This window comes from Ovis aries, chromosome X, assembly GCF_016772045.2.
Source record: "Ovis aries strain OAR_USU_Benz2616 breed Rambouillet chromosome X, ARS-UI_Ramb_v3.0, whole genome shotgun sequence".
In the NCBI taxonomy this organism is placed as follows: Eukaryota; Metazoa; Chordata; class Mammalia; order Artiodactyla; family Bovidae; genus Ovis; species Ovis aries.
Genome location: NC_056080.1, coordinates 121,783,450 through 121,927,628, shown reverse-complemented (window position 1 = coordinate 121,927,628; position 144,179 = coordinate 121,783,450). Strand labels below are relative to the sequence as shown.

Below are 144,179 nucleotides of genomic sequence, written 5' to 3'. Positions count from 1 at the left end.
TTCCTAGTATACAAGGTAGGGGAGTGGGCTAGCTGATATCCAAAGGCTTTTCTCTCCCCCTAAATGATTCTGTGCATATCTTTTAGTATGCATAGAAATGTCAGTGGTAACTGTTTCTAGAAAATCAGCTGGCATCCTGAGAATTTTAGAAAGAGGTTATTTAATGAAAGGTCTGTGAAAGGAGTGGGAGAAGGGAAGTAAGTGGTGGGTTGGGGACAACTGCAAGTAGGAGACAGATGATGACTTTTTCCCCTTCTGTTTGGTGGAAGAACACTCAGAGTCAGATACAAGTGGGAAATGGAGGCAGCCCTTCACTCCTCTGTCCTTTTTACCTTCTGGGTAGGTGGTATCTATCACATAACTCAATCTCCCAAATTTCTAGATTGCACGAACTCAGTCTCATAAACTTTCTAGATCTCACAAACTTTCTTGCCTTTATGTAGTCCACTTTCCCCACCTGAATTCCCCACCATCTCTGCCAACCAAATCCTGTGTGTGAGTGTTAGTCACTCAGTCATATCCAACTTTTTGCAAACCCATGGACTGTAGCCTTCCAGGCTCCTCTGTCCATGGGGATTCCCCAGATTACTGGAGTGGGTAACCATTCCCTTCTCCAGGGATCTTCCCAACTCAGGAATTGAACCCAGGTCTCCCACATTTTAGGGAGATTCTTTACCGTCTGGGCCACCATGGAAGCCCAACCAAATCCTACATCAATGCAAAATCTTAAGCTCCTGAGATGTCACCTCTTAATTCTTATCATAGACTGCTCCTTCATTTTAGCCACCCTTACTTGTATAATTTTAAATATACTCTCTTTTAAAATTTCATCACTTTCATATTGATTTTAAATATGGAGAGATGCAAAGAAGGAAACAGGAATGAGCTGTAATCTGTGTTAAATATTTTTTGGTAAAAGTAGTACCCATATAAAGAAAAGTCAAACGATGGAAAGGTTTTACCAAACGAAAAGCAAAATTCTCTCCCAAGCTGCCCTGGTCTCTTTCCCCAAGATCACTATAAAATACTCCAAATGATATTGTCCATAAGAAAACCAACATTTGTTGTTGTTCAGTTGCTAAGTCATGTCTGACTCTTTGCAACTCCATGAACTGCAGTACACTAGGCTTCCCATACAGCATACATATGTATATCTGTATTACAGAGCATAATCCTTTATCCTAAACCCTGGAGGCCAGAAGTATGTTGGAATACAAAGATTTTCACATTTTTCACATAGTAAGATAGTGCTTGTGACATTTAGCACATCACTCCCATAGTGGGGTTGGGGAGATCAAAGACCTAGATTAGACATGCTCAATATTAAACACATTAAAGCTTGTCACACACTATTTTGAGATAAATGAAGATCACAAATAGCCACATGTCAGTGAATATCAGGTTCTATCCCAAATGAATTTGTGCCAAGTTTTGGGGTATGGTGGGGAATGTTCTATTTTCAGAAGTTTTAGGCTTAAGGAAAAGCAGATAAGGGATTGTCTTTTTTTATTTTCTTTTAATTTGGTGGCACTGGGTCTTCCCTCATAGCTTAGGGCTTCCCTCATAGCTCAGTTGGTAAAGAATCCACCTGCAATGCAGGAGACCCCAGTTCAATTCCTGGGTCAGGAAGGTCCTCTGGAGAAGTGATAGGCTACCCACTCTAGTATTCTTGGGCTTCCCTTGTGACTCAGCTGGTAAAGAATCTGTCTTCAATGTGGGACACCTGGATTCGATCCCTGGATTGGGAAGATCCCCTGGAGAAGGGAAAGGCTACCCACTCCAGTATTCTGGCCTAGAGAGTTTCATGGACTGTATCGTCCATGGGGTCGCAAAGAGTCAGACACGACTGAGTAACTTTCACTTTCACTTTCTTTTCCAGGTTTTACTTGTGGCATGCAGGGTCTTAGTTGCAGCATGTGGGATCTAGTTCCCTGACCAGGGATTGAACCCAGTGCCCTGCCTTGGGAGCATAGAGTCTTAGCCACTGGACCACCAGGGAAGTCTTGGGGATTGTCTTTATATTCATATTCATTCTCTGTCTCTGCCTCTCTCTCATAATACACCCACCCACACACACACCCACACACCCACACACACACACACACACACACACACACACACACAGGGTACTATATACATACTATTCTGCCCTTGCCTCCTTTTCTCCTGAATAACTTATATTAGAGGATTTTAAATTTCAGCCAATACAGATCTAACTTATTATTTTTGTTATCCCCCAATATTCCAAGGTATGGTTGCACAAATATATTTACTTATCAAGTCCCCTGCTGGCGGACATCTTGGTAATATTCTGCTTTGGGATTTTGATTTTGGCTGATTTTATGTTGATGTTTGGGGGGCATTTATTGCAATTACAAAGTTGCAGGGAATATCCTTCTTCATATTTTTTAATGAACTTTTTGCAGTCTATCTGTAGGGGAGATCCTTACCAATAGAATTCAGTATACTTTTATGTGTTTGGATCTTGGGTTTTTGGATAAATTGCAAGCTCCAAAGAACAGAGTTTGTTTCTTTAAGTTCTTTCTTATCCACCTCAGAGCTCTGACATATAGTGCTGGTAAATATTTTTTAAATAATAAAGATAATGGAAAAGATGAGATAATGACCATGATCATGAAGGACCTCACATAGATCTTAAAAATAATACAAAAATATGTAGCAAGAACTTGAAAATAGCATACCACTCAACCCTATAGTGCCACCTCTTAGCTGTTTTTCCCCCCTAAGGAAAGTATTTTAAATGTAGATTTTTATGAATAAAAATATCAGTTGGAACAGTAGTCATAATAGCAAACCTTTAAGAATGTCTAAGCGCTGAACCCTGCTGACGTTTGCAAAATGATATAGAGAAAATTTTAAGATCAAGCGGAGAAAAAAGCAAGGTAAAAGTTATATATATACAATTCCCAGTTATCTAGAGGGATTTTAAAGGCACTGGACTAAAGTTTGAACAATGTCTACATCTAGGTGGAGGGATAATCAGAAATGTTTTTTATCTGCTTTGAAATATTTTTCTATATTATGCTTATTATATCTCTATAGGGAGTTTATGTTGCTTTGATAATTAGGACCAAGACTTTTGCCCTAAAATCAGCTAGAAGGAAAATATCTTCATCTATTTGGGCTGCTATAACAACATACCATGGACTGGGTAGCTTGTAAATAACAGAAATGTATTTCTCACAGTTCTGGAGGCTGGGAAGTCCAAGATTAAGGTGCTGGCAGATTTAGTGTCTGGTGAGGGCCTACTTTCTAGATCAATAGACAGTGCCTTGTCTCTGTGTCTTCCACCACATGGTAGAAGGAACCAGGGCTCTCTCTGAGGTCTCTTTTATAAGGCATTAATCATGGCAACCCACTTCAGTGTTCTTGCCTGGAGAATCCCAGGGATGGGGGAGCCTGGTGGGCTGCCGTCTCTGGGGTCGCACAGAGTCGGACACGACTGAAGCGACTTAGCAGCAGCAATCCTATTCAGGAGTGATCTGCCCTCATGACTTTATCACTTCCCAAGGGCTTCACTTCCTAATACCATCACATGGGGTGGAGTAAGATTTCAACATATGAATTTAAAAAAAATTATTTATTTGGCTGTATCAGGTATTAGTTGTCCACTCAGGTTCTTCAGTTGTGGCATCTGGGATCTAGTTCTTTGAACAGGGATTGAACCTGGGGTCCTTGCATTAGGTGCACCGAGTTTTAGCTGCTGGACCACTAGGGAAGTCCCAACATATGAATTTTGAAGGGATGCACACATTTACTCTAAATTGGAAAGGATTGTCATTTTCATGTCCACATGGAAGTATAGGGACATTTCTTGGTACTTACTCATACTTTCCTCCACTTGATATCCTAGAGAATTCTCTCAAGGTCCCCAGGATACATTGCTAGCCATATAGTATGCTCTGACATGTAACTATTTTATAAGCTCCAGCCCAGGTTGAATCATGCCTTCCTCAGAAAGCCTTTTCCTCCCCATCCCTGGCTCCACACATACCTACCCTTCAGACTCATTCTAGTTTACATTAGTCAGGTTGACTACTTAATCATTTTAACAGCTTTTTCATTCTTTGTATATTTTTCATAAGGGTTGGCTGGCATCTCTCTCTTTCTCTCTCAGATGGTTGCCCACTTGAAGTCCCCTAAGACCTAGGGAAGGGCTTTCCAGGTGGCATGGGTGATGAAGAACCTGCCTGCAATGCAGGAGACATAAGAGATGCAAGTTCAATCCCTAGGTTGCAAAGATCCCCTGGAGGAGAGCATAGCAACCCACTCCAGTATTCTTGCCTGGAGGATCCCATGGACAGAGGAGCCTGGTGGGCTACAGTCCATGGGGTCGTAAAAAAGTTGGATGTGACTGAAGCGACTTAGCATGCACACACACAAGACCTGGGGAAGAGTCATGCCATTAATCAGGAGGAGGAAAGCCAAAGATGTTAACAAGAGAATCTGCCCAATTTGAGCCGTTGTCTGCCACCAGCTTTCTTCTTCCTGAGTGGTTTCAGATGGATATCTCTTTCTGGGTTCTTAATGCTTGCCTTACTTTGGGGTCTTCATAGAGTGGAGGCTATTTATAAAGCCAGGTCCAAGTAATATCCCACCTTTATCCATCCAAAATTATGTCCCCAAGCCAGTCTTCTCTTTCTTATGGCCATAACCATATTTTCCCAGCTGATTTGCATGATTACATATTCTGACTGGTGGAAGGGGGCCTCTGATCTACATGTTCCCTATCATGTTAAACATTGATGCCTTAGGGCTGGCAGACTACCGCATTTAAGTCTAATCTGCTAAAGCAGCCTGTTTTTGTGTGGCCTGTGAACTGCAAATTTTAAAAAATATTTCCTAATGTTTTAAAAATAAAAAGAATAATATTTCACAACCATAAAAATTATATGACATTCCAATTTTAGAGTGCATATATAAAATTTTATTGGAACACAACCATACCCATTAGTTTACATGAATGCTTTTGTACTATGGTGGCAGAGTTGGGTAATTGATACAGGGACTGCATGGCTTGCAAAGCCTAAAATATTTACTATCTGTCCCTGTAGAGAAACATTTGCCACCCCTTGCTGTAGTGCATTCCCATCTATTAATTGCTAGTGTTATCCCCAAATTCTATACCTGGAAAGTGCCAGACTATTGAGATAAAAGAATAAGCTTGCCTGGACATCAAGCGATAGAAAAGTTTGAGAGCACAGTGTCTATGTCAAGATGACAACCAGGCTTGCGATCATTTATGGTGCAAACTCAGCTTTGCCAAAGATTTTAAGTTTTCAAGAGAAGACAGAAAATCCAGATTTGTATGTGAACTCTCCTGGTTTATGTTGGCAAACACTGCTCAGGTCAAATAGATCCTATCTGCCAGCTACCAGTTTGCAACGACTCCTTCTCAGACTTCTAACATGCAAGTTCAGGTTGTAAAAGTCAGAGCCCCACATTCCACCAACCTTGCAAACCAAGGATGCAGGCAAAGGACAAGTGAGCTCATGGTGATAGCCTGCTCCACTGCACATGCTGCAGCACTGGAGGGTGAGGACTAGAAATGAAAACAAGGAGAAAAGACCAGCATGTCCCTCTACTACCTTATTTATGTGGCTTCTCTGGTGGCCTTAAACATCAGCGACCATTCTCTTCTTGGAACTCTCCACACTTCCTCCTCCATCGCTGGCTTGTTTTACAATTTCTTTCTCTGGCTCTTCTTTTCTCGTCCATTTTCTCTCTCCCATTAAACTGGGTCCTCTCTCTCCTATCACCACTCTTTTAGGCATCTGGGTCACAGATTCTGCCCTTGGCTGTGTTGTTCTTACAGCATCCTTCAGGTTCTACCAAGAGAGGGATAGGTTCTAGAAGGGGTTGAAATTCTTTCCTCCTTCTTTTTCTTGCATTTGCATGCACTCTCAGTCCTGTCCAACTATTAGCAACCCCATGGATGGTAGCCCACCAGGCTCCTTTGTCCATGGGATTCTTCAGGCAAGAACACTGGAGTGGGTTGTCATTTCCTCCTCCAGGGGATCTTCCTGACCCACGGATTGAACATGCATCTATTATATCTCCTATATTGGCAGGCGGATTCTTGACCACTAAGCCACCTGGGGATCCCAGAAGGAGTTGGAAGCCCTAGTTAAACCTCTGACCTAAGATATGTCATTCAACCCAACTTTCCTAGAGAACCAAGTAGTGAATTTTAAGCCTTTTTATTAAAGTGATGTTTTGTTCCTCATTTGCCTACTGTTCTTGCAGATCTTTCCCTGTGAAATCTCATGAGGATAAAGGCTAATTGGCAACACAGAAATTTCAACATTCGCAGGTACTATAGAATATGCCATTTAAATATGAACAAAATTTCACCCCAATTCCTAACAGAAACCTTCTCTCTTCATTCTCTTTCTTTCTCTTACTCTGTTCTATCCCAGGTTCCATGATGAACCCTTTTTCTTATGCCCACCCTTGACATGCTGCTGTGACCTAAAATTTTTTCTTATTCCTTTTCCGTTCACATTCTGTGCCCTCTTCCTACACAATCTCAGCCACTCCTGTGGCCTTAAATACAGCGTCCAGGTTGATGAATCCAAAAATCTTTATCTTTAGTCTAGATTTCTCTCCTGAGCTTCAGACTCACATATTCATCATCAGACTCATATATGCATCCTCACCTTAGCAAGGATACCCCCAAAGGTACCTCAAATCAACATGTCCCAAGTTAGACCTATTATCTCTACTCCTTCCCTTCAAACCTTCTTCTCTTCCTATAGAGAAGAAGGTAGAAGAATAGGGGTATCTTACTGCATGGCACCCCTGTTCCCCAAGACACTCAGACCAAAAACCTGGGACTCATCTCAGATTCCTTCCTCTATACCTCTCCCACATATTCAATCACTCCCTCATGTCCTGTGAATGTCACCTCCTAATTATCTCTGAAACCCACCCCTCCTCTCCATTCATATTTCTAGTATTTGCCCTAGTTCTGGTACTTATCACTCATCAGAAAAGAAAAAAAAAATTAACTATGGGAATAATCTGCTTCAAGTCTAACCCTTTCAATCCATCCACCAGGCTGCTGCCACAGCTATTTTTCTAAATTGCAGAGCAGGTCCTATCCCTTTCCTGCTTTAATACCTCTAACTTTGTAGAAAGCCAAGTCTAAATCCCTGTGTGTGGCATGTAAGACTCCCTGTAAGTGACTTCTGTTTGGACCTCTGTGTGTTCAGTTGTGTCTGACTCTCTGCAACCTCATGTACTGTAGTCCACCAGGCTCTTCTGTCCATGGGATTTCCCAGGCAAGAGTAGTGGATTGGGTTGTCTTTTCCTACTCCAGGGGCTCTTCCCGACCCAGGGATCGAACTGGCATCCACTGCATTGGAGGCGGATTCTTTACCACTGAGCCACCTGTGAAGCCCTCTGCTTTGGACACTATTCTTCAAATATGCCCTGCCCTGGGACTTCTCTGGTGGTCCGGTGGTTAAGAATCCATGTGCCAATGCAGGGACTATGAGTTCAATCCATGGTCTGGAGGGTTCCACATGCTGCAGAGCAACTACTCCCCTGTGCCACAACTACTGAGCCCATGCACTGCAACTGCTGAAGCTCACATGCCTAGAGCCCATGCTCCACAAAAGAGAAGCCACCCCAGTGAGAAGCCCGCACACCACAACTAGAGAGTAGTCCCCACTTGCCACAACTGGAGGAAGCCCGTGCAAAGCAACAAAGACTCAGTGCAGCCATAACTAACTAAATAAATAAAAAGTTGAAAAACATTATGTCCTGTTGTTTTGAGCACCTTTCATTCCTCAATTCCAAATACATCATGCTATTGGATTGCCCAAAAAGTTCATTCAAGTTTTTCTGTGAGATGTTATGGAAAAGCCTGAACAAACTTACGGAAAAGCTCAGATGAACTTTTTTGGCCAACCCAGTTTTTCTGACCTTCATGCCTTTGCCTAGAATGCCCTACTCCATACTCCCCACCTCAACAAATCCTACAGCACAGCTTGTCAGAGCTTTGCTGGGTGACAAGCTAATTAACATCTGATAGGCATTCATACTGAGATGGCTGGCGGTGACTTCTTGTCAAAAAATAATATTTGTGCATACCATGTGACAAAGGGTTTTCTTGTGTTAGCACAGATAATCTTCATGATGGCTCTATGAGATAGGTACTACTGTCACTGTCATTTTCTAGAGGCATCTAAATCAACAGTTACAATAGTTCATAGGTGGTAGAGATACAAACTCAGGTCTTCTGGCTCCAGAGTGTGTACTCTTAACCACAGCTCTCTTGTTATCATCACCTTAATTATGTCACAGCTTTTGGGAAGGCTGTGTGGGCTCTTCAGTCACAGCTTGTTGAAGCTCTGCCACTTACTAGCTATTTGACCTTGAACAAGTAAATTATCCTCTCTGATTCTCAGCTTCCTGTTTGTAAAATAAGAACAATTTTTGTAAAGATTAAATGAGGTAATTAATAGGTGCTAGGAGAAGGCAATGGCAACCCACTCCAGTACTCTTGCCTGGAAAATCCCATGGACGGGAGCCTGGTAGGCTGCAGTCCATGGGGTCGCAAAGAGTCAGACACGACTGAGCGACTTTCCTTTCACTTTTCACTTTCATGCATTGGAGAAGGAAATGGCAACCCACTCCAGTGTTCTTGCCTGGAGAATCCCAGGGATGGCGGAGCCTGGTGGGCTGCCGTCTATGGGGTCACACAGAGTTGACCACAGCTGAAGTGGTCACACAACTGAAGTGACTTAGGAGCAGCAGCAGTGTATAGTAGTACAGAACCTGATCCATACTAAGTCTTTAATAAATACTATCATTGTTGATTGTTCTAGTGAATAAAAACAATGACTCCAGTGGTGGAGATTTCAGACAGCAAAGGGAAGCATATATAGAAAAGTAGTTAAGAAAAGACCTTTGAATTCTAGCTCTCCCTCTTGAGAACTGAGTGATCTTAGGCAAGTTACAAAGTCTTTCTGTGTCTCAGTTTTTTCATCTATTAGATGGGGTAATAATAATCTCTATTTCTTAAGATTATTTTGAGGATGAAATAAGTTAATAGATGTAAAACTTTTGGAACATTGCCTACATGACTGTTGGGTTATGATAACAAATATGTTTCTTTGAGGCCCTTGCCTCTTCTTCCCATGTATATGGACCTCCAAATATGCAGCTTTGTTTTGGCAACATCTGTGCCAGACGGCTACTGCTTTTTTTTTTTTTTTAAATCATTAGTGTCCTTAAAGGAAGAGGCTTAACTTCTTCAATATATCCCCAAAGCCAACATAGTTTCTGGAGCATGGTCTGATTAATGAATGAGTAGGTCTGAATCAAAACATGAATAAATAAACAGAAGAATGAAAAATAGGGTTGAAGTTCTGGGGCTGATATAATATCAGCAGGTATGACCAATTTTTCTGACCAAACAGCAGAGTGGAAAATTCCTTCATGCCCACTCGGGGGACTTGTTAAATATTTAATAAATGGCACTTAAATAGCAATATGCAAATGGCATATTCCATTTCATTTAACTCAGTGTACTGCTTCATAGACCTTCATCTGAAAGCAAACATGACATATCATTCATTTCACTTTGCTCAGCCAGCATCAGCATGAAATAGCCGCCTTTTTTCAAATCATGGCAGCCTGAGGGTCTGTAACTGATCTAGCTGAGGAAAGCTGAGTTGCCTTTTGTGGTTACATCCACCTCTTAATTTTGAAGGCCCTCTGCTGCTGCTGCTAAGTCACTTCAGTCGTGTCCGACTGTGCGACCCCATAGACTGCAGCCCACCAGGCTCTGCCATCCCTGGGATTCTCCAGGCATGAACACTGGAGTGGGTTGCCATTTCCTTCTCCAATGCATGAAAGTGAAAAGTGAAAGTGAAGTTGCTCCGTCGTGTCTGACACTTAGCGACCCCATGGACTGCACCCCACCAGGCTCCTCCGTCCATGGGATTTTCCAGGCAAGAGTACCGGAGTAGGTGCCATTGCCTTCTCCATTGAAGGCCCTCTAAGGCAAGGATTTTCAGTCCTGACTGTGCATCAGGGTAACTTCAGAATTAATTAAATATGTAGCTGCCCAGGTACCCTAAAAGAACTACTTAATCATATCCTCTGGGAACAGACGTCCAAGGCCTTGCACTTTTAAAAATTTGTACACGTGTTCCCCATCCTGAACCCCCTCCCTCCTCTCTCCCTGTACCATCCCTCTGGGTCGTTTTTATTAAAAAAAAAAAAAATTGTACAAATTAAGTGGTGCTTTAAAGATAGTCGAGTTTGGCCAGTAGATGTCACTGAATCCTTCCTAGGTTCTGTCACCCACCTGTCTTGTTGTCTTAACCTTTACAAACTTACTTGGAAAACTGTCTATAGCAAGTAGCTGAGACCATATCCCAAAAGCATCCATAGCTGAGGTCACATGGACCAAAAGAGAGAACAAGGGCCCTGTCATATACAGCATCTGGAAACCAAATGTTTTCCTGGTCAGCTTGGTGAAGCAAGCCTGGTGAAGCCTGCACAGGAAGCAGTCTCCAAGCCTGTGGTTTTTCATTCCATCTTGATGCATTGATGGCTAAAGTGATATAGTCTGAAGGAGCCACTGTTCCTTTGAATTCCTGGGGAAAAAATAGATCCCTGAAACAGAGCACAGAATCAGAAGCAGCAACTTCATTTTCTTTTCAAATAGAAGGAAAAGAAAACACGTAATTTCTAAACCCGCTTCAATTTTTTAATTTTTCTAGTTCTGAAGAAACTGGGCGGAAGGGGTGGGGAAGTGCAGCAAAAGAAGGTGCAGAAACAACCCCATCTGCTACAGAAGCCCTCTACAGAACTTGAGCACTAAAAAAAGAAACAGACCGTGGCTGGCTTCAACAACTCATCCTCTCATGGTTCAGTCGAGCCAGTCGTACCACAGAAGGATGCAGGGATTTACTCAGAAATGTGGCTTTAGTTTAAAACACAAACGACCCCCTGCTGGAAAACAGTTGTAGAGCTCCTTGTCTGGGAAGGCAGGCACCACTCATTCACACACCACGCACTACTGCTCCCTAAGTTTCAGGGCCTCAGATCAGGGTGGGGCTTCCTCTTGATTTGTAGTCCTTTCCTTCACAGCCGCCATGTGCACATCTGCATGTGCCTGTAGTGTGTTGGCAAGTGTCTTAGTCTGCATGGGCTGCCACAACAAACACCGTAGACTGCATGGCCTCAGCAACAGACGTTTATTTTCCCACAGTTCTAGAGGCTGGGAAGTTCAAGATTAAGGTTCAGCAGGGTTTAGTTTCTGGTGAGAGCTCTCTTCCTGGCCTGCAGACAGCCCTCTTCTCACTGGGTGCTCATATGGCCTTTTCCTCAGTGCTCTCTCATGGGTAAAAAGACATTTCTGCTTCTCTTCCTCTTTTCATAAAGCCACACACTTTATCAGATTAGGATCCCATTCATATGACCTCATTCAACTAGATTACTTCCTAAAAGCCCTATCACCAAATATTGGGGGTTAGAGTTTTAACATAGAAATTTGGGGATGGAATGGGGGACACGATTCAGTCCATAGCAAGAAGGCAGTGTAAGAAAACTGAAAACAGACACTTCGACCTCCCTACGAGCAGCTTCTGGAAAGGTCTACCAGGAAAGAAAAGCACATATCAGATGAGGGACAGAGCCCATACTCAACTGCCACTGAGTCAGTCTGCATTCCCCAAATTCCACCCTCCACCCCTAACACTGCCCTGTTTGCCATCTCTAATAGCCAGCTGTATACACTCTGTGAAGGAGTATCTGCTTTAACTCAATTTTCAAAAGGTATACCATTTATACCTCTGAGGCTCAATTTTCTTCCCTCTAAGCAGCAGCCCCCAGTCTTTTTTGGCACCAGGGACTGGTTTCATGGAAGACAATTTTTCTTCCAGGGACCAGGAGAGGGATGTGATGGTTTCAGGGTGATTCAAGTGTATTACATTTATTGTGCAGTTTATTTATATTATTATTACATCAGCTCCACCTCAGACCATCAGGCATTAGATCCCACAGGTTGGGGACCCCTGCTCTAAGGAGAAGAAATTGGATAAATTTGGTACCACTTATCAGCATAACAAAAATTAATATTGATTAGGTATCACAAGTGCAGAGACATGAAATGCTTGCAAAATGATAATCATAATTGCATTTGGACTAAGCACATTCTAATACATTACTTCATTGGATCAAAGTAAGTCAGGAGTTGTTATTTCTATTTGACAGATGGGGAAACAAATACAAATGAGCTATGACAGTGCCAAGATCGCAAACCAAGTTACTGTTGAAATCAATACTGTAGGCTGAAAGAATGTAAGCAGTCATTGATAAATTAACAGGGTCACACTAGACCCTGGGCACGAGAAGTGCTGTTATATAGACAATATCACACAATTTAGCACTCAATTTCTTTCCTATTGTTTCATATTTCGCTTATCTGGTCTTGAATTATCAATTTCACAAAATCAGAGACCTAGGTTTGTATATTATTGAGTTGCCTGTAAGGCTTTGCCTAGGACTAGGCCAAGAGGGTGAACTCACTGAAAATACTCAAATGTTGGTATAGCTCTTTACAGTTTGCCAAGGGCTCTTGTATAGATTATTTTATTTCATCTTTATGACAACTACCAGAGTATCATTTTAGGAAAGGTCACTTTGTCTTTTCATTCTCATGATGCTTATTTTAATGCTTTTGTTTTGGGAAATATTCACTGAGAACTTATCATTATTTTATCATGAATAACTAACACTAATTGAATACCTACTGTGTAACAGGCATTGAACCAGGCACTGAGCCTAAAATGCTGAGAATATAAAAAGTAAATCGTGTGTGTCCCCACCCTGAAGCAGTCTTGTGAATAAATAAATGATGAAGTTTATAACAATGTAGAGATAATCTCAGGTGAAAAGCAAAGGGTCTCAGCCATACATATACATGTATCCATTCTCCCCCAAAGCAACTTATCTCATTGTTTTCCAGATAGTTGTGATAGAGAGCTCTTCTTCACCTTGTATATTCTTTGCTTCCATTCCTTGCTCTTAGACGTAATCCTGGGGCTACATAATATAAAATTTCTTTTCACTTGACATCCCTTCAAATATTTGAAGGCAACTGTTATCATCAGTCACCCTCTCCTAAGCTTCCGTGTCTCTGGCTCTGCCTACCTTGGCTCCCCCAGAGCTGGGCCCACAATTTACCCCAAAGGACTCAGCCCTTCCCTCGTGTCCAGAGCAAGGGAGGCTTGAGGTCAGAAGCACTCAGGTGGCCAGCCTGAGCCTCCTCCACTCCAAATTCCAATCCTTGAGGCTCTGCATTAGGGCACGCTCCTTGTTTTGTTAGTTTCTGAACCCCAGCCTCTTTCCCACCTGTACCCTTGTTTGTAAAGCAAGAGATGAACCTGCAACTCCAGCATGTTAATTAGAGGAGAGGAGGAACTAAGGAGGAGAGGAAAGGCTGCAGATAAAATAGGGGATTTCATGGGTGAAACAATGTGCTCAAGGAGATAAGGGCGAAGTCCAGAACAAAGGTGGAGATGATGTGTGCATGTGTGCTCAGTTGTGTCCGAATCTTTGCAAACCCATGGACTGCAGCCCTCCAGGCTCCTCTGTCCATGGGATTCTCCAGGCAAGAATACTGGAGTGAGTTGCCATTTCCTTCTCCAGGGGATCTTCCTGACCCAGGGATCGAACCCAGGTCTCCTGCATTGCCAGGTAGGTTCTTTACCACTAGCTCCATCTGGGAAGTCCAAGGAGATGATGGGATAGGTCTTAATCTGGAAGAAGGATGCCCTATCTTCAAAGACTTAAGGAAATTAGTGAGTTGAACGGAGCTCTTGGTAAACTTGCTGTTGGAGAGGTCTGAAAGTTGAAATTGCTCCTGAGGCTGATTTTGAGCTGGTTGATGCCAACATGAGGGCTTCCCAGGTGCCTCAATGGTAAAGAATCATCTGCAATGAAGGAGATGTGGGTTCCATCCCTAGGTCAAAAAGATCCCCTGGAGAAGGAAATGGCAACCCACTCTAGTATACTTGCTGGGACAATCTCATGGACTGGGTAGCCTGGTGGGCTACAGTCCATGCAGTCTCAAAGAGTCAGACACAACTTAGCGACTACACACACATGCACACACACAGCTCCAACATGACCATATTCCTTGTTAAAGCTGAAGTGCGTTTTGAGTGAGAAAGGGTAGTGCTCTACCTATTGTTATATATTTTCTTCCAGTTTTGCTAAGATATAATTGACATACAGCATTTTGGAGAAGGCAATGGCACCCCACTCCAGTACTCTTGCCTGGAAAATCCCATGGATGGAGGAGTCTGGTGGGCTGCAGTCCATGCGGTCGCTAAGAGTCAGACATGACTGAGCGATGCACTTTCACTTTTCACTTTCATGCATTGGCGAAGGAAACAGCAACCCACTCCAGTGTTCTTGCCTGGAGAATCCCAGGGATGGGGAGCCTGGTGGGCTGCCGTCTATGGGGTCACACAGAGTCAGACACAACTGAAGCGACTTAGCAGCAACTGTATAAGTTTAAGATGTACACCATGATGATATGACTTATACACATCATGAAATGATTACTACAATAGGTTTAGTGAACATCCATTGTTTCATATAGATACAACATTATGTTTATCGTGTTGCAGGACACATCCCTATACCTATTGCTATGTATTTTTAATAATACCCTTGGGTTCCCAGTTGAAAACTCAGATTTCACACTGAAGTAGGAATTAAGGCTGTGAGGGAGGGAGGCAGTTAATTGTAGGCTGTGGGAGAAGAGAGCCATGGGCGGAATACTTCCTGAGATGAATAGGAAACTGGCTGAGGGCAAAAACAGAAGTTCTCAGCTGGAATTTGAGCCTCTGGGTGCATAGTGGCATCAATTTTCTTATCTTTCTTCAGTAGTCACAACAGCTCAGATACAGGAATGGAAAATGCAGCTGTTTTCATTCATTTATCAAAAAAAAAAAACATTCAGTAAGTACCTACTTTATGTCAGGTACTATTCTAGGCTCTGAGGATATAATAATGAACAAAAATAGGATCACTTATAGTATCAATATGGCTGTATATGTCAGCATTTTCCCTTTTACTTGCTAGACATTATGCAAGAACAATGAGGAGAATGGAAAAATGCCCTCCATACTCCACTTATCTACTGAGATAGATATAATCTCCAGATTCCAAATTGCAACAGCTAAAAGTATTTGAGATAGGGGCCGAATGGAAAGAAGGCATGGGAAATGAAGAAGCATTGAGAGTGTAGAAAGAACACGTAGATCTTAGGAAGCTTAAGAAAAAATATACTTCCTGAAGTTGACTGGAACATTCTGAAGTATGAAAGCTAATTCCATGGTTTACAGCAACAGACCCAAGAACTAGGATGAGTAGAGCAGGGGCAGATACCCACATAGACTAGGTTTGATTCAGAGAAGCCAACAAAATGCGACCAGACAAAGAACCTCACAGAGACAAAGAACCTCACAGAGGAGCTATATTTGCTGTAAGACAGTGGTCCCCAAACTTTTTAGCACCAGGGACCAGTTTCCTGGAAGGCAATTTCCACAGACCAGGGAGGGGGCGGGGAGGGATTGTTTCAGGATGATTCAAGTGCATTACATTTGTTGTATACTTTATTTCTATTATTATTATACTGAGATATATAATAAAATAATTATACAACTCACCATAATACAGTCCCTGTGGTGCTAGTGGTAAAGAACCTGCCTGCCAATGCAGGAAATGAAAGAGATTTGGATTCCATCTCTGGGTTGGGAAGATCCCCTAGAGGAGGGCATGGCAACCCACTCCACAGTATTTCTTGCCTGGATACTCCCATGAACAGAGGAGCTTGGCGAGCTATGGCCCATGGGGTCACAAAGAGTCTGACATAACTTAGTGACGGAACACGCACACACACGCATGAGAGGAACCTGGTGGGATACTGTCCATGGGGTCACAAAGAGCTGGACATGACTAAAACAACTTGGTACCATAATGCAGAATCTGTGGGAGCCCTGAGCTTGTTTCCTACAAGACAGTCCCATCTAGGGATGACAGAGAGCAATGGGGAGTGGCTGTAAACACAGATTAAGCTTTGCTCACTTGCCCACTGTTCACCTCTTGCTGTGTAGCCTAGTTCCTAACAGGTTCAGTACCAGTCCATGGCCAGGGACCTGTGGTAAGATACCCATCTGTTTACCTGCAAGGGATAGAGCTCTGGGAGAGTGAAATGTGGAGGGCTACCCTGGCCCATTTTCCAACACTGCAATCTCCTGCAAATAACTGAGACTGAATAACCCAAATCATTCAAGGATGGCTAATGAAAAAGGAACTGACACAGTATTGATAAAAGTATACTATCTTTTAAAAGGTGGAAATGTGCTACAGAGACAAAATGCCATAGTTTTACCACTTAGTAGATGAAAATTTGTGCCCCAAATTCCTCCAACTATTTAAAAAATAATGAGGTAACCAACTCTCTGAATGAAGAATACAAAACAGAGATGAACAAATTCCAGGAGAGATAGTGATATAACAAGAAAGTGAAACTAGCAGAACTCAGGAGAAGTGATCAGATTATGGATATAGTTTGAAGATGGAACTGATGGGATTTACTGATGGGTTAGATGGGGAATATCAATTGCATGAGCCCATTCCAATGACCTCAGAGAGTTTCTGGTAATGGGTTCATATGGTAGTGTGTTTCTATATTTGCAGGAGACAAATAGGAAACAAATATATAATAGGAGAGCTTATCCTATTAGTTAACATTGGTTAAAGACTGCTATGATCATTAACTTTATGTGCCAACTTGGCTAATGTGGCCAGTTATTTGTTCAAACACCAATCTAGAATTTGCTGTGAAGATATTTTTAGATGTGATTAACATTGAAATAAGTAGACTTTGTTTCAAACAGATTACCCTTCATAATATGGGTAGTTCTTATCAATCAATTGAAGGCCTTAAGAGCAAAGACTGAGGTTTCACAGAATAAAAGCAGTTCTGTCTGAATATTTCAAAATCGATAACTTCTCAGTATCTATCTTTCTCTCTGTGTCCCCTTCCCTCCCTCTCCTCCCTCTCTTATATTTTGCTTTTCTGGAGAAACCAAACTAGTATAACTGCTGGCTTGATTACACTCTCATTTCCCTCCCTTACACTTTCTCTCATGTTTGAGATCCAGCAAAAGGAAGTTCGGTGGCAGATATACTTAGTTTGTGTTCAGTGACATATTTATGTGGTTTGCAGTCAGTCCTGTGTACAGATAAATCATTGCTAAACCACTGTGGTAAAGGAATGGCTTTCCAGAAATACCTCCACTATTCATTCTGCTGAACTATCCAGCATGGTAATACAAAGGGGCAAAGCCACAGGTCTTTTCACTGTATGAAAGTGTCTTATGATACTTGGCACTGAAAGTGTGTGAGTACTGAAGTAAGGTTTGCATGTATGGATTCACAAGCTAATCTGAGGAAATTTTCTTCAGTCCCCTGATGTACAAAATAGTAAGCAGGGCATTCAGTTCTCACTAATGCCTGAGAACAGAGGAAGTTTTGTTCTGTTAAAAATGTACTCAGTAATACAGTGTATATAAGTATGCACACTACTTTTATTTATTCTGTGATGGGATTTGCATAAAATCCAATTACCCGAATTCTTATGTGTATAGCACACAAACCTGAATCAGTTCTACAAGCATCAGTTCTGCTTCAAGTGTGTGAAGTTGTGTGCTGTAGCATTCCAACTATCAATCATAATGATACATATTGATCAACCATGCTAGTGGAAAGAGTAAATTATCTTCCTATTTTCTAGATAAGGAATGTTATTAAAAAACCACTGTCATATGAAGAAACCAACAAAAATATGAAGCCAAGAGTGTAGGGAAAAAATATCATAGACGTGTCAGACGGTTAATTCATAAAAAGAATATACTGTCTTGTTTTTCTTTTCTATTGTTCTGTATATTGTATTTGTCAGCTTGTAAAACTTAGTTGTGATTTCTCATTCTAAATAAGTATATTAATATCTGCTGGTACATTTATAATTTTAAAAATTATCATAAAGAGGGCTTTTCTCTTTCTGACTTACTTCACTCTGTATAATTTGTTCTAAGTTCACTCACCTCATTAGAACTGACTCAAATGAACTCCCTTTTATAGCTGAGTAACGTTCCAGGAAAGTTATGACCAACCTAGATAGTATATTGAAAACCAGAGACATTATTTTGCCAACAAAGGTCCATCTAGTCAAGGCTACGGTTTTTCCAGTGGTCATGTATGGATGTGAGAGTTGGACTGTGAAGAAAGCTGAGAGCCGAAGAATTGATGCTTTTGAACTGTAATGTTGGAGAAGACTCCTGAGAGTCCCTTGGACTGCAAGGAGATCCAACCAGTCCATTCTAAAGGAGATCAGCCCTGGGATTTCTTTGGAAGGAATGATGCTAAAGCTGAAGCTCCAGTACTTTGGCCACCTCATGAGAAGAGTTGACTCATTGGAAAAGCCTCTGATGCTGGGAGGGATTGGGGGCAGGAGAAGAAGGGGATGACAGAGGATGAGATGGCTGGATGGCATCACCGACTCGATGGACGTAAGTTTGAGTGAAGTCTGGGAGTTGGTGATGGACAGGGAGGCCTGGCATGCTGCAATTCATGGGATCGCAAAGAGCCAGACACGACTGAGCGACTGAACTGAACTGAACTGAACGTTCCATTGTGCATATGTAGCTCAAATTCCTTATCCATTTATCTGCCAATGAAGAATAGCATTGAAACATATACATTACCATATATAAAACTCGCCAGTGTAAGTTTGATGTATGATATAGGCGTGCACCCAAAGCCGGTGCTCTGTGACAACCTGCAGTGATGGAGTGGGGACAGAGGTGGGAGGGGGGTTCAGGATCGAGGGGACACATGTATGTCTATGGCCAATTCATATTGATGTATGGCAAAAACTATCACAATATTGTAATTATCCACCAATTAAAACAAAAAAACATAAAGAGGACCTTCCAAATTGTCTTAAGTTTCAAAATGCACATGATGTGGATTTGCCTCTGGGTGTGAAAGCAAAGAGTTCTAAAAGATACATTCTTTTTTTAAAAATTTAAACTTTTTATATATTATTTATTTATTGACTGTGCTGCCCATGGACTTTCTCTAGTTGTGGTGTGGGGGGTTCTTATTGCAAAGGCTTCTCTTATTGCAGAGCACAGGCTCTAGAGTGCACAGGGCTCAGTTGTGGCACACAGGCAGAGTTTCTCTGCAGCTTGTGGAATCTTCCCTGACTGGGGATTGAACCCATGTTTCCTGTATTGGCAGGCAGACTCTCAACCACTGGACCACCAGGGAAGTTCTAAAAGATACATTACTTTTTTTTTTTTTTAATCTTTTAGCTTTGGTTGTTGGGAAGAATACATATGTTACGTATTTGTCACACAGCTAGTTTTTAACTCCAAGCCCTGGTGGCTTAGCGGTAAAGAACCTGCCTGCCAGGCAGGAGACACAAGTTTTATCCCTGGGTCAGGAAGATCCCCTGGAGAAGGAAATGGCAACACACTCCAATATTCTTGTCTGGAGAATCCCATAGACAGAGGAGCCTAGAGGTCTAAAGTTCATGTGGTCGCAAAGAGTCAGATACAACTTAGCAACTAAACAACAACAAGTTACAAGAAACTTATTTCTCTTTCCTCTTTTCCTAGCTCTAGTTTGTCCCATGGGTGTATCATGGTGGCTTAGCTAATACCACCCTTCTCTTGGCCGTCTTCTGCAACATGATATGTGCCTTGATTACTTCCTCTTTTACTCTCCCTTGTTTGTGCAACTTAGCCCCACAACTGGATAAATGCAAATTACCTAGACGCATAGCTTGAAAGTAATGTAAACAATCCTACCTTCCCTCTGTTTTGATCTCAGGTTTATCTAGGAAATTTATTTTTATGGATATGTCTTCTTTGGAAAATAATATGTGTAGTAAGAGAATGAAGTAGGTATAGGCAAAATGAGAGAATAAAATGTCAAGTGTAGGCAGAATGAGGGGGGATTATTGAAGTTTGATGAATAGATTCTTAGGCCTGTAGTATATTTTCAATATATTTGGAATTTAAAATCTTTTATCTATGCCACATAGACAATTTTGGATCCATCTGAAAGTATTTAGTCTCATGGAATCAAGGGATAGAAGAATTAAAAGGGACATCAGAGGTCAAAATTCAGTGATTTCATAGTATAGAAGTCATTGAGGCTAAAAGAGCTGACCAAGATCATAAATATGGTGGTGGTGGCCTCAAGGACCATAAATCATGTAAACCAATAACAAAAGTAACCAATGTGTCTTGTTTGATCAGAGCAATGACTCCAACCACTTGAGAGTTTTATCTGGGGAGAATGGGCAGCTATTTCACCATAGGTGCTAAACATGAATGGAGAAAGTAAAATGCCTTTAAAAAGAACAAAATAATGCTATTATCAGCAACATGGATGGACCTAGAGATTGCCATGCTGAGTGAAGTAAGTCAGAGAAGGAGAAAAATCGTATGCCATCCCTTACATGCACAAAATAAGAAATGATACAAATGAACTTACAAGATAGAAACAGACTCACAGACTTAGAGAAAGAACTTATGGTTGTCGGGGGGAAGGATGAAGGGAAGGAATATTTAGGGAGTTTGGGATGGACTTGTACACTCTGCTATATTTAAAATGGATAACCAACAAGGACCTACTGTATAGCACATGGAACTCTGCTCAATGTTATGTGGCTGCTTGGACAGGAGGGGAGTTTGAGGGAGAATGGATACATGTATATGTATGGCTGAGTCCCTTTGCTGTGCACCTGAAAATATCACAACATTGTGAATTGGCTATACCCCAATACAAAATAAAAAGTTTAAGAAAAGAAAATGACTGCCTACTGAAGTAGGGGTGTGTGTGATAGCTCATGTTCAAATTGGACTTATTTAACTGTGTGCAGTTGAGAGTCTATTATGTAGCAGAGGAACTGAAGAGGGGAAGGGAAGTAAGATAAATGCCAGGAAATCCTCAGCCAATGTTTCTCAAAGTATGTAGTCTCAGAACAAACTACATCAAAGTCTCCTGGGAAGCTTGTTAAATTGCAAATTCCTGGGTCTTATCCTAAAACTACAAGAGAAGTTCTCTGGGGCAAAGCCAGGGAGAGTGCATTGAATAAACGCCTGCCTGAGCTGATTCTGATACAGATGGTTTGGATAGGACTTCAAGAAGTACTCTTCTAGATTAATAGATTAATATCAAAGTAAATAATGATGTGATAGCAGTAGTGTCCTATAAGAAAAAGAAAACACTCAGAATAAGGCATGATAATGATTCTACTGAAATAAATGTCCAAGATATCGGAGTTTTAGTTTCACATCCATCAACAATAAAATTTGGGGTTAGTTGTTTAATTCTCACCATCTCATTTTATTCACTTTGCAAAGGGAAGTTTTTGAAAGATTTTTAGCAGGGAAATGACATGCTATAAGTTATATTTGTTGCTGAATAAATATAAATATTCATGCTAAATAGATATAATAAAGGGGTAAATCAAGAATGAGCATGAGAGATCAGTTAACATTATAAAGCAAGTATACTCCAACAAAAATTAATAAATAAAATGAAGTATATACTTTAAGGAGACATTTGCACTCTATAAAAATAACAACAGATCGTATTAAGAAATTTAAATAATTCCCTAAAATAAGCATGAAAACTAAACTTTTTAAAAACACACACAAAAATTATGCTATTGAACCTTTAGACCATGACATTTTTTGTACCTTGTTTTATGTTCTTTGATAGATTCCAGTGTCTCCTTGTTTATAGTCTACGGAAACTTTAGTAGAATTTGTAACCTGATGTTGTGTTAAAATTGTATAAATCTTAATTATGTTGAATTGATTGATAGTGCTTTTTGGGTTTACTATATCCTACTTTTCTGTCCATTCATTCTATTAATTTTTGAGAGTTTGATATTGAAACCCTAACTAAAAATCTTACTTTACTTTAAAAAATTAATCGTAATATATAGAGGAACTATATGTAACTTTGTTCTGTATTTTCCAAGTCTCCTGTAAATGTGTTATCATACTTTCATAATTTAAAAAATAAATATATAAATTATGCTATTGAAATAGCATGATAATGAAGGACTATGATAGCTTGAAATAGGTTGCTGACAATAGAGCTGGAGCATAGTGAATGAGTTTTGTTATTTGTAAGGATCAGTGATGAACTAGCTATCGGCTCTGAGGGAGAGGGGCTTCCCATGTGGCACTAGTGGTAAAGAACCCACCGCCAGTGTAGGATACTTAAAAGAAGTGGGTTCAATCCCTGGGTCAGGAAGATCCCTTGAAGGAGGGCATGGCAACCCACTCCAGTATTCTTGCCTGGAGAATCCCATGTACAGAGGAACCTGGAGGGCTATGGTCCATGGGGTCACAGAGTCTGACACGACTGAAGTGACTTAGCACTATGAAGGAGAGATAGGCTCATGGAGGACTTGTGAGTTCCAGGCTTGTGATGAATGATCGATATTTTAAGGGGATATGAATGATTTGAGGGTTCAGGTGATTGAGCATGAGGTTCAGATTGGTCAAAGTAGGTCAAGGCTAAAAGCCTAGGAGGAAATAGGGACATCAAAAGACTTTATGGTCTCTTGGAAGTCAAAGGGCAGATAGAGTGGGAGTAGGGGAACTGGGAGGATGGGAGACTGTGGCCAGAGAGTGGGATCCTGGTGTATGTGATTTCCACAGTGGAGGAGTTCGGCAGGATGCCAAGGTCTGGGTTAGCGGCAGGCACAGTGGACACAAGTGGAATGGATGTGGGGATCTGTGGAGCTGGCAAGGACAACTGTGATCCAGGGACCAAAGTCATCATCACACTTAGGATAGTGACCAAATTGGTAGATGAGAGTAAACAAAGACTAGCTGGATGACAAGGGCTTTAAATGAACTGGAGATTTTTATATGAGTGAAGGAGGAATAATAGCTTAGAACCTGCATTGGGGAGCCTTTAAAGAAAATATCTTCCCTGTGCACATGAAATTGTCACAACATTGTTAATCAGCTATACCCCGATACAAAATAAAAAGTTTAAAAAGTGCAAAAAATCCCTCCCCCGTTTGATATGTGAATTGTGGGAGAATGAACCCCTCTACTTTTGAGACTTTTAAGTGTCAGTTTGAAGCAGGAGTTTTGGGATCAAACAGACAAGGTTTGTAAAGCAAAGAAGCACAAATGTGGTATCATTCTGTTTGTTTGGTGGGTTATACACTTTGGTTCCAGGAGTAGCACTTTAAATTTTTCATTATTAAAAATTTCATCTTATGCATATGAAAATATTTTGGGATGAAATGCTATGATGTCTGGGATGTGCTTCAAAATAATATAGGGTGGATGGGTGGGAGTTAAAAATTAAGCAAGATTTGCCACATGTTGATAATTGCTGAAACCCAGCAGTAATGGTGATGTGGAAGTGCCTTCCACTATTCTGTTTTTGTGTGAATTTGAATTTCTTTGATAAAAGTTAAATAAGCTGCCTCATCTTTATAGATTCAGCCTATCCTTTTGCCTTACCTTTTCCCTATAGTCTCACTTTGTGAAGCTTTTATCCCCTCTCTATGAGACCCACAGGGACAAGTATTCATCTGCATTTTACTGATAAATTCATGCATTTAACTTCTCTGATCCTGCTAAGGGATTTATCCAAAGGTAAACATCTGTTTAGCAGCAGATTTAGGACTAGAACTCCATGTTCTTTTGACTTCTGAACTAGTATGTTCTACCACCTAATTAAGTGAGTTTTTAAATTTCCATTAAGAGACTGTTAAAATTCAGAGGAGTTCTCTAGGGACTTGGATCTTGGAAACATAGTCTTCACTTGGTTGCAAGTCTGACAAAGTGAGCTTGCCTTTGTACATGCTATTTCTTTTGTGCTTAATGTTTGTTCCCACCCTCTAGCTCACCAGGTTAACACCTGCACATCCTTCAAAGCTCAACTTACTTCTTCCCCCACACATACACTTTGTTCCATTCCAACAATCATTCCCTCCTTTGTACCAATTTTGCAGCTTGTTCAGTTTTTGTATTTCATATATCACAATGAATTGTAAATGTATGTGTGTGGTTTTCTCTAATAAACTAGAATCATGCACTGTGTTTTATGAAACTTTGGGGCCTTGTACATAATGGCAACATCTAACTCATCTCACACGCTAGTAAAGTAATGCTCAAAATTCTTCGAGCCAGGCTTCAGGAATACGTGAACCATGATGAACTTCCAGATCTTCAAGCTGGTTTTAGGAAAGGTAGAGGAACCAGAGATCAAATTGCCAACATCCGCTGGATCATCGAAAAGCAAGAGTTCCAGAAAAACATCTACTTTTGCTTTATTGACTATGCCAAAGCCTTTGACTCTGTGGATCACAATAAACTGGAAAATTCTGAAAGAAATAGGAATACCAGACTATCTTACCTGCCTCTTGAGAAATCTGTATGCAGCTCAGGAAGCAACAGTTAGAATGGGACATGGAACAACAGACTGGTTCCAAATAGGAAAAGGAGTATGTCAAGGCTGTATATTGTCACCCTGCTTATTTAACTTCTATGCAGAGTACATCATGAGAAACGCTGGGCTGGAAGAAGCACAAGCTGGAATCAAGATTGCTGGGAGAAATATCAATAACCTCAGATATGCAGATGACACCACCCTTATGGCAGAAAGTGAAGAGGAACTAAAGAGCCTCTTGATGAAAGTGAAAGAGGAGAGTGAAAAAGTTGGCCTAAAGCTCAACATTCAGAAAACGAAGATCATGGCATCTGGTCCCATCACTTCATGGGAAATAGATGGGGAAACAATGGAAACAGTGAGAAACTTTATTTTGGGGGGTTCAAAATCACTGCAGATGGCCATTGCAGCCATGAAGTTAAAAGATGCTTACTCCTTGGAAGGAAAGTTATGATCAAGCTAGATAACATATTAAAAAGTAGAGATATTACTTTGCCAAAAAAGGTCTGTCCAGTCATGGCTATGGTTTTTCCAGTAGTCATGTACAGATGTGAGAGTTGGACTGTAGAGAAAGCTGAGCACCAAAGAATTGACACTTTTGAAGTGTGATGTTGGAGAAGACTCTTGAGAGTCCCTTGGACTGCAAGGAGATCCAACTAGTCCATCCTGAAGGAGATCAGTCCTGGGTGTTCATTGGAAGGACTGATGCTGAAGCTGAAACTCCAATACTTTGGCCACCTGATGCGAAGAGCTGACTCATTTGAAAAGACCCTGATGCTGGGAAAGACTGAAGGCAGGAGGAGAAGGGGACGACAGAGGATGAGATGGTTGGATGGCATCACCGACTCAATGGACATGGGTTTGGGTGGACTCCGGGAGTTGGTGATGGACAGGGAGGCCTGGTGTGCTGCGGTCCATGGGGTCACAAAGAGTCAGACACAACTAAGTGACTGAACTGAACTGAATATGTAGTTATTCAGCAACTCACACATGCCTAAAACCAATGGTAGAGGCAATAGGCAAATGAACGATACATGGGAGCCAAAACAAATACCCTGAGGGGTGAGTACTTGGATGTGGTATGAAATGGTGGTGTTGTGGGAAGCATTTTTCCCTTCAGAAACCAAGCCCTGTTATTCAGGGATCTTCATTTAAATACCAGAGTGATTGCCAATCCATGTAGAAACTGTCTCAAGATCCAGTCACTTAACAGTTTTTTTCCTCCAATAAAAGCCAACCTGTAGGATCAGATGGAGGTGGTGAAGGAGAGAAGCAGGAGGTGTTTTCTTCCTGCAGTGTGTAACTCATACAGATAGAGCGGATTGCTTATCATGGTGGAAGAGGCCGACAGGATGGACGGTGCAGTACCACACAGATAAGAGGACTTTATAATACTGGATAATAAAGCTGCTGTATAGCACAGGGAACTCCGCTTGGTGCTCTGTGATGACCTAGATGGGTGGGATGTGAGGGTTAGGAGGGAGGCTCAAGAGGGAGGGGATATATGTATACTTACAGCTGCTTCACATTTTTGTACAGCAGAAACTAACACAAAATTGTAAAGCAATTATTCTCCAATTAAAAGAATACTGATATGTATACATACTCCTACAATGTGGTCACTTTTGAAGGAACGCCTGCTTTTTCTGTCCACAAATGACTGCTCATTAAGAACTAGAATTAATGTATTTCTGAAAGGAATGCTTCACAAAGCTTTGTAAGAAGGTGTGGTTAACTTTAGTACTATCTTCTCTGTCCTGAGAAAGAGGAGTGGGTTTTCACACGTACAGTTTTTAAAGCATTCATCATAAATATAAAGGGAATTCAGCCCAATTTAATAAAAGAAATATAGAATGGAATGAATTCTATACCTTCTCCCTATCCATTCTGCACCACTCAACATGCTCAATGTCAGTGTGAAAACTGCCATTTCAAAGCCTGTGGGGATCTTATCCTCCCAGGTCAGGCTGGGACTCGATGGTAAACAGGAGGCACAGAGAGGGCAGTGTAAAGCCAGCTTTAACATTTTCAGTGAAAAGAGCCAACTTGTTTGTGGGTTTGATTTGCTTTTAATAACAAGCTCCCTCAACCAAAACTGATGAATTGGCATAAGAACAAGGGTACAAAAGGAACATCAAGGGGCCTTCCAAAATGCTAACCCAAGGATGAATTCTCTGCTTTGGGTGGCCATCATTTTATCCCTTGGAACCAGGAGATAAAAAGATGCAAAGCTTTTAATATATGCTGCCTGAATATATAAAGGAACCAGTTAGACCATGTGGCTCATGGTGATGTTGTCTTAATACTTTATAATCACATTCCATACCTTAAACAAATGCAAAATCTGCCACATGCTGCCCTTCAAAGGCGATTTCACTGGACACTGAATTGAAAGTAATCACTGATACAGCATAAATAAAGCCTCTTCTGGGTAAACACCAAAGCATTTTCCACACAGTATTGCATTTTAAAATAGCTAACTTTATTATCAGTGAAAAGATAGGCACAAAGTGGATTCAAACCTGCTTAACTTTATTGGAACTAGCTCAGTTGATTACAGAACAGGGTCTCCATCATTATGGGGTCACATACATTTTAAATCAAAGGTGATTCCTGTCCAGCCATCTGCCAACCTCAGCTATCCATTCTGCAAACACATGCCATCAATCACAAGGGAGGCCAGAAGGAGGTCTGATGGCTCCACGTAACCCATCGTTGTTGCTACCAGAGAAAAATAAACAAACTCCCAACACTTGTCTAACCGATGATGGACGGTACTTGGAAGATATATTTCCAAGGATCATGGCGGGCTGAAATTGGTGGCAATTAGCCCGTAGCTGATGCCTTCCTTTGAAAACATGTTCAGCAAGACTGCACACATTTTAAGCAACACATTCCAAATGTGAATGAGCAATTGAGATAATGAGATTGCATGGCTAACAGACAAGAGAGTATCACTTGTAAAAGTTAGTGCATATGTATACACTTGAAGCTGCCGAATTATGAGTGGTTAGGCTCTTAATAAAAAAGTAGTCTGCACAATCAGTTTGTTCGTTTCTCAACTGGTGTCCCCACCCACTCTGTAACAAGAAAAAGAATGCACGACTGGGCTCTTGGTGTTTCCCATGGCAGATGACATCAGATATTTTAGGTTCCCACTATCCTGTCGTCCTGAAGCTCAAAAGCAGCATTGAGAATAAATCCTTCATTAAAACAATAATCAGATACATGGTCTTAAAAGACAGCTCAAGCTAGTTTTATTTAATAGAAAATTGTTAATAGGAATTTTATATCAAGTAATGTTTATTCTAATGAAGTTTTTCTGTACATGGGACATTGGTATACAACTGACTCAGAAGGTCCCCAGAGACCACCAGGCAGTACAAGTTAAGACAACAAGGTCACCCTCCTGTCCTGAGGTGCCAGTAAAATGCATAGATAAGTGGGAGTCCAGAAGAATCCCCCAAATGTTATTATTTCCACACAATCATGAAAAGGTGGCTAACTTGAGATTTCTCCCATAAACCTGAATTTTTAAAATGACACCTATTAGAGATTTTCTGAAAAGGCTAGACCTATCCTCCCAGTAAACAGAAAACACTGACATGGACTTCTTCCATCTCTTAGATGTTCCGTATTACTTTAGCAGTTTACCTGGGATTAAAAACTGAGCCAAAAGGGACTCCCTCTGGTGTGAGGGGGCAGAGAAGTTGTGAAAAGTTCAAAATAGTAGTTGGCCAAGAACTTCTTTTCCTCAAAATACAGGAGTCTAAAGAGACAGCTGCCACACAGTGTGGAATGCAGACATTTGTCACCTTACAAAATGTGATTAAAACGATGGCTCCCAGAACTAGCAAAAGCTTAGCAATGTGTCATGATCATGAAAGGAGTAGATGAAATGGTGGTTTCTTCTTTTTCTTTTCTATTTATCTGAATAGAAAGTAGCAGTCCTGAGGTTTGCTACTTGTTGCTTCTATTATGTGAGGGTTTCCCTCCATGACTAAAGGGTAGTATGAGTGAGTATTAACACAACTGCACTTTTGATTTCTAGTTGGGATTCAGTTGATGACTGAGGACTTGTGTAGGATGATCATTTCATTTTTTAAGATTTCAGTCAAGACTGGCTGAAAAGTTACATCACCTTCCCTCCTGTCTCTCCCTCACCACAGACAAAATAATTCCTTTCAGGAACAATACAAAAATATTGTTAAATATGCCATTCCTACATTTGCAGAGGAACCCTGTAAAATGATCTGATACCCAAACCCATAGCAAGAGAAGAAGTGAGGTTGATTTCTTAGGGGGATGTTTCACGTGACTCTGTTGAAATAAGGATCAGGAAAGCAAAAACCTTGCAAAAGGCACTGCAGGAGAAGCAAGGAATTCAAAACGTTGGACAAATTACTCAAACCAGGGACACTGTCCAAAACGCATGTGCTCTGGACTATGTTGGTGTCTCTTCTTAAATGGGAGCATTTTGTATAGAAAAAATGTTTCCCAGAATAAGTATGGTAACTGGCAGAATGGAAAGCTGTAGTGTGTGGTCTTGAAAAAGTCATTTAACCTCTCCAGGTCTCAGATTCCTCATTACTAAAATGAGGGGGTACAGCTATAGCTTAAGTTCTTCCAGCCACTATGCCTCACAATGTAATATATCAGGCCTACTCTTCTATTAATCTGGTTTCTAGCTAACACATCCCCAAACCCCTATCCCCCCCAACCTTATCTAACACCTCCCTTCCTTCCCTCACCCCCCCACCCAATACCCCTGAAAAATGATCTTAATGACACTGTCTGTGGATCTGTCACCTTAATGAAGGGCAGAGAGGTGACACAGAGCAGAGACCTGTGGTAACAGACAGCCATTCTGTGTCCCTAGAGGCAGCCCAAAGGCAAAGCTTGGGGCTATGGCCTCGTTGGTCCCTGCCCACATGTTGCTGCTCTCCAAAGGTGTTCCAAGATGAAGTCCCTGGCAGTGAGAAGAGGTAGCTGAGAATAGTGCTGCAGCACCCTCTCCCCCGACTGCAGCATAGTACTTTGGGCTTCTGATGCTATTCCATCGGAGGTGATAGCCAAATTTGTCTTTTAAGACGTATGTGAAGAATTTGGGAAAACAACACAAGTTATTTCAATGCAGTCACCAAAAATCAAAGCCTTCAACCTTTCAACAAAAATGCTTCTTCATTTTGCCAATGATTAGCAGTTTGAGACTGGTGACACAGCCAGTGAATTTTGCTGGAGAAGAAATAAACACTAAGCAGCTTGGTCTCAGGAAAGGCAAGCAAGCTGTGTTCCTGGCTCCACACAGACTACACAAGTCTGCATACAGCACCTCATGCAACTGTCCGTCAAGGCCTCAGGTGGTCTAATTCCCTAAGAGAGAAGTTGTGCATCACTCAGCTAATTTACTTTCCTAGCATCCGACAGCAATATATTAATTATCCAAATGCATAAATTACTCCAGAGTATATATATGAATGTATGAACCTCCACGAGGAGAACCAAAAGAACCCACTTCCAAAGCACCACTGAAATAAAGATAAACACAATCTCCTGGCCCAGGGTAGCTGGGAAATTGGGAGGGGGAAATCAACTCCAGCACCCTTCCACACCCCAATACTCCCTACCTTTTCTCCAGTTTACACAGCTTCTAAAACTATTTCCTTTCATGAGCCCAAAGCAAGAGGTCTCTCTGGATGCTGCCTAGGTGGTAACCATACAAAACAGCACACACCTCAATCCTCTCTGGCTTCCCACTTCTGAACTACATGTTACACACAGTCTTCCAAACATACTGTGCTCTTCTATAAAAGAATGATCTGGAATATGGAAATGCGAAACAAATTTCAGCACGTTCAGAACATTGATGTATATCCAGCTATTAACAGTCCTAGTAGTTGTATAAATCCAAACAATAAACTTTAGAGCACATTTGAATGGATCTGGTTTTAGAGGTACTCCCTAAGGGTACCAGAACAGACTGGAGTTCGTACATTATTACCTAAGTACTATGTTGATTCAATAAAAAGTTCCTTTAAAAAAATCCCCTCCCCCAACCCTTGTCCTCACCCTCAAAATAAGAACAAACAAAAGGGAAGAATGATTAAAAGCATTCTTGCTGATACGCTGCAGCTCTTGATTTGACCATTTAGATGAGATATTCCACCATCTCTGTATCAGGCTCTTGTCCCAGGATCTGAATGGGAGTTTTTCTTTCCAGAGTGTTGGAGTGGAAAACAGAGCCATCTAAATGGAAATAAAGGTTTAGAAAACACTTAGGGACAAGGTGAAAACTCACATTTTATCCTCATTTTAAAAATTATTTTATTTATTTTTAATTGGGTAATTGCTTCAAAATATTGTGTTGGTTTCGGCCATCCATCAACATGCATCAGCCATAGGTATACATCCTGATTTCTTTAAAAAAAAAAAAAGGTTTTGGCCACACTGTGTAGCATGTGGGATCTTAGTTCCTCTACCAGGGATCGAACTCACACCCTGTGTTGGCAGCTCAGAAACACTCAAAATTTGAGAAATGGCTTTAGAGCCCATATTTAAGCCTATGGCAAAGTAAGATTGGCCCACTACCCTCTGCATCTTGCTCACCTGAGCATTTACTGTTACTCGGAAAATGACCTTGCCTCATCCCCATCCCTGTCCTGGAGAAGTCCTCGACAGACTCTCTGCCCTCATCTCTTCTGATGAATCTGCTTTAGCACTTAAAAAGTCCGGCCCACATGACCAACTGTACCTACACATCAGGCCAACCCACCAATCCATAATTGAGGGCAAAACTCCGAGCTACCTGACCCAGAGAGTCCTTACCTGGTTTATCCGGATTGCAGCTCAGGCTTGGTGTAGACAAACGACGTGGTCCAGAACCAGCGGCTGGACTTGCAGGAGCCTCAGACTGAGCCAAAGCTGGAGCTGGAGTTGGAGCTGGAGGAGCAGCTGCAGCCGGAGCTGGAGTTGGTGCCTGAGTCTGAGCCGGAGCAGAAGCCTGAGCCGCTGCCGGAGCTGGAACTGGAGTCGGAGCTGGAGCTGGAACTGGAGCCGGAACAGTTGGAGCAACCTGAATGGTGGCAGTGGCGGCGGCAGCAACAGGAGCAACAACAGTAGCAGTGACAGCAGAGGCAGTAGCTGGAACTGGAGCTGCGCTGGCAGCTGGAGGAACGGCAGCAGCCAGAGTAGCAGCCGCAGTTGCTGGAGACGGGGCGGTGGCGGCAGCAGCGGCTGGCGCAGCGGCAGCAGCGACAGCCACTGGAGCAGCAGCTCCCATGGTGGTGGTGGTGGTGGCAGCGGCGGCAGTGATGGTGGCAGCGGCGGCGGCAGCAGCAACTGGAGCAGGAACAGAGATGGGAGCTACAGCGTTGGTTTTGTTGGATTCTACTCCCCGTTCCGTTTGGGTGCTGCAGTCCCGGCTGCCTGTCTTGGAGTGAGCTGACAGCAGGGGAGTCGAGGGCGGCACAGGCGAAGGGGTGGAAGGAACTGACTCAGCACGGTAGTCTCCACCCAGGAGGATACCTACCAAGGAAAGAAGGAGAGAACTTAGAAAACTGCAGGCTATTCCAATAGACACCTGATGACCTCTTCTTCCTTGCAGGAGGTTCAGGGGGAAATAGGAACAGTTCCAAATTCTTTCCTTGTGCCTCTAGGGAACCCAGGAATTAGTTTGTCAGGCACCTCCCACCAGTGCTGGCTCAAAGTTTCTTTTAGACTGGGCAGATCCCTTCTAGTTCTCATTCTCTAACCCCCAGCACAACATATTTAAACCTTTAAGTGTCCTGGGTATCTGTTTTGATTTATTTTTCCAATAGTGATTGATTTCCAACAAGCTGTCAGAATGCTTCTGCTTGGTTCCACTTGTAACCGACACTAGCTATTAGCAGACAGCTGAAAAGGACTGAGGCAAGGATTCTGTAGTCGCAGATGGGTGTGATAGTAATTGTGTGATCTAAGGCTCTCATCCTAACCATGGTCCCCCAAATACCTACTCTAACCAAAGGACAGTGCCAGTGTCAGAGGACCAAGAGAGGTATTAGAAGCAACAAAAAGAGCTAAAATAAAAAAAAATATATATATAAAGAGCTTGTTTCCTCAGGCTCTAAAAAAAATGTGCCCGTGGTATCCACAAAAGTTCTGGGGTTTTGATTAGAGGGGAAGGAATGGACAGGAATGGAATGAAAAAGTACATTCTGTTCTCAGAACATTCTGGTAACAAAAACCTGCCACCCAGCTCCACTTAGGTTAACTAGAACTCTGAGTCCTCCTATTATATGGGAAGAAAGAACACAGAAAAATTTGGAATTTTAAAGTGTTGAATGACACGAAAGCCACATGGGCTTTGGGCACAGCCAAAAGGTTCCACGTGGCAAAAGCCAAAGCTGAGAATTTTTAATAGGAAATTGACATTATCTTCCTTCCCAAAGAGAACTTGGGATTCTTATCAGCCTGTGGCTTCAACCAGTGTTCTCTCAGTGAGACTTCACACTGTCTGCTAAATATGCAGTCAGCCTCTCAGGATGACTAAACTGAACCTAGTGTACCTTCCTCTCTAAAATCAGGCCCATCACTCCTTCTCATTGCCATGTGGGCATGTATCCAAGTCAGGGTTCTCTCTAAACATGTCACTTTAATCTGCTGTGTTTACTGTCATTACCTAGGCTCCCCTTCCAGCTCTTGTCATCCCGCTTCTCTTCCATGATGGGGGTGCCAGTCAGGGTTGAAGAATGGGAGAGCAAGCCTGATCCAGCATTGGAAATGGACATCAGAGACTTTGCTGGCCGCATGGATGACAGCTGCTCTGTCTTACTCGGCTCCTTCCGGGAACGCTGCTGGAGTACTTTGATCATGGCATCCTTCTCAATAATCTGGGCATGGAGGGTCTTAATCCTAAAAGCCAAAGACAAAAAAAAAATGTATAAAATATTATTGCCACCTCTAGGTTCTGATCTCACTACATGCATGGACTTGAGCTTCTGTTTTCTTTTTCTAAAAAATCTTTTTGGCTGGCCATTCTACCATGGTATGGGGATCTTAGTTCCCTAACCAGGGACTGAATCTGTGGCCCCTACAGCGGAAGTGCAGTTCTAACTACTGGACCGCCAGGGAGGTTCCCCATTATCTTTTCAACTAAGGGGTGGTCTACTTATTTCTGAGTTGTAAGACAAGAGACAGTGTCTTGCAACAATTTTTAACACACACCCAAATGGGCACAGCAGAACATCCAGGAGTTATTGCTTAAACCTTAGGAAGCCAAAGAAAAAGTATCTGTGAAAAGAAAGGTTGTATGTGAGAGAGTAAAGTGATGCAGTGGGTACCACAGATAAGAATCTGAGTCAATGGAAATGAGTCAGTCAATGAGAACTTCTAAGATTGGGCTACAACTTGGGCTAATAAGTAAGTGACCATGAGCTGACGAGAGACATCAGATACCCTATCTCCCAGTTTGAGTGGATACTCTTTTGCCAAGCACTTTACTGTACCACAGAGTTGAGGTGCAATCCTAGAAAGAATACCCCAGAGTGCAAATAGTAACAATTCAGTTCTAGCAGAGGGCCTATGAAAAGCAATTACCAAGGACAATGAGGAAAGCAATATTATTTGGAATTCCAGAGTTAGAATAATCAAGGTAAAAGTCATTCCATCTCAAATCCTAAATAACAGGCTGGGAGCGGGGAAGGGGTGGAGGAGGTTGCCTTATCAGGTGTCCCTGCGGTGAATGAAGATGCTTGTTCTTCCCCACTGACCTATCTGGTGTCTCTGCACCAACTCTCAGATCCACCAGAGTCCAGATCAGCATTTTACCTGCCCTCCATGTCAAGGCAACGCTTGTTAGCCATCAAGATTTCTTCTTCTTCCTTCTGGATGCGAGCTTCTAGAGCCGTGTCATAGCTGGTATTAGGAGAGTGGCTGATGACTGTAGTGTCCCTGGGAAGGAAAATGGCAGTGATGATGATGGGAGGGCAACAAAACTGATGAATCCTATCTCCCTCCTAAGTCAAACGTATTGTCAGAAAGTCCTAAACTAAAATCAAACTTATCAGGAATGGTGGTTTTCTGGGTGACTTACTGGTAAGAATCAGTGATGGGTTCTATGAGAGATGCACAGGCTTGCCTTCAGAACTACATAGACACCCTCCCAAAACCTCTGGCAGAAAGTCCCTTCAAGTTTTTAGAACATGGCCAGGCAATAGGAAGACATTTATTTTTTAACTTAATAGTATTTATATTACATATGAGAAATGCCCACTTTATTTTCATGACAGTCATGGAGAGGAAAAAACTAGACTTTGAAGGAAGTCAGAGAATGTACCAAATTGCTGTTGCTACATTCAACAGCATAACTCTACCTGAGTGTTTGCTAAAAAGGAACTCTAAACATGTCAACAGACCAGCTCTGGTAGGGCATGGGAACTGAGTGAGAAGCAGAGTCTTTGAGTCAGTGCCACTTGATTCCTATCGAAGCTACATCTGAAACATTCTAGTGCCAAATCAGTCAGTCCCCCTCAACTGACCAGTCTCCTGCCAGAGTCCCAACTGCCTGAGGGACCATCATGTTCCATCTGAAAGTATCTCAGGCCATTAACTCAAAGAGTAACTAACAAGGAGAAAATATGTGTGTATATGTGTATGTGAAAGAGGTAAGGGGTGGGGGAGAGACACGGAGAGGAAGGGAAAGGATATAACCCATAGAGAAGGCTGATGTTTAAACAGCGTAAGTCAAAGACACATGGGAATCCTATATTCTCCTGATAAGTGATATCATGCATCTTTCTTTAGTTCATTTAGAACTAGTGGTAGAGAAGAGAAGGAAGAAAACTGGATCTTACTTGAGTAACTAGGAGGGAAAGAAAAAGGGATTAGGAAGAATGTTGATGCAATAACATTGGTTTTAAAGAAAACCAGACAATGGGCTGAGAAAACAATGACCAGCACTGCTGTGTGATACTTCCTCTGAGAATGAGGATCTGCAGGAGAACTCCAGGCATCTTTTGTGCTGGCAGCTAGTTACGTCCTGTGAGCTTAGAGACTGTGACCAGTGCAGATGGCAGTGAAGGGGCAGGGGAATGAAGAGGCAGAAAGTTGGTATTAAAGTTGGGATACTTTGGAGAGCTTCTGCAAAATTAACAGTTCCCCCAAATGCTTGCCTCTTATACATGAGGTGGGGAACAATGTACCTGAATTGTGAAGTAATTGGAGAGCAAGAAGGGAAAGGACCACAGTGGCTTTCATCATTTGCTAAATTCAAAGTATTTTAGCATCTCAGAATTTGGAGAAGGCAATGGCAACCCACTCCAGTACTCTTGCCTGGAGAATCCCTACCAGAGGAGCCTGGTAGGCTACAGTCCATGGGGTCGCTAAGAGTCAGACACGACTGAGCGACTTCAGTTTCACTTTTTACTTTCATGCATTGGAGGAGGAAATGGCAACCCACTCCAGTATTCTTGCCTGGAGAATCCCAGGGACAGAGGAGCCTGTTGGGCTGCCGTCTATGGGGTCGCACAGAGTCGGACACGACTGACGCAACGCAACTTAGCAGCAGTAGCAGCAGCAGAATTCTACATTTGCCCTAGTTCAGTTCACTTGTTTGTAATCCTACTGGGAATGGCCCCTGTGTCCCAAAGTATGCAAAAGAAAGCAGCGTTGTGTAGTGTTAAGAGCACAGACCCTGACTGTAGACCTGGTCAGGGTCAAGTTCCACTTTCCCAAGTCCTCTGCCGCTAACAAACTCTAAGAGCTCAGGAACTGGTTAACTGCCCTAAGCCTCAGTCTCCTTGTATGCAAAACAGAGATAATAATTATACCCATATCTCATGGGATGGGGGAGGGGAGGGATAAAATGAAAGTATGCATGTAAGACATGCAGTGCCAGGCACAGGAAAATCCCTCAACAAAACTATCCATTATTAAGAGAGAAAAGTATAGGTAGAAAGAAAATTGCCTACAAGAGAGTATGAGTTGAATGAATTCCAGCTCTAGGTATGACCCTGGAGGAGTTCCCCACAGTGCAGAGTTCCCATGTGATGGCCTGGCTCTGACACTGGGGACTTGAGTTTGCGGTCTGTCACTGGGGGAGCCAGTGCTGGCTTCCTGCCACTTTCACTGCATAAAAGACCATTTTGGGGACACATAGCCCTGCCAGCTAATTGATATGGACACTGTGAACTCCTCAGGAATGGAGCCTGAAAATGTGGGGCACTTAGTGAATTCCTACAGAGCTGCCAGGATGGCCTTCAACATCAATCTTCCTTGTAGACCAGGGCTCCCAGGCCAATGGCTTAAGCCAAAGCAAGCAGGCACAGCGCTGGAGGGAGCAACTTGACCTGCTAACTTCCAATACTCTGACCGCACCCAGTAGAGAGATACTGGACTTGAAATGACAACCTACAGACCCCAAACCCAGATACCTGAATTTACTATTCTGCATCTCAAATTCTTAAGTAAACTGTTTCTGGCAACTATCCTTCCAATCATCTTCTCTCTCCTTCCTCTGTCTGACAAAGTTATCCCTGTCACATTATTTACATTGCTTTCTAGAATGTCACCCATGACCTCCTAATTAAAACATCTAGCGGCCTTTTAAACTTCAAGGCCATCTTTTCCTATCGGTAGCAGCCTTTTGTTTATTTAACATGGGAACTCAACCATGAGTGGAGCACTGTGTTTGAAGTTCCTGGGAGGCTGGAGAGTGAATGGACATGGATAAGACTAGTCCCTGAGTGCAGGGAACTTGCAAGAGGAGAGGGAAAAAAGAAAAGAATTAACTACTACAAAAATGAGTTTGGACTTAATTCCAATAGGCACCGAAGATTATTAGAGCTTTTCAAAGGGAATGAAATAATCCAGGCTGTGTTTTAGGAAGATAGCTTTATCTCTGCTGAAATGTGATGGAGAGATGAAGGAACCAGGCAGGCAGGCCAGTCAAAAAGGTTATAATCCCAGCAACAGATTTTGAAAATGGGACCCAGTGAAGTGGCACAGGAAATGGCTACAGGAGGGAGAACTGCTAGAACCTGGAGACTATTTAAATTTGGATGTTAGGGAGATGGAAGAATGAATGAGGACTCTGTTGTTTCTAATTCTAATGACTAGAAAAGATGGCATACTGCTCTAATTCTGTGACAGGAAACCAAGAACTTTTCTCTATCTTTCTTTTTTGGAAAACGCTATGGGTTTTGATTTTAGTTACAGTGGAGTTAAAGTATCTTATTGAATAGCCATGACAATATACAACAAGTTGTTGAAAATTCTAACTTTAATCTTAGAGATGTCAGAGTTACTATTCGAAGCTAGAGTAGTCAATTCAGTTCAGTTACTCAGTCGTGCCTGACTCTTTGCAACCCCATGAACTGCAGCACACCAGGCCTCCCTGTCCATCACCAACTCCCAGAGTTCACACAAACTCAAGTCCATCGAGTCGGTGATGCCATCCAGCCATCTCATCCTCTGTCATCCCGTTCTCCTCCTGCCCCCAATCCCCAGCATCAGAGTCTTTTTCAATGAGTCAACTCTGCATGAGGTGGCCAAAGTACTGGAGCTTCAGCTTCAGCATCACTCCTTCCAAAGCAAACCCAGGACTATCTCCTTTAGAATGGACTGGTTGGATCTCCTTGCAGTCCAAGGGACTCTTGAGAGTCTTCTCCAACACCACAGTTCAAAGGCATCAATTCTTCAGTGCTCAGCTTTCTTCACAGTCCAACTTTCACATCCACACCTGACCACTGGAAAACCATAGCCTTGACTAGACAGACCTTTGTTGGCAAAGTAATGTCTCTGCTTTTGAATATGCTATCTAGGTTGGTCATAACTTTCCTTCCAAGGAGTAAGCGTCTTTTAGCTTCATGGCTGCAATCACCATTTGCAATGATTTTGGAGCCCCCAAAAATAAAGTCTAACACTGTTTCCACTATTTCCCCATCTATTTCCCATGAAGTGATGGGACAGAAACCATGATCTTAGTTTTCTGAATATTGAGCTTTAAGCCAACTTTTTCACTCTTCTCTTTCACTTTCATGAAGAGGCTTTTCAGTTCCTCTTCACTTTCTGCCATAATGGTGGTGTTATCTGCATATCTGAGGTTATTGATATTTCTCCTGGCAATCTTGATTTCAGCTTGTGCTTCTTCCAGCCCAGCATTTCTCATGATGTACTCTGCATATAAGTTAAATAAGCAGGGTGACAATATACAGCCTTGACCTACTTCTTTTCCTATTTGTAACTAGTCTGTTTTTCCATGTCCAGTTCTAACTGTTGCTTCCTGACCTGCATATAGGTTTCTCAAGAGGCAGGTCAGGTGGTCTGATATTCCCATCTCTTTCAGAATTTTCCAGTTTATTGTGATCCACACAGTCAAGGCTTTGGCCTAGTCAATAAAACAGAAATAGATGTTTTTCTGGAACTCTCTTGCTTTTTCCATGATCCAATGGATGTTGGCAATATGATCTCTGATTCCTCTGCCTTTTATAAAACCAGCTTGAACATCTAGAAGTTCACGGTTCACGAATTGCTGAATCCTGGCTTGGAGAATTTTGAGCATTACTTTACTAGCATGTGAGATGAGTGCAACTGTGCAGTAGTTTGAGCATTCTTTGGAATGGCCTTTCTTTGGGATTGGAATGAAAACTGACCTTTTCCAGTCCTGTGGCCACTGCTGAGTTTTCCAAATTAGCTGGCATATTAAGTGCAGCACTTTCACAGCATCATCTTTCAGGATTTGAAATAGCTCAACTGGTATTCCATCACCTCCACTAGCTTTGTTTGTAGTGATGCTTTCTAAGGCCCACTTGACTTCACATTCCAGGATGTCTGGCTCTAGATGAGTGATCACACCATCGTGATTATCTTGTTCGTGAAGATCTTTTTTGTACAGTTCTTCTGTGTATTCTTGCCACCTCTTCTTGATATCTTCTGCTTCTGTTAGGTCCATACCATTTCTGTCCTTTATCAAGCCCATCTTTGCATGAAATGTTCCCTTGATATCTCTAATTTTCTTGAAGAGAACTCTAGTCTTTCCCATTCTACTGTTTTCCTCTATTTCTTTGCATTGATCGCTGAGGAAGTCTTTCTTATCTCTCCTTGCTATTCTTTGGAACTCTGCATTCAGATGCTTATGTCTTTCCTTTTCTCCTTTGCTTTTCACTTCTCTTCTTTTCACAGCTATTTGTAAGGCCTCCCCAGACAGCCATTTTGCTATTTTACATTTCTTTTCCATGGGGATGATCTTGATCCCTATCTCCTGTACAACGTCATGAACCTCCATCCATAGTGCATCAGGCACTCTGTCTATAAGATCTAGTCCCTTAAATCTATTTCTCACTTCCACTATATAATCATAAGGAATTTGATTTAGGTCATACCTGAATGGTCTAGTGGTTTTCCCTACTTTCTTCAATTTAAGTCTGAATTTGGCAATAAGGAGTTCATGATCTGAGCCACAGTCAGCTCCTGGTCTTGGTTTTGCAAACTGTATAGAGCTTCTCCATCTTTGGCTGCATAGAATATAATCAATCTGATTTCGGTGTTGACCATCTGGTGATGTCCATGTGTAGAGTTTTCTATTGTGTTGTTGGAAGAGGGTGTTTGTTATGACCAGTGCGTTCTCTTGGCAAAACTCTATTAGCCTTTGCCCTGCTTCATTCCGTATTCCAAGGCAAAATTTGCCTGTTACCCCAGGTGTTTCTTGACTTCCTACTTTTGCATTCCAGTCCTCTATAATGAAAAGGACATCTTTTCTGGGTGTTAGTTCTAAAAGGTCTTGGAGGTCTTCATAGAACCGTTCAGCTTCACCTTCTTCAGCGTTATTAGTTAGGGCCTAGACTTGGATTACTGTGATATTGAATGGTTTGCCCTGGAAACGAACAGAGATCATTCTGTCGTTTTTGAGATCGCATCCAAGTATTGCATTTCGGACTCTTTTGTTGACCATGATGGCTATTCCATTTCTACTAAGGCATTCCTGCCCACAGTAGTAGATATAATGGTCATCTGAGTTAAATTCACCCATTCCAGTCCATTTTAGTTCGCTGATTGCTAGAATGTCGACGTTCACTCTTGCCATCTTGTTTGACTACTTCCAATTTGCCTTGATTCATGGATGTAACATTCCAGGTTCCTATGCAATATTGCTCTTTACAGCATCAGACCTTGCTTCTATCACCAGGTCAGGGGCAGCAGCCAGGAGGAGCTACCCCATACCAGAGGTCAAGGGTGGCAGCCGAGAGGAACAACCCCATGTCCAAGGAGCAGTGGCTGCACAGGTACAGGAGGGCTGAGAGGAGCTACTCCACGTTCAAGGTCAGGAGGGGCGGCTGTGAGGAGATACCCCTCATCCAAGGTAAGGAGCAGTGGCTGCTCTTTGCTGGAGCAGCTGTGAAGAGATTTCCCACGTCCAAGGTAAGAGAAACCCAAGTAAGATGGTAGGTGTTGCGAGAGGCATCAAATGGAGATACACAAACGATAATCACAGAAAACTAGTCAATCTAATCACACAGACCACAGCCTTGTCTAAGTAAATGAAACTAAGCCATGTGGGGCCATCCAAGATGGGTGGGTCATGGTGGAGAGGTCTGACAGAATGTGATCCACTGGAGAAGGGAATGGCAAGCCACTACAGTATTCTTGCCTTGAGAATGCCATGAACAGTATGAAAAGGCAAAATGATAGGATACTTAAAGAGGAACTCTCCAGGTCGGTAGGTGCCCAATATGCTACTGGAGATCAGTGGAGAAATAACTCCAGAAAGAATGAAGGGATGGAGCCAAAGCAAAAACAATACCCAGTTGTGAAGCTAGAGTAGAGAGCAAGATAACTAAGACAGAAGGTAGAATGAGAGGAAAAATCGAGAAAGGAACTGGAGAAAGGTCTCCAGAATGCAAGATTAAATAGACATGCATAACAAGTGTGACCAGCTTCTACCCTCTGGTATCCATTTCTTTACTTCCCTCTTTCCCAGATGTACTTGGTCCCATATAAAAGTGAAACACTGCACATCTGGAGAACACTAACAACCTGATTTAGTAAGTGCAAAGTAATAAGTTACATGGTTGGTCAGGTGTGTTACGTTTTTATTTTTTTGCTGCTTATTAGAAATAGATCACCATTTGTGAGCTGAAACTAAAAATCTGCATTGCCAAATCGGTTCTTCTTAGATGAACTCCTACTTGCTAGTAATTTCCCTCATCTACATTAGGCATCTAGAGAGGAATCTTTAGGAATACAATAATATGAAGTTATAATATAGGCTATGTTACTGAGCTTATTTATAATAGTCTAAGAAACTAAATAAACCTCAAATAGCAACTCTTGAAAGGGGATAATCCCTATTTCACGACCTTTGAAATCATCCTATATGGGGCACAGCAGATTATAGCAGTTAAGATGTCAAAAATGCAGATTTAGGTCCTGGTTCTTCTGTTTTTTAATAGCTGTATGATCTTGGGGGAAGTATTTCATCTGTCTGTGCTTCAGTTTCCTTGTCTATACAATGAAAACTAGTACTTTGCTCAAAGAATTATCATTAAGATAAGCAATAATTGTAAAGCACTTAGAACAGTATCTTATAGTAAACACTACATGTGATTTCTTGCATTGACAGCTTTCCCTTTGACAAGAGATGTTTCAAAAATCAAAGTGCCAGAATGGGTATAAACAGAAAATCTAATGTCTTCTCACCTGAGAAAAGACAGATGTCTATTTTTGTATTAAAAATCTGTATTTTATTATTCACAGTGGTCAAACACTGGAAACAATCTCAAAATCCATCATCAAATGAATGCATAAAGTGTGGTACATCCATGTGATGGAACACTACTCAGCAATAAAAAAGGAACGGACTATTAATATACATGAAATGCTGGGCTGGAAGAAGCATAAGCTGGAATCAAGATTGCTGGGAGAAATATCAATAACCTCAGATATGCAAACGACACCACCATTATGGCAGAAAGTGAAGAGGAACTGAAAAGCCTCTTGATGAAAGTGAAAGAAGAGAGTGAAAAAGTTGGCCTAAAGCTCAATATTCAGAAAACTAAGATCATGGCATCTGGTCCCATCACTTCATGGGAAATAGATGGGGAAACAGTGTCAGACTTTATTTTGGGGGGCTCCAAAGTCACTGCAGATGGTGATTGCAGCCATGAAATTAAAAGATGCTTACTCCTTGGAAGGAAAGTTATGACCAACCTAGATAGCATGTTGAAAAGCAGAGACATTACTTTGCCAACAAAGGTCTGTCTAGTCAAGGCTATGGTTTTTCCAGTGGTCATGTATGGATGTGAGAGTTGGACTGTGAAGAAAGCTGAGCACCGAAAAATTGATGCTTTTGAACTGTGGTGTTGGAGAAGACTCTTGAGAGTCCCTTGGACTGCAAGGAGATCCAACCAGTCCATTCTGAAGGAGATCAACCCTGGGATTTCTTTGGAAGGAATGATGCTAAAGCTGAAACTCTAGTACTTTGGCCACCTCATGCAAAGAGTCGACTCACTGGAAAAGACTCTGATGCTGGGAGGGATTGGGGGCAGGAGGAGAAGGGGACAACAGAGGATGAGATGGCTGGATGGCATCACTGACTCAATGGACGTGAATCTGAGTGAACTCCGGGAGTTGGTGATGAACAGGGAGGCCTGGCGTGCTGCGATTCATGGGGTCACAAAGAGTCACACACGACTGAGTGACTGAACTGAACTTAGAGGGAGCTCAGAGTAATCATGCTGAGTGAAAGAAACTTAAAAAGAGAGTACTATATGGCCTTTTAAAAAAATACGACATTCAGGATTTTTTTGCAAAAACAAACAAACTTTTTGGTCAACCCAATGTTGGGCAATGTTGCAAGTTTGCCAACGGAAAAGGCAAACTTACAATGACAAAGAACAGATGTTGTCTGGGGTCAGGCATGGGAGAAAGGGTCGAGTTAAAGGGGCATAAGGACACTTTAGAATGTGTCCTCTATTTTGATGGTGGATACACATACAATAATATTTTTGTAATGATATACAATAATGTTATTTTACATATACAATAACATTATTGTATATCATTACCAACATTCACCGAACCAGACACTTCAAATGAGTAGTTTTTAAATATGTAGCTAATACTTCAATTGAAGAAAATTCTGCAACTACCATTGACACCAACATTTCCTAATCATGAAACCTGTTGTTTACCTATGAGCTATTATTTTGGGAATATATTAAGTTTGGGATACTAGCAGAATACACAGAAGAAACCAAGCAGGCCATTACAATGTGACACTAGATTTAAGGATCTAAATTGCCGAGTGAGAAATCATCTCTGTCCTTCTTTCATTTCTTTTCTCCTTCTTTCATTTTTTGTCCTTTCTTTCCTTCCTTTATTACTCAAATGTATGTTGAGCACTTTCCTTCTGCAGCCAATAGCCTAGGTACTTAAAAATTATTCTGAAAGAAAGTAAGATATAAAGGCTTTACTACAGAAAGGGGCAAAGAGCAGAACCTTGGTTAATACGTTAAGGATTGGGAGGAGGGAAAGTGAAATCATTGGAGAGAAAATAAATGGCAAGAGAAGTTGGAAGGGAAGGCAGAAAAGCACACAGGTTCTGAAATAAAGTTTTCTGAATGCCAGTTTCCAAATCTGAAAGCTCATAAAGAAAGAAAGGAGGAAAAGGAGACCAATCTTCATGGCAGAGCATAAGATGCAAATATTTGGAAAATAGTATAATCTTAGCAATAGAAGGGTCTGGAGGAATCACCTAGTCCAATTCTCTCATTTTACAGGAATTCAAATACAATCTCTCAATCTCTCATGTGGGTTGTATTAATAGGCATGCAAAAGGTACACAGTCCAGATATGGAATGTTTGTCCAGGGAACTATTACAAAGTGTTCCTACTAGGTGGGAATTGGCTGCTTTTTTATCATTAAATGATAAGCATGCCCATTTTACTGAAAATAGTGATTACATGGAAACTTTCTACCTGGTGATTTAAAGGAATTCAATTTAAATTAAATCTCTTTTACAGGAGCCAACAGACTCTGGAAAGAAATCCATCTGAAAGGGGATTCTCCCCATATTCTAAACTTCCCAGGGAGGCAGGAAAGGGGTAGTTTCTTTATATAAGGCCCCCAAATGACAACCTCCTACCTTCCCTGAATTTTGACCTGGAGTCTATTCTGAAGTCAGTTTCAATAGCAAACTTCCCAGCACCAACATTTTCTCACACAGCACACCTTCATGAGCTCTAGCTTTCTAAGTTTCTGCCCAAAGATGACAAAAATGCCCTCATCTCCCTTTCATCATTAGGGTTTCCTGAACAACCTCTGAACAAAGAGTGGGCACAGGTGTTTTCTTGGGAACCAACAGCTAAAATTATACTTCATTCTGCTTCTAAGCTGCCTACAAACTTCTCGACCATCTTCCAGCATAGCTGGGGCTTCTATGCATTCTATTACTACACTGGCATATACTGAGCATACTGTTCTCAGAAGAAGAAAGAAAAAAGACAGGTAAGCTTAAGCCCATGAAGACCTTAAAATCAAGACATAGGCAATTTGTTTAAGGTTTATAGGGGGTATGTGAAAACAGACAGATCACATTAGAGAAATGTAAGCCATCTTCCTGAAGCACTGGGATTAGATTTACAAACCACCAGTCCAGCTTTTAAGCACTGACCTCCCTCTGATTTGGCAAGAGAAGGACTCAAAAATAAATGTATCCACCGCCCCCTCTACACATATTCCAGCCCAAGTCTGGCAACCACTGCCAGACTCTGATGACTTACCACATTTAGGAGAATGCTAAAACAATACTAGGATTTTTAATAACTTTCTGTGTAGAGACCTATCTGGGTGCAATATGCTATAGCCTGCCTTAGCTACCCAATTCCAGACCATGCTCTGTCTATATCTCCAACATGCACCATCTCCTGATTCAAATTTAGTTTTTGTTTCTTTCCCAACGGATGATTACAAACAGCAGCAAGACAGACAAACTGGGTAAGAGCACAGTGTCCCCCAAAGACCAATAATAAATGTTTATAACGAGAAGAGGGGAAACACATAAAAGGCAAAAGAAAAGAAAAAGCCTCCTGCCATTTTCTCTGCTTTACCAAATGGAATGTGACTGCTTACATGCAATGAACTCAGGGACACTGAGAATGCGGGCTTCAAATAGACCTTCTCAAAGGGCAGAGACAGATTCGGGTTCATACAACCTTCGGCATACCTTGGAGGAGCCAGAGCTATCAAATGGCAGTAGCCACTCCTGAGTGACATTTAGTTTTGGAGTGGCATTTCTCTGGAGAAGCTTTCATTCCAGTCCTGGGGCTAAACAAAGAAACCTACACACATGGCTCAAAAAACCTGAAGCCCTGGGGAAAGAGATGTACACAATTTGATCTGGTCTGCAATTGTTTGGGCTCCTGAGGAAAGCTGAACTATGAGTCTAGAAAGTTCATCAGTAACTTGAATTTTCAAATCCTGTACCCTCAGCCCCTACAGTCATTCAGTCTCTGCATGTGCTGTGCAGTGCTAGTTGCCCAGTCGTGTCTGACTCTTTGTGACCACATGAACTGTAGCCCACCAGACTCCTTTGTCCATGGGGATTCTCCAGGCAAGAATACTGGAGTGAGTTGCCATGCCCTCCTCCAGGGGATCTTCCCAACCCAGGGATCGAACCCAGGTCTCCGGCATTGCAGGTGGATTCTTTACCACCTGAGCCACCAGGGAAGCCCCAGAATACTGGAGTGGGTAATCCATCCCTTCTCCAGGGGATCTTCCCAACCCAGGAATCAAACCAGGGTCTCCTGCATTGTAGGGGGATTCTTTACCAGCTGAGCTACTAGGGAAGGTCCAGTCTCTGCATAACCAGATTAAAAAAAAAAATACTGAAAACCACACACTTAAGCAGAAACTGAGAAAAAAGAAACACAACATGATGGGGGGTGGGGGGACACTGGAAAAACTATCACTCAGTCACACTTTTCTGTTCTCCCCACCACCCCTGCCCTTCATGTTGAGATTTTACCAGCCAACTACTTACCTCTGAGCAGCTACAGTGGCCGCAGCATCCAGAGCAAAATGTCTCATTACATTCTCCTCCAAGTACTTCTGCTCCCACTTAGTCATGTCAGCTTCCAGGGCCAGGATCCTCTCTTCCTTCTCACGAAGGATTTCCATCAGTGCAGCGGCATTGTATTCTGAAACATTGGTCGGCTGAGAGTTGCCCTGGCGCTGTTGGGGGAGATGCCGAGACCTCTGACATTAGTGTGTTAGGACCATGGTGGGCCAAGTCCCATTTGAAGAGTCCTTATTTTTGGACAGAATTGCTGCCCAAGCCACTGCAGTTTGGACTCCAATGCAGAAGCTAGGGAAATTCCTAGGACTTTCTACCTTAGGCTTGAGTATGTGACTCTGGACCACAAAAGGAGCCTGCCATATCAAATTGTAATGCTGCTCAGAAAGTGGATCACAGAAACAGAAATTTAAAATCTGGGATTTCATCTCTACCTTTTCCTTAAATTTGTGTGATCTTAAGTGAGTCATGCCACCTTTCCTGGGTCTTTATTTTCTCTCATCTGAAATTGAGGAGCTGGGGGGACTTCTCTGCCAGTCCAGTGATTAAGACTCCACACTTTCCACTACAGAAGGTATGGGTTCAATCCCTGGTCAGGGAACTAAGTTCTAAGATGCCAACCATGGGGCCAAAAAAAAAGTGAGATGTATGGCTAAATGACTCTTGGAAAGACCATTGGGAAAAAAAAAAAAAAAAAAAAAAGAAAAGAAAGACCATTGGAAAGACCATTTCCAATCCTAAAATATCCCAAAATCTGTTTGCATAGCATCTTTACCTCTTATAAGGCATTAAGGATTGTGTTGCACTAGGAAGCTAAGGAAGCCAACTATGTCTTTACAATTGAGAGCCGCTCTGGAGTAAGACCAGGTGGGACAAGATTGTATTTTTGTTTCTCATGTCAGACACTATCTGACAAATGGACGATCAGGAGCCATCTCACTTTCTGGAAACTGTCCATACCTGCTGGATTCGGAGGGATTCCAGTTCTCTTTCCAGTCGTGTCCGGAGACGGTGCTCCAGCTGCTCTCGCTTTTCACATGCAGCCTGGAGCTGTACAAGAGCCTGCTGCATCTTTTCCACCTTATCTACATACACTTGCTTCTTCTTTAGCTGAAAATCCAGGTTGGGAGAATTGCAAGATGGAAGGAAAGAAGACAACAGGGTCAGTTATACAGAGCTCCCCAAATCTAGCCCTGTGTTTACATCTCTTCCTGTCCAGCTCCAGGAAAGAATGAATAGCGAGAAGATCCTTCATGAGTTGCAGGCTGCCTTGTGTTGACTATACATAGAATGTCTCAGCAGATAGGAATTAGGAGCTCCTTTTTCATCTCTCCCTCTATCTATGTTTCCCCCAAGTCTATTTCTATCAAGAGAGTCTTTGCTAGCAAGCTCCTAAGATTCCCATCTATAGATGTCCTCACCTCTTCCCTTCTTTAAACTGTAATATTCTGGGGGAGGAATATCTTATTTTGGTCCTTATATTGGGGGGAATGCTAAAGAATGAAAGGGGGCTCCCCAGGGAGAAGAGTTTAATTTGGAATGGAAAGGAAGCCCCTTTATATAGCAGCCTCCCCTTTAAGTGAGAGAAAAAGGGTGGTCAACAAGGAGGCCAGAATTGTCTTTCTGAACTCTACAGTCCTAGTAATTACTCAGTGTCATCACTACTGTACTCCTGGAACATTTCTACCCCTCAAAAGTGAAGGTGCCATGCAATGGTTCAAAAGTCTTTAGTCTCTTCATTGACCAGCACTGTCCCACCAGTTCTATATTAAAAGAACACAGGTCATTTGCGATTTCTACCTTACTCATGAGCCTGAACTGATAACATTGGACTGTAATCTCTTAACTTTCACTCTTGCAAAGAGAAAGAATTATATGTGCAAGTCTATGAACCATAACGAACAACAAAAGCTGAAGCAGGCTGGGACTAAGAGTTTGAGTTCTTTGTACCCTTGTAACTTCCAAGGCAAATTCCATCATGGCAAATCCCTGATTCCATTGGAAGGAAGGAATGAAGAGAATTCCAGAGCTTTTGAAAGAAGGCATATAGACCCTGGGGGCTCAGTGGTAAAGAATCTGCCTGCCAATGCAGGAGATGCGGGTTTGATCCCTGGGTCAGGGAGATCCCCTGGAGAAGGGAATGGCTACCTACTCCAGTATTCTTGCCTGGGAAATCCCATGGACAGAGGAGCCTCGTGGGCTACAGTCCATGGGGTTGCAGAAGAGTGAGACACAACTTAGCGACCACACTACCAACAACAACATATAGACTCTCAACATCTAAGAAGATAGGGGAAAGTACAACCTTCCCTAATTGTTAGGAATGAGCAGATGATGTGCCTTAATACTTAAAACGCTTGTGGGTGTGCCTCTTTTGCTAATAAAATCAACTCATGGACTCTTTCTATAGTAGAAATTCTTCCCAGCTGGTCACATCTGTTGTTATTATTTTTCTGAAATCTCACTACAAAGATTTAAATGTAAAGATATTATTGATAACATGGTCCAAAGGAAATTCAAGAATTCAGCTCAACTCTAACTTTCCAACAAATTCCCAAGCCCTTGAGATCCCTAGATAGACAGTTGCAATGTAAGAGGTCACCCACTTTACCAGCATTGCCCCCATCCATTTAGCTGGAGCCAAGCCAGCAGAACCAACCTGACTCCCTCATTGCAGAAACCAGGCAACAGATTCAAGGCAATGTGTCCAAATCACTGCTCTCTAGAATGTCCAGTTAGACAATGATGGTACATGCCAATTGGGAACCTTTCCTTGTCTTTTACCCGCTCTCTCTCCAAATTAGAATCGCTGAACTTTCTCTAGGTAGAAGAAAACTTCTATTTTCCTACCAGACTTGTGTTATGCTTTGCCTAGGTGACTGGGAAAACCTAAAAAAATTGCACTACATGTCTTGACATTTCCTTTCATTCCAAGGCCTAGTTCAATCTAGCCTTGTAAACCAGTTGAGGCAAGTTTTAAGTCTAAATGCTTTTATCCATTAGACCTTCGCCTAGGAAATAAAAGAAACAAAAATTGCCATTCTCTTTCTCTTAATAAGCTTAAACCTTTCTTTCCTGGGATATGTGACTATTTGTAATAACATAGACTAGGGCAATCAAGACCTTTAAGCCATGGATGCCCCTGCCTTCTTATTTGCTAAGCTTTGAATAATTGGACAGCAGAAAATATCCTCTATCCTTTACCTTTTGGGTTCCATAGTCCTGATGAGCTATTTAAAGCTGAATGCATTTATTTGTGAATCACTCTGAAAACCCTAGGGGAGCCGTGCAATGTTAATGCAGAGAATGTTAACTATAATTACTGAGGCTTACACCAGTTATACTTAAAGGCAATTGAAGTTAGATAGCATGCAGTTCTTGCCTTGATGGTAAAAGTACTGCAATGTAAGCTTAGAGAACTGAAAAATAAGCAGTCCAGGGCTAGGTGTCTTTCTCCATGCCCTGTCTTTCTTCAGAAAGGTACCCTCAATGTCTTAGCTAAGGAATCCCCAGCAGTAGAAGTCACTGAGCCAACCATCTGAAAGGGAAAAGCAATAAAGGCCTAGAGTTTTCTGAGTTGGCTGAAGACAGTTACACAACTCAGACAACTTCCACAAGCAGGCTAAGAAAAATCCCATTATACTTCGCCACTGGGATGGTTTTCCACAGGTACCAGGACCTCTGTTGTTGGCATAACTCTTCTACTTTCTTTAAAGAAGAAACAATGCAGCTCAAACATAAACACCAAGAAAGTGAAAGTGTTAGTTGCTCAGTCGTGTCCAACTCTTTGCAACCCTGTGGACTATAGCCCATCAGGCTCCTCTGTCCATAGACTTCTCCAGGCAAGAATACTGGAGTGGGTTGCCATTCCCTTCTCCAGAGGATCTTCCTGACCTGGGGATTGAACCCATGTCTCCCACACTTCAGGCAGATTCTTTACCATCTGAGCCATCAGGGAAGCCCTATAAACACCAAGATCACCTAGTAAATCCTTAATCCCTAAATAATTTAGGATACAAAAACACAACTATTACATACTACCAGTGGATACTACAAGTGCTAAGACCCTATAAAGATGCACTCAATGAAGTCAGCAATCTTCAAGGTTACATATTCTATGTTTTCTAGGTCTCATCTATACACAGAAAATAACACATGTCTATTAGGCTTATTAACTCCTCTATTATCCTAGACTTTATATGCTTCATTTTTACCTTCATCATGGTAAACCCCTTTTATTTTCTGCCTCTCTTCTGTAAACCTATCTCATATGCTAAGCTCCTCAAATGTTAGCTCGGTAATTAGGACATCCTGAGTCCCCAGCTTTACGTTTCAATGCCATCAGAAATGTCAGTGGTTCCTTCCAGGCAAAGAGAGAGGCCATAGAGAAAAGTGGTTAAGGTCATGGGCTCTGGCCTCAGGCTACCCAAGTCCAAATCTTGGCTCTCCCACTTACTAATTGTATGAAACCTGAAGAGAGAAGCTACTTAATGCCCCTGAACTTCCATTTACTCATTCATCAGTAGCATAGAGATGATGATAATTTGATATACCTCTAGAAGGAACAAATGAGATAAAAATGAACTGTTTAGTAGTGTCTAGTACAAAAAGTACTCAGAGTTGTTTTTCTGTTTTAAAGAAAAACTTAATGCCAAGTCGCACATGTTCTAGTCCTTTCAACTTGGAACATTCACTCCAGATAGCCTTGACATGGTTCTCATTATCTCAATAAATCTAATTATCACATCAATTAAGGCATTAAAAACATAGCCATTTTGCCCCAGGAAGGCATATAACAAGGAGGCCTCAAACCCCTTGTGCAACAGAGCTTCATGTATCTTTAGAGGGCAAGGCCTTTCATTGGAGATACAATTAGAAGCTGTAAGGACACCATATTCTCTCAAAATGATACAATTTGGAGGGCACTTCTGCTTTATGAGAAATATTTTTGTTGTTGCTTAGTCGCTAAGTCGTGTCTGACTCTTTGTGACTCTATGGACTATAGCCCACCAGGCTCCTCTGTCCATGGGATTCTCCAGACAAGAATGCTGGACTGGGTTGCCATTTCCTTCTCCAGGGGATCTTCCCGACCCAGGGATTGAACCTGAGTTTCCTGCATTGGCAGGTGGATTCTTTACCACTGTGCCACAAGGAAAGTCTGAGAAATACTTTACCTATAGTCAAAGGTACTGTTTAAATAAAGGCACTTAGGCAGATGTCATTCCCTGCCCCACCGCACACATTTGTACACACACATCAGAAATTTCCATTTGACAGTAAATTGAAAGGTAAAGGAGCAAGGTGGCAATCAGGAGACTTGGGTTCTAGTCTCACCTCCACTCTTAATGGTAATTTCCTTCTCTGTTCTCCCATTTGTAAAAAATGAAAGAGGTTTTTCAGTTCAATTCAGTTCAATCACTCAGTCATATCCGACTCTTTGCGACCCCATGAACTGCAGCACGCCAGGCCTCCCTGTCCATCACCAACTCCCGGAGTCTACCCAAACCCACGTCCATTGAGTTGGTGTTGCCATCCAACCATCTCATCCTCTGTTGTCCCCTGTTGCTCCCACCTTCAATCTTTCCCAGCATCAGAGTCTTTTCCAATGAGTCAGCTCTTCACATCAGGTGGCCAAAGTATTGGAGTTTCAGCTTCAGCATCAGTCCTTCCAGTAAACACCCAGGACTGGTCTCCTTTAGGATGGACTGGTTGGATCTCCTTGCAGTCCAAGGGACTCTCAAGAGTCTTCTCCAACACCACACTTCAAAAGCATCAATTCTTTGGTGCTCTGCTTTCTTTATAGTCTAACTCTCACATCCATACATGACCACTGAAAAAACCATAGCCTTGACTAGACGGACTTTTGTTGGCAAAGTAATGTCTCTGCTTTTTAATATGCTGACTAGCTTGGTCATAACTTTCCTTCCAAGGAGTATATGTCTTTTCATTTCATGGCTGCAGTCACCGTCTGCAGTGATTTTGGAGGCCCTCCCCCCCCCGACAAAAAAGTCAGCCACTGTTTCCACTGTTTCCCCATCTATTTGCCATGAAGTGATGGGACCTGATGCCATGATCTTAGTTTTCTGAATGTTGAGCTTTAAGCCAACTTTTTCACTCTCTTCTTTCACTTTCATCGACAGGCTCTTTAGTTCTTCTTCACTTTCTGCCATAAGGGTGGTGTCATCTGTATACCTGAGGTTATTGATATTTCTACAGAGGTTTTGGGAGCCAGCAAACCAAAATGGTCAGCAGTAGGCCAAATTCAGACATGCTCACTCATTTACATATTGGCTAGGGCTGTCTTCCTGCTGCAATGGCACCGTTGAGCAGCTGCAGTTGCAAAAGAAACTATATGGTCCGCAAAACTGAAAATATGTACTCTCTGGTCCTTTACAGATAAGGTGCCTGCCCCCAGAGTGATTTTCAAACTGTTCCAGAGTCCTAGCATTCTTTTTATTTTATTTTTTTAGAGGTTTTTTGGTTTTTTATTTTTTTAATTTTAAAATCTTTAATTCCTACATGCGTTCCCAAACATGAACCCCCCTCCCACCTCCCTCCCCACAACATCTCTCTGGGTCTAAAGAGTGCTTCAGAAGCCAACTGCAATTGGTGAGTTGTAGCAAGTGGCTCCTCTTTTATTTATTTTTGGCTGTGCTGGGTCTTCCCTTTCTTTCCCTAATCCTATGATCTCCTCTTGTGGTTCCTTAAATCATTCTTACTTTCTGCCTTGATCTTTTAGACTCACCTTCTCTTCCAATTTGTCACCTCCTGCTGTACCTCAATGGTCCAATCTATGGTAGTTTACTCTTTTACCTCTATACTAATGATTCTTAACTGGGGGTGATTTTGTCCCCAGGGAACATTAAGTGTGGAGACATTTTTGATTGTTAGATCTGGAGGTAGGTTGCTATTGGCAACTTGTTAGTGGAATCCAGGGATACTGCTCAACACCCCACAGTGCACAGGACAGCCTCCCCCATCACAATCACCAAAAAATGATCTGGCCCCAAATGTTAATAATGCTGAAGTTGAGAAACCTTGCTCTCCACTTCAGCACTACTGGAGATTTCCTTCATATCTCTCTTAGGTTCTAATTATAGTTCATTTTTCACTATACTGCTGGTGACCAGTTAATATTAAATAACTGTCAAATACAGGAACAAAAACGAGCATAGCATAGCTTAGCTATAATGCTAAGATATAAAAACAATAAACACATTCATAAATGTATTTACTTTGCTTGGAAAGTCAAGATAAGGGCTTCAAATCATTTCTATTAAGAGTTAAATTTTTAGAAGGGAATCATAAAATTGGGGGAAAGAATTGCAGGAAGGCAACCTATTGAAGAATAGGGCAAATACTCTTGAGCTCAATCAATCATGTTTTTTCATCACACTTCTACAATAATTTGAACCCATTCCCAAGTATTTGGCAGATCTGTTAACCTCCTTCTGACTCAGGAAAATCTGATCCCTGCAAATGAATACCACGTGATGGCATCTCTTCCCTCCTTCCAACAACTGCAGATGTCTTTCAAATTTATTTTTTCAAGGATGGCTAATTACAAAATTACATCTAGGGCCCTGAAAGCTACCCATTTGTCTCAGTCATTTGTAAGAAAGTGATTTCATCATCAACCTTCTCCATTTATTCACTGATAGACAAGGCATAATATGGGATATTTTGGAGTTAAGAGATCTGAGTTTTCTTCTAGATGTATTGTATTACCTACTATATAATCTGTCTGTACTTTAATTTCCTAATCTATTGAAACTTTCAAGGTTCACAGTGGGGATATATTAAGTATTTGGAAATACTTTCAAAAGGTCAAAAAAATACATGGGGGTGGGGGTGAACAGACAGAACACAGGATTTTTAGGGCAGTGAAAATATTCTATATGATACCATAATGATGGATATGTGTAATTACGTATGTTTACCAAACCCACAGAATATACACTACCAAGAGTGAACCCTAATGTAAACTATGGACTTTGGGTGATTATGATGTGTCAATGTAGGTTCATCAGTTGTGACAAATGTACCACTCTGGTGGAGAATGTTGATAATGGGGGGGGGGGGGGGGCGTGGGCTGTGCATGTGTGAGCAGTGAGTATATGATGAAATCTCTGTACCTGTCCTTCAATTTTGCTGTGAACATACAACTGCCCTAAAAAAAGTAAAGTCTTAATAAATAATAAAAAATATATAATATGGATAAGTAGAGGGAGTGGACTATTATGAGCTAGATGAACACCAACATATACACACACCCAATGACTAAAGAACATTCAGACTAATACGGCACTAAGTCCGGCATCACAGAGGTCATCCTTCATTATGTCTTGATTTTCATCTTCCCTTCTATCTCCCAGAACTCTGAACACTCACAGTCACCACAAATGTCAGAACTGAAATGTACTTTCTTGGCTCCTCTCCTTCATACAACTAAGTTATATGTTGCATGTTGCTCCATGAGCCTCCAGTGATTTCCATTTGATCTGATTTAGTCTTACCCAGGAGCACATGGCTCCAAGTAAGAGTTCCCTCTGAAGCAATTTGGTAACATTACCCTGGTATTAGCAAGTTGCCTGTGTCCATTGCCAAGAAGCTGTGGTCCACTGGTAGATATTAAAAGAACTGCGGAGTAAAAAATAAAACCACGTCTAGAAACTTGCTACCAAGGGAATGGAGTTCATTCTGTTAAGCAGACTAAAGAAAAATACACAAGGCTTTTAGTTTGGGGATTTCAAATGCCAAAATCAGGAGAAAAACAGAATATCAAACTCTGAGAAGTAACTTTACCTATGTTGGGAGCAGGGACATAATTTCTTATACTGAGTGGAGCTATACCTACTTTAAAGAAAACATGTTGCCCGTAAATATGGAAAAAAGTCCTCTTTAAATAAAACACCCTTCAAATGAGTCAACAATTCATCAGCAGAGCACTCAAGAAGATTTCTTGCTATATACATATTTTATCTGAATTCCTATCTCTACTCTCAATGCACACATAAATCGTACCCTCAGATTTATAATCCATTATAACTACTGTATGAATTTTACCTATCACAGCAAAATCCTATTGTTTGAGGATTATTCTGGATGAGACATATAAATGTCTATCCCTAGGACATCTTCCTCTAATATTTGGCAAGAAGGAGACTATTAGATGCCCTGTGGATATGTGTGATAGCGAAAATTGTCTCTCTAAAGTCAAAGACAAGTCAAATAAGTGGCAGGGGATCGAGAAATGAGAAAATATGAGCCATGAAGAATGGTGGTGGAAATGAAATGATACAATATGGATTTAGTTTTGGAGAATGAGAAGAGTGGCAAAAGGACTCTGGAAAATGCACCACTGCTAAGGGTTTTCACTGCAGTGTCTAAATATCTGTACCAGACACTGCAGCTGAGAAAAGGTTAACACTTGGGCCCTTTTTGCCCCTGAATCTCTGTGGCTGTCAATCTAGCCTAAAGCCAAAGAACAAGGCTCACTGGCTCTTTCTGCCAGCCCTCCCACATTCCACTCTATCCCTTCCTGTGCATTCTGCTCAGTAAGCAGCCCACCCGCAGCATCTTCCCTCTTTGATCTTGCCAGGGCCTTTTTCCCACTATCCCTGAAACAATTACCCAAGCAGTAGCTCCGCTCCGGATCATCATAAGACAGCAGCCGGCTAGAAGCCTGGGCTGCCTTGAGACTTGTGAGTGGATATGCCAAGCATCTGTCGAAACTCTCCAGTGAGGTCAAATTAGTGGTGGGCAGAGGGAAGTTTCTTTGAATGTGAGAATACCATGATTGCTGTAGGACACAGAGTTCTTTTGACTTGGAGCTTAATGAGGCTCCACTTCAATAGGACCTATGTGTCCTGAAAGATAAGGGCAGGGATGGAAAGACCCCATTTACCTCAGCCAGCTGCATGCTGCGTAAGCAAGCAGGATTATAGTCAATCACCAAAAAACAGGTCTGCTCTTTAGAATGATATCCCCTTCCTAGCAAGATACCATATCCCTCGATGTCAGCAGAGCAGGGTTCGTGAGAAAATCTGAGCTGAACTTGGAAGAGGAAGGAGATTGTGACTGCAGAAGAAAGTTCTCTGTAAGGCCAAGGAACCCTTTCTGTATAGAGCTTAGAGCACAGTGAATGCTGAGTGTCATGGGCAAGAGACTTAATAGGATTAGAAAGATGGAATGGATTTCAAGGAAAATACCTAAATGAGGATGTTGTAAAAGAGAAAGATGTAAATAGATGCAAGGGTCTTCAGACCATCAAAGTAGTCATCATTGTTCCCTAGCCATCTTTATTTTTATTTGTTGTTGTTGAGGTGATAAGTCATGTCTGATTCTTTGCGACCCTGCCAGGCTCCTCTCTCCTTGGGGTTCTCCAGGCAAGAATACTGGAGTGGGTTGCAATTTCCTTCTCCAGGGGATCTTCCTGTAACACAGATCAAACCCATGTCTCCTGCACTGGCAGGTGGGTTCTTTACCACTGAGCCACCTGTCAGTGGGCTCACAGGGCTTTCTGTCACTTCACTTATCTACACTTCAATTTTCATATCTGTAAAGCAGGTGATATCATTGAGATATAATTGATTTGTAACATTACATGCATTTCAGGTATACAACATTATGATTCAATATGTAATATGTGTCAATCTGACCATCTTGATGCAATGCTGAATAGGAAAACTTGAGTGACCTTGCACTTAGTAGGCTAAGAAAATATTCCCTAGGGGAGGAAAAAAAATAAAAAGCTTAATTTGGGAAATTTTCCCTAATTCTCATTTACAAAGTAGACTAGAGAGGTTTTCTCTGGAAGAACTTCTAAGGAAAATTCATGGTGCCATTTGTAAGCCATGACTAAATTATCTGTTTCTATGAGCCATAGACAGGCATCTGCCATATCCCTCTGCCTTCCAACATGACCTGACTTCAGCCACCTCCAACAGATAGATAAATATTTTCTGTTTGGGAATACTCTTCTTCATTTAGAAATGTCCACCATTTTTGTGAAGAAATCACAACAAAGAACCCTTACTAGATTAGTTCCAAGGCTACTTACATCTTAAATACCTCCCTAATGTTCTACTTAAAATTTTTACCCCAGGAAAAATGAGACCTCGTGGGGGCTGAGTCACAGCAAAAACAAGCAAAACTTCAGTTATCAATTCCTGTCTTTGAAGATAAGGAAAAGGAATGTTTTCCTTTGAATATAGCGGTGGAGATACGTCAAACATCACCCAGGAGCAAACTTAGCCCTTATGGGCTACTTAAATGAAAAGGTAAACAGGAATCCATGGATTTTTTCCATGAGATGTGGTTTTAAGCCCTGACATGTGCTAGAGGTGATCTAGCCTGAGATACTGGAAGCCATTTCATGGCCTCTACCTCTGCAATTCCGCCAGGTACAAGGCTCCCAGGTTACACTCGCTGTCACATGTCCTAGCTCTTTTAGCCACAGCAACTCAGAATTTCCCAATAACTAGACTGTGTGAGACAACCAGTTGGATGAGGACTAAAAAATTAACTATAATGATGAGCTCATGTGAGATATCTCTGACTACTAGATGCCATCATTCAATTCTAGCCCAATATTCAGAGCTTCTTCTTTAAATTGTAAATCTACATGTTTTGGAGCAGGGCCCTGGAAAATGACAAAAAATCTCTGGAACAAATGCCCAGAAAAGCCTCAGAAGTCTGAAGCCAGAAATATATTTCAGGCAACTGTTTCACTGAGGGCTGCTCAGTGGGAACTACAGATTAACATCATCTCCATACATGTATGTTATTTCCATGATTAACAGCTAGTTACCACTGAGCCCTCAGACACTGAAAACCAAGATGGCTGCAGAGTCTTTATCCCCAGTTTGTCTCCAACTAGATGGGCATCCTTCCTGGAGAGGCAGTGGGCTGTATATATACCCTAATCTCAAAGCAGTCTGGACAAGCTTCCCATAGTCTGTTGAAAAAGAGTGGCCCAATGAGTAAAGCAATTATTTTTTTTTTTAATTAAAAGATGCAGAGGTTTACTAAATCTGAACAAGCGCCCACATTCTCTTTTTGGGAGTGGAACCAAGGGATGATTCAGATGGGGAGACAGGCAGCAGGGTCTAGGGAATAGAGAGTCATGAGATCCCAGTTTTATTCCTGGCTCTGTTAAGAATTGCCATGTGACTACCAGCAAGCTACTTCTCAGTGGGTCTCTCAGTTTTCCCTTCTCTAAAAGAACACAGTCTTAACCCTGTCCTGTAAATTTCTCTGTGATCTCCTTGCAAAAAGGGAATGGAAGGGAATATATGAATATGGTGAAGGGCTAGCTAGAGGGAGTGCTAAGCTCCTAAGACCTGGACACCAGGCACGTACAAGTATCCTTCATTTTCAATAAAGAAACTTGGCAGTATTTCTGATCTAGACAACTGATGAAGCAGAATATTAGCCTGACTTGATGCAACCTGAAGTTTAATGATTAAACGATTCAGGTTAAAGGACATCATAGGTTAGACGGCACCATCTATTAGAAAAGTTATGAGCCCACACTGCAGCTCCAACAAGCATGTTAACACCCACAAAAGAATTCAAAGGGTATTTATAAGTCAGAAGATCTTTAAGAACTAGAACATTCTTACTGAGGGAGAGGAAGCAGGCAATGAATGAAAGTAGGAGAGGCATCTCACCTATAATAGCCAGGATGGGTAAGGCTTTGTAACTGAACACTTTCTTTTTTAATCTCAAGTTTTTAAAGATTCCAACTTCTTATAACGGAGGCTATTTTTTTTCCTACTAAGTCCAATTTCAGAATAGACAATCAGTGATATATATATATATATATATATATATATACACACACACATTTATTTGTATATGTATTTTGTGTATGTATGTGTATGTATATATATATATACATGTGTATGTATATATATAAAATACAAATATGTAAACATATATATACACATATATAGATATATATGTATATCTATCTATCTATACCTATAGATACAAATATATATACAAAATCTGTCATTAGCTTAATTTAAGGCAAGGTTAGCTATCAATACATAGTCAGAATTTGGAGAGGGGCGGTAGTTAGCTTATTATATAAATGAGCAAATGAAAATCACTCCTTGACCTTGGTAACTTTCAATTCTGGAGCAAAAGGAAGGAACTCGAAGAGAAGAGACAAAAAATCCAAGTCCACTCACATCAGTACAGTTATAACTAGAAGTAGCAGATAGCACCTTCCTGTCAGGGGATGATGCAGCTGCCAGTTTGCCAAAATGGGAGACCCCCCAACCCAGGGCCATCAGTTTCTAGCTCTTCTACCCTCAGGCTCACACGCCACCTGAGGAAACTACACATACCTCTTCTTCCAGCTTTACCACCTTGGCCTGGGCATTGCTCAGGGCCTGGTCTCGGATTTCGATGTGTCGCCTTTGGTCCTCATTGGTAGAACGAGCAGTGGCCAGCTCCGCTTCCAGTTTCTCCTTCTCACGCTGGCTCTCCTTATCTATCAGGACATGAAATATCAATACTGCCATCCCAGAGCTGGCTCAAAACCTTACCTGAGCAAAATTGATAGTCATACCCATTCCTGGACATTTTAGTGTTGTAATACCCAGTAACAAGAAGCAGGACGCCGAGATCTGGACTCTTACCACTGGTTCTACCACTAAATTGCTGTGTCAATTTAGAAGTCACTTAACAATGGTGGTTTGTGCAGAAGCAATGAGGAAACAGATGTCAAAAATATTGTGAAAAATATTATACAAAGGTGAACACAAAAACACATACAGACACACATATATAGAAGAACAGGTAGGCTTGTCTCCTCCATTTTATTTCTTCAAACAGTCTTGTATTGGCCAATGAGCCATTGAGCCTCCACAAAGTTTCCCCATCATTTCCTCAATAGACAGTCTATTAAATCAATAAAAAATCGATATTAAATTGATCAGAAAAAAATGGTATTTCATAAAAATGCATAAAACTGGCAATGTCACCCTTTATTCACTAACATAGTTTTCAAACTGAGGTCAATCTGAGATGACACTGTAGGTACAGATGACCATGACACATGTGGTTATGCCCCATGCCCTTCTAGGTCCCTCCGCTCTTAACTCTGACAGACCTCACACAAAAACTCAAATGAGCAGTTTTGATGCTCAGTGGCAGGAAGAGTGCCCTTCCTCTCAAGACATGCATACTTAAGTCTTTAGGAGAGACTTTATCTGGCTACACCACAAGGCATGGCATGTGGGCTCTTAGTTCCCTGACCAGGGATCAAACCTGCATCCCCTGCCTTGGAAGCTCAGAGTCTTAACCACTGGACTGCCAGGAAAGTCCCTGTAGGAGAGACTTTAATAGGGCAACCTACCTTCCTTCCCATCTTGACTTTACATACCTATTCAGATGTACCTTGGGAAGAAATAAATATTTGTTGAATACTTATTGCATACCAAGTATTGTACTAACTTAATCCTCAGAACAACCATGCACGGCAGGTGTTGTATTATTCTCTTCTCCATTGTGCATATGAGAAAACAGAGTCTCTGAGAGCTTGAGTACCTTATACCATGTCCCACACCCTTAAGGCCAGGTTGTTCTGAGCTCTTGCCTTCTTCTAGGATTAGGTTGGTCTGGCCTGTCTAGGGGGCCTTTTCAAGAGTGTTTTCTTGGCTCCTGCCACACTTCCAACCATGTAGCACTCTGTGGATGCCCAAAGGCAAAAGAAATGACAGAGCCACACAAGTCATGCCCTCTTCCCTACCTACTAGGCTCCTTCCAGAACCATTTGACAGTCTTGGACACTGCTGCTAACCCAGTTTGATCTACTAAATGACCACATTTGAGAAACCAGCAGCAGAACTCTCAGGACACCTGAAATACCATCTCCACACAGGGAGTTTGTGAAGTCACAGATCCAGGGCCAAGAACCCATACATTCTCTGTGTTTTAAACTGGGAGGCCACCAGCATCTCCACCAGCAAAGTAGCCTCCAAGGGACACCACAAAAGCAACTTCACAACAACTTACACTAAGCACTGATGACACCAGAAAAGCAACATTCCTTCCTCTAAGGCAAACTGACAAAAGAACAGGAAGCTCAGGGAAATGAGGAAGGAAAAAAAAAGCTCCAGTTCTAAAGCCAAAGCACAAGAGAGCAACCCAGGAAGGGAGGGGGATACTGTAAGTGAAGATCAAACAAACTGGTAAAAGCTGACTGGAAGCCACATGGAGTGACTTGAAAGGGTCATGTGGAGGCCCAACAAAGATGCGGCCCAGTGGATCCCCACGAAACACTTCTCCAGCTGAGAACGGCACTGGTGGAGGCCGAGGGTAGCGGCCACCAAGCCTTGGGCATCTGCAGAAGTCAGAGGAGATCATCTATTTCCTCCGGACTTGTCTCGCCCTATGGACTCAATCCACTGTGTAGTTTTTTACTGCTGTTTTTACTGTGGCAGTTGGAAAGAATGAAGCATTGTCTAGCTGGGTGGAGTCCATTAGGGACCCGATAATGAAAAAGATTAATTCATTGTCCTGGTCCTAGGAGTATTTCCAGACAAAGGAAACACTATTAGGATGAAGACATAGCTCTGCCCTCCCGCACAACCTCCAACTCCACACTAGAGTCACTAGTTGAGGCCTTAGCCATGGTCTCCCTCTAGTTCCCCTTGCAATCCTCCAATATGGAATCATATGATATAAAAAGGATGTTGACAGGAGCCCCAGGTACAGGTTAGGTATTCTAAGCACTTGTCTCAGTCCCACGTGGTAATCTCATCTCTTCCAGAACCAGCAGATGCAGCCTTCAATGATAAGTCCCTTCAATATGAAGGGATCTCAAGTTTACCAAGGTCCTTTTCAGCTAGCTATGACAAAAAGCCAGAATTCCAAGGGGCTTCTCTATTTTAATACAGAAGGAGTTATGTTGATGTGACTCGATGTTGTGGCAAGCAGCCTTCATGGCCAGAAGGAAAAAAACAATCTCTCAACTTGATGCTTAAACAGGAAAAAGAATCCTTATATGACATTCACTCTTCCCTGGCTGTTTTAGGAGGCTATATAGAACTGCATAACCTTTTCATACACCTCACTCCCACTCGTACATGAATACCTGCTGCTGAAGCTTTCAGACTTACTTTTTGCAAAGAGCTGAGAGATGGTTTTTCTGGTATCTTCTGACCCCTCATATTCCTTCTCTGCAAGCTGCTTGTTGGCCGTCTCCAGACGCTCTGTGGAATTTGGAGACAATCAACAGGGCCCTGAGGACAAACTTCCAAGCACGAGCTATTTGCCCTCTAAATACTGATCTTGAGCAAAACAAGCCTGTCTCTTCTTATTACACAAGAAGGGGTGACACAGACAAAGGTTTGCAAACGTGGATCCCAAAACAACACTAGACCATGACGGGAAAGTAGGAGGCAAGTACTTTAACACTTTCAGTCCTCACTGACAAAACCTAAGTCCAAATTTCTAGATTCCGTCCAAGAAATCTGTCCCTGAATATATGATATTTTTCATTCACTGGGAAAAAAAGAGCACCAGAGTTATTATAAAATGTTTAAATTTAAATCTTTATAAAATCTTTAAAGCCAGAAAGGAAGACAAGTAGCATAGACTATGGGGGCAGGCCAACTGGGTCCAGGAGACCTGAGAGGAATACCGTCTGATTTACATATCAGTTCATCCCCCTTTAATTAAGAAAGCTTAGGACCAGACACGACTGTAGTCGCAAAAACCTAGCCTGTCTATGCTCTGCAACTTGCTGACCATCCCAGTGGGCTGGACAAGACCTAGAAGCCTCACCATGTGTTCCTTAGCTTAGCCCTTCCCTTCACCATCCTTTCTTAGTAAAACTGAAGCATAGTTTACAGTGTTGTGTTAATTTCTGCTATACAGCAAAGTGATTCTGAGATATATCTATATCTATATACACATTCTTTTTTATATTCTTTTCACTGAAGTTTATCAAAGGGACTTTTTTTGTTGACTGCTAGAGGTACTGGTAGGCTCTGACATCCCTTTCTATCATAGGATATTGAATATAATTCTCTGTGCTATACAGTAGGACCTTGTTGTTTACAGTAGGACCTTGTTGTTCCCTTCAACCTCTTGACTGATGCCTTTCAGTGATTCTCTCACCTCTCAGATCCCTGTTGAAGTCATGCATTCTCCGAATCTCGCCCTCAAGCTTGTTTCTCATAGCTTTCTCCAGGGCCTCTCTTTTGGAGGATGACTTGACAAGGTTCTCATATGCCTCTGAGACTCGCTGGATTTCTGTCTCCACCTGAACAACAAAAATGAAAGACAGTGATGATGGTAGGAAGTGGATGGGGGAAGAAGATCTGAAAACATATATGCAAATCCTTAATGACAACTTCTCCCAGGGATTTATGGATGGCCAGGAGGCAATCATAACACAGTCAGATAAGAAAAGTTTCCTGAAAAAATTTCTAAGTTCAACCTCAAGCTCAGTAATTAACTCACCAGTCCCCAAGATTTCCTTAGGTTAAAAACAAATATGTTTATCTGTCTTCAGAGAAGGTTGTAGGAGAGGATAAATTTCATAAGTATAGTTACAAATGATTTTCCTTTCCTTTCTTAATTTAGAAAACAATAATAATGTATATAGTTACTGCAAAGCATTCAAAGGGTTTTTATATGTTTATTTCGATCTGGGCTGATATTGGCCTACACAAGATACCTCTCCCCCATTTTAGGAAAGAGAAGACTGAGATGGCCTTTTACTAGAAGGCAGAGACGGAGATGAAAACTAAAAACCCTAAGACTTAGCCTCATTAGTTAGTTCAGTTCAATTTAACAAACATTTACCAGGGGCCAAAAATTACTGGAACTCTTTAAAACACTGTGGGGTGTGTAAATATGAATAAGGACATTACAGCTGCCCTCAAGAAGCTTTCAATCTAATCAAGTAAAAGAATACCAGGAGAAATATGTTATTAAGAAAAGTTGGAGTAGTGTTATAAATTGTAGAGGAGAAAGAGGTTGTTCCTATTTGGGGGTGAAGGGAGAGGAGGATTTCAGGGAGGAGGTGGTATTTACAGTCAGATCCTGAAAGCTGGGTTAAATTTCAATGAGCAGAGGTGAGGGGAAGGGTATTCTATTCTAAGTGAGTGAATGCATTCCCAGAATGACCAGTAGTCTAATTTGGCTGGACACTGTGGGGTACACAGGGAGAAGCTGGTAAGATCTGGCTGCAAAGATAGATTGGAGTCAGATCATAAAAGGGCTTTAATGCCAGGCATTTGGACTTTATCCCATAGTCAATGGGACACCGTAACAGATTTTTTAACAGAAATTCATGATTGGAGTTGTGTTTTATGACACTCCAGCAAATCTTGTAAAAGGTAAACACACACATACACACACAATGTATACACACACACAACCTCAAAGAGAAAGGATCCCGCCCTGAATTAGCCCGAATTGGGAAGAAAATAAGAAATCTGACTCTAGAGTCTCTGTGGAACCAGTAGAGCTTCACTGTACATGTCACAACCACAGAGATATTTGCATATGATTTGTATAAGACAAGTAAACCCCACTGCCTATTAAGTAATTTTCAAGTTAAATCTGACTCCTGCAACCATTCTGCATTCCTTCTCAGCTTTTCACTATCCTCCTTAACAAAGCTCAGGCTACTTTAGGGGGAGAAATATTAGCACCCCTCCCCCCGCCCAGTGAGAGACTCAGGGAAAGGTGGGGTTACCAAACAACTCCGATTGTACCTGCCCCAGCTCCAGCATGATGCCTGAGGCGGGACTGCCTGCAAACAAATGAAGCTTACATCACAGAAAAGAGCAGACTTGAGAATGCTTTTTTCCTTGCAGATGGTACCAAGATAGCAGCACAGAAGGTGAAAACTGGTGAATGGCATTTAGAGACAAGATCTGCAAGGCCTGAGCCCAATAAAGCTTTTGCATGAAATTCAAGTGCTTGGTAGAGAAAATAAACATTTCTATTTGAAAGAGCAGGCTCGGTGCTGGTCTGCTCTGGGCTGTCTTCAGAGTACAAGGTTTTCTAGTGCCCCACGGAGTGCCACACCTGGAAGGCAGTCCCCTTTGTTTATGTTTTTATGGAAGTATATTTGGTGTACAATACTGTAGAAGTTATAGGTGTACAATATAGTGATTCCCTATTTTTAAAGGTTATACTCCACTTATATAAAATATGGGCTATATTCCTCATGAAGTGAAAGTTGCTCAGTCCAGTCTGATTCTTTGTGACCCCCTGGACTATACAGTCCATGGAATTCTCCAGGCCAGAATACTGGAGTGGGTAGCCGTTTCCTCCTCCAGGGAATCTTCCCAACCCAGGGATCGAACCCAGATCTCCCACACTGCAGGTGGATTATTAACCATCTGAGCCATCAGGGAAGCCCAAGAATACTAGAGCGGGTAGCCTAACCCTTCTCCAGTGATCTTCCCAACCCAGGAATTGAATGAGGTCTCCTGCATTGCAGGTGGATTATTTACAAGCTGAGCTACCAGGGAAGCTGGCGATGTGTAATATATCCTTATAGCTTATTTTATACCTAATAGTTTGTGCCTCTTACTCCCCTCCCCCTATGTTGCTCCTCCCTCTTTCCCTCTCCCCACTGGTTATCACTAGTTTGTTCTCTGTATCTCTGAGTCTGCTTCTTTTTTGTTATATTCACTAGTTTGATGTATTTTTTTGATTCCTCATATAAGTGATATCATTCAGTATTTTTTTTCTGACTTATTTCACTTTTCATAATACCCTCCAGGTCCATCCATGTTGTTGCAAATGGCAGAATTTCATTCTCTTTATGCCTGAGCAGTATTCCATCTTCTTTATTCATTTATCTGTTGATGGACACTTAGGTTGCTTCCATATCTTGGCTATCGTACACAATGCTGTTATGAACACTGGGGTGCATGCATCTTCTTGAATGTTTTGTTTTTTCAGATACACATCCAGGAATGGAACTGCTGAGTCATATGATAGTTCTATTTTTAGTTTTTTGGGAAACCTCCATACTGTTTTCCATAGTGGCTACATCAATTTACCTTCCCTTCCTACTGGCAGTGTATAAGGGTTCCTTTTATTCCGCATCCTCATGGAAGGCAGCCCCTTTACTCAAGTTGTTCAGAGTACTATTTCAAGACATTGTACCAATCCTTTCCCAATACCATTTGTAGATACTGCCCCCACTAAAAGGGCAAGTTGTACATCTGTCAACAGGAAAAGGAGACACAGAAGGGCATATCCATCGGTTTGGTCTGTGGTGGGAGGTGAGGGGAGAGAGAGGATGGTGGTGGGTTTCCAGGTTGATTCTATCTACTTATTCCCCTCATGAGCCTCAGGCCTTCTTATTTTTCCCAGCACCAGCTGACATCTACCTTATTCCCCTCATTTGTCCTCTTCTAACCCACCTGTGCCTCTAACCCACTGCAGTGTTGGGTCAGCTTTCACTTCTCCCAGCACTCAAGCTGTCCCAGTTGCACTTGGTTGAGGCATCTTTCCCAATATTGGAGAACAAAACAACCCAGACTCTTCTGCTCCACCTCCCTGCCACCCATCTTCCCCCTCATTAAAAAAAAAAAAATCACTATCCTCTAGAAAAGAGAGTCTGTAGAAGATCTGGGTTCACCCTTTATTTACTATATCAAAGATGGGGCCAGGGCCACCACAAATAAGAGTTTAGGGAGCATTGTCAACTGTTAAACCTAATCAGCCGAACTGGACCAGTCTGCTTATAGTGTGTGAGTACCAATGTGATGGGACAGGGGCAGGTATGAGAGAAGAGGGAAAATTTTAAATTGGGGGCAAAGCCAGTAAGAAACATTTCTCACTCAACAACCCCCATCCATCCAGACTTGGGAACATTAGGCGCGGTAAAGGCATTTTTTTTGTTCCGTAAAAATACTTAGCTGATAATAAGCCCTCCTCTCCTTTAGGACTCAGATCTGGTGTTTACACAGTGTTAGCTTCATTCAGGCCCCTGAAATTTCCACTGTTGGGTGTCTCCTGAGGACAGAGTTACTGAACAATACCAGGCAACCTCCCTTCCCTCCTCCACCTTCATCCTCACATCCCTGAGCAGTCTGCATTGTCTGGGAGATCAAACCAAAGGAGCTCCACAATGACAGAAGTTGCAAAGAGGCTGCCAAAGGCAGAACCCTATTCACCACCAGCCACAGGAAGCTAAGAGCTAAGGTTCCTAGCTTAGGGCACTCAAGACCTAAAGTCCCAGCTGCAAAAGACTCAGGAGGGGCCCAGGGAAGAATGTGAACTTGGGACATACACTTCTTTTGCTACTTCCTTAGCCTCGGGCTGTCACATGTCACCCATCTGTGGTGTGCTAAACCCCTCCTGCTCCCCACACACACCAGAGGAGAGCAGATGTTTCATTTGAGCTAAGGGAAGGACCAACACAAGAAGGGGGGAAAGTAAAGGGCATTGAAAAAGTTACAATGAAAACTACCACTTGGAAAAGTACTCTAGGCCCTTTCCACAACAAGGCAGGTCAGGATCTAACTTCAATGATGAGATTTTTCTGGGAACTATGGATTTATAGTTAAGATTCAAATTCAGTACTTTGTATTTGGAAAAATGCAATCAAAAGGAAAAGTCTTTATGCTGGCAGGTACTTCTCCAAAAGAGCCCTCTCCAGTGTTCTTGACCTTCTGAAGCAGTTTCCCTGCCTTTTGTAATTCTCAAACACTCAGTTAAGCTTTCTTGGGGGCTATGGTTTCTGTGAAATGTTACTTCTAGAGAGGCAGAAGGTTTTTCTAAAGTTTGCTCCATCTAACCTTCAGATATAAGAATCCTGAAGACCCGCCCATATGTCATACAGGGACCCACAAGTGGACACTTTTATATCAATATTAAACAAATAAGATTTCAAAAAGACTCAAATAGCCCCATACGGAGGTCTCACCTTTTGCAGTCTCGCCACCTTCTCATAGCATCCTTCTAACTCCTGCCGCAAGTTCCGGTTCTCATCTGAGAGAATCTCAACCATCTGCTGGGCTCTGGAAACAATGGCAAAAGGGTCGGCTGGCATTGGCTGATATGAAGCAGACGACTGCTGAGCTCGTGGCATAGCGGAATAGCCTTCTCCTGGCTGCTGCTGCTGCTGGTGATGGTGGTGATGGTGTGACTGTGGCTGCTGTTGACTCAGGCCAGGCTGGGGGAGACGGTAATGATCCCCCTGGTGAGCCTGGTTAGGAAGGAAATGCTGCTGTGGCCTAGGCAGGTGAGCCGAGTGGTCTCCTTGGCTGGGGACCAAGGGGTGTTGGGCAGGAGACAATCTAGTAGATGGTGGAGACTGCAGCAAGGGCAAGGAACCCCCAGATGTGAGGGAAGAAGTAGGGCTGTGAGGCTGAGAGTTCCGGGCTGACAAAGGCAATGAGATGTCCTGTGTTGGCCTGGAAAACACGGAGGGTGTACTCAGGTTAAACTCCCACTTGAAGGCACAAGAAAGGGAGATGTGGAGGCTTCTGGGCCCCCAGAACAGGTGCAAAATGAGGAGCAGGCAGGGTTGGACTACAAGGTCTCTCCCAAGACCTCTCCAGTCCCTTCCACACCTGGCCTCCTCTCAATACCTGACCCACAGAGGTGTGATCCTATGGAGGACAGATCAGATGATCTCAAAGGTTGCTTTGTGAAAATCAAAGTAATGCATCCTTATACACTTGTTTCTCAAGTCTAAGCATTTCAAATGCGCCTTTGACAACGTAATTGTCACCTCATGATTTTAAACTAAGCTTTTTCTGGCATCCTGTATATGGCCCTGCACACAGAAAGAGTCACAGAAAGTTCGTTCCACTTGCCCAGAAGGAAAGAGCAAACCGTCATCAAATCTACCCCTCATCTTGTTATCTGCAACTCTCTTTGATAATTCATATAGTCAGAAAAAACTACCTGAGGATATACAGGTACTTACTATATTAGAGACACCAAATAATTATTGTTGATGAGAGTTGTTAATAACTGAATGATGTTTTTTAGCAGCAATAATTCCAAGAGTTGGAAGGGATTATAAGTAACACTATCATACAATTTTGATGTACTGAATCACAAAATGTAACGACTGGAAAGGCCTTAAATAAATTATGTAGTCCAAGTCTGTCAGTGGACAGAGGGGGAAACTGAGGTCCAGAGAGGAGAAGTATTCTGCCAAATATTATAGAATGAGTTAGAAGCAGTGCCAGGGTAGAAGAAGCTAAATGCCATTTTCAGGTTCTTTCCACTACTATTAAATAAAATGCACTGATTTGTAGTGATGTTCAGATTCCCAATCTATTACTTATAGAAAGTTCCAGAAAGAGAACTTTGGCACATGGTTTAATGTGACTTTTCCATTTTGGTACCTAATACTGGACTATGAGCCATTAATGGAAACAGTGTATGCAAATTGATTATTTCCACCATTGCCACAACCAGGAAGAATATGTCAGTATACACCAAACACACACACAAAATGTTCACCTCCCTGCCCCTGCCCAGTTAACCTAATATACTCCCACATCCAGTGGATGCCTGTCCTACAGTTGTTATTTCTCAATCCAGGGAAGACAGATGGCTAAGAGCACAGGATTTGGATCCCAACAGAGTTTGGAGACCTTTCCTACTGCTTACTAGCTGTGTAACCTTGCTCAAGTTACTTCATCTGCATGAGCCTATTTTGCTCCCGAGGTCACAAAAGAATTACTAAAATATTGGGCTCTTCTCAGTGTTGAATTACAAACAGTCACATATCTACCTCCCAATGAGAATGGTTGACCCTGTTAGTGATTTTACTTATGGGATATCCACTTAATCTTTGCACTACATTGCATAAAATTTGTGGCGAAACTGGGACAAATCATCAGGAGCAATTAACTTTTAACTGGCATTCCTGATGCTAAAGCACATTCCCTCCCACACATAACTCCAGTTATCATTACTGTTTATTTATCTATCACTACAAGAGATCCTTACTATGACGGATTTTTACCACTACAAAACCATTCCAAACACTTGCTCACACATACCCAATAACCCAGATGTTCACCAGAGCCCTCAAACCTATTCAAGTTGAAGGTTGTTGCTCAGCCCCATCAGTGGCTCTGGTGTACCCACATTCTTCCAATTTCATGTATCTGTCACTATAAATAATTGCTGAATACTGAAGTGGGCAAACTACTTGTGGACAGAAGAATTTACATGGTTTTCATGATGACGACTGGAAAGTTGCTACCCTACATAACCCTTATGTCTGAGAGTTCAAAGCACTTATGCAATCAGAAGCATGGGAGCTGTTTATAAACTTATGTGGGGGGAGTCTGTCTCCATTTTTCACACTGTGGATCTTTAGTTTCCTCAGAGGTTAAATGGACTATGTACTCTCCTTCCACTTTGAGTAAGAGCTATTATAAATTGGGTTGGCCAAAAAGTTCATTTGAGTTTTTCAAAACATCTTACAGAAAAGCCTGAATGAACTTTTTGGCCAACCCGAGTTAAACTATGGCATCCTGGGATCTGTTAGGGCTTATGTCTCAGGCAGAAAAGAGGGGCTGAAATTTCATGTTCTCTAATCCAGTCCTCAAATTTTAAGGGGAAAATGACAATATTAACGTTCATCCTCATTGCCAGGATGTGTAAACCCAAGGCCTGGGAGGTGTTCTCTTTTAAAGACTGAATGCCCAGCTGTGAACTGGGCTTCCTCCCCTCAGCTCCCCTGGGTCCTACCAGCAACCTAGACCTCTCTCTCAAACAGACCAGCCACTGACCTCTCTCCCACCTGTAGACCGAAAGGCCTCCCCATGCCCTGGACAGAACATGGCCTTGCAGGGGCCTTGTGGAAGGGGTGACCACACGTGCCTGGAAGGAGGCTCCAGAGTTGGATAAGCCCAGAATGGCAGTGGCCATGGCCACGACTGTGGGCTGTGCCTAGAGATAAATGGAGAAGCGGCAGCTGCCTTTCACATTTCCCAGGCTGGAAAAGGAAGCAGATTTCCGTGCACCATGATGTTGGGAAAACTGAGGCAGTCCGACCCTGGCAGGTTTGCAAACACGAAGCAAGGCTTGGGCAGTCGTAAAAGAAGAGAAAGCCCTCCAGCCAACGAACTCCATCTGGATCTCAGCATCCGCCCACCATGAAAAAGCAGAACAGTATTAATGCTTGTGTGAATTCCCCCCTGAGAGAAGGGGACTGAGGAACGACGGGTGTGGGAGAGAGCTGGGGGAAATGTCAGAGGAAGCAAACCTACACTCAAGATAGAGTAATTGTAATAATGGTAATAAGGGTGTCAGCTGGGTGAGTGACACTCTCCCCAGCTCCTTCCACTGACATATTAACCAGGAACAACAAGGCGCGTGCAGACAACAGAATCACATGATCCCATGGAAGCCCTGACCTGCCTCCCTGCCTCTTCCCTCCCTTTGTCCTTCTCCTTCCTAAGACAACCTGGGCCTCCGGTTCTCTGTGGAAAAGAAGACCTGACAGACATGCGGGACAGAAGCCAGGGACCAAAATCAGCATTTCCCCGAAGCCAGGGAAAAGTCCCACCCAGAGACAGCTTGTGAGGACACAAACGGAAAGCAATCGAGTTGACACTGCAACTTATACCCTGCCCCCTCACTGACTGGAGCCCCTACTCTTCCCAGACACATGTCACCCCAACCCCCCACCCCAGCCCCCAATGCACGCAAGACAGTCCTAGCCTACACGTATGCATGCTCCCCCATACACCCTCTCACCAGATCAGGTGCCAACAGCCTGGAACCCAATTTATTCTCCCCACAGAAACTGCCTTTCCCAGGCTCTGTGATGGTCACTCTCTGAAGCCTGGAGAGAGCTGCAAATTCCTGATTGTTTCTCTTGCACAACCAACTCCGCTCTAAGCTACAGAGTTAGGTCACCCTTAGATTCCACTAAACAAGGATTTCAAGAAACCTCAGATCTGGGCACGATGTCAACAACTGAAAGGAGGTGGCTGCTTTACAAACAGAAAGGATTTGATTTTTAAAAGCAGTTGATAAATGCATAAACCCCGGCTGCAGAAAAGGCTCAGCACTTAGACAAAGATTCAACAAACTTTTAATTCTTCAGATGGCCTGGCCTTGTTTCCCATCTGGAGTTCGGGGCATTCAGGATATTTATTTTTTAAGTGGGGAGGAGGGCATAGGGAAAATGAAGTAATAAAAAAGACTGTTTATAACACTGTGTTCATCTTAACAGCAAATCTCTAGCATTTCACAGCACCTCTGAAAAAGAAAATGGCAACCCACTCCAGTACTCTTGCCTGGAAAATCCCATGGATGGAGAAGCCTGGTGGGCTACAGTCCATGGGGTCGCAAAGAGTCAGACACAACGGAGCGTCTTCACTTCACTTCTGAAGGTCAACAAAGGTTTTTTTGGACAACAATTTGCTCAAAGAGCTTGCTCTGAATCTTGATCTGTAATTTGTGGATTAAGAACTAAGTATTTTGTCTTCTAATTGTTTGGTACTAGCAGCAGTTACTTGGAAGGGTACTCACAAACTGTCTAGCTAGTTGGTTTAAAGGAAATAAAGGAGGAAAAACATGCCTTCACCTAAAACGGTACATTTATGGAAAGCCATTCAAGGTCCTCCCCTTGGCAGGCATTCGTCAACATGTGCCACACCCTCACCTCAGGCTCTGCAAAAATTTTATTGCCAGTTTGTCTGCTGCAGACCCAAAACTCACAAAGAGCATCTTCTGATTAGGACTGTTTTAGGCTTGACTTTTCATTGAGCATGGGCTTTCCAGGTAACTCAGTGGTAAGGAATCTGCCTGCAATGCAGGAGGTGTAGGTTCAATCCCTGGGTAAGAGGGATCCTCTGGAGAAGGGAATGGCAACCCCCCAGTATTCTTGCCTGGAGAATTCCATGGACAGAGGAGTCTGGCGGGCTACAGTCCATGGAATTGCAAAGAGTCGGACACAACTGAGCATGCAGGCACATTCATTGAGCATATCAAGCACCCTATTTCTCTCCCATAGAGGGGAAAAAAAAAAAAAACACATTTCTCTCCCATAGAGAAAAAACACAAAACTATTTCCTCAAACCTGTGTGTTAAAATACTGCTCAAGAGAAGATAATCAGCGTGGGCTCTACTGCTTTGGGGAGCAGAGCAAGAGATCCATAGATAACATAGGAGGGAGGAGAAAATACAAATCTCTTCCGGTTAAATATATGCAACTAAGTTTCTCTGGCGGTTTAATCAGTATGGAGAAAAAAAAAAAAACCCTCTTTGGGCTCCTTAGTATTTATTTAGGCAGATCAAAGGGCTTTTCCATCTAGCTTCAAACACTGTGGGAGTCATTTCAGATCGCAAACAATACTCCTGAATGAGTTCTGAAAATAGCTTTCCTGGGAAGGCGGGCCATGTGCTAAGCGGGTCTTGGATTCTGCTCCACACCCCAGCCAACACATTCCCCTCCCACAAGGCAATACACACACATCCCATCCACATACAGGAGGGAGTCCCCCTAGACTCTTCCATGCTGATGAGAAGAGAAAAACAAAATCCCCCAGCTTCACTGACATGTTGCTGGCTTGCATGGGTCTCCACTAAGCTAAGCAGTCCAATGGACCAACCCCTCCCCGGGTCTTTCCCTGGGCAGATGGGAATCGGATTCTTGCTCATTTAAACCGGAAGGGCCCTGTCCCTTACCCCATTTCCTGTTCCAAGCCACTTATCAGAAGTTAGGCTCCTGCCCTTTGAAAGCTGCACAGCAGAGGTTGAAAAGGGTTAGGAAATCAACCTGAGTTAAGGGAAGAAAAAAAAAAAATCCTAAACTAGCAAAGTTAGAGGTGGAGCCCAAAGTGAATTGCCTCTGGCTAAAAAACAGGACCTGAAGGTGAAAAAAGTAAAATACCAGGAAATGCCAGGTGCATTCTCTTACCTTCACCCTACTCCACCCCTTGACTGCCTTCTTTCTCTCCTGAGTCACCCACTATACTTCAAGCCAAGAGACTTTCCCAAATGAGTAAGAGGGGACAGGAGACAAAAAGTTAGACATCAAAGAGAGCACAGGCCTCATCTGGGGGCTCCCTATGGAAAAAAGCCACCCATAATTACCCATGGTAATCAGGCAGGAATACCACATATAACTGACATCATTTTTGTCCAACCCTGAAACCTTCCCTCTGTAACCCATATGCTGAAATACTCCTGACTGGAGACATGGCCCCAGTAGGAACAATGAACAGAATCAAGGAATCATAAGGTCTAGTTGATACACCAATAAGTCAACAGGCCCCTGAATAATTCAGAACTATATTTAGGGATTAATGAATATTCAGAACAGTCCTCCTGAACTAATGGCAAGTTGTACAGAAGCCATGGGAATATATTTTTTTTTTCTGCATTTTAGCATTTGACCAAAACTTCTATACAATATGAGGTGAATTTAACTTAGATGTTTAAAAACATCACCAGCAACTACTAAACTCACTACAGAAGATTAAGCAGCCCAGACTTCGTGAACTGCAAGGAAGTACAAGGCTAGCCACATGCTGAACCTGCACATACAGAGTTCTCCCAGCAATAATATCCAGATGCTTGTTTAGTGTCTGAGCGAATCATGGTAATTCTGCAGAAAGATTTGTTTGCAGAAATTAGTGAAAATAATTTTGTAGAAGAGAATAAATGAAAGTGATAGGATATTCCAGACTCAGGTGCAAGATAATTTACTTGCCCTCAGAGGGCTTAATAACACACAAGAAGAGGAACACTGCCTCTTCCTTCAATCTCCCAGGAGACTGGACAGTGAAATGCTACTGAAATCAAGACTTGTGCTCCTGTTCAGCCACTAGGCAGTTGAGGCCATGCTCAACCTATAAAGTCAAGGGTATGTTGATTACAGGACTAATGATGTCTGAAGAAGGGTACATGTTCAGGTTGGCAGGACATTTACTAATCCGAGGGTCAGCCATGCATTGCAGAGTTTGTTACACCAAATGCCTGCCCATTACTTCCCTTAAGGTTCCTGACACACAGCAGAAGCTGGTTGGGGATGAGGTCAGGGAATGACAGAAAGGGAACTGTCTTACCTGGCTGCTCCATACTCAGGGGGATGCTGATACCTCATCAGTTGCCCCTCTGTTCTCCCTGGCTGGTTCAGACGATGCTCACTATAGTAGTGCCCTGGCTCTTGGGGCTTGCACACTACAGATTGGGGTGGCATGCCCTTGAAGGGATACTCTGGTGGGGGGCCTCGATGTTCCATGCCCTTCAGGCTATGCTGGCTGGGAGGTGGCCCTTGGGCCTTGTAGAAATCACTGGAACTTGTGGGATTCTTGTACAGGTCATTGGGTTGTGGTGGGGAGAGGGGAGCGCTGGTAACAGGCGGATGGGCCTTAACTCCACTGGTAGCCAGTGACATCTGCATGAGTCGTTCACTCAGGGAGCGAACGTGTCCTTGCTTAAGATCTCTGAGTCCTTCATCCTGGTGCATCTTTCCAGGATTGAGCCGCTGAACTGATGGGCGTCCCTCAGTCCTCATCTTCTGGTTGGTCACTCCAGTGACATAGAAGGCAGCTCCGACACTGGCATGCTGTTGGCCCCGAAAATACTGGGACTGGACCTTGGCTTCCTCATAGGTCGGGAGTTCTTCATTATTCTGCATCCGAGGAGACAGCTGTTTCTCCATGATGATGTTTTCTGACTGGATTTCCTGCCCCTGAGGTTCCTGTCGGGCAGCATGAGCCATAAGCTGTTGGTGGTGGTCTTGGGGACTCAGCACATCATTCTGAGGGCCTGGGTTCCCACTGGCACTGGGGAAAGGAGGGCCATTCCCTGTGGCTTGCTGGTGTATGGCAAGCAGGTTGCGATTCTCATTGGGATTGCCATAGCGAAGCTGCTCTTGTAGCAGACGCTGCAACACCGTGGTTCCTCCACTTGGCTGTTCATCAGAATTTCTCATCTCTATTGCTGGTGGTGCCTTGTGAAGAGAGAGAGAAATTGGGCACCTGGGCTGCCCTTGACCTGGGAAGGGGAAACAGGAAGCTTAACACCCAGTTGATGGATAAATCAGTCCTCTAAAGGGGGAGAAAATGAGTATTTGGGGGGGGTGAGGATTTCTCTGCAGAGATCAAGTAGAGAACTGAATCCAGAATTAATCAGTTAATTTGTTGACCACTTTTGGCTCTAGCATTAACATGAGGAGGAACTTGGAGGCATACGAGCCCTCTGTTTCCACTTTTACTTTTAGCCTGGGTTAAGTATTCACTCTTAACTCCTAAAAGCACTGGGGAAACCTGAAGCAGTCAAGTGAGGTTGTCAGAGAGTGCAATTTTCCTAGGCCCTTATCAAGTTCATCTCTCTGTATTCTATTGAAATGAAAAATTCAACTCCTAAGGTTGTGGCAGCAGGGGCAGGAAATTACCCCATAGGCAGGATCTGTAAAACAGTTCAGCATGTGGAGGGAGCTACAAAATGTCAAATGATAACTAAGATAAATAAAAAGTGATGAGAGCGCTTGGTTGTACCAGATAGAAATGATCTCTGCTTGATGCAAATCTTTTTCTCTGATCTCATAAAACCCTGAAACATTTTTTTTAATCCTTTTTTGTATTGTCCATTTTGGATGCTCCTTGGCTTAATAAGAGAAGAGCTTGGGATAACTGTTATTGACAAAGTTTCTCTTTCAGCCATCCAGGAATAGTCATTGAGCATTTGTTGTTGTTGTTGTTGGGTACGAGGAGTTTAAAGGGGAAGCCCTCTTTCATTTGAAATGTGCCTCTGATAGTAGTATAGTATCCACAAATTCATTAGAAGCCCATTAAATCTTGGGACAGAATCTGTCTGTCATGTTAAGTCCTGCAATTTGATACTAAGCTTTAGTAGTGAAAACTTTCACCCCAAGGATCTTAAGTAGTGTTGGAGAATGGACATGATGTCACGCCAAGTCACAGTTAGGTCAACCTGAGCCTCAGGTTCCTAGAGGAGAACTTTGGACTCCTGGCTTCCAGGTCCTGATTTCTATGATATGAAATAGTTTCCAGTGTCTCTGGAAACATGATCCCCTTTGCCTTCAATCTTATAGGGACTGACCCAAAAGATGTGTGTGGTAGCTGGAGAAAGGTCGTCCCCCTTCCTTTTCAACTTTTCTGATTACTGCTACCTGGTTTCTAATTGTTCTATTGAGCAGTTTGACTCCACGGTTAACCTTCCAGAGGCCCCCTTTAAATCCCATTCATCAGATTCTTGGGGAAAGCATATACCAAGGGGCTGAGCAACCTGCCCTTAAGTCCCCTTTCCCTCCCTGCTAATGACCCTCAGGGATTCCTGTATTTCAACTGTCAGACTGATATTTTCTATTAGGCTGACAAGTATAACATAAATCTCTCTTGGTGCCTTAAACTGGAAAGATGATTACCAAATTACTTCTCCTCTGTCAAAAGAAAAATAGAAATGGGAGTGTGTATGGTTAAAACAACACCACTCAGAAACCCCTCCTGCAAGGCAGGGAGATCCAGACAGTGAGCTGCCCCAGACTCTAGAGAGCACACCACCCCCTCCCACCCCACACCCACCCCACCCCGTACACACACAGGTTCACACACACACACTGGCACCCACGCACACTGATGGTCCATACCTATTTCTGCTTTCTTTTAGGCTTAAAGCCTTGCTCAGGATAGGGAATTCTTGCTTATGAGCAGCTCCAGAAACCGCAACAGTAGATTCCCTCTGCCCTAACACTCAGGTTCAGGGTAAGCGTCGCCAAGAGTCCAACCACTGGTCACTCTGAAATGGTCAGGAGGGGGAGGGGGAGAAACAAAAATGTCGTTTCTATTTTGCCACCAATGGCCAACAGTTAACCAAACCAGTTCTTCCAAGGGGATGACTTCTCCTCCCATTTTTTTTTTAATTTTTTTGCCTTTTATGTGAGTGGCAGAGTCCATTTCCACAAGGACAAAAGGCAATCTCACTCTGGTGGCTGTATTCAGGAGGCCAGCCAGTCTCCTGGAGATAGAAATGTGCAAGATGGCTCTGTCATAGCCTCACAGCCCTCAGGAGCTATTGCTCCCATTCTGAGTTGGAATGGTAGTTTAGGCACTAAGTCATGTCTGACTCTTGCGACACCATGGACTGTAGCCCACAGGCTTCTCTGTCCATAGGATTTTCCAGGCAAGAATACTGGAGTGGGTTGCTATTTCCTTCTCCAGGGAATCTTCCCAACCCAGGGATCGAACCCAGGTCTCCTGCATTGCAAGCAGATTCTTTACCGGCTGAGCAACCATGGAGTTGGAATGGTAGGTGATGACAAAAGCTGTAACTGCCATCACCTTGAGAGTGCGACCTTTAAACTGCTATCAATAGCAGGGGAGGTAAGTGGGGCTCATTGGCCCACATCCCGGAAGGGAAAGCAGTCATCAGAAAGTAGATTTTAGTAAAAAAAAGAATACTTGGTGAAGCTCCCAATTAACAGCTACAGGCTCAGAGGGCCAGAAGAAAATCCCAACTTCTTGTCAACCAAGCCATTAAGTATTTGTTGCATCCTGGCTATTCCAGATATTTGCCAGCCTCACACTAGACACAATGAGGGACAGAAATGACACACAATATATAGTTCCTGCCCTCACAGAGCTTACAATCTGATCACCAGTCCATCCATTCTTACTAGAGTAGCAAAAGTGATGGCCCTTCTCCACACACAGCAGCAACTCTTCTCTGAGAAGATGGCTCCACTTGCTTTCTCAGTGCCCCAGTGTCTCCACGCAAAGAAACTACTAGACTCACATTATAGAGACTAGATGCAAATGCCCACCAGATATCGATTTGAGAGCCCTCACTTCGAATGACTCCTTTGACCCTCAGCAAAAAGCCCTGCAGGTCCAACCAAAATGGTTATGAAACTGAGGGGTTGAGGTGAGAGGCACATGATCTACATTCCTATTTTCTGCCCTGGACTAGCCATGACTCACTCATATCACTTAAAGGAAAGCCTTTAATCTGCACCACGGACGCCATTTGAGGAGCAAAGCAATGCAAAGGAAGCACACCCGCGTCCCTGTGCTTTGGGAGCATGTCCAAAACATCCAAGTTGGAAAAAAAAAATCTACAAAACCGCACAGTGATTAATTTAACATTATTTCCTTGCAATGTTGCCAAAAATAAAGAGAACAGATATAGAGTGAACAAACACGGATATTTGTCTTTCCATCTTGTCTTGGTCCAATATATAATGACAATCAAAAAGCAAAATTATGCAAGGTAATTGTTTTAGGGTGTCTCCCCTAATTTCAAAAGCAGAGGAACAACTTTTAATTGGAATCAATGCTGGACTGCTAACAGAGCAATGGTAAATAACTGCTGTGTTTCTATTGCCCAAGTTTGAACAAAACAGTTGTCTTTTTTTTTTTTCCAAACGAAACACACAGAAAACAGGGTTTTAAACTTGAGCCCCTGGTGAGAAACCACCACGACTCTTTTCCAGGACTATTTAGATTCTTCATGCTGATTTTGCCTGGCTTGCTCCTAACACCCAGTTCCTCACCAAGAAAACTTATCCAACATCTTGCTCTCTTCCTTCAATTTTGTCCCTTCTCCTCCATATCCTTTTCAAAACCCAAATCACTTTGTGTCAACTAGACAGACTGTCCCTTCCCAGCACCCCGCCCCCTGGCCTTTTTGTTTCTGTTTAAAAGAGGAAAAGAAATCAGTCTAAGAAAAAAGCTTTGCTGATTCCTTTCCAGTTTACTGATTTTTTTCCCCTCCAAAACTTATATTCATCTACATGTTCAGAGTCACATAAGAAGGAAAACACTACTCCATTTTTTTATTAGAGAAAAGATAGGAAGATTCCTTGTCTCATGCGCAAGAACTAAAATAGTGTGAACTTTGCAAACTTTTATCTGCCCTCAGCTTTAATCATGCCACTGCCAAGGGTCTGATATCATCTTCAATCAATAAAATAACCTTGTTTCTCCTGTACAAACAGACTGTCCCTGAGGATATTTGATAGGGGAGGAAAGGATTTCCGTGGTTCTCTCTTTAAAAATGCAATTTGAATCTATATATTCAACTCTTTTGTAACAACAACAGGGCAGCAAGGCCCAGCTAAGTTCTCACTGCATTTGCAGTCATCGGCCACCCCCAGTGTACCTGAGAGAGTGAGCCAAAATGAAACCACCAAGGTGTTTCCCAAGCTAAGTCCCAGAAAATCAACGTGGCCAGGACACACCAAATTCCAACCCTTCACATAAATTTTGAAATCTGCCTATAAGATCTTCTTTCTATCCCTTCTACCTCCTCCTCCGATTCTGCCCTCATCCCTCACTCTACCAACCAGGATGAAGAAGCTGAGTCTAGGGAACCTGTTTCTCTGCTAAATCTTGGTCAACTTGTTTCATACCATTTTACTTCCAGCTAAATGGAAGGAAGCCAGTTCAAAGTTTTCCCCATACCTGTGTGCATGTATTTGTGCATAACACACACACAGACACACAACCTCCCACATAAAGATGCCACACAAGCCATTGAATTCTCTCATGTCCTCTCACGTTGGTCCATATTGTGGCCTGAAGTGTTCTACAGAATGCCTTTCCCAAGGCTCTTGAAATGCAAGCTACTAATTTGCTTCCTTTGGCAGGTAAGAAACAATGGTCCCTTTGCAGGTTATCCCTAAAACTTTCAGTGGGTAATGGGCAGGCAGTATAAATATCATGATTAAGAGCCTGGGTCCAGAATCACACTGCCCAAATCCAAATCCTCGATCTATGGTTTACCAACTGACCTCACCCATGTCTCTCAGTCTCCCCAAGTCTCAATTTCATCATCTGCAAAATAGGGCTAATGGTGCTCATGCCTCATATGGTTGTTATAAAGATTAAGGGAAGTAATCTATATAAAGTGCTAAGCCCAGAGCCCAGTACATTGTAAAGGCTCAATAAAAGTTAGCTATTACTATTACTATTTCAAAGTGGTCTTTTTCTAGCATAGTACAGTTATTTTATGAAGAAAGTTTTTTTTTTTTTAAACCTTTTATTTGCAACTCAAATCTTCTATGCCCACACCCTTAAATAAGTGAAGGCCAGAACTAGAAAGACTCTTGGAAGACCATCTGGAAGTCTAAACCTCTCTTTTTAAAGATGAAGATGTCAGAGCTTAAAAGTGATCAGAGCCAGGGCCAGAATGCAGGTTTTATTATTCCTAGGGTAACAGCTCTTCCACTACAATATATGGGCTTCCCAGGTGGTGCTAGTGGTAAGAACCTGCCTGCCAATGCAGGAGACACTAAGAGAGGCTTGATCCTGGGTCAGGAAGATCCCCTGGAGAAGGAAATGGCAACCCACTCCAGGATTCTTGCCCGGAGAATCCCTTGGACAGAGGAGCCTGGCGGGCTACAGTCCATAGGGTCACAAAGAGTTGGACATGACTGAAGTGACTTAGCATGCACATTCGTACTATAATATATTATGTAGTATATTAGCTTGTACATTGAAGATTCTTAATAAATATTCATTAAATTGAATTGACTCTGGTTTTAAGAGATTATAAATCTGGCTTAATGCTACCATCAATTTTCCAAGTCCACTGGAAGTAAAATGTTAACGGGAGGAGGGAAAATTCAAAGACATAAGAGGGATATATTTAGCCAGAGGTATGGCAGAAGGACCTGGCAAAATCTCTCCTCTTTAGGCCATGATATGCAGGTAGGTTGGAGAGTAATAGGAATCTCCACTGATCAATATTTCCAGGCCTCTGTTTCAGGTCTTGTCAACATCGTACCAACTTGGTACTTACTGCGGCTTAAGTCTAGCACTAGTTTAAGAACAGGTTATGAGTTGGGCCCACCTCTTTGCTCCTATCTCTACTTCTATCTAGATTAGGTTGGAAAATTATTTTAAGAATCACAGTGGGTCCTTGGCATTTCCAAATCTTAGGATCAGTGTCAGTTAACTGTTTCTCAAATGGTAACTCAAGGCATGGTCAATTTGGTAGCAGTTTTACTCTTCCAGATTCTAAAACAATCAACTTGAACAAGGTAATAGTCAACAAAGGTGATTAACCCTAAAGAGTACATGAGCAGTGAAACACTAACAAGGAGAATCCTGATGCTACCACCCTCCACTCCCCTCCACACAGACCCATTCCAAGGGAGGAATAGATTACACCATCACATCCCATTTCTTCTTGCCTCAGAAAAAGTATAAGCAGTCCATGGAATCAGATTGAGCATAAACTGAGAAAAGGTTAAGAATATACCTGAAACTTGCCAGCTTTACCAATCTCCTGTTTTCAGCGGCATACTACCCATTTTTATTTTACAAGTATAATAATATAAGCACAATATGAAAATACTGATAACAAAGAGAAAAAAAAAACACTCATAATCCCAGCACCTCAGCCCAAGCATTGTTAGCATTATAAAATATTATCTGTAGTTTATTTCTATGTGTTTTTGTATTTTTCACAAAGCAATGAAATATTAACATAAGTATCATTTTGGCTCCTCCATTTCACTTAATCATGAGCACTTTCTCTATGTTGTGGCATAGACTTCTTAACAAACAATTCAATGTCTATTAAATGAGTGCACCGAGATTCCCTAATCCATTCTCCAATTATTAAGAGATTTAAATTACTTTTTCACTTTCTGCTAAATAATGTGACAAGATCGTCTTTGTAATTTAGCCTTTTTTCAATATTTTGGATTGTTCCCTAATAATAGAGTCCCAGAAGTGAAATTAATGGGTCAAGGAACATGAATGTTTTCAGACAACTCACCAAAAAAAAATAAATAAATAAAACTAACAAAACACCAAAGCCCCATGAAATCTCTCCTTCATTTAATGAAAAGTTCTTCTGCTCCCATTCTTCCACCAGGGCAGAGCAGGACTCCTGGGAGGGAAAGAAGCCAGCGTAGTATCCTAGTGGCTTGCGAAATGGCAGAGTGGAATGTGGGTTCCCCTGTGAATCCAGCTTGCACGCACTTGCCCCAAATTGCCACTCAGCCAAGAAGCTAATTAGTAAAAGCATCAGGTGGGTGAGAACAGGTTCATGGCCTGTAATGGCTTATATCATGTTTCATTTTTGCCCTTGGAAAGATCTGACAGCTCAAAAACATTCAGTTCCAGCGACCCAACATGGTACGTTCTGAGAAATAAATCTGTTAATTTTCAGAACCAATCTTCAATATATTTTAAAGGCTATTTTGCTATATAGAAATAAGTGCACATGACCAATGAGTCTGTGTATGTATCTCTATTTTCAACCACAGTTTTGAGGCACATTTAAGGTCAGTCTTGTTTAATATTATATGAGTAAGTGGCACCTGTCTTACATGGTCAATGTGTTATAGACGGAGGTTTATTTGCAGATCCAACCATAAAAGTCATCCAGTCTTAAGACAGAGGAGGCAACAGGACAGAGATGCCCCTGGCTTAGCAAAAGCAGACACAGCAAGCATTTCTTTCTGGGCTGCTCAGTCAGAGCTTTCAGACGACGGCAGTTCCTCTCTCTCCATCTTCTCCTTGAAGAATTTTCCCAATCCATCTCCTTCTTCCCCTTGCCTCCAACTCTGCTCAATGTGGAAAATTAATTCTCTCTTCTCAGTCTCCTCGCTGGACTTTGGACACATCTCTATTACAATACTTATTGCACCATATTTTCCACAAACATTTATTGAGCACTTACTACAGCCAGCTTCCCCCCTGGCTCAGCTGGTAAAGAATCTACCTGCAATGCGGAGACCTGGTTTCGATCCCTGGGTTGGGAAGATCCCTTGGAGAAGGGAAGGGTTACCCACTCTAGTATCATGGCCTGGGGAATTCCATGGAATGTATAGTCCACGGAGTCGCAAAGAGTCGGACACAACTGAGCAACTTTCACTTTCTTTCACTTTACTATAGCCAGGCACTGAATAGGCCCTGCTGCTGCTAAGTCACGTCAGTCATGTCCGACTCTGTGCGACCCCATAGACAGCAGCCCACCAGGCTCCCATCCCTGGGATTCTCCAGGCAAGAATACTGGAGTGGGTTGCCATTTCCTTCTCCAGTGCATGAAAGTGAAAAGTGAAAGTGAAGTTGCTCAGTCGTGTCTGACTCTTTGCAACCCCATGGACTGCAGCCTACCAGGCTCCTCCGTCCATGGGATTTCCCAGGCAAGAGTACTGGAGTGAGTTGCCATTGCCTTCTCCAGAATAGGCCCTAGAATGGATTAAAAAAAAAAAAAGGAAGTAATATGGAGTCTAGTCCTCAAGGAGTTCCCAGTCAAGCAGAGGGGGCACAATTCAATGGGAAACCAGAGGTCTGAGCAGATAGCTCAGGCAATGCAGAGGATGCTGCACAAAAAGAAAACTCTGGGCCACCTGAGCAAAACTTCCTACAGGGAAAAATCCCATGAGCTGAGTAGGAGAGGTGGAATCTGATAACCAATGTTGGGGAAGTTGAAAAAGGAGGAGTCAAAAATAGGTTGATATATATCTTCCAGAGTCATTAGCATATGGTAAAAGCTAAGGTCAAAGAGTGGGCTGGATCATATAGAATAGGAGCAGAACAGAACAAGGATGAAGCTAAGGATAGACTTCTCAAAAAAGTGATCATTAAAGAGTCAGGTGCTTTGCAAATGTGAGAGTGAGAGAGAAATTCCCTTATGTACTGAATGGCTTTTCCCCCATATACCTTTAATCAAGACCTGACACTGCTCCAGGGTCAGAAGTCCCCACTTGCAATGCAGAGAAGAAAGTTCATTCTTATTCTTTTATGCTTCCAAGTATCCAGGTTGAAGTGAAGTGAAAATGTTACCCTCAGTCATGTCTGACTCTTTGCGACCCCATGGACTGTATCCCACCAGGCTCCTCTGTCCATGGAATTCTCCAGCCAAGAATACTAGAGTGGGTAGTCATTCCCTACTCCAAGGATCTTCCCAACCCAGGGATGGAACCCGGGTCACCTGCATTGCAGACAGATTCTTTATCACCTGAGCCATCAGCGAATCCCCAATAGAAATCATTATGATAGGCTGAGCCAGAAATGGAAATTGTGATCTCAGAGGGCATGGGCTGAGTGCATGATTTCCTCTGTATACTTCCCAACATCTAAAACATTAGGTGCTTAATAACTGCCTATTGAGTAAATAACTTTCCAAAGACTCTGCTAGAGGCAACAGAAAGAGATGAAAAGGAATGAAAGACACAGAATAGCGATAACAATAATACTCTTACCTTAAGTTTCTCAGCCTTTCTTCTAAGGAGACAGAAGCTTTCACTTCTGTTATCTTATTTGTCCTTCTCCGCAGCTCTGTAAGGAAATAAAGCCTGATGTAATTAATTCCATTTTATTAACAGGAGAAGCTTAAGTCCAGGACAGATAGTTTTTGATAATTAATTTGACCAAGGTTTCACTCTGACTTACTCGTGGGGCCAGGATCAGAACCCAACTCTTGTGACTTCCTGCCCCATGCTGTGTGACTAGACACAAACTTCTACAGAACTCTCCAATTATTAAGACGACAGTTCCCAGGAGAAATTCATCAGGAAAGCAAATTCCTCTGGGACTTCAACAGTCTCTTGAGCAAGCCAGTGCACTGCACCTATAAGAAAATATCTAAGACGTTTCCCCATACCAACACTGCAATGGCTCAATGTAATCATTCACAGCGGTGCTTTGCTAACATAATCAGGAGCTCTCCGTTTTGTTGAACCCGTTTTGAAGGGAGCTCCATTTGCCTTCAGTCTGGTTTTTCTGTCTGAGTGGGGCTCAGGTGCTGACTACAGGTGTGGCACCCAGCAGGTGCATGGACAGAAGCCAGCATTTCGTATCTTCATACCAAAGGGCCTGAGTCACTCCCCAAAGGCAGCCGCTTCTCCTCCCTCTGATTTGCAAGCCCCAGGAACCTGTCTTCACTGAGTTGCTACTGAAAAACAAAATTCTAGACCCTGATTTCTCAGGAAGGGCTAAGGCGGAATCAATTAAACTACAAATCAGATAACCCAGCCAATGTCCCCACTTACTCTCAGATAACCCAGCCAATGTCCCCACTTACTCTTCGAAACTGGTGCAGGCACAGGTCATATAGCATCAGGGAATATATGTACAGAATGACTGTCCCCTACTAGTTACAAGGGAAAGGAGGACCACAGCAGACCCATATTACATATTTATTTAACTACAGGACACTTATTCTATTGCAAATGGCCTTCAACCCTCAGAAGCAAGGATTCATTTCCCTAAATAAGATGGAGTACAGTAGAAAGAACATGCTAGAAATTCTGCACTCCAATTCCCATCATAACCACTCTACTTCAGGCTGCCATGGGAGAACCACTTAGCAAACTCACAAAAAGTACCAGGTCGGAAAAGTCATCACAGTGTCCTAATGGAAGCCAAGCTGAGAGCCTGAGGCAGACAAAATATTCTAGGGAGTAAGGGGGGCGGTCATCAAATTTTTCTTAGCTCCAAATTTTTTTTTTTCCTAAGAAAGCAATTTGCCTCCACCAAACACACACACACACACACGCACACACACACACACACACACACACACACACACACACACACACACACACACAGCAAAGAGAAACTAATTGTAGGAGAAAAGAACGCAAATGTTACCTTAATAAAATGGTTTGTCGTCATTTGTTGTATTTCTCCAATTCATATGGGAAACTCAAACTAATAAGCTTTGGTTTACAGCCCATGATCCACAAAGTAAAACTGGCTACTAAACTAAAATGTGATCACTGTATATAAACAGAGTGAAAGAAAAATCTGAACTGAAAACCTAAATGTAATAAAGAGGAAATTAGATTTCTTCAAAATAGGCAATCTAAATAATTTTCCCCATCTGTGATTTTTATCTTTGCTATCAAATGAAAAATAATGTCATTAATTCAATGCACATCCATGCCCCTTGAAAACAACCAAAATGAGTAAGTGATGTACTAATTAGCTTCCTAATGGGGAAGGTTTTAATTGAACCATTCTATAACAACCTTCATCAAAGTTTCCAGGGCAACTTCATAAAAGGATGTCAAACCTGGCCCATATTTTTATCCCCTTAAAAATAATTCTCAATGCACAGAAACACAGAAAGCTTATTTCTCTTCAATGCTGTTAACACTCAGGCCACTACATTTTCTGATGTCAGCAATCTCCTTCCCACAAATATTCCAAGTATGCACCACCGTCATTCTCCTTTCAATTATGTGGTTTCTCTGCTCCTTTACTGATTGAGTCCAGGCCTCTCAGATAATGAGAAGCATGTGCAGGGAAAATATGCTCTTAAAAAACACATACATCAGTTTCATCTGCATTATGAGTGGGGGGAGGCGATCATTTGTCCATATCAAAAGGATCAAAATTTGAAGTATACTACAGGATATATAAAGGGAAAAAATAAAGATCAGCATCAATGCCTAAAGTTGGGAGGCAGTTATTGTGATCTGAAGCAACATCAATAAGGATAAAGAGGACTCCCCCAATCCACCCTTTCTAGCTTGGCCACATTTATATTTAATGTTATCTTAATGTTGCTTTGGGGGGTATTTAAGTTCTGACATACACATGGAAATGAGCCACGAATTGTACAGCAAGCATAAATATTCCATCATTAATAAAAACCAGCTGTGTATAAAACACTACAATGGCTGGGTTTCAGTTACTGGCTATCATCAGTATGTGTCACAAACAAATATTACTCAAAACTTTCTCCCTTAAAACACACACACACATCCACACACAGAGATACATGCAGAAATTTTCTTTACTCTTTAATTTTTTGTAAGAACTTTGAAGAACTCAATGATCTCCATGGCACATTCCAACTAATGTCTCTTTTTGCAGCTATTTTTCACCACCCCAGCAGATGCTGGAGTCCTCTGATTAGAACCCCAACTTATCATATAAATGACAATGTTGTAATTTTTTTTATAAAAGTCAAGAGGACGAATAATACAAATGTTGGGACAATCAATTATAGTCAGTACGGCAATTGAGGCACCAAAGGGCTCTGGATGTTATAAAAGAGAAAAAGCTCATTAAAAGTGAACACCTGCTCAGGACCCTATAATAAGCCTGCTCGGCCATCATGCAGACACCTTTCATCCAATGACCTCAAAGCATGTGCCCAATATGAAGCATGCCTAAACACCTCTGTGAAATATTAATATCCTTGCTTCCCAGAAGGGTAACTGAAGCTCAGAGCAGCTAATTCATTTACCCTTGGTCACATGGCAAGTCAAAGGGTTGGGCAGAGAAACTCACAGCCTGGCTTCAAGTCATGCAGTCTAATGATATTTCATGAGTTGGGGCAATAGTGAAAGTGACTTAACAAATGTCAAGGGCAGCCTACAGAGTTTTGTTTTTTTTTTTTTTTCTTAAGCAGATTTTCAAAAATCACCTTAGGAGATGTTAGCAGATACATCCATCTGCATTTTTCCCATGAACACATATCATTTAAAAAGTTCCTATATTTGACTTGGTACTTTCTGATTACTAAAAACTCATATTTCACTTTCCTATTCTGGTTAAATGAAATTTAATCTAATTTATGAAAAGCCTATCAAAGGAAAATTAAAGGACCATGTAACTGAACTGTCACTGTATAGTAAAGCCTCAAACGAAGAATCTCTTATGTGTGGGTCATCCTGCTTACTCCCGATGTCTTTTATTTAATTATCTAAAGCCCTTAGTTTCCTTACTATTATTTATTCTAGTTTAATATTGATTTCAAAGCTATTAAAAATTTTGTGTTCTCTTGCTTTTTCTTTCTTGTTTGGGAGATTTCATAGTATACCCATATTTGTACTCTCCTGAAGGGATACCATGATACAGTGACTTAATCATTCCTAATGATTTAGACAAAGTAAACAGTAAACTCTAGTTTTCCTTTTGCTTAAAAAGAATGGGAGAAGGGTAATAGGATATCAAGGGAGTACACTTAAAAGCCTTGCTAGATACATGAACACCCTATATTACAGAAATGGATTAGGGATTACTTATTAAATCTGTTAGTTTCTCCTGGCATTTGATTCCTCACATATACTCAGATTCTGACTTCATTCCTTCACATAGATTTACAAAGCTAAGTCTTAGGTGGGCTCTTTTTCAAAATTTAAAAGCAACAGTGTACACTTCTAGGACTCTCACTCTGTAAAATTCATATTAGCACGGAAACAAGGACTTGAAAGGAACTACAAAAAGTGAAAGCAGGTGATCTGTTAGGATGTTGGGATTCTTGATGAAGTTTTGGGCAGGGTCTTAGCTTTTTAATTCGATATGTTGCTAAAATACAAAACACAACGCATTTATATCAATATATTGATTATTGATATATCCTTAGAGGGTTTTTCTTAATATATCCATGTGACTACATGATTGTATTTCTAACAACTGCTGCACCTCATTTAGTAGGAATCATTCACATTAACATCAGAAATCGAGGCCTAATTAGAGAACCCTAAACTTTTGATAACTGGTTCTCAAAATCACCCTGTCCGATCCCCCACAATTGAAAGAGAAGGGTGGCAAACTTAGAGTTGGGCTCAGAACCAAGTCCCACTCACTAACAGGCTCACAAGGAAAACTTATTGTGCATTTTTTTAATTTAAAATGGCATCAGTTGCTATTATTTTTGTCAGCCTTACTAGATACATGAACAGACTACCAGAAAAAAAAATTTCCAAATCCTTGGGTTATTCAAATACAACAACTGGAATTTAAATCTTCTACCTATACGGGATAGAGGCCCATTTAGACTTCTCAAAATCCACCAAGTCTGATATTGTTTCAGAAAGTCATACTAGCTTTCTTCTATGAGTGGATATATGCTGAGGCTAAATGTGGCCAGCATTGTTACAAGTCAGGATGATTTAGACAATTAACTCCATGCCATGTAACAAAAAAATTTCCAAGACCAAATAATGGCCTCGCTTATTCAAGCAATAATCATTACAACAAAATTCTAAAGCCTTTATGCAATAAATATGTTTCTGAGCAGTCTCAGTTAGAGTGAATTTTTACATATCAAGTCATAGTTCAAAGACACTAACTAGGAAAGCTAGTTCTTTCAAAGAAAACGGTAGTGGATTCTTTTATAAAACAAACGACCTCCTATTTTTCTTCTTTTTCCTTTTTGCTTTCCTAGTTCAGATTTCGTGTATGGAAAGGGAGATGGCCCTCCTTTCTCTGTTTTAAAAGGGGTCAGAAGCCCACCATGGAGAAGAGTAATGCCATATGGGCAGCTTGTTTAATGCCCCCCTTAGTTCTTGGGACCAAATTCTAACCTTTGACTTAGGGGTGGGACCCTAGATTTTGGACCAAAGTCCACAAAAGGAAGCAAAGAACGAAGAAGTAAGCAAGACTAAAGACAACACGTCATAGTAAACCGGCAACAAAAATTCCTGGGGACAGGAAATCAATGGAGCACAATTCTAAACAAATTGGTTTAGTCCCAAGCTAATTAACTTGTCAAGCAGATCTCCAAACCCCCTGAATCCATGAGGGAAAGAGGTGATGTAATAGGAGATTTGGAACATTTACCCATTTACCATCCTAAAAGGCTCAGCTACGACCACACACACCTCTCTCCACTCCTTTCAGTAGGTTTAAGCTGGGCTTAATGGGTGCAAAGGACAATTTCTTCCAGACAGACCCTAAGAATAAACTGTTCTCATGCATTCCAAATGCTCAGTCTCCATGGAAGAGGCTACCTGGTCACAAACATTTCTCAAGAGGGACTATATCATCAACACTTCCTCATTGGTAACACCCCCACCCCAACAAAACAAAACAATTTCTAGCCATCCTGGGAACTTTGGGGCACTTTGGTGGGGAGAAAGGAAAAGAAACCTTAAGAAAGGAGTAGGAGAGGGTGAGAAACAACTCTTGTCCCCAAAATGGAAAAAAGGCCTTAAAAAAGCTGATCAAAGGACGAGAAGGGGGATGGGGGAGAAGGGCTGCTTAATTACAAAGACACCCTTTTAAAGAAGGCACAGGCCCTGGGAGAGGGCTCTTAGGAGAGGCACAGAAGCAGATGTACCCACTTAGAATTCTGGCACTCAACGGAACCTCAAGGTCATAGCATCCATCCCTCTGCTTTCTGAATAGACTGTTCCTAAGGCATTCTAGAAAGAGACTGATTCGGTCTTTACAAAACTTCATAAAAAGCAACTCCACAAAACACCTTGGTAATGCATTAGTCTAATAAATCCTACTTCATAAACCAGAAATGAGATTTCAATTTCCAAATCCAAAACAGTATTGAATGTGAATTTTTAAATTCCCTAAAATCTTTTACATAGGTGAACAGATCTTTCAAGCAAAAGTTATTTTACATATAAGCATGGTTAGAGATTTACTTCATATCTAGACCATGAAGTAAGAAAAAGTGCTTTCAATTTTACGGAGCCACAGACTTTTCCAAAGAAAGAAGTATCTTAAAATGAAGTATGATGTAGTGCCAGAAAGTGTCTGTAAATGACACTGGATAAACCCATACAGAATAGCTGGAACCTGAGTTATCATCTGTAAATAGATGCAAGTACTCTACAACCACCTGGCTATTAAAATGTCCCAGGCCAGTTACAAAATGTAGTTTCGTCAGGCCAACTTTTCCTTCTCAGTTGATCTGAAATATGATAGCCTTTAAAATTGTCACCCTGTAGCATTCCTTCCCTCCTTCCTGCTTTCTTTTCCCCCATTGAAATCAACTAATTAAATCAGGTAAAAATATAAGAAAATAATTTATTCCCCAATAAGCAATGTGTTGCAGACATCTTGGTAATTGGTCTTTGAACACCACCATTCTTGTAAGTTTGCCATGTTTGCTAGATTGGAGGTTAGGTGGGAGATGGGTGAAGATTTATCTAGCATCCAAAATGGTATTTCAAACTGTTCTTAGCTACTAAATGAGGGTGCTGAAAGGTCTAACTCAGAAAGCTTCACAAAGGCTGTTCTGAGAAAGGACTTTTCACAAAGCCTAGTTCAAGGAGACTTAAATACCCTTAGCCCCACATTAGGGAAGATTATGGTGACTAATTATCTTCCTTTCTGAATGGGAGAAGAGGGTTATATTTTTTAAAGCTTTAATCTGCCTCCCAATTTCCACTCTTCATGGGGGTGGGGGAGGACAGCGAAGAGGAAGGAAAACTAAATCAGATACTCCAAGGTGTCAGAAAATCCCTTCTAAAATACATGTTAGAGATTGGAAATGCCATTTCTCACAAACTGTCCTTTCCTCTCTCATTTAATCGTATGTAGTCCTTTACTGCAAATTACTATTAAATTATTACTAGCAGCAATTAACCAGGGATTGCTCAGTCTACAGAGACTGTCACTTTGTCTCTCACTTTTCTTCTCTTCATTGGCTTACCCTGATAAAGCTGTTCTGATCCTGAAGCATCTGTGTACAGCGACCCAGCCTTGGGACCCTCAAGATACCTGCATATCAGGCAAAACTAATTACTAATATCCATAACGCAAATAAGGGGCAACCCTTTCTTCATGACCACACACACACCTTATACCTAAAAGAGTATAGCACTGTAGATTACTCCTCCAGGCTAAGATTTCAAGAATTCACAGCCCCGGGGAAGAGGAGTGTGAGCTCCCACCCCAACCCCAAGCATTTAGGAAAAATGCATCTAACAATCTGAGATAAACCCAGACATTCCAGATGATCTAAACGTAGACTTCAAGTTCCCTCTGCTCTTTAGTTCCTTTTGTGTTTAATTACCTAGAGACCTACAAGGACCCCAGAAGGCAAGAAAGTAAAAGTGCCATCAAATAGTGGTACCCATTCGCATCTCCGTAGGACGGGAAAAGGAGCGCACACTCTTTAACCTATTTAACTTACTGCACATCCCGGAAAACTTGTGGCCAGCTGCAAAGAAAGTAGAACACAGGCATCCCCACGCAAATCTAGATCGACTCACTCACGCAGAGGTTATGATCAAGTTCACGCCACCACGGATTCCTGCCCCATTTCCCCGCGAAAAGTAACCACGCGTCTCCTACCCCTGAAGGAAACGAAGACAAGGTGACGACTCTGCTCGCTCAAGTGGCTTCGGTCCCGGGCCAGAGGCCAGGGGTAGGCAGGAGGGAAGCCCCAGCTCCCGGCTGCTCCCCTCCTCACCGCTCCGTCCGGTCTCTCCTTGGTGGCACTGGACAGGCAGGATACCGGGCCGGCGGGTGGAGCAGCGGATGGTCGGAGGCGAGACAGACTGGAGGTGGGGGTGGAGGGGGCGCTGAGAACTAAGAGAAGATGAGGCGAAAGGGAGCGGAGATGGAGGAATAAATCAGGAGGTCTACCAGCTTAGGCAGCTAGAAAGCTCCTCAGAAGGAAGGGGCGTGACTGCGATGAAGGCAGCTCCTGGGCAAAGGAGCTAGGAGCTAGGGGAGGGGGAGAACGGGTGGCTTTTCTTCTTGCGGTGAGCGGCTAGGACCGCCCAGAAGCCGGGGCGGTGGGGGTGGGCGGGGAGCTGGGTGGACTAGGCAGTGGGGCGGAGAAGAGGGCGGGGAAAGAAGGGGGGGAGTCGGCCAGGACCCCGGGCTGGGGGTGGGGGGGCGGAAGAGGGGCGGAGCTAGGGGGCGGGGAAGTTCAAACAATTGAACGCCCGGGTCCGATAGCTCCGACGAAAGCGGGGACGCTTGCTCTGGTAGCCCACGAACGTGGCACGATTCGGTTATAGTAGCCCCGAGTCTACGCAAAGACTGGCTGGGAGGAAGGAAAGACTTGTGCAAAGACTCCAAAAATAGTGTGCGGCAACAGCGGAGCGGAGTCGCGTGGGAGAGCTAGTGCCACTCCCCGCCCCATAGCGGGAGGAAGAAAAACAAATAACAGAAATGCTGAAAAGCAGCTTCTCGAGAAGCTTGCTTAAAATAATTCAGGAAGGAGCAGCGGTCCTTCGTTTTCCTTCCCCTCTTGCTTCCTATGACCAGGAGGCCCCCACCCAGGTCACAGCTCCGCGAGACACCCTCCTTTCTTCCTCCACTCCCCCTAGCCACCCCTTTCCTCCCCCGCGCCACCCTGCGTTCCCGCCCCCTCCCGGCGGCGGGCCGCGCTGGCAACTGGGGTGTCGTGGGCGGTGCTCTGCCGAGTCTCCGCCTCCTGGGCGGGCTGAGAAGGCCGGTCTGGGCGGGGCCGGCCTAGAGGAATAAATCCCGCCCACCAGTCTTTGACGGCTACCGGTTGGCGAATCCTGGCCCAAGGTTCTCTTATGATTGGTCACTTGCGTCGTCGCTCGGATTCTTTGGTCCCACCCGCCCTCAAAATTAATAAAACTAAACAAGAGGCTATTGTCTTGCTCTCGGTTCTCTCGCAGCTACTGCCGAGAAAAGAAAGATGAGACGCTTGGTTTTTCTGTCTCCTAAGAGAGTACGACAATGTGTCGGCTGGATCCGGTACACCTTCCCGGCCCTCCGGGAATAGGTAACTTTTCTTCCCCCTTAATTCATTAGGCCCAAAGCGGGGAAAAAAGTATGAGAAGTCTCAATGTGGTGTTCACATTTCCCGGCTGCGAAAAAATTGGTATTGCTTGAAAAACACAGCCTGGTTGAGAACAGCTTCCTGAGACACTGAAAATCAACCATTTTAAGCCGGGAAAGGAAAGCACAAAGAAATAGCAGGAAAGATGAAATTCGGAACTAAAGGAAGAACTCCTTCAGACTCAAGCACTCAGTAGCTAGTTGTGCGACGACTTCGGTTAAGTTCCTTAATTTTTCCCATCTGTAAATAAAGGCTATGAGACATGTCCTGTTAACCTAATGGCACTGGTATATGAAAAATAAAACGAATTGTATGTGAAAACTGTAAATCACAAGGCACTCCACACGTGTATATGTTCCTACTTGTTTCTGTCACACGTGGAGATTCTCCACATGTGTTTGGGAATCATATTCAGCTCATATGTTTTAAGCATTTATAGCCAAGGTGTGTAGGTTTTGTGGCTTTTTTTTTTTCTTCTTTTAAATTTATTTTTAATGGCAAAATTGCTTTACAGTGTTTTGTTGGTTTCTGCCATACAACAATGCAGATCAGCCACAGTTATACATATATCATTTCCCTGTGGCTTTATTTTTTTGAAAGTCAGCTCTTTTCCTACAGTTTTCAGGGTGAATATGAAAGTGGCTCCCTGCAGTTAACATAATAAATTACTACTTAATCTAACCAGGGTAGGTGAGATTTCTTTTTTAAACAGTTCTGCAGTGGCGCCATGACCTAAAGTCTATTGTGATGCTGGTACTAAAAGAGGAAATCATACTGTGTATCTCTGAAGAAAACTTAAGAAAACAAATGTGAGGGAACATTTACCATGGAAACCATCATTTTCTACAGATCCATATTTCCTAGAAAATACTACACGGAGGAAGTTAGTCTAAATGTAAGGCCTTGACAATACTGAGCTATTACAAAGAACTCATGCCAGTGAGAAAATGACACCCAATTCAAGCCTGCCTAATGGGAACCTTCTGAGGTGCCATGGACCAATATGCAAGAGAAAGTGTGCTCCAAGGAAATACTATCTCACCATGAACAGGGTCCCAGGCTGTAACCAGGCACAGAAAAAGTAGTGAGGTACCCTCCATGTGCAGAGGGCTCTGCTAGAGCTGCTGAAAGATTCAGAAGCAAGCACAGAGGCAACAATGGTTTCTTGGTAGGATTCAGTTTATGTGTGTGGTGAAGTTATTTAGGTGATTTTTTCCTGGGAAAAGTGAGATTTTGAGTGCTCAAGACGTGGAGACATCTGGTTTGTGAAGCAAAGGAAGATTATTCCAGCCTTGCTTGGAGGGGTGGACAACAGAGCTAGATAGGGTGGGTATATGCTGCAGACAACTGCTGATCGTAATGGTAATGAGATACTTGCTAAAATTAACAATGCTGTTAAAGTGGGAAAAGTGCACATGGTAAAATGAAAACAATGCTGAAAGCAGGACCATAAAGGGTTCCTCTCTAGCTCTGTTCTCAGTAGTCCCTTTCTCTCCGTACCTAGGTATAATCTTCAAAATATATTATTTGCACACACACGCATTTTGCATTTCTTTACTCAGTAATGTCTCTTAAATATCCTTCCATATCAGGGTAACTTCCTTTACCTCATTCTTTTTAATGACTGTTCAGTGTTCCATTGCATGGATGTGCCAAAATTCCTTTACTCATGCCCCTCTTGAGAGGTGGTTTAGGCCATTATGGAAAATACTGGAAAACAAACCCTGGTAGCAAAGGCCTAGTGACTGTTTGCAGAATGCCTGACCCCAGGCTTGAAGTTGTCCTTCAAAGATTTTTCCAAACCTGCCTTCCTCACAGCTACTGGGGCCTTCATACAGTGGAAACTCCTCAAACACTTAATTTCTTTAACACTCCCCATCTCAAATCCTACCTTGGGCATTACTGATCTCCTCTGATTTTGAATTTTTATGTGGTAGAACAGAGCACAGCTCTGAATCTCATGGTGGATCAGGCCCTGTGTGAGTCACTTTCTTAGCCTGTGGCTAATAACAGGTTTTTCACTACCTCCTCTTCGCCCAAGTCTTCTAAGCGTCTTAGGTGTTCCTTCTGTCCTGCCATGCAAGACTTCCTTCTGTTTTTACCCTGAAAACCCTTCAGTTTGTTTAAACTGAGTTTCAGTGTAAAGCTATGCTTTGCCTGCTCTACTTAAAAGGAAGGGGGAGGGGGGCAAACATCAACAAACATTGATAGAGCCGCTTTTATGGACAAGACTGAAAAAACAAAGAGGGATGAGACTTGGCTCCTGCCTTCAAGGGTATATACAGAAAAAGACAACTAACAAGCATATGATAAGTGCTAAATGAGTGGGATTGACAGTAAAAGCTGTAGAAGTTGAGAGCAGGGAGCGAAAACTAGTTCCAGAGAGCGAGTTTATATAGCCAAGTTTGCCACACACATTTAACTAATCCCTGGAGCATCCCTGTATCTTCATATCCTGACTATGTAGAGAAGCCTCTGGGGGATACCAAAAGAATTAACCACTAACTGTAGAACACCTGTGTAAAGACACAGGCTTGCCTGAGTACATGAACAATCTCCACATATTGATAATAGATGTAACGAACATTTTAAGCTTAGAAGTCAAAAATCTCCATCCCAAACTACCTGTCCTATTTGACACTTTTTTTTTTCAATAAAATGCAACTCTTCCTTTAAAATGCAATAAAAATTGGTAGTTTCCTGGTGGTCTAGTGATTAGGACTCACCGTGGCCTAGGTTCAATCCCTGGTCATGGAACTAAAATCCTGGAAGCTATGGGATGCAGTGCCCCCCCAGACACAGTAAAAATCAATGTCAATGTGCGTCTTTGGCCACCTGATGTGAAGAGACAACTCATTAGAAAAGACCCTGATCCTGGGAAAGATTGAAGGCAAAAGGAAAAGAGGGCAGCAGAGGATGAAATGGTTAGATAGCATCACTGACTCAATGGACATGAGTTTTGAGCAAACTCCGGGAGATAGTGAAGGACAGCGAAGCCTGGCATGCTGCAGTCCATAGGGTCGCAAAGAGCGAGACATGACTTGGCAACTGAGCAACAGCCACACGTGCAAGAAAAAAGCAATTAAAAAATCAAAGTCTCCCTTTAAAATATTACACTAAGCCAAAGAAGCCGGATACAAAAGGACAAATATTGTGTGATTCTGCTCATCCGAGGTACCTAGGATAGGCACCGTTCACAGACACAGAAAATAGCAGAGTGGCTATCAGGGACTGAGAGGAGGAAGAAATGGAGAGTTATTGCTTAATGAGCACAGTTTCTCTTTGGAATGATAAAAAAATTCTGGAACAAGATAGTGGTGATGGTTGTACAACATTGTGCATGTATTTAATGCTACTTAAAAATAGTTAACATGGTAAATTTTATGTTGTATATATTTTACCAAGATAAAAACAATTAAGATACCAACCCTCAGGCTCAGTGTCAGGAGACAAAGCCAATGATGGAGGCTGCCAAGAAGAAAGGCAGGACCCCTCTAAAGGGGGCAGCTAGGTCATCACCAGGGGAAAAGCAGGCCCAATTTGGCCAGGACTTCTGATTTTTCAAGAGAAAGCAGAAGTCAAAGGTTTCAGTGTAAAGCCTCCTGGTTTTAAATTTTGGCAACTACCGGATATTTTAATGAAAAAAAAGTCTGCCCTTTGCACACAATATTTTCCCCAATGTATGGGAAAAGTAGGAAGGAGAATGTGGTGTATAGTGTATTCCCCGATCCCTGGCTAGGTTCTTCTAGAAGGAAAGACCATAAAACCATAGTGCCTTGTATTGAATGACATTCTCCCCACCCATCAAGTCAACTGGGAGTGTGAAATGAGCACATCTTCCTCTAATTGCCTGGTGAACAACTCAATCATTTAAATGTATTTAGAAACAAAAGTAGAAGCAAGCACATACACCAAGGAAAATAAATCCTAAAGCTTTATGGCTCCACATGACTCTCGCTCTTGCCCCAACTCCAGGGCAGCGGGGGCGGGGGGAGGGGGGAAACACTCTTCAGATATATTTGACAAACACTGAGAAGCAGCCTTCCCCAGGACACCTCTTAAAGTCAGTCTCTTATTTATTCCCAAGGATACTATCCCTTGCATATACAGAAGCCAGCTGAATAGATAATAGCTGCTTTATCTGAACAGGAAAAGATCAAAGGAATATATATGCAGTACAAGCAAGGAGCTAAATTATCTTCCTTTTAGGTTCCCCTCCTTCCCCCTATCCACCCTTCCCAAGCATATAAACACACACACACACACAAACGCGTGAGTGCGTGCACACACACACACACACAGTCCAGACACAGGAAGTTTGAAGCCTGATCTATGCGTGGAAAACAGCAATGTGGGAATTCAGGAAACAACACAAGAACTGTGCTCCAAGGCCAAGACCGGCTCCAGCATTTGGGAGCCAAGTTACTTCTGGGGTACTTGTGGGCCCCAGCATTTTGGAAGTCAAACGACTGTAGAAAAATAAAGCTGACTGCAAGTCTATTCCCCAAGTACCTCCTAGGGTCCTGTTTGAGTAACCTGGGTTCACCTCTTTATGATTTATGCAGGGCTTCACTTCAGCTTAACTAAATATCGTATCTCCCTCAGCAGCTTGAGTTTCTGGAAAGGCCCAGACTGTCCATACTTCTCAGTAGGGTTTGTTTGCAAAGTCTTGTGTTAGATGGTGCAAGAGGGAAGTAGGGAGACCAAGAAGCACACATCAAAGTCTGCACTTCTGAAAGATGGTGGGATGAGAAGAAGAAGACGATTTAGTCAATGATAAAGAACAAATCACCGAAAGCAAGTCAGAGAGAAATCACATTCCTGAGCCAGTAAGCTGTTGAACTGTATGAAGTTAGCAGGATTTAAAGGAAGTTCATCTTCTGACATTACACTTTACAAATAAACTCTTGATTGATTCGGAGCTTTCTCTGTTTCTGTAGTTGCTAGAGTTTCTTAGAGTTGTTATCCCAGTTGGAAAAGAAGGCTGTGACTGGAATAGAGATTTATCTTTGTTGGCATGCTGCCCCACCTCAGGAACTACAGGGAGAGGGCAGGTCAATGCCATTCCAGTGTGATTTAAGGCACGCTCACCTTGCAGCCCCCAATTAGCCTTCTCTTCACATTCGCCATGGTTCTGTGAGATTCACACAGGAAAGACTCTTGTTAAAGTGCAAATACGTAACCTGTGAAGGGTTAAACATTAAGCCATCTTTGGTGTACTGTGATGGAAAGGGTATAGACTTTTGGAGTCACTCAAGCCCGAATTTCGGTCCCAGCTCAAATACTTACCAATGAGGTAATTATTTAAACATGCTGGGCCACAGCTCCCTCATCTGTAAAGTCGGGGGGGCGGTAATAATTTCTCCACCATGAGGGGGTTGCTGTTAGTATTCCATGAAATAACTCATTGAGAGGTCTTGTCACCATGCCTGGCTTTCAGTAGTCACTTAACACCGTTTCTTTCTTTATGCCCCTCTGCTCAACGTTCTTAGGGAATTCCAGGGGTTAGGACAATGGGTTTGCTTAGGGGCCTGCTGGGATTAAGACTCTAGTTATCAGTCTTCCGTCCTAACCCTGCTCAGCCGGGCAGTGTGGTACTAAGCATATGGGCCGCAGCACCAAGGACCAAGTATCAGTGTCTTTGTTCTGTCACTCACTAGCTATGTGACTTTGGGTCCATTTGGAGCCTGTTTTCCTCATTTGTAGGAAGAGCAATTGTTGTTGTTCAGTTGTTAAGTCATATCTGACTCCTTGCGACATCATTAACTGCAGCACGCCAGGCTTCCCTGTCCTTCACTAACAAATAACTACTACTACTACTACTAATAGCACCTATTTCATTGGGAGAAGGGGAGGATGATGAGGATGAAATGTCAGCCATATGCAGATATTACAACAGCTGAGATGTTTATTTCCAATATTCTATACCATGGGCTCATTAGAGGATTAAAGTTTATTTTTATACCAAGCAGTTCTAATCTAACCTAGTTTTAGCAAGAGTGTTGAAAATCCTTAAGCAATAACAGTGATATGTTCCTGGCTTCTGGGTTTTGGCTAAGGAATTTGGGGTGCTTTTGGAGTAGCTGCAGACATCTCAGTTCCAAGCAATTGGAACTTCTCCCCACCCCCACACCCCCACAAAGATTTTCACAGTGTTTTCACAGAATATGAGCAAAAGAGGAAGAATTCCTAGGAGGTGTTTCAGGAGATCCTGAGATAATAGAATATTCTCGTTGTGGAATGTGAGCTGAGAACACTAAGGCCTCCAGCTCTTTGAATCCCACGTGTCCCTGCCTTAGATTTCTTGCCCATACTCTTTCTGTCAAGGACACAAACACACACCTTCCTTTGCTCCATTCTTCACCTCATGGACTCAATCTTATTTCTCAGGCCTCAACTTAAATGTCACTTCTTCATGGAAAAATTCCCTAAACAGTAACCTCTACCCTAGTCTCCTGTTTTTCTTTAAACATTCATGAGAATTGCATATTCTATGTGATAAACTATATCACAAGTGGTTTTAGTATACAAATAATATTTAAATTATTTCATAGGTAAATTATTTAATTTTATCTTCCAATCTAGAAAATCATTGATTCAGGAAGAAGCTTCAGGCTTATTAGATAGCTTTGTATATGGCCTGGCACCCTTTTGCTTACTTCCTTAGGAATACCCATGGACTGACCTGAGTTAGTCATTGTTTTAGAGTGCTTCCTGTGTTAGGCAGGTGCATTGAACTAGATGATCTTTAGGGTTCCTTGCAACTCTTGACTGCCGACGGTTGTCAGATGCTGACAAGTTTGCCTAATACTGGCATGGGAATCTATGTCGGAAGTGGCATCCATATCCTCCTGCCTCCCAGTTTCTTGATCTTGGTGTATAACGGGGAGTTCTGAAGTATGGCAAGGAAATGTGGGTGTGAACTGTTTAAGCACACAGTGGTTTATTTATTTGGTGGCTAGTAAATGAGTGCTATGAGATCAGAGGGAAGACAGTATAGGCATGAGAGATAGGAAGTCGATTCATTAGAGTGTGACTGACTGGCTGAAGGCTTTTGATGGCAAGAAAATGGTTCCCAATGGGTTTATGAATGGTGTCGCTTCCTGTATTCCCATGAGAACTATAAACCAGGAAGAGTTTCACCCAAAGGCAGCCTAGTATAGTGGAAGAAACAAAGCAGTTTTTCATTCAGACCCAACTAGGTTAAGATCTCCACATTCAAGTAGTTATGTGACCTTGGAAAAATCACTTAACCTCACAAGTCTGAATTATAATTTGTTGGTTGGACAGATATGTATTGAGTATCAGCTTTGTGTTCAGCACTGTTCTAACCACTTGGGATGATTTGGTGAAAAATACAGGTAACATCCTTGCCCTTACAGAGCTTACATTTTGGAGGGATGTGGGAATGGTAAGTAGATATTTAAAGATCTGTGAAAATTCATGATGTTGTCGGCATAGTCCTGAAACGTGATAGTATCAGTAAATAATAATAGTAAGTAGTACTTATCATATTATTGTTATTATTATAGTTTTAGCAAAGCAATCAACACCTGTGAAGGCAGGTAGTTTCTATACAAATTCAAATGTCTGTACAAAGGGTTGTTAAAAAGAAAGAAGAAAACTCAGGTAAAGTCAGGTAATTTCTACATAAAAGATTATAGATGGCTTGAACAAAGTACTTAAGATCCATGAAATTTGTAGGAGACATGTATGAGCTTATGCTAAGTGGCAATATTTTCTTCCTATGTGAGTTTCCTACATGAGTTTGAGCAAACTCTGGGAGATGGTGAAGGACAGGGAAGCCTGGCATGCTGCAGTCCATGGGGTTGCAAAGAGTCAGACACAACTTAGCAACTGAACTATTCAGTAGCAGTTCCCTCTGTGGCAAATTTTCACCCCGGGTGTCCCTAAGCCATAGGTTTAACCTCCATTTGGATAAACGTTCATTAGCTCCAGGAGATCAAAGAGCATAAATTTGGGATGATGACATTCCCCTCCAACCCTTCTGGTCATGCTCCTCCTCAGGTGACATTAACCAATTGAACTCTTTAACAGAGGTCCGATGTCCCATCCCTCTAGTCCCATAGCCCCCTTTCTAGAAGCATAGTGTCAGAGGGGGGAAAGAAGGGAAGGCTGTTCATAGTTTTTCATGGTTCATAGTTTCTAGCTTGAAAAGAAGAAATTGCATTTTTTGCCTCATTACAGAACAACAGAACTGCAACGTATGTTGACAATATATGTAGTTCATTTCGCAGGGTTTCATGTTTCATGTACTATCCCATTTCCAGCATTTCAATAACACTCTCCTTGGGAGCGGGGCAGGCATCCAGCCAGGGTATGCTGTGGGTGAGCAACACCTCCTCCCTAGATCCCTCCCTCTTTCTCTAGGCTCCCAGTCTTTTCCTAGTTCCTCTCTTTATTAGATTACTTTTCACACTGTCTTGTAGCTACTTATACTCTGGATGCCCAGCTAGACTTTAGGTTCACCCATGGTCACAGACAGTCTCTTATTCAGTGCTATATCCCCAAAACCTAGCACATGCTGTATCTGGCCCATAGTGGGTACCTATGAAATACTTGTTGGGTGAAGGAAACATGTTTCATAACAATTCCCCATCTTACTTTGTGTTTAAAATCAAAATCAAAACTATTTTTCTCAGCACCTGTGACAACTGAGCAGGCAAAGTCATTTCTCCAGTGTACCCCTTTACCCCAGGTAAAAAACCCCCAAAGCCATTCCAACCCCATCTTGGTGGCTTTCCCAGGATGCTCTCAATATTTTCAAAACTCATCTCCCCGTTTCCTTGGAACAAAGACTCTGGATTCCCAACTATTTTAATGTAAAAGTCTTTTCGATTCCTAGCCTTCTGAAAACCTGAACTTTTCCCTACAGCTTTACCATCCTCACTTCTCATTTTTCATTTCTGTTTTCACCTCTCCAGCTCCCCAATGGGTCACCTCTCCCCATGGATGTACTTCTTTGCCAACCATTTCCCACCTTGCTGTTTTGTCACTAAGAACACCAGCAGTAGTGTAAAAGTAGCATTAGGTATGAACTCTTGAAATATTTGAGTGTGTAACTGCTATTTACAAGCTGTGAGAACTTGGGCAAGTAGCTCAACCCTTTTGAGCTTCAATTTCCTCATCTATAAACATTGGGAGAATAATCTCTGTCATGTTTTAGGACCACACTGGCTTGTTGTGAGCTTCAGATCAAACAAGGGTGGTGAAAACACCTTGGAGGCTGAAATATATGGTTATTTTCAGGACATCTGTGGTTAGTGTGGTACTAAACCTTCCTCCTCCCAATTAGGCACCAAACATTTATTTAGTCTTAAATACTCCGGCCCCAGGCTACATTTGGGTGGGGGAAGCATTGTTCTTCCTATCTTCTTGACAAGTTGATCTCAGCTTAAGACTTGTTGCCCTCAGGTCTTTTCAGTCAACATCTGGGGGGGAGCCCCTCCCTTGGTTTCTCCAAAGCTGTTTGTCAGGTGTTCTTTAGAGACTAAGTACTTTCTACCTTCAGGCCCACTTTGTCCTCCCTAGTGAAAAGTGGTTCCAGTAGGGGAAGGTGGGGGATATTTCTAACTTCCCCCTCTCCTGCACCTGAACTCCCAGGGTCCCCAGACTCCAATTTTTCAGGCCTAATTTCTTTACATTCATCAGGGTCTACCCTATAAGGTATTTTAGACTGATCCCAGGCAGGTAAGTTACATTTTGCAGAGATTTTCAGCTCAGTTCAGTTGCTCAGTCGTGTCTGACTCTTTGCAACCCCATGAATCGCAGCACATCAGGCCTCCCTGTCCATCACCAACTCCTGGAGTTCACTCAGATTCACGTTCATCAAGTCAGTGATGCCATCTAGCCATCTCATCCTGGGTCGTCCCCTTCTCCTCCTGCCCACAATCCCTCCCAGCATCAGAGTCTTTTGCAATGGTCAACTCTTCACATGAGGTGGCCAAAGTACTAGAGTTTCAGCTTTAGCATCATTCCTTCCAAAGAACATCCAGGACTCCTTTAGAATGGACTGGTTGGATCTTCTTGTAGTCCAAGGGACTCTCAAGAGTCTTCTCCAACACCACAATTCAAAAGCATCAATTCTTCGGTGCTCAGCCTTCTTCACAGTCCAACTTTCACATCCATACATGACCACTGGAAAAACCATAGCTTTGACTAGATGGACCTTTGTTGGCAAAAGTAATGTCTCTGCTTTTGAATATTCTATCTAGGTTGGTCATAACTTTCCTTCCAAGGAGAAAGCGTCTTTTAATTTCATGGCTGCAGTCACTGTCTGCAGTGATTTTGGAGCCCCCCAAAATAAAGTATGACACTGTTTCCACTGTTTCCCATCTATTTCCTATGAAGTGATGGGACCAGATGCAGAGATTTCACTTATTCCCAAAGTGCAGTCCCAGCTGCTTGGTAATTATAAAGACTTCCCCTGCCTTTGTGGTCAAAAAAACACCCTGAGCGTTTGCCTCTCCTTGACCCCAGCTTCCAGACTGCGTTTGGGTCTGCTCTGAAAGCTTCTGGGAGAGTTCCCCAGCTTTAATTTGGCCAGATGCTCAGTGTCCTGCTCAAATCACACTCACAAATTTTTTCCACTTTGCGTAACTTTTGTACAGACTGTTAGATTCACTGAAATCTGGCTCTCTCCTCCAGCTAATTCTTGGTGCTGGGAGTGTTGTCCTGTTTTCAGGCTGAGAATCACTGGTTACTTAGCCTGGAGTTTAGTCTTTTCCTCCTTAAGAATTCTTTTCATCATTAAGTGTTTCTCAATTTGCAATGGACTTGAAATTTACACACACACACACACACACACACACACACACACACACACACACACACACACACACACACCTTGCAGAGCAAGGACAGACAAACTGCTACTAACAATTCTTTTAAAAAGTCTTTACAGAGTTGTTAAAAGAAACAAAGAAGAATTACAATTAAGACTAGAGCTCTGTAGGTTGCAGAGCCTTAAATGTTTACTAGCAGACTCTTTACAAAAAAACTTGCTGACTGGTAGAGTTTTCCTCAATATCCAAAAACAGAGTTTGAAGCAGTTTTGACCCCATCACCTTGTCTTCCAAGGCTACAGGAAATTTCTGACTTATTTTTTGTCACATTTTACCATCTCATCTCTCTCTGTCATTCAACTTCTACTCTGGTCCTGCAAAGTTCAAAAGGTTTCTCCTCTACCTCCTGAACTCACATTTCATTTTTTTCCCGGGGAATAAATGAACTTCTTTTGGTGAGACTAGCTCCCTCTTCCCTCCCCTCCTCAGTTCAGTTCAGTCGCTCAGTCGTGTCTGACTCCTTGCGACCCCATGAATCGCAGCACGCCAGGCCTCCCTATCCATCATCAACTCCCGGAGTTCACTCAAACTCACGTCCATCGAGTCAGTGATGCCATCCAGCCATCTCATCCTCTGTCGTCCCCTTCTCCTCCTGCCCCCAATCCCTCCCAGCATCAGAGTCTTCTCCAATGAGTCAGCTCTTCGCATGAGGTGTCCAAAGTACTGGAGTTTCAGCTATAGCATCATTCCTTCCAAAAGAACACCCAGGGCTGATCTCCTTTAGGATGGACTGGTTGGATCTCCTTGCAGTCCAAGGGACTCTCAAGAGTCTTCCAACACCAGAGTTCAAAAGCATCAATTCTTCGGCGCTCAGCTTTTTTCACAGTCCAACTCTCACATCCATACATGACCACTGGAAAAACCGTAGCCTTGACTAGACGGACCTTTGTTGGCAAAGTAATGTCTCTGCTTTTCAATATGCTAAGTTGGTCATAACTTTCCTTCCAAGGAGTAAGTGTCTTTTAATTTCATGGCTGCAATCACTATCTGCAGTGATTTTGGAGCCCCCCAAAATAAAGTCTGACACTGTTTCCACTGTTTCCCCATCTATTTCCCGTGAAGTGATGGGACCCTCACCTCCTACCTCTAATTAATATTCCTTTGGCTTTGGTGGACATTTTGGAGCTCCTTGCTCATTTTCACAGGGTCTCAGAAAAATGTCCAAGGTAATTTGAAGACAGAGCAGATGTTAAATATGGGGAGATTTCTGAGGGGGACTAAACCACAGAGACACTTTAAATCCCCCTGCAAATGGAGACTAACTCTGTTTCACCCACAAGGTGATTTATTTCCATTGTTCTTAGGAAGAAGACAGGCTCAGTTTACCAAGGCTCAGCTTACTCAGCAGAAGGGCTAATCTCTGTTAAACTATATTTTCTGCCAAATTTAATCTTCCTTTCATTGGTCTTCTTTGTGCACTACCTTCCTAGTAACTGAGGGTTGGTCACACCTGAAGAATGTTGCCAGACTCAAACAAAGAACATTAGCAGTTAGTCCAAACACAAATTCTTACTGAATAACTACTAGATACCTAGCATGTAGTTGGTGCCATGTGGGGTACAAAGAAGTTTAAACTTGGACTGAGCCTCCAAAATCTCCAGGGTAGCTATAAAGAGAAAATGCTAAATAAGTCTATAAGGAGTTCTCTGATATAATCTAGATGAGTTTGAATAGCCTCAATTTAAAATAATCTCTCCTAATTGTCCCATAACACATATATATTTATCAAATTCTCATTTTATCCTGAATATATGGTTACCGTAACCATGATTGCGATATAATATGGAAGAGAAGGCTGAGAGCTGTACGAACTTTGATTGGCAAAGAAAGTATGTAGTATGTGTTCAATAAAGATTCCTTGAATGTGTGTGAATGCTCAGGTATCTTCAATTAAGATTCCTTGAATGACTGTAGGTAAAGAAATTAGTACCTGGCATTTCAAGCTCATGGAACAACTCTTCAACTCTTGCATTAGCAAGAGCTAACAATCTGAAAAACTCTGGTTTGTTTTCGGTACATGTGAGTAATAGTTTGGTGAGGCTAAGAAAACTTCAGATATGTAAGATTGGACTAGATTTTTCAGGAACTTGAATAACAACTGGGCCTTGGGAGGTTTGGGAGACTGATGAAAGTGGTGTTTGATGAAGAGTAACTTGGAGGTGGTACAGAATGGTTTAGAAGGTCTATAAACTGAGGTGAGGAAGACTTTGTAAAGCCTTAAGAACAAAAAAGCCCCAAATCAGGAGCATACAACCTCTTGTTTATTCTGTCCAATTCTCTTTGATGCATAAATGCTATTTAGTGAAGGACCAAGACCAACAGATACCACGTTTGATTTTCTTGGGTCATTTTCCACCCCTTGCAGAGTACATTAATTACTGTGCTAATCACATTTCACAGCTAAAGTCCACAAACCTGTCCTTCTATCCTGGGTCAAGAGCAGCTAGATTGAATGTGGGGCTGGGGGGCACACAAGGCTGACCAGTGGCAAAGATATTTCAAAGATACCTGGAAGCTTCTCCCACCTTAACAGTGTCTCTTCCACTTGCTATTGACGAGTCAGAAGCCAAAGACTTCATGATCTCACAGAACAACAAGGAGACATGTTGAGTGATTCCAAAATCAATACACCTATCATATTTCTTATAAGATCCAGGTATCAAACTGCATGCTGGAATCCCCTGAATGTTTCATAGGCATCTCAAAGTTAACATGTGTAAAGCCAAACATATCATCTGCCTCCATTCTAACCCGTAATTCTCATTTGCCTCTTCCTATATTACCATCTCCATGAATACACCACCCTCTACCTTATTGCCTAATTAACCCAGCCAGAATCACCAAAGACCTCAAAAATCTCTCTCTCTCCAGAAATTTTTACCCCCTTGAGAAGCCCTCCCTTATTTCCCTTAGTGTAGGTTAAATATTCCTGTGCAGCCTCTGCAGTACTATGGTTTTACTTTGAATATAAAATGATGACATTTGACTCTATTGTAGTAGTCTGTCTTTGCCACCAGAAAATGAGTTTCTTGAAGGAAAATGTCCATGAATTTTTTTTCTATCAGTAATGTCTTTGAATAGTACACCCTTCAAAGTATTTGTTACTGGAATGGATGAACAAATGAATTTGAATGTATTCAAGGTGATATGTAAAGGTTCAATACCTGATCCTTCTGGAGAACAGGTTTGAGAGGTACAGAGCAGGGAAATCATGATGATTGAAAATATAAGAGGAATGTTGGTATATGGAGTATTAGGGGATGCTATGAGCAGAGGAAAAAAATCACACTGAATGTTCCATAGAAACTGCCCATCATTGGAGAGGACAAGCCTTGGCAATCTAGGAATTTATGTGACAACAGAGAAAAAGTGCAGCCTAGTTAGCAGAGCCAGCTGACTTCCTGGGAGGTAGGAGGTCACCAGGATGCTGGAGGTAAACAGGAGATTACTACTGACGGAGGCAGAAATAGATAGTGCTTATAGAAGGAAGAAGACTTTCAGATTTTTAGTTACAAGAAAGAATCTGAATGAATGCATCACCAACTACCCCCTCCTTTCCCCCAACCCCTGAGTGACTCTCAGAAATGAGAGTTCCTTAGACCTGTGTAAGACAATCCAGAAAAGATATTCAAAGCATGTGGGACTGTACTTGAGGTACTAACTCCATAACATGTTTTGAAGGAAATAGATTTTAAATTCTTAGAGGGCATGGGCATGCTCATTTCTGTGTCATCCCATAAGGCTCAAGACAGAGTCTTGAACCTAAGGAGGTATTCTTTCAAATTATGTTTAATGAGACAGTGGAGTATAGAAGAAAGAGCATTGGACTGGGAGTCAGAGAGACATTGGGAAGTATTAACTTTTACACATTCTTGCTGTCTGACCATGAAAGTCACTTCAATCCTCTGTCCCTCAGTTTTGTTTTTTGTTTTTTTTTTCTTTAAAATTGAGATGTTGTTATCTACTGACAACTCACTCCAGTATTCTTGCCTGGGAAATCCCATGGATAGAGGAGCCTGGTGGGCTACAGTCCATGGGGTCACAGAAGAGTTGGACATGACTTTGTGACTAAACAACAACAACAAAATGTCTACTTCATAAGGTTGTTGTGAAGAAGGCAACGAGCTGAGTGAAAGAAAATGCCTGGTCTGATCAGGGAAAGAACACGTGTTCAATACATGTCAGCTGGAACTGAATACATGAATATGAGAGGTTACAGACCTCCTACCCCAAAGGATTCATCCACCACATGTCAGTCCATCATTAGAGCTATATTCTTTTTGGTTCTGAGTGCTCTTTGATCTCCAAGACAGACCTGTTTAAACATAAAATGTTTCTCTGAAGGGGTCATACTTCAACCTTACACCTTGTTATCAGTTAGTACCTTCATGGGCAAAATTACCACAGCCAGACAAAGCATGAAATGTGATAAGGACACAAATAAGGGCACCTTCCTGGGGGTAGGCAGAAGGGAGAGGGTGGAACATGACAAAAAATGGAGGGGCTTCCCTGGTAGCTTAGTGGTAAAGGACACACCTGCCAATACAGAAGACATGGATTTGATCCCTGGTTCGGAAAAATTCCACCTGCTGTGGGGCAGCCAAGCCTGTGAGCCTCAGCTACTGAGCCTCCACTCCAGAGCCCTCAAGCTGAGACTACCAAACCTGCATGCCACAAGCAGTGAAGTCTGAACATTTGAGAGGCTGTGCTCCACAACAAGAGAAGCCACCACAATGAGAAGCCCATGCACTACAACTAAAGAGTAGCCCCTGCTCATCACAACTAGAGAAAAGTCTGTACAGCAATGAAGAATGAATAAATAAATATTTTTAAAATGAGGGTCTTTGAATATGGGACTGAAATAAACACAAACACTGCTGACTTCAATTTGACAAAGCCTTGCCATGGTGGCAGCAGGGTCTGGCCTGGGCTCTGTTACTGGGGGTGACATCTAATTGGCCTTAGATTTGCACCCTTCCCTCCACCACATCATAAATCATGGGGTGAAGGTTTATAGTATGACATGAAATGAACTGTGTATTTTATTAAATTTGGGGAATGAAACAGTGCCACAGTGTGGTCCTTGCATAGTGTTTCATAAAATGTGTGAGGAACTCCTCATTTTCGAGTAGGAGATGTATCATTGGAAATATGGATTCATTGGGAAAGATATGGGCAGGAAACCAAATGTAAAGCTGTCCTGGAACCTTCCCTTTTCCCCTTCTCCACTCTCCTTCCATGGCCACCTCAGAGGGACAGAGAGCTATGTAAATGTGTCATTGGATAAGTGGAAATGTCAGAAATGCCAGGAGAAATCTAATCTTTAGAGCACCTACATACTCTCTGTATATGAGCAAATAAGACCAAAAATATGTTTGCCAGGTCACAGGGTAGGGAAAGGCATCTGTGGGGCCCTGGAAATGTCCTAATCCATCACAGAAAACAAGTTTGCCTTAAAGCAAGAATGTTGTTTAGTCACTAAGTCGTGTCAGACTCTTTTGTGACCTCATGGACTGTAGCCCGCCAGGCTCCTCTCTTCATGAAATTCTCCAGGCAAGAATACTGGAGAGGGTTGCCATGCCCTCCTCCAAGGGATCGTCCAGATGCAGGGATGGAACCCGCATCTCCTGCATTGGCAGGCGAATTCTTTACCACTGAGCCACCAGGGAAGCCCATATTTTGTATCCCATATCATGACCTTTGGGTTTCTGTAATCAGCCCTCCCTCCTCCCACTTGAATATTTAGCTTTGGGGCCTGCCTGAGTCCCTGGTTCCTGATCAGTAAATGAGAAAATAGGATAAGAGCAGGGTTTCTCAATTCAAGGTTCACAGACTAACTGAAATCTACAACATTGTGAGTGAAGATGTATGTTTCTACTAGTTTCCTGTGGCTAATGTAACAAATTTCCACAAACTTGGTGACTTAAAAACAACAGAAGTTTATTCTCTCGCAGTTCTGGAGGTCAGAAATCCAAAATAACTGTGTCTAGAAAGCCACATGTGCGTGCATGCGTGGGTGTGCATGCTCAGTCGTGTCTGACTCTTTGCAACCCTAGAGACTGTAGCCCTCCAGGCTTCTCTGTCCGTGGAATTTTCCAGGCAAGAACACTGGAGTGGGTTGCCATGCCCTCCACCAGGGGATCTTCCCCACCCGGTTATTGAACCAGCATCTCTTATGCTCTTGCATTGCTTCCTCCAAAGGCTCTGGGTGAGATTCCGTGACTTTCCTCTTTCAGTTTCTGCTGACTTCCAGCATTCCCTGACTTTTGGCCGCATTTCTGCCTCCATCTTCACATCACTTCCCATCTTCTGTCTCTTGTGTAGGTTTCTTTCTTTTTTTTTTTAAATTATTTTATTTATTAATTTTTGTCTGTTCTGGGTCTTTACTTCTGCACGAGGGCTTTCTCTAGTTTCGAGCTTCTCGTTGCTGTGGCTTCTCTTGAGGAGCTCAGGCCCTTGAGTGCATGGGCTTGGGTAGTTGTGGCTCATGGTCTCAGTTGCTATGTGGCATATAGGATCTTCCCAGACCAGATATCAAACCCGTGTCCCCTTCATTGACAGGCAGGTTTTTAACTGCTGGACCACCAGGGCAGTCCCCTCTGCCTTTCTTATAAGAACACTTGTCATTGGGTTTAGGGCTCACCCCTTTAATCCAGGACAATATCTTCATCTCAAAATCCTTAATTGTATCTACAAAGACACTTTTTCGAAATAAGGTCACATTCACAGGTTCTAGAGATTAGAACATGAACATATCTTTTAGGGAGCCGCCATCAACCCACTAAAGTGTTGTTGTTTCTTGGGACAGTTCCAAAGAGTTTACCAGATTCCTCCTCTCTCTCTCACTTTTTTAGCTTACCAGATTCTCAAATATCTGTGGTATAGAGAAAGCTCAAGAACCAATGATGCTTAAAGCTTTTTGAAGTCCAGCATTCTGTGGTTCTATAACTGGTGAGGTAAATGTTACTTGGCCTTAGTAAAATACCTTGCTTGTAAGAAGTACTCAGTAAAATTTTGTACATTTGATTTGACATTGGAATTTTAGAAATACTGATACATCTAACATTATTGAACACTTACCATGTACTCAGTGCTATTCTAAGTGGAGCATCCAACATCATAAAAGAAAAGAACAGCAGTGGAAATATTCCAGGTTAAATGAGGCTAAAAAAAAAACATTACTTCTAGTTTAAATACCCCATCTTAGACTAGGTCCTGTATTTGGGATTGAGACAGTATGCTAGAGAGGACATTATTGGGCTACTTGACAAAACTAGAAAACAGATGGTAGATTGGATAAAACATTGTATCAATGTTAATATCACTGAAGTTGTTACCTGTACTTTGGTGTGTAAGAGAATATATGCTATACATAAGAAACATACACCAAAGCATTTGGGAGCAGAGGGTCATGATGCATGCAACTTACTCTCAAACGATTCAGGAATGTCCTTAGATTAAAGAGATAAGTAGATGGGGTAAAATGGTAACAAAAAGTGCATCTGGATAAAGGGTATGTGGGTATTCTTTGTGCCTTCTCTCTCTCTTTTTTTTTGGCTGTGCTGCATGGTTTGCAGGATCTTAGTTTCCTAGCCAAGGATCAGACCTTGGTCATGGCAGGGAAAGTGCTGAATCCTAACCACTGGACCGCCAGGGAATTCTCTGTGCCATTTTATTCTGGCAACTTTTCTAAGTTTGAAATTATCCCCAAATACATTTTTTTAATGTATAGAACATTTACAGGGGAACTGGATGGCTCCCCTTTGTTAAAATATTTGCATTTTATGCTAAATAAGCAAGTAACATATTCCCTGGTGGCTCAAATAGTAAAGAATCTGCCTGCAATGCAGGAGACACAGGTTCGATCCCTTGGTCAGGAAGATCTCCTGGAGAAGGGAATGGTACTCACTACAGTATTTTTGCCTGGAGAATCCCATGGACAAAGGAGCCTGGCAGGCTACAGTCCATAGAGTCACAAACAGTCAGACATGACTGATCAACTAACATTATTCAAAGATGCTAACTTTTATTGAGTGCCTGCTACATACTACAAAGAGTTACAAAAATTCTTTAATGATTCCCCTAAACATTATGCTATTTATTTCTAATCCTATTTTACTGATGAAGAAACCAATATCAATAGAGGCCTGGTGATTTGCTTAAAGTTCAGGATAATTGTGTGACAGAGCTGGGATGTGAATTCAGCTTCTCTAACCCCAGAACTAAGTCTTTTTACACTATGCTACAGCTACCTTCAATTACATATGGCCCATTTCAACTTTTTTGAACATAGACATCTTTAACTGTTATCAGCCTGACTTTCAGATCCAGTGGTCAGAAGGTCAGTGGGAGGGTTTTCTCCCTTCTTTGGCTGCTAGTGATTATAGCCTTGAGCCCCAGGAGCCAAAAAGGGAGGATCAGTCTAAAGGAACAATGTTTCTGTCCTGGTTTGATAAATGGAATTAGCATTCCCACACGAACAGGAAATGTTGAATTGTTAATAGCCTCCCTTGGGTTTATTATACACACAGACACACACACACATATAATGTCTACATGCCTTAGCTATACCCAGGAGGTATTCAAGACAAGTACTCTCACCTGAAAGTAATGCTGTCCTGTTTTCTGTCAGTCTGTGTACTGACAAGAGTAGAGATTAAACACACTGCTTAATTTTCAATATTACACACAGCACAAACATACAAAGTTAGTTACAGGTTGATTGAAATATCCTTGATGATGTAAGTAAGTAAGTAAGTGTTAGTCACTCAGTCGTGCTCGGCTCTCTGTGACCCCATGGACTGCAGCCCACCAGGCTCCTCTGTCCATGAGATTTTCCAGGCAAGATACTTGATGATGGGAGGGGCATAAACCAATCAACATATTTATTGAATGCCTACAATATTTATAACACTGAACTCAGTACAGTGGGGATATATGGTAGACATAGACTAGGTCCCCAGGGCTTAAACTAAATAGGAAAATGAGACATGGAAACATAAAATATTACCACAAGCCAATGCTTGGGTTATGACTACATAGGCCAAAAGTTCTATAGGTGCCCCAAAGGTAAATAATCACTATGGTCTGAATTCCTCAGGGGATGTTTCTTAGATGAACTGGACTTTGAAGAATGAGAAAGATTTGGATAGACAGAAGAAACACATTCCAGCATATAGTCATGAGGGTGAGATGGCCTAGGTTTCATGAGATAGAATTGAATCAGATTTTAAGGAGCCTTGAAGTTGCTCAATGGAGGCTTATTAAAGGTTTTGAACCAGAAAGTTACATAATGAGAGCAGTGCTTGTAGAAGTCCTGGCAGTAGTGAGTAGAATAGAATAAGCATTGGTTCACAGTGTTAGATGCCTCCATCCTAACCCCAAGATTCTGTGTGGTTTTTTAAAACTAACACCTTTTTTTTAAAAAAACTTTCTATTTTGTAAAGGGGTATAGCCAGTTAACAAACAGTGTTGTGATAGTTTCAGGTAAACAGCGAATGGACTCAGCCATACATATACATGTGTCCATTCTCCCCCAAACCCCTCTCCCATCCAGGCTGCCACATAACATTGAGCAGAGTTCCATGTGCTATACAGTACGTCCTTGTTGCTAACCCCAAGATTCTGATTTAATGGTGTGGGATGTAGCCTGGGCCTTAGGATTTTAAAAAGATCTCTAGGTATTCCTAATAAGCAACAGAGTTTGGGAGCACAGTAATGGAGGAAGGAGAGATACGGGCATGGACATTAGTTAGAAGGCTATTATGTGAAAGTAGCTCAGTCGTGTCCTACTCTTTGTGACCTCATGGACTATACAGTCCATGGAATTCTCCAGGCCAGAATACTGGAGTGGGTAGCTGTTCTCCTCTCCAGGGGATCTTCCCAACCCAGGGATCAAACCCAGGTCTCTCACATTGCAGATGGATTCTTTACCAGCTGAGCCACCAGAGAAGCCCAAAATGTAAGCTTAAGACCATGAGTTCTGGGACTGCTGGAATTCTTGAAAAAGAGACTAGAGAGGGAGGTTTGGATATGGCTGACATTTCAAAGGAAGAACTTACTGAGCTTTGGGATAGACTGAAGACAGAATGAGAGAGAAGATTTAAAGATGCCGGCATGATTTCTGGGCTCAATGTCTTCTTCCTGGCAACCATCCCATTACTATTTGTTGAAAATAAACTGAACTTAATAGAAGAATTTGGAGAGTTGTGCTCCCTTATCAGAAATTAGGGAGGAAAAAGTCAGTTTGGGAGGATGGAGGGGATTTTTTTTCTTAGCCAAGTGAGATGGCAATGAGTTATCAGTCACTTTTGAGAGGTGGGCCTTGGATTCTGAGGCAAAATCAGAGCTGGATACCACCACTTAAAAGCCAGCATCATAACTGATAGTTGAAATCCTGAGAGATGGTATCACCTAGGGAATAGAATCGAGTAAGAAGAGAAACAGTTTGGTTATAAATGCTTAAGGAAGGCAGAATCAAGTTTTTATTATTACTTTTACCAGTTAGAAGGTCCTGTGCATGTAAGTAAGTGGAGAAGAGCAAGTTAAAATATCTAACTGGAGTAGGGAGAGAAGAGACACCCAGCTTTCTATAGCTATCCTGAGAAGTAGAAGTCAAGGTCCCTGTCTTCAGGTAGATTATAATCTAGTTGTACAGGCAAGCCATAGTGCTGGTTGTATAGTCAGCAGAGCTGCCTTTACCAAATGTGATTGAAATGATCACAGGAAAGGCACGAAGATGGAGCTTGAACAATGATTGGGTGCACATCTTTTTCTGGGGGGAGAGGTATATTTGCACTACAATGATGTGCTTGTTTCTGTTGTACAACAAAGTGAATCAGCTATATGTATACATATATGCCCTCCCTCTTAGACCTTCCTCCCACCCTACCTCCCATTTCCACCCACCTAACTCATTACAGAGCACCGAGCTGAGCAACCTGTGCCATATAGGATTCTGACTAGCTACCTATTTTACAAACGTAGTATGTATATGTCAATTCCAGTCTCCCAATTTGTCCCACCTTCCCCTTCCCTCCTCATGTCCACACATCCATTCTCTACATCTGCATCTCTGTTCCTGCCCGACAAATAAGATCATCTATATCATTTTGTCTAGATTCCACATATATGCATTAATGTACAATATTTGTTTTTCTCTTTCTGACTTACTTCACTCTGTGTGACAGACTCTAGGTCCACCCACATCTCCATAAATGACCCAATTTTGTTCCTTTTTATGGCTAATATTCCATTGTATGTATACACCACATCCTCTTTAGCCATTCATCTGACGATGGACATTTCAGCACTTTGCTTCCATGTGGTGGCTGTTGTAAATAGTGCTGCAGTGTACACTGGGGTGTGTATGTCTTTTTGAATTATGGTTTTCTTGGGGTATATGCCCAGTAGTGGGATTTTTGAGATTGGCAGGAAGGATGAAAAGGTGAATTCATAAAAGTAAAGGTAGACAAGAGAAGTTTACCTCTTAAAAAGCAGGATTCAAGACCCAATATCTTCTCTGTCACCTTACCTGAACACTTCAGCCCATTGCCTACATCTTCTATCCTCTATAGGCCCCACCCTTAATATATCGCTTCCTCTCAATCCCACTGTGTCCTGAGTCAGTAGACAACCAGAGCAGTCTGCTTAATTTGCCTTAGCTTAAGATGTCCCTGGGGGAAATACTTAAAATACTGCATGGGCAACTTTAGTCCATTTCAGAACGACCTGAATTTTTCCTTAAGGTTCATTCGTTAAGTATTTAGTGCATGAATGTGTTCTACGTGTTCAGGGTGGTGTATCAAGACAAGACGTGGGAGGGTGGCCCAGACAATTCCTCCACTTCACAGTGTTGCCTCGGGGCAGGCTTGACTGTGCCTCTCAGAATAATTTCAAGTTGCCTACAGTGTAGGCACGACCTGAGACGCTCCCCAGGTTACTGAATCAGCTCATTATTTGTTTAGTGCCCTACCATTTGTTTGACATTATGTAGACACAAGGCTCTATTGAATGAGGAAAGTGTGTTCACTGGTAGGGTCATAACTGGGGCCTTGGAATTGCAATCCAAACAACCTGTCACACATTTCAGTCACACATAACAGCAATATAATTCTATTGCTTTGGAAAGAGTTAAAAGCTAGTTTTACAATAAGAAGACAGGTTCTTGAAAACAGGGAGGGGCGGGCTTGGGGTGTGATTGACAGACTGTCATTAATATTTGACAGATATCCATGATTGTTTTTTCTAACAGGAAAATGGTGATTTTTAAAAGCAGTTTTGGATTCCTGCTTCTATTTTTTTTTTTTTAAGAAGAAAGCCTCTTTCTTCAACTTTTCTGTGTAGTGTCAGTAAATGAACTGTTTCCTCTCAAATCATGCATATTGCCTTGCAGCCTTCAACTGCTTGGTAATATATCACAAACATTTGGATGTGGGCAGGGGAATGGACAGAAATAACCATTTAGGTCATATTGGCTTTCAAATGCATCTGTTTATGCACAAAGGGTCCCTACAGAAGACTGTTTTATTTCAGGGAATATTTTACCCGGATGACAAACTGTAAGTCAGTGAGTCATTTTCATGGTCTGACATTTTTCTGTAAAAGTGCTTGAGAGAGGGTATGGTGCTTTTACAGGATTGCTTGTGTCCTGAAACAAAGTTTCAGGCATTGTGCATGACACACATAGGTTATATAGGATGGAAGAACTTTATGAGACTGGGTTAAAATGGAAACTTGCATTTTTCAACTTTATTTCAATTACTTTGTTATAGAATTACTTTATTTCAATTACTTAGTTACAGTAACAGGTCATTTGAGAACTACAGTACAGGATTGGTATAATATAATACCTATAATGTTATAGTTAAATATAGCCATGATCACTCCCCTCTCCCTGATTAAAACTCTTCATTTTCATACATTTCTAGATTCCCATTGATACACTCACTGTACTTCGAAAAAGAATTCAGGAAGTCCCCAAGTTAAGTTCCCGAAGTTTGTTTTTTTTAAACTCAGAAACAATTTTCCCATATAAACAATGTTATAAATTGTGGGCATATTTCCAAACTAGTCTACCCAAGGCTATTTAACCCATAATGTGTTTGCAGTAAAGTAGTGTGTGTATCACATGTCAATGAAAAAAAAAGTCCAGTTCCAACATGAGAAGACCAGAACATATTTCCCATTTCTTCAGTGACCCTCCCTCTAGTGCTGCCCGCATCCCAATTCTGAATCCCTTATCAGTCAGGGCCGTTGGCTCTAAGATTGATATGATTTCCTTAGGGGCAGGAAAGAAGGAATGAGCAGGCAATGGAGGCTTGCTACCTCTTTTCTTCTCTATCACCAGGTATTGGATTGCCTACTGCCTGGACAACACAGTCTCTTTAAGAATTTTTTATTTTAGGACTTTTATTGATAGTAGTGGTGGCAATTCAGTTCAGTCACTCAGTCGTGTCTGACTCCTTGCGACCCCATGAATCGCAGCACGCCAGGCCTCCCTGTCCATTACCAACTCCCAGAGTTCACTCAAACTCACGCCCATTGAGTCAGTGATGCCATCCAGCCATCTCATCCTCTGTCATCCCCTTCTCCTCCTGCCCCCAATCCCTCCCAGCATCAGGGTCTTTTCCAATGAGTCAACTCTTCATATGAGGTGTCCAAAGTATTGGAGTTTCAGCTTTAGCATCATTCCTTCCAAAAAACACCCAGGACTGATCTCCTTTAGGATGGACTGGTTGGATCTCCTTGCAGTCCAAGAGACTCTCAAGAGTCTTCTCCAACACCACAGTACAAAAGCATCAGTTCTTCGATACTCAGCTTTCTTCACAATCCAACTCTCACATCCATACATGACTACTGGAAAAACCATAGCCTTGATTAGACAGACCTTTGTTGGCGAAGTAATATCTCTGCTTTTGAATATGCTGTCTAGGTTGGTCATAACTTTCCTTCCAAGGAGTAAGCGTCTTTTAATTTCATGGCTGCAGTCGCCATCTGCAGTGATTTTAGAGCCCAAAAAAATGAAGTCTGACACTGTTTCCCCATCTATTTCTCATGAAGTGATGGGACCTTTTGCCAACTAAAGTCCACCTAGTCAAGGCTATGGTTTTTCCTGTGGTCATGTATGGATGTGAGAGTTGGACTGTGAAGAAGGCTGAGCACTGAAGAATTGATGCGTTTGAACTGTGGTGTTGGAGAAGACTCTTGAGGGTCCCTTGGACTGCAAGGAGATCCAACCAGTCCAATCTGAAGGAAATCAACCCTGGGATTTCTTTGGAAGGAATGATGCTAAAGCTGAAGCTCCAGTACTTTGGACACCTCATATGAAGAGTTGACTCATTGGAAAAGACTGATGCTGGGAGAGATTGGGGGCAGGAGGAGAAGGGACGACCCAGGATGAGATGGCTGGATGGCATCACGGACTTGATGGACGTGAGTCTGAGTGAAATCCGGGAGATGGTGATAGACAGGGAGGCCTGGCGTGCTGCGATTCATGGGGTTGCAAAGAGTCAGACATGACTGAGCGACTGAAATGAACTGATGGGACCAGATGCCATGATCTTAGTTTTCTGAATGTTGAGCTTTAAGCCAACTTTTTCACTCTCCTCTTTCACTTTCATCAAGAGGCTTTTTAGTTCCCCTTCACTTTCTGCCATAAGGGTGGTGTCATCTGCATATCTGAGGTTATTGATATTTCTCCTGGCAATCTTGATTCCAGCTTGTGCTTCTTCCAGCCCAGAGTTTCTCATGATGTACTCTGCATAGAAGTTAAATAAGCAGGGTGACAGTATACAGCCTTGACGTACTCCTTTTCCTATTTGGAACCAGTCTGTTGTTTCATGTCCAGTTCTAACTGTTGCTTCCTGACCTGCATATAGGTTTCTCAAGAGGCAGATCAGGTGGTCTGGTATTCCCATCTCTTTCAGAATTTTCCACAGTTTACTGTGATCCGCACAGTCAAAGGCTTTGCCAAAGTCAATAAAGCAGAAATAGATGTTTTTGTGGAACTTAGTGGTGGCAACAGGGATACAAATGAACAAATCTGTGCTTCTCTTTCTCTACATTCATTCACTCACTCAACAATGCATTAATCAGGTCCTAAGTAGCATTCCAGTTCAGTCTAAATCCTGAGGATACAAACATGAATAAGCCCTTGATCCCCCACCCCAGTCTAAAAGGAATACAGAGACACAAACAAAATATTGCCATGCAGCGTGCTACCTGCAATGATAGAGGGCAAGACTAGGTAAAGTGGTGGGACAAAAGGGGCAGTATTCTGCTTGGTTTGAGGGTGGGGGAGGTTGTCAAAGAAGACTCCACAGGGCAGACACTGAGGCTAGTCTTGAAGGATGAGGTGTTAGTCAGGGAGATAAGAGACTCTGAGAAGGCATTTTAGGCAGAGACAAGTCATGAAATACCCCATGTTTGAAAAAGTAAGAACAACTTGGTATGATTTGGCCAGAGATACAACATAGGGCAGTGTTTTGAGATGGGACTAGACAAGAGCTTTAGGTGAAGAGCCTTGCATATCAGGCTGGAAACTACATTTTATCCTACAGTGGTTAATGTGGGGTGTTGTGATACATGCACCATTCGAGTGACAATGTGAAGAACAGATGGAATGGGAGATAAAGGGAGACAGAGGCCTTTTAAGAAGGACAAGAAGAAGGGAGAGAAACATTTTAGTTTAGTTATTTTTTGAATTGTTGGCTGCTCCTTGGGGCTTGTGGGATGTTAGTTCCCCAACCAAGGATCAAACCCACTCCACCGTATTGGAAGCATGGAGTCTTCATCACTAGACCAACAGGGAAATCCCTCATTTACTTATTTTTAATCTTTCAAATTTTAATTAAAATTTTTTTGGACTGTGGTAAACTACATCTAATACAAAATTGACCCTCTTAACCATTTTTAAGTGTACAATTCAGTGACATTAAGTACATTTACATGGTGCTGCAACTGTCAACACCACTGATTTCTAGAAATTTTTATCATCCCAAGCTGAAACTCCTTACCCATTAAATAACAGCTCCTCATTCACCTTCTTTCCCTATCCCCTGACAATCACCATTCTGCTTTCTGTCCATGAATTTGACTACTCTAGGGACCTCACCTATGTGGAATCATAGAATATTGGTACTTTGGTAACTGGCTTATTTAGTTATTTTCATTTTAAAGTAAGGGAGATGCTTGTTTGTGGTTTTAAAAAAATTCCAAATAATATCAAAATCTCCAAAATGCAAAGTAAAAGGATGAAATGGCTGGTAGATTTTGTTGAGGAGATTTTCAATGCTCATCTGGGAACTAACATTTGCTAAGTGTATGCCATATGACACTGTGTTGAATGCTTTACATGTGTAATGTAAGTTGCCCCTTAAAACATATGTGATTTCATTTATTCATCATACTTTATCATTTCAGCATCTTCAGTCCTTAGGGAGAGAGGTCTGACAAGAACTAGGTAAGCAGTCAGTGTGAGTGCCATATGGACTAGCATGTAGAGATGAGAAGAGTTTCTATGTTGGTAGGAGCACTGGAATACACTCTGGGAACCAAGGAAGCCCAGCCTTCAACAATGAATATGGCAGAACAAGGCAGGGGAAGAATTGTTTGCCCAGGTGGGCCTGGAGTTCACAGGATCCTTCTCAGACACACTGATTCTTGAGTTTTAAAGACTTAACAGGTCAGACATGATCCATGGTGAGGTTGATGGTTTTTCATTTGTTTTGATTTGTTTGGGCCACGGTGAGACAATGTGGAACTTCCAGGGATGGAAGCTGAGCCCCGCCCTGCCGCCCCCGGCCCCCCCCCCCCCACTGTAGAAGCACATCTGGTCCCATCACTTCATGGGAAATACATGGGGAAACAGTGGAAATAGTGTCAGACTTTATTTTTGGGGGCTCCAAAATCACTGCAGATGGTAACTGAAGCCATGAAATTAAAAGACACTTACTCCTTGGAAGGAAAGTTATGACCAACCTAGATAGCATATTCAAAAGCAGAGACATTAATTCGCCAACAAAGTCCATCTAGTCAAGGCTATGGCTTTTCCAGTAGTCATGTATGGATGTGAGAGACTGTGAAGAAAGCTGAGCACTGAAGAACTGATGCTTTTGAACCGTGGTGTTGGAGAGGACTCTTGGGAGTCCCTTGGACTGCAAGGAGATCCAACCAGTCCATCCTAAAGAAGATCAGTCCTGGGTGTTCTTTGAAAGGACTGATGTCGAGGCTGAAACTCCAATACTTTGGCCACCTCATGCGAAGTGTTGACTCATTGGAAAAGACCCTGATGCTGGGAGGGATTGTGGGCAGGAGAAGAAGGGGATGACAGAGGATGAGATGGCTGGATAGCATCACTGACTCAATAGATGTGAGTTTGAATGAACTCTGAGAGTTGGTGATGGACAGGGAGGCCTGGCATGCTGTGATTCATGGGGTTGCAAAGAGTTGGACACGACTGAGCGACTGAACTGAATTGAACTGAATTATAATATTGTAGTGGTTTTTGCCATGCATTGACATGAATCAGCCATGGGTGTACATGTGTTTCCCTGTCCTGAACCCTCCTCCCACCTCTCTCCCCATCCCATCCCTCAGGGTTGTCCCAGTGCTCTAGCTTTGAGTGCCCTGTTTCATGCATGAAACTTGGACTGGTGATCTATTTCACATATGGTAATATACATGTTTCAATGCTATTCCCTTAAATCATCCTACCCTTGCCTTCTCCCACAGAGTCCAAAAGTGTGTTCTTTATATCTGTATGTCTTTTGCTATTTCACATATAGGATCATCATTACCATCTTTCTAAATTTCATATATATGTGTTAATATACTGCATTGATGTTTTTCTTTCTGGCTTACTTCACTCTGTATAATAGGCTCCAGTTTCATCCACCTCATTAGAACTGATTCAAATGCATTCTTTTTAATGGCTGAGTAATATTCCATTGTGTATATGTACCACAGCTTTGTTGTCCATTCGTCTGCCGATGGACATCTAGGTTGCTTCCATGTCCTGGCTATTGTGAACAGTGCTGTGATGAACATTGGGGTACACGTGTCTCTTTCAATTCTGGTTTCCTCAGTATGTATGCTGAGCAGTGGGATTGCTAGGTGGTATGGCAGTTCTATTTCCAGTTTTTAAGTAATCTCCACACTGTTCTCCATAGTGGCTGTACTAGTTTGCATTCACACCAACAGTGTAAGAGGGTTCCTGTTTCTCCACACCGTGTCCAGCATTTATTACTTGTAGACTTTTTGATAGCAGCCATTCTGACCGGTGTGAGATTGTACCTCATTGTGGTTTTGATTTGCATTTCTCTGATAATGAGCAATGTTGAACATCTTTTCATGTGTTTGTTAGCCATCTGTATGTCTTCTTTGGAGAAATGTCTGTTTAGTTCTTTGGCCCATTTTTTGATTGGGTTGTTTATTTTTCTGGTATTGAGCTGCATGTGCTGCTTGTTTATTTTTGAGATTAATTCTTTGTCTGTTGCTTCGTTGGCTATTATTTTCTCCCATTCTGAAGGCTGTCTTTTCACCTTGCTTATAGTTTCCTTCATTGTGAAAAAGCTTTTAAGTTTAATTAGGTCCCATTTGCTTATTTTTGCTTTTATTTCCATTACTCTGGTAGGTGGGTCATAGAGGATCCTGCTGTGATTTATGTCAGAGAGTGTTTTGCCTATGTTTTCCTCTAGGAGTTTTATAGTTTCTGGTCTTACATTTATATCTTTAATCCATTTTGAATTTATTTTTGTTTATGGTGTTAGAAAGTGTCCTAGTTTCATTCTTTTGCAAGTGGTTGACCAGTTTTCCCAGCACCACTTGTTAAAGAGATTGTCTTTTCTCCATTGTATATTCTTGCCTCCTTTGTCAAAGATATGGTGTCCATAGGTGCGTGGATTTGTCTCTGGGATTTCTATTTTGTTCCATTGATCTATATTCCTGTCTTTGTGCCAGTACCAAACTATTTTAATGACTTTAGCTTTGTGGTATAGTCTGAAATCAGGCAGGTTGATTCCTACAGTTCTATTTTTCTTTCTCAAAATTGCTTTGGCTATTTGAGGTTTTTTGTATTTCCATACAAATTGTGAAATTATTTGTACTAGTTCTGTGAAAAATACCATTTGTAGCTTGATAAGGATTGCATTGAATCTATAGATTTCTTTTGTAGTATATTCATTTCCACTATATTGATTCTTCCAATCCATGAACATGGTATATTTCTCCATCTATTTGTGTCCTCTTTGATTTCTTTCATCAGTGTTTTATAGTTTTCTATATATTGGTCTTTTGTTTCTTTCAGTAGATTTATTCCTAAGTATTTTTTTTTTGTCACAATGGTGAATGGAACTGTTTCCTTAATTTCTCTTTCTGTTTTCTCATTGTTAGAATATAGGAATGCAAGGGATTTCTGTGTGTCAATTTTATATCCTGCAACTTTACTATATTCATTGATTAGCTCTAGTAATTTCCTGGTGGAGTTTTTAGGGTTTTCTATGTAGAGGATCATCTCATCTGCAAACAGTGAGAGTTTTACTTCTTTTCCACTCTGGATTCCTTTTATTTCTTTTTCTTCTCTAATTGCTGTGGCTAAAACTTCTAAAATTATGTTGAATAGTAGTGGTGAGAGTGGGCACCCTTGTCTTGTTCCTGAGTTTAGGGAAATGCTTTCAGTTTTTCACCATTGAGGATACTGTTTGTTGCGGGTTTATCATGTATGGCTTTTATTATGTTGAGGTACGTTTCTTCTATGCCTGCTTTCTGGAGGGTTTTTGTCATAAAGGGATGTTGAATTTTTGTCAAAGGCTTTCTCTGCATCTATTGAGATAATCATATGGTTTTTATCTTTCAATTTGTTAATGTGGTGTATCACATTGATTGCAAATCCATAAGTTCTTTAAACTGCTTACTTACATGGTGCCAGCTTATCACTTCCTACTTCCCACTCCAGTTCCATAACTATTGCTGAAGCTTCTATAAGCCACAACTTCCTAGGCTACATTTTCTCTTACTTAAATCTCTGAAAAGCATACAAATTGATATGAATTTTGAAGGAAAATGAGGAGAAAACCACTTTCCAACTGAATACAGTCAAATGTGAATACAATTTCACTTTTCTCCATGAAATAGCCCTGAGGTTTCCCAGAGATCTGTGAACATTGTATTTAATCAGAGACTGGAGTAGCATGGGATTATCAGTCTACTTTAGCAAAAATGTGATGTACCCCAGTGCTCTTGCTTGAGTGACTGGAATATGGTCATCCTAATAGGGAACATATTACAATAATGAGGAAATTCAGAGATGGGCAATACTCAAAACACAAAGATAAGAAGTTAATGTTGAGAGAAACACGATTTTTAGGTTTTTTTAGGTCCTCTAGTTATCCTAGCTTTAACTATTTACCTACTTACTCTGGTTGTACCTAGTAACACATAGTTATTCAAATGAGAACGGCGACATTGTAATTGAGTGGAATGTGTATTTCTGATCCTCTGGCTCACTCTAGTTGTTCTAGTTGTCTGTAGTATATTAGTTAGCTTGTTTGGATGGAGGAGCCTGGTAGGCTGCAGTCCATGGAGTCGCTAAGAATCGGACACGACTGAGTGACTTCCCTTTCACTTTTCGCTTTCATGCAATGGAGAAGGAAATGGCAACCCACTCCAGTGTTCTTGCCTGGAGAATCCCAGGGACAGGGGAGCCTGGTGGGCTTCCGTCTATGGGGTCGCACAGAGTCGGACACGACTGAAGCGACTTAGCAGCAGCAGCAGCAGCTTGTTACTCATTGACTAATTATATAATGCTTCTGTCTCTAGTTTTCGAAAGTTTTCACTTGTTCCAATAAACAGAAAGAATGAAGAGGAATGAGTTATTTTGGCTTCTTGGTTTACTCTAGTTATTGCTAATGAACCCTAGCTACATCTAGTTACCAACAGTTATTCCAGCAAGAATGAGAATTATAGTTGAGAGAATAAAGTATCATTCTGAGCCTCTTATATTACTCCCAGTTATTCTAGGTACCGAGTTAGTTACTGGCTAACTTTCTCCTCTTTTTTTTTTTTCTAGTTTTAAATAGTTTTCACTTATTCTAACAAGAAATAAGAAATTAGATTTGAGAGAGTTTTTCTCCTTAGTTTCTTGGCTTCATCTAATTATCTCTAGTTACCTCTAGCTAACAAATTGCCACTGACTGTATCTACTTATCAGTATTTGCTCACCAAGCTTGTTTACTTTTCTTAGGACACAAACTATCTTTTCTAGTCTTATTTTGTATAAGTGGAGCCACCTGAATGGTTCTTCCCTAGGCAATGTGAGCAGAAGTGATGTGTTTCTTCTGAGCAGAAGCAGGTAGTTAGTGGATGTGTTTTCTCCACACTCTTTCTTTCCTCTCCATGATGATCATAGAGACCATGTGTTAAAGATGGTGGTGGTGTAAGATTGAAAGAGTGTGGGTCCCTGAATGGTTGGTTAGAATAGAGGCTCATCTGCCTCCTCCTGATCACATTGGATTTTGACTTGAATGAAAAAAAAAAAAAACTTTACTGAGTTAAGCCACCGATATCTTGAGGTTTGTTACAGTATTTAGCCTATCCTGACAAATTCATCCTATCATTGTACTTATCATATACTATTATAAATTGCCTGTTTTATTTCTCTCTCTCCTCCATTAAGACTGTAAGTTCCTTGAGGTCAAGGCTGGTGTCTATTTATTCATTATTTTATCCCCAGTATTTAGTGCAGGGTTAATAGTTACAACAATAGGTATATTGTAAGAATATAAAAATATAATAAACAAGTCTATATGTACTGATAGCATTCCTCCTTATTGTCTCACTAATAAGAATCACTCTTAATGAAAGAGGAGTTGCTAATTCTTGACTAATACTCAGTGCTTCTCCCTAAGTTTTGACTGTAGGAAGGTAGAAATTTGTAATGATTTTGATCAAATGATGAGTTACATTGATCAACCCATGGCTTACTCTCAGTGGATATGAAGACCCTTATTCTACATAATTGAGTCACATTTTAAGTTGCTTGTAAGCAGCCAACAGAATTTTTCTAAAAAGCTGAATTTCTTTTATGAAGTCCATAGATGTCAGTATAACATAAAACAAATATACTGAAAAGTGGTTCATGGAGTATAAAGTATGCATAGCAAAGATATTTTGAAATTCATGTATATGGGGTCTATAAAATTGCACTTGTGATTAGTCATTCTGGATAAATATCCAACCAACCAACCAAACAGAATTAGCTGAACTAATATTTGGCAATATGTAACCAAAAAAATTTAGTTGAGAGACTTTCCCACTTTTACACGTTGAGCAATCATATATAGAAAATGAGCTTAATGTTTTTAAAATGTGTGTTTATAATCCTCAAGCAAATTTAATTGAAATCTCATCAATCTGTAGCACATGTGTTGAAATATGACAGGCATTTTCTAACCTGGTAGAAAAGAGAAGCTTGCAGGTTAGGCGGAAATGTTTTTTGTTGAGTCTTAGAAAAGGTCACTGAAAAGATTTCTGAGAAACTTCTAGAACATTCAGGCTGTGCTACTTCCTGAATCGGTATGTCCAGTTGAAAAGGAAACTGAATCCAAAAGAAATGAAACAAAACAAAACTGGGGGTTATCTCAGGGTCTACTTCATGCCAAATAACCATTTTGCTTTTATTTTTCAACTATCCTTTTGGGTTTGTTTGATGCAACCTGAGTATGTGAGGTATTACGGTGTCCCACAGGCACTGATTGATTCTGCTATAATTCAATACACTGGGTCTACTCATTTTTACAGTTCTGCACATATTCTTATAACAGATCTTCTAAGGAAAGTGCAGAGTGACAAGCAGCTATTGTGCTACTATTAATAAAAGACAATAAAGATAAGGTTGCAATTTTCCAAATGAAAGTTTTTAGTTATAATTGCATATGTAGCACATTCCTTAACCCACTTACATAGAAGACATTGCCAATTACTTCTGAGAGTCAGAAAGGGACAATTAGGTCCATATTCATACGTTAATAAGCATTGCATTATTTAAACCTGTTTTCTTTTTAATCTATGAAAATGAGAATTGAGCAGTGGCAATGGAAACATTAAAGTAGTAATTACCTTCTTCCAAGTGCAGCTTTTCACATAAACACATTTCAGCTGACAGGTTTAGTAGTTATTTTTCAAAACTAAAATTTGGTAAATAAACCTCATTCTCTCTTGTAGAAATAGCCTTTAAAATACAGAATATCAAGTTAGCTTAGAAACATTTCTAAGGAAAGTGGTTTACTACAAATACGGCAAACTTCCCATTTCTTATTTTTGAAAGTCTGCCTTCATAGAATATGCTAGAATCTCCCCCCTCCCTTTTTTTTTCCTTTTTGGAAAAAAAATTCAGCCGGATGGGAGCAGGAAGTAGCCTCATATTTTCATTAATTGGCATTTGGTGTGAGACTCTGGAGAGATTGGGGAGCGTGACTATTTTAGATGCCGGACATTAATCGCCAAAGCGCTCACAGGCTCTCTCTGTTGTGACATGAGTCTCTCACACTGAATATTCAACAACAGGCTAATGTTTGACATTTGTTAGGTGGGTTGGCTGATAGTTAATAAAACTAAAGCCATAAAGAAAATTACTCCCTGACTTGCTTGAGGGGTAGATTTTACTTTACAAAGTATCAAGAACGAAACAATCATGAAATCCAAACAAAGTCCCACCTTAATCAGGGCATTTTGTGGAGGTTAGGTCACACTGCACATTGATTATTTGGCACGTAATGTGGAGCCCCAGCTCATTACTGAGCATTAGCTCTCACACCTGCATCATGCCAATTTCACTGAGCCGCCCGCCTGTTTGCTGCTTCTGCACAGCGTTTAACATACTGAAAATCCTAGTTGAAATAAAGATGAGCATGCCACACATTGTGGCAAGATTTTCTTCACAATCAAGGCTCATAGGGAGTAGAACTGTGAGTTCTTCACATACCTCCATTCCTCATTTACCTCACACAAAAGGCAACTGATTCTTATGCATACCAATTCACAGTGCAACCTTGGTTAGGTAAGTCGCTTAACCTCTGTGTGCCTTAATTTTTTCCTCTATCAAATGCCTGTATTAATGAACACCTGTTCCACAGGGTTGGTGTGCCTATCAAGTGAGATAATGGTCATAAAAAGGCTTTGCAAATTGTACAGTGTTGTAAAAGTGCAATGTTTTAATAATAATAATCTGTTAGAAAATGGTGGTGGCTTTTGTTTCTGCTGTGGCCTTTTTGCCTTAGAGAAGCTAGACATTTGCCCTTTTGCCCTTTCAAATATCAGAAATTCTGAAGCAATCCATCTGCCTGCTCTGTGTTTATGAGATTGTTCCAAGGTGAATTCCCGTTTACGAAATTGCACAAGCTGCAACCACCAGTTCAAACCAGAAATAAGCTGGAAGGTGTGCTCTGTGGCATTTGAAGTGTGGTAAAATTTCTTCCTATACAGGATAGGATAATATGGTTAGAGAAGAACTTCATATGTAGATTCCACTCAATGTGCCACATAAGTAGAATAACCAAAGAAGCAAATCATGTTTTGAACCTAATAAGTAGTTCCAGTGAATGAAAAAGGGTTACTTGTCACCTTTGCTTTTCCTCATGAAATAATCCTAGATCTTTATCAATTCCATAATGAAAACCACATCACAGAAATCCTGTTAGTCAATGGGATAATGACAAATATAGACTGTGTTATAAACCTTCTCTAGGGGATCTTCCCAACCCAGGGATCAAACCCAGGTCTCCCACATTGCAGGTGGATTCTTTACTAGCTGAACCACAAAGGAAGCCCAAAAAGCACTTAAGACTCTCCAACCCATGAAATCTCAACTTGCAACATATTATTAGGTCTGCATGAAACTATTCCTTTGGAAAGCTGATCTTATTGTTTAGCCAGATGTTATGATTTCCCAGGTTGCCAAGTGAGCCTGCTGCCCTCAGAAATGTTTCTCTCCCCTAGTTGACAAAAAGTGTGGATGTTCCCTTTTAGTTGAAGCTTCCTGCTAGGATCTTAAGAATTTCATTAATACTCATCAATCCCTGGATCGGGAAGATCCCCTGGAGAAGGAAATGGCAACCCACTCCAGTATTCTTGCCTGGGAAATTCCATAGACAGAGGAGCCTGTGGGCTATAGTTCATGGGGTTCTCAAAGACTTGAACACAACTGAGCAACTGAGTACACACACACACACAATAAATTTTTCTTATTAATGTATTCCAAGTACTTGTGTCTTATTCAAGATTATAGAAAATGGAACTGTTATTTACAACTGAAAGTGAAAAAGATGATCTCCTGACAGTTTAAGTGAAGTGATCCTCTAGTCTAAGGGGCTGTAAACCCTTTCATGAGAGCAAGGTTGGATCACGAAAAAACATTTGGGGAAAGAGAACCTGAGGCAATTTCACTCATGGAAGGGGTGAAATTTGGGAAGCCTCACCTATTTCAGCATCAATATTTTCCCTTGTAGACATATTCAAAAGAGACATTTTATGGTTGCTGTGACCTTGGAAAGACAGGATTGCGCAATTACACACGCCTGTTGCAATGGCACAGTCTTTAGAAGTTTGCTTCTATCAGACATCTGGCCAACTTGAAAGAATTTCAATCAAGACGAGGTTTACAAGGTAACTTCGCGTGGACTCTCCTCTCTGAAGCCCTTTTTTTAAAAAAAAATTATTTATTTTAATTGGAGGCTAATTAGGAAAAATTTGTTCAGTTGATGAGTTGCTTATCAGGCCTATCTTAACTATACCTTGGAAATCAGTATGCAAGTTAAATTGTCGTTAAGCTGTTACTATACTGTCTTAGAAAGTGTGCGCTCTGTTCATTTCTGAAAGGAGACTTTTCTTCATCTTTAGAGTCACAGCTGGAGCATGACTAAAATCTAACACCAGCCAGGAAGCCTCCTGCTGTGTGCAGTTTCCTAGCTTTCAGCATAATTATGCAAATCCAACTTTGACATTAGAGAAAGGCCAAGGACAATGTCAGGCAAATGGTTATCCAATTTTCATTTAGCCCCATTTTAGGTATTCACAGAGCTGATGTTCAAGGGATAAAATATGAACGTCATTTAAATGTTTGAGGGAGTTGCAGTTTGGTTCCTGCTACTGCTTTTGGGGAGGGTCAATTAAAAGAAGAAAGTCATCTGCACAGAGGCCTCTCCACTTCTAGCTTGTCAACCAGCAAAGATGCTTTCAGTTTACTGGTGCTTTTTTTGACACTCCTAAGTGGTGGTTTCCATGACACTGACCACTGTGAACTCTGCTATTCTGAAATTAAGTTGTGCCTGAATGTAAAACAGAAGCACCTGCAGCCGTGTTTTATCCTGTGTTTTTATTTATTTGTTTGTTTTTAATGTATCTCTACCCAGCACAGTCACAATGGTCTAGGAAACCATAACCATTACGTGGCTTTTCAAACAGAATAAAATGGCTAGAGAAATTCTTCTTATTGTTTACAGAGACTACAGAAATAGATTTGTGGACATGATGATTTGAAAACAACCGTAATATGACCTCAAATGACCTCTACATTCTGTGTGTGAATTACCAGAAGCCTGCAGCCAAGGACTTGTCCAAAGTCTCTAAACAAACCCATGGTGTAGCTGGGAGGAGAACCCAGATTTTCTGCCATTCAATTTGTATTCATTTCACTACATTACATTGTTTCCAGGGGATGTTTAAGTATTAGAGACTCTAAATGTTCATGGAGGCAATAAGGACATCTTCTTAATGCCATGAAATTTGAGAGGTAGTTGTTTACAATCTCTTGGAGAGGACGAAATTCCAAAGCCTTACTCCTACCAATTCAGGACGCTTGGATATTTGCCCAGTGATAGTGGTGACCATGAAGAGCAAATGACCCAAATGATGATGTTTGTAGAAAAGCTGGTTACAGAAGACGATCCCAGCATTCCAGAGAAGATCACTTGGCTTTGAGAGATACTGACAATTTTACTAAACGAGGTTTCTTTGGTTGGGCAAGCTGGACTCCATCATAGTTATCTTAGCCTTGGGATCCAGGAGGTCTGAAAAATATACACAGTCCATTAAGAAATGTGTTATGGGTTTCCAGGCCTTTTCATAGAGTGACTTGAGAGATTACCAGGGTTTTAAAGGACCAAGAGGGTGAAGCAAGAGAGATGGAAGGGGAAAACAAAACCAGTATGGATGACAGGATAATAGAACAAAAGAGAAATGTAAGAGGAGGAATTTAAAGAAAAGAGGGATTCCGGATTGTATTTCAGTTGGTTGCACACCAGTTGAACTGTTACTGCCAGGTAGAAAGAGCAAAGCCAGACTGGCAGATTCCATGAATATTATAAACAGGATACCAAGATGGGCTGTAGTGTAAAAGTAGAGTTATTGATGAGCCAAACTCTGATACCCATGTTAAGAAACTGTGTTTCCAAATCTGAACAAAAGCAAACAGGAGCTGGAGTTGGAAGGGACAAATCTGATAAGAACCAATAAAGTGGAGCCTGGCCAATTTATAGTGTTCTGTGTTGGTGGCAGAGCAAGCCCCAAGTAGGGAAGACACTGTATGTTTCTGCAAACAGTTTTATTTCTAATGTCTAGCATATTGTCCAGCACAAAGTAGGAATTTGATAAATGTTTGTTGAAGGAATGAATTATTGAAGTAGATTCTCTCTTAAAAACCTATTCTTCTGGATTGGGTGATTTCCATTGGGACAGAAAGCAAATCCAAAGTATATGTAGAATGTGAAGAACATGGCAGAAGGGTATGGGGGCAGAGTTTGAGGGTATAACTTGGGGGGCCTGGACAGATGCCTGAAAGATAGACTGAGTAGAGCTTGTTATTTTGCTGAAGGCAAACTTTGTATTTTATTTTATATAAAATGAGATGATGTCCCTTTGTGAGCACACTTTGAAGTTTGGAGTGTCAATGCAAATATGAATTATTATCATCATTGTGCACCTTAGTTGAGTCAAGATATGTTTGTTCTTTCTGATCCATTCCCTTGGGGCTTTTGTGAGTACAGAATGGGTGTGGGATAAATAAATCTCAGTGTATTTCTTCTCCTCCCTGTATGAAAACGGCTAAAATGAAGACATTTCTTCTTAGGCTCATATGTCACTACTTGTATTGACATAAAAAGGGAGTCTTTAATGCTCCTATGATCAAAGGGTACAAGCAGAGTCACTGAGTTACCATGCCAAAGTATTTATTGGTCATGAAAATTCAAAAGCACCCTCTTCATAAAAAAGACTTCCACCCCCTCAATTGTTTGTTTCTCCGTGTTTTCACAGCAAATTGCAAGTTAATTTTAAATTCTAGCTTATTTTAGGCTCACCTGAGCTACTTAATGAATGTGCAGTAAATAAATGAATGAACAAATGAACTCAGAGGCAATTATATTGTACAATAAAGGAGATGTTTGAATGTCTCACTGGTACACATTAAAGAAAGAAAACAGTATCATAACCTTCCTTTCTCCAATCAACTTCTTATAACCCCAGCTGCTGGGTCATGATGTCCTTGGCATTCAGTAAAATGGACTGTTTGAAAAATGAATTATTTCAGAGCATTAATTTAAAAAAAAATCCAAATTCCTGCCGCTTGGATTACTGGTCCTTAATCATTTAGCCTGTGTTTGAGCTGGTAGTCAGCCTGCCCCTATTACTTTCTACTAACTTTGTGCAAGTCATTTAATTGCTAATCTCTCAGTTTCCCTCTCTGTAAAATAATGATAACAGTATCTATTCTGTAAGGTTATTATGAGGTATTCTGATGTTAAATGTAAAAAGATTTTATAACAGTTCTTGGTGCACAGAAAATGCTCAATACATGTTTTCTGTTATTGTTTTTCTGTTACTATTATTTTAAAGATTTTTGTCAGCAGATAGATGGATGTCTCAAAGAAGAGCTGCCGACTTGTCAGGAAAGATGTGGGTCTATTTTTGGCAGATTGAGTTTAATGTGCTGGTAAAATATTCTGTAGTGCCATCCAGCAACTTGTTAAATAGACAGATAGTAATTGAATTGTTGAGAAACAGACTAAGGAGAAAGCTGTATGGAGGTAAGAACTGAAGCTAAAAGAGGAAAGAGAATACCTTGGGAGAAAGTGTAGAAAGAGAAAAGGACCTCAGGCCTCAGCTTTGGAGAAAATTCACATTTATGGAGTCAGAGAAGGAGACAGCAAAGCCAATAAAATCAGAGCTAGAATACCTCCAAAAAACTCAAGGGAAAAGATACCGTTTAGAAGGGATAGTCAAGGGTTTCAAATACTTTGCAGAGAAATCAAGGATGATTAGGTTGAGACTTCTATTCACTTTCGTTAGATTGCTTTTTGATAGCAAGAATTGCATTTTGACGTGTATGGATATGGGAGTGGGGCAGTGAAGAAAGCTGAGCGCCGAAGAATTGATTCTTTTGAACTGTGGTGTTGGAGAAGACTCTTGAGAGTCCCTTGGACTGCAAGGAGATCCAACCAGTCCATTATGAAGATCAGCCCTGGGTGTTCTTTGGAAGGAATGATGCTAAAGCTGAAACTCCAGTACTTTGGCCACCTCATGCGAAGAGATGACTCATTGGAAAAGTCTCTGATGTTGGGAGGGATTGGGGGCAGGAGGAAAAGGGGGCAACAGAGGATGAGATGGCTGGATGGCATCACTGACTCGATGGACGTGAGTCTGAGTGAACTCCAGGAGATGGTGATGGACAGGGAGTCCTGGCATGCTGCAATTCATGGGGTCGCAAAGAGTCGGACACGACTGAGTGACTGAACTGAACTGAACTGATCCATTTCCCCAGCCAACTGCCTGGCTCATGGTAGGTGGTCAGTGTATACTTGCTAAATGAGTGAGTGAAAAGGACATCCAAAAGAGGAATTGCCATGGAGGAATTGCCATTGTCATTTCATGACAGAAATCAGATTGCAAAAGGTAAAGAGTAAATTGAATGATGAGGAAATGAGAGGTGCCAATTGAGAAAATGGTTAAAACACAGGTGGGAGATTAGGATGGTCACTGAAAGAAGCCGCAGGGTAAACAAGAGAGTTTTGTTTTTTTTTTTTTTAATGTGGAGGTGATGGGGGATCAGGGAATATTTTCAGGCAGAGAAATGAGAAAGAGATTGAATCAGCCTGAGGAGAAGGGGTGAATGATAGAACAAAGATGGATGGAGAAATAAGGTGAAAGAAGAGAGTGAGACATCTTATCTTCTGATTAGGAGGGAGAAAGGATGAGTGGCCATATACAAATATTGTTATTTAGGAAACAGAAGTGTGGCAAAGATGAAGTTTAGAAACAGAAAAGAGAGGACATGAGAGAGATCACTTTAGGTGGTTTAAGTATCCTTGGTGCCAGAAGATGTGTGGGGCTAGGGATTTGAAAAAGAAAGATTGAAAACAACTCTATAGAACATTCCATCACTCATCTATGGGGTGGAGGAATAGGCCATTTGACTTAGCCTTTGGTCTCATGTATTCCTTGGGTTTCAACATTATTTTCTAAGAAATTTTATATACTTCTAAGAATTTAGTTTGTCACTAATGCTAAAGCTGGAGGAAATGTAGATAAGTCTTTTAAGAACCAAGTAGCACTTAAAAAATGGTATACCATCATGTCAGGTTCTAAAAATTCCATTATTATCAATAGCCACTTGGCAGAGGGTAATTAATTTTATTTTCTGTACTCTTTCAATGCTAAGACAATAAGAAAATTTTAAATCTAGCAAAGAGATAATTTAGTGTTTTCATGACAGTAATTCAAATATGTAAATTACTGTTTTTAGTCACACACCTTGTAAATGTCACTATCATATCTGTAGTCCAGAGATAAAAAACTCTTTGTTAAAGAGTTTTTTTGGTAAGTTTTTGTTTTGTTTCTGTGCTTTCACTTTTTTGTCCCATGATTTGTTTTTCAGCAGAGAATGATTTACTATATGTCTGCATGGAAACAAGACTGAATCTGAGCCAAAAATTTCAACTTGATTTGGTCCATTTTCCTTAGAGTTTTGGGATTTTCATAATAGGAGGAAGCTGAGCTGATTTCAGTAATTTAACTCTACTACAGATAAGGACCTTTCAGTCACCTAGTCCCCAAGTCCCCATCTCCTCTAGCACGCAAAGAAATTATACTTAGGCTTCTAAAATATCCAACACTCAAACCACCCTGACAACACTATTATAAGCAGCAAGAGTGTGTGTGGGCAGGGTGAGGAGGAGTCTAAGGATGGATGGAGATGTTTGCTACAAGAGGTTGCTTAGAATCTCTATGTGCTTTTACTTCTGCAACTGTATAGTGATATGAGAAATATGACTTTGTTCTCTTTTTGACTTCAGAGGATTTTCAGGAAGTGTTCTAGAGAGGTCAGTGGCTTTTAATATTTAGATTTCATCCTTAGGATCTCTTTCTTTTTGCTTCTTTCCTTTGGAGATATTTTTGTCAGTTCTGCCGTTTAGGTCTGGATCAAATGTAATAGTTGGTTCTTCTTTCCATTCTGGGTTAGCGTGTAGCTTTTGTATTGGTCAGTTTATAACAAAAGCTAATTATTTTCCATGCAGTTCCTCGTGATTTCCCCATAACATTCTGTTCTTTGGCAGCAGTAGGAATCTTTAAAACTTCAACGTGTGGTTTAAAATCTGAACTTCGATTGCTGAAATTTTCAAGGTGTTTGCTTTTTGTTTATTTAAGGCAAAATGTTTTGATTTTCGAACATTCATTCATCAGCTATCAAGCTTATTTTTCGTGGATTTTAAATTACTTTTTGACATATTTGTCCTTTGTTTTCAGTTCGTGTAGGATGGACATTATTATTGTAACCCTTTGAGTATGAATTTCTGAGGCTTGGATGCTACCACATTTTATTTGTGTAAAGATACAATTTTAACTTTCAGTCACATGGATGCAAAGGCTGCAATCTGATAGTTATATCCTGTGAGTTTTATAACTGACCAAGTTTCCTTCTTTACTTTAGCCACTAGGTAGCTTACAACCAAACCTGAAGCTCATTTTCAGTAACTTCATACTGCCATAGGTCTATGTTTCTGGTGGCTGATCTTCCCCCTTGGTTTTTATTATTTTCAATTTTCCTTGTTTTTTTTTTTTTAAACTTTCTGTGTTTTTTTTGTCCTTCTTTTATACATGCTTATCACTTCACATCCTTGACAGAAGGAGGTGAGTGATAAGTAAATACATATAAATGGTCTCTATAGCATGGATTTCCTGTAACCTTCCAGTTTTCTGGAGGACACTTTAGGAAATTTGTTATCACCTCCTATAACCAACACTTCTAAGGTTATGAATGTTTTCTTACTTCCTAAGAGGTTTCTGAATTATGGACAGAGGTTTGTGACATTGTAAAGGAGACAGGGATCAAGACCATCCCCAAGAAAAAGAAATGCAAAAAAGCAAAATGGCTGTCTGAGGAGGCCTTACAAATAGCTGTGAAAAGAAGAGAAGCGAAAAGCAAAGGAGAAAAGGAAAGACGTAAGCATCTGAATGGAGAGTTCCAAAGAATAGCAAGGAGAGATAAGAAAGCCTTCCTCAGCGATCAGTACAAATAAATAGAGAAAAACAATAGAATGGAAAAGACTAGAGATCTCTTCAAGAAAATTAGAGATCCCAAGGGAACATTTCATGCAAAGATGGGCTCAATAAAGGACAAAAATGGTATGGACCTAACAGAAGCAGAAGATATTAAGAAGAGGTGGCAGGAATACACAGAACTGTACAAAAAAGATCTTCATGACCCAGATAATCACAATGGTGTGATCACTCACCTAGAGCTAGACATCCTGGAATGTGAAGTCAAGTGGGCCTTAAGAAGCATCAATATGAACAAAGCTAGTGGAGGTGATGGAATTCCAGTTGAGCTATTTCAAATCTTAAAAGATGATGCTGTGAAAGTACTGCACTCAATATGCCAGCAAATTTGGAAAACTCAGCAGTGGCCACAAGACTGGAAACGGTCAGTGTTCATTCCAATCTCAAAGAAAGACAATGCCAAAGAATGCTCAAACTACCTCACAATTGCACTCATCTCACATGCTAGTAAAGTAATGCTCAAAAGTTTCCAAGCCAGGCTTCAGCAGTATGTGAACTGTGAACTTCCAGATGTTCAAGCTGGTTTTAGAAAAGGCAGAGGAACCAGAGATCAAATTGCCAACTTCTGCTGGATCATTGAAAAAGCAAGAGTTTCAGGAAAACATCTATTTCTGTTTTATTGACTATGCCAAAGACTGTGTGGATTACAATAAACTGTGGAAAATTCTGAAAGAGATGGGAATACCAGACCACCTGACCTGCGTCTTGAGAAATCTATATGCAGGTCAGAAAGCAACAGTTAGAACTGGACATGGAACAACACACTGGTTCCAAATAGGAAAAGGAGTATGTCAAGGCTGTATATTGTCACCCTGCTTATTTAACTTATATGCAGAGTACATCATGAGAAATGCTGGGCTGGATGAAGCACAAGCTGGGATCAAGATTTCCAGGAGAAATATCAATAACCTCAGATATGCAGATGACACCACCCTTATGGCAGAAAGTGAAGAAGAACTGAAGAGCCTCTTGATGAAAGTGAAAGAAGAGAGTGAAAAAGTTGGCTTAAAGCTCAACATTCAGAAAACTAAGATCATGGCATCTGGCCCCATCGCTTCATGGCAAATAGATGGGGAAATAGTGGAAACACTGACAGACTATTTTTCTGGGCTCCAAAATCACTGCAGATGGTGATTGCAGCCATGAAATTAAAAAACGCTTACTCCTTGGAAGGAAAGTTATGACCAACCTAGACAGCATATTAAAAAGCAGAGACATTACTGTGCCAACAAGAGTCTGTCTAGTCAAAGCTATGGTTTTTCCAATGGTCATGTATGGATGTGAGAGTTGGACTATAAAGAAACCTGAGTGCTGAAGAATTGATTTTTCTGAAGTGTGGTGTTGGAGAAGACTCTTGAGAGTCCCTTGGATTGCAAGGAGATCCAACCAGTCCATCCTAAAGGAGAACAGTCCTCTGTGTTCATTGGAAGGACTGATGTTGATTGAGGCTGAAACTCCAATACTTTGGCCACCTAATGCAAAAAAATGACTCATTTGAAAACTCCCCGATGCTAGGAAAGATTGAAGGCAGGAGGAGAAGCAGAAGACAAAGGATGAGATGGTTGGATGGCATCACCGACTCAATGGACATGAGTTTGGGTAAACTCCGGGAGTTGGTGATGGACAGGGAGGCCTGGTGTGCAGGCCTCCTTCATGGGGTCACAAAGAGTTGGACACGACTGAGCTACTGAGCTGAACTGAGCTGAACTGAAGAGGTATCTGTACCATCCCCTGAGTGTTATAGGTGCAAGCATCTCTCTGGAGCAGCCACACTACGTATATCTGGGGAAACTTCCAGGCACTTTGACTCTATTATTATTTTGCCCCTGAACAGCAATAGCCTTGAAGACTGGTCATTTGATACCAAGTTGTCTTAACAAGGTAGGGCTACAACATCCTACATTCAAGGCTGCTGCAAGTATCATAGTATTCAGAGGTGTCTTGCAGTCAACTCTGAGTTTGCTCCAACTTCTGTCATTTGTCACCTTGAACCATAAATGCTTACCTGGAGTAAGATAATGTAAGATTATCTGATATTGCCAGGACAGTTCAAATCTTTAGTTTAAGAGAGGGATGAGCCACACCCTGCGGCATATGGGATCTTAGTTCCCTGACCCAGGGATCAATCCCATGCCCTCTGCATTGGGAGAACGGAGTCTTAAACACTCGAACACCAAGGAAGTCCCTGCTAGGACATTTTGAAAATGAATTTTGAATAGCAAACTCCATGGTACATCCTCTTTGAGAATCTACACTCTACAACCTCAAGTCAGTAAACACAGTATTAATATTATTCTCCAGAGACAGAACAAAGGTTGGTATATTTGAAATGACTTGTAGATTTTGGGAGCAGCTGCCACTTGTGTTCTGTTGACTCAGTTGGTCAGAACTCTCTGCATATTTTGAGCAGGATTAATATTGGTAACTGCCTTTTTGATTTAGAAGACACTTAGCAATGCTGTTTCACTGTCTTGATTCTTTTTCTGGACCATTACAAATGTCAAATTGAATCCAGTCAAAAGTTTCACCATGTCCTCCATATACAAGGTGGTTCCACGGAATATCATTTAAGAAATCACCAAGCAATATTGGATCTGACGGTGCAACTTGGAATTGTAAATACTGAGAGCTGTTGATTAGGATTTTGATTTGTACACTTCTGAACTCAGGGTGGAAATGTGCTTCCTTCATACTTTGAGAATTTTACACAATATACTGATCTCAGGTGAAGTTAGGAGAAAGTGGAAGATATTAGATATAAGGTGAAAGATAAAATGGCATATGTTTGCAGTCTACTAATGGTCAAGGACACTGCATGAGTTTGCCAAGCATTTGAAACCTCTGCTTCATGGTAAAATAGAATATCTTGACACACTTGACTTCACTGAGTGTAGAAAGAAACAATACCAACCAGAGTGCCATCTCTTCCCCGCAACACACACATTATGAGCATCAACTTGCTTCCTGATAGAGGAAAATTTAGTAGCCCTTGAGGGGTACAAGCTGAAACTTTCTATTTATCTGGCAGTCTAGATTTGAGATGCCAGTAATGCTCAAGTGGAGAATTAGGCTGATGGGCCAACAAGTAGCTAAACTGACTTAGGCTCATGAAGAGTGGGTCCTGGATATTGGCATAGTTGAGCTTTCTACTGGGGACAGTTTCAACTTGTACTTGTGACCTCTCTAGTTTTTTAAATTAAGTTTGACATGTAACTGTGTAAACTGAAAGTGTACAACAGGTTACTTGATACATTCATATATTGTAATATATAAATCATATTGTAATATGATTGAAATTGTGATATTACATTATATAATTATAGTTCAATATTGTCTGTATTTATTATGCTGTGCATTAGATGTCTATGGCTTATTTACTACTCATTGCAAGTGTCTACCCTTAAACATCATCACCTTATTGCCAACCACTCTCCATTCCCTGGCAACCACCATTGTATTCTGTTTTTCACAGGTTTAAATTTTAGATTTCACATGTAAGTGATATTATATAGCACTTGTCTTTCTGTGTCAGACATCTCACTTAGTATAGTGTGCTCAAGATCCACCCAGTTGTCACAAATTGCAGGATATCCTCCTTTATTATGGCTTAATAATATGCCACTGTGTATATTCACATCTTTTTCATCTATTCATCAGCTGATGGACATACAATGACTTTTTTAAATGAGAAGAAATAAGTAGATATTTTTCCAAAAAGAACATCAAAATGTCCAACAGGTTCTTGAAAAGATGCTCAATATCACTAATTATCAGGAAGTGAAACTCAAAGATATCACCTCACACCTGTCAGAATGGCTATCATCAAGAAGACAGGAGACAACAGGTGCAGGCGAGGCTGTGGAGAAGAGGGGACCCTTATACACTGTTGGTGGAAATGTAATTTGGCCCAACCACCATAGAAAACAATATGGAGTTTTCTCAAATAATAAAAAATAGATCGACAGTACGATCCAGCAATTTCGCTTCTGGGTATATACCCAAAGGAAATGAAAACAAGATTTCAAAGAGATACCTGCCCTCCCTTGTTCATGACCTATAAATAGTAATCTGAGTTCCTGTGTTACTAATAATTACACCTCTGCAAAACTATAGCTCTGTCTTCTAATCTCCATTTTTAATACTCAGGCATGATAGAATAATTTCACCCCCACCGCCCATTTTTTCCTTCCTGGTTTCATCTCTTCACTACATCCATGACTATTTCCAAACTCCAATAAACCCAGTCACTGTAACTCAGAAGCAAAGGCCTGGGTCCTAAACACTCTATGCAAATATGTTTGAGGTAAAAAATATGTATATCATTCTTTGTACTATGGCATTCTGTTGCTAAGCGAGATAATCAAAATATTTAGCAACCAGAACACAATGAGCACCAACAGTTAAAGGTGACCCTGCAAGACCTGAAAACTTTTAAGGCTGTAACTGTGCATATCAGCTAAATATCAGCTTTGGCTGTAACATTTCTATCAGAAGAATCCTAAAGAATTTTTCAAAATTAAAGTCATTGGTTCAACACATATTTTTTTGCAAGCCTACTGTTGCCACACACTGTGTAAAGTACTGGTTATAATAAGACCTGTGAGCGAAGGCATTTACAAGCTCAGTTCAGTTCAGTTCAGTCGCTCAGTCATGTCCGACTCTTTGTGACCCCATGAATCACAGCACGCCAGGCCACCCTGTCCATCACCAACTCCCGGAGTTCACTCAGACTCACGTCCATCGAGTCAGTGATGCCATCCAGCCATCTCATCCTCTGTTGTCCCCTTCTCCTCCTGCCCCCAATGCCTCCCAACATCAGAGTCTTTTCCAATGAGTCAACTCTTCACATGAGGTGGCCAAAGTACTGGAGTTTCAGCTTTAGCATCATTCCTTCCAAAGAACACCCAGGGCTGATCTCCTTTAGAATGGACTGGTTGGATCTCCTTGCAGTCCAAGGGACTCTCAAGAGTCTTCTCCAACACCACAGTTTAAAAGCATTAATTTACAAGCTAGTCCTGTAATTATATGAGGGCTGGAAACTACCTTAAATTTCCTCTTAAGTCTAGAGAGTTAAATACTCTGGGCTGATAGGGAACTCCAATCCTACTGATTTGCACAATATAAAAGTAATAAGCACCAAATTTTCCTTTTAACAAGATCAGTAGGAGAAGAATTTAGGATTTTTTCTCCTTTCTAGAGTCCCAAAGAGCTATACAAAAAGACTTAACTAAACCCTTAAGAGTAATGCCTAGAAAGAAGAGAGAATATCATTTGCATCACCATAAGGAAAAGAAACTTTCATATCACTTCTGGATTTTGTACTTTTCTTAAAGAGAACTTATGTCAAGCAGCACTATCCTAAATTTTTTCAGATGATTTGATAGTTGGTGAGCAGCTGAACTACAGACATTAGATGAGACAGAAGGGAGAAAAGACATTCAAGGTAAGCACTGAGGAGAGTTTGCATGCCTAATGACCAAAAATTATCCAGAAATCCAGTGTTGGGGGCTCCGACTAGGCTGGGGCCAATTATCCAGATGTTGTGGCTGGACTGAATGGTGTGGGAGGATTTGCTCTGCAGGAAATCAACTTGATGAATTTTCCTTTTCTTCAACATGTAGTACACTGAGTACATATTCCTCTCAGGATTATATTTTTATAGCAA

The 144,179-nt window shown here is 41.7% G+C and overlaps 1 protein-coding gene across 10 annotated transcripts; it reads right to left on the bottom strand.

Moving 5' to 3' along the window:
- Positions 1 to 27,024: 27,024 nt before the first annotated feature.
- AMOT (angiomotin) lies at positions 27,025 to 93,951 on the bottom strand. 10 transcript variants are annotated; one of them, XM_042242444.2, is made up of 14 exons: positions 85,973 to 93,951; positions 85,783 to 85,858; positions 78,211 to 78,359; positions 75,662 to 76,595; positions 68,536 to 69,025; positions 63,753 to 63,897; positions 62,750 to 62,842; positions 59,972 to 60,117; positions 47,574 to 47,723; positions 46,581 to 46,771; positions 34,372 to 34,494; positions 33,224 to 33,456; positions 31,390 to 32,088; positions 27,025 to 30,810 (listed from the first exon to the last, which is right to left on the bottom strand). In XM_042242444.2, exons 4-14 carry the CDS (start codon positions 76,531 to 76,533, stop codon positions 30,713 to 30,715), a joined length of 3,240 nt encoding a protein of 1,079 aa, XP_042098378.1. In that variant the 5' UTR covers positions 76,534 to 76,595; positions 78,211 to 78,359; positions 85,783 to 85,858; positions 85,973 to 93,951; the 3' UTR covers positions 27,025 to 30,712. The 10 variants fall into 10 exon arrangements, with proteins under 10 accessions (XP_042098378.1, XP_060263624.1, XP_027819172.1 ...); XM_060407641.1 differs by having other exon boundaries at positions 72,342 to 76,595; positions 93,575 to 93,951; XM_027963371.2 differs by having other exon boundaries at positions 93,575 to 93,951.
- Positions 93,952 to 144,179: the final 50,228 nt, after the last annotated feature.

What these genes read in the sequence shown, in the direction of transcription:
- AMOT (XM_042242444.2), bottom strand. Translation starts at nt 76,533, where the DNA reads ATGAGAAATTCTGATGAACAGCCAAGTGGAGGAACCACGGTGTTGCAG. An exon ending in TGGTAAAGCTGGAAGAAGAG is followed by an intron (nt 47,724 to 59,971) that starts GTATGTGTAGTT and finishes CTGGATTTTCAG; the next exon opens with CTAAAGAAGAAGCAAGTGTA. An exon ending in GCCACTGTAGCTGCTCAGAG is followed by an intron (nt 34,495 to 46,580) that starts GTAAGTAGTTGG and finishes TTTCCTTCCCAG; the next exon opens with GGACACTACAGTCATCAGCC.